Source organism: Muntiacus reevesi, chromosome 1 (assembly GCF_963930625.1).
Source record: "Muntiacus reevesi chromosome 1, mMunRee1.1, whole genome shotgun sequence".
NCBI lineage: Eukaryota > Metazoa > Chordata > Mammalia > Artiodactyla > Cervidae > Muntiacus > Muntiacus reevesi.
This window is the reverse complement of record NC_089249.1, coordinates 62,427,796-62,569,122: the sequence shown is the minus strand read 5'-3', so window position 1 is coordinate 62,569,122 and position 141,327 is coordinate 62,427,796. Positions and strand designations below refer to the sequence as shown.

Genomic DNA, 141,327 nt, shown 5'->3' with positions numbered 1-141,327 from the left:
TCTTTTGATGAGAAAAGGCAGATTTAGCTGGAACTAATCAGCAATGGGGCTGGAGAAACTTGGGGACCGTGGAAGGAAAATAAGTTTGAAGGCATTTGAAAAATATGGTAATTCTCCCCAAACTGTGTGAATTATGATGTATTAAACGGGGCCGCCAGGCGCTGTCCCTCCCGCGACACGGCTCCAGGTCCGCTGTCAACACTTCATCACAGCCCGGTACCGATGCCATCGGCTTCCTCACTTCCGCTGACCGTCCCCAAGGAGTTGGAGCGGGGCCTGGCTGGGGTGGGGGCCGTGCACCTCAGTGTCTCGGGCCCCCCAGGCCCCCCTGCCCACCCGCGTCTGCTGCTCCCCACTTTCTGCGCTGCTTCCTTCCTGCACAGCCTCAGAGCTGAGCTCGGCTCTCAGCGCTGTGGGCGCAGGGCCTCTGGTGACGTCCCCCGGGCTCCTGGGCCCGGCCTGGGAAACAGCTGCGACGGCCCCTGCACTGCCGAGCTCTGCCGGGAGCTCAGGCCTCACACGGGCGTCGCCTGCGGTTTCTGCGGGTGGACCCAGGCCGTGGTGCTTCACGCTCAGTCCGGCGGCTGGCCCAGTCCAGCTTCCTTTGGTCGTAGGACTGAGGCTCCCCTTTCTGCTGGCTGTTCGTTGTCCAGAGGCACCCCCATCCTGGTGTGTGTGCGTCCTGACGTGGCTGCTTTGCCCCGGTCCACGGAGGCGCTTCTCCCATGAGGAGGTCTTGGGCACCTTCACTCTCTTGTTCAGAATCAAGTCGCGGGTCCTGCCCACACTCATGGGGCCACACACAGGGTGGACACCGGGACGTGGCGGCCTGGGGCCGCCCCGTGTCTGTCTGCCGTGTTAGCATGCAGGGGTCTGAGCCTCCGGTACCCGATGCACACGCTTTCTGGGGAAGGCGAGTCTAGGCTCCCCCCGCTGGGTTCCCTGAACTGGCCTGGACCTGGCTCCCTGCCCCTGGTGTGGCCCCCCCTCCCTGCCCAGACAAGCCCCTAGCGCCTTTGCCCTCCCCCTCATCCCCGGCCCCCCACGACCGCCTGGCAGAGGCAGACGTGTCTGCCCCTGACAACAGAGCATCTGGATAGCGGGTAAAGCTTGCTAGACCTGCGAGGAGAAATGCCAGGTCCACTGACCGTGGATCTGGGCTCCTGTTACTAAAAGGGGCAGGGACGATCCTTAAGGCGGAGCTGAGCTCACGGCGCCGCCCACCCACTGCCTGTGACTGACGGCTTCCCGCAGCACAGCCGCACACGCTCTTCTCAGGCTCAGCGCTCTGGGCCGTAAAACGCACCTTCGCAAGTTCCAAAGCCTTATAATCTTACAGAGCACGCTCTCAGAACACAGTGGAATTACACGGGAAATCCGTGAGAGAGAGATAGCTGGAAAACCTCCAACTTTCTGCAGGAGAAACGGCACGAAGGTCAAAGGAAAGGCTCAAGAGAAGTTGAAAAATACTATGAATTAAATGAAAATGAAACTGTGTTATCAAGATGGGTTGGATGCAGCAAAAGTAGTGTTTACAGAGAAATTTACAGAAGAATGGATACATGAGAAAAGAAGAAAGATCTGGAACCAATAATTAAGCTCTTACTTTAGGCAACTAGGGAAAGAAGGACAACTTGAATCCAAAGAAAGAAGAAGAAAAAGAGGAATAAAAAGCGGTAGATGTTAATGAAGTGGGAAACAGGGAAACCAAACCGAAGGTCACTGAAGCTAACAGTTGGTTCATTGAAAAGAGCAATAAAATTGATAAACCTCTGTCTAGGCAAGAAAAACAGAGAGAGAGAATACACAAATTAATAATATCAGAAAGGTGGGCTACCACCACAGATCCCATGGATGCTGAAAGGGCAATAAGGGATGCTGTGAGCAACTCTATGCCACCAATAATCTTTATAATCTAGGTGAGATGGACCAGTCCCTTCAAGGACGCAATCCCAAAGCTCACGCAAGGAACAGGTGGTCTGAACAGGCCCGTACCTTCAGTAACCTTCCCAAGCGGGGCTTCCCAGATGGCACCGGTGGTAAAGAACCTGCCCACCGACGCAAGAGATGCAAGAGACGTGGCTTCAAACCATGGGTTGGGAAGATCCCCTGGAAGAGGAAATAGACACCCACTCCAGTATTCTTGCCTGAAAAGTCCCATGGACAGAGGAGCCTGGTGGGGGACAGTCCATGGGGTCGCCAAGAGTCGGACACGACTGAGCGGCTGAGCACGCACACAGCAACCTTCCCAAACAGAGGGCACCCGGCCCAGACAGCTTCACCAGTGAATTCTGCCGAACGTTTAAGGGGGCGGTTGTACCAATTCGCTACAAGCTGTTCCAGGAAACAGCGGAGGGACCATCTCGTAACTCATTCTGTGAAGCTCCATCGCTCTAGTGCCAAGACAAAGATATTAATTACAAGAAAAGGAAACCATAGGCTAGTATTTCTCACGAATGTAGGATGCAAAAGCTCTCAACAAAATACTAGCAAACCGAATCCGACAGTGTATAAAAAAAATGAACTGTGGCTACGAGCAAGTCAGATTGGTTTCAGGTATGCAAGTTTGCTTCAGCATTTAAAGATCAATTAATGTAATCCATCAACAGGCTAGAGAAAAAGTTTCACAGAATTTTATCAATAGAAACAAAGAAAGCATTTGATAAAATATGATACTCCTTCCTGATAACAGTTCTTAGCAGAATAGGGATTGAGTGGAGCTTCTTCAGCTTGTACCTCCACAAAAACCTACAGAGAACATCATACTCAATGATGAGAAACTAGATGTTTTCCCCCTCATTTTGACGGATGGGTGGAGGCACCTCCTCCAGGCAGCCTTCTGGACTCCCCCCTCCCTTTCCTGAGTGAGGGACCTCCTCTCTGGGGTCCTTGGGCAGTCTCAGCTTGCCGCCCGTGTGTCTGCTGCTCGTCTGCCTGGGCAGAGGAGCTGCACACAGCAAACGTGTGCTGAAGGCAGGCGAAACAACCCAAGAGGAGATGAGTAAGTTTTGCAGTGAGAACACCCCTCAGGGGCTTTGGAGAGAGGAGGTGGATTTGAGTGAGGGGGCGCATTGCGAGTGCAGTCCCCAGGTGTGGGGCGGGTGTGAGCGGGGCCATGACGAGGCATGTGCGGAGTCCAGGCTGGTGACTGACCGTGGTCCTCAGGACTGCCGTCTCCACTCTAGCTGACTGTGTGTGACGGGTGGGTGGGCAGAACCGCGTCTCAGGGAGCTGGTGATCTTGTGGACTGAGTCTTCAAAGGTGGCTAATCAGCTGCCCGGGAGTATTCATGGCACACCTGCCAGGAGAGAGGAGGCTCAGGGCTGAGCAGTGTCACAATGAGCTCTGGGCACTCTCTGGTGATGTTGGGGGTCACCCATCTCTCCTTCTGTTTGTCTGTCCACTTACCCATCCACCCAACGATCCATCCACATCCATCTATCCACCTATCCATTCATCTATCCATCTGTCTACCCACTCACTTATCCATCTATCCATCCATCCATCCATCCATCCATCCATCTATCCCTCCATTTGTCTATCCACTTAGCCATCAACCCAGTGATCCATCCGTCATCTATCTATCCACCCATCCATCCATCTATCTATCTATCCACTCATCCACTTTTCCATCTATCCACCCATCCATTCATCCATCCACCTATCCACACACACATCTAAGAAGCTTGATAAACTCCAAACGCATGAGGAAAAGGACACAGGTACATTAAACGAGTGCTAAGAGAACCTCAGATCTGCAGACGACACCAGCCTTATGGCAGAGAGTGAAGAGGAAATGAAGAACCTCTTGATGGAAGTGAAACAGGAGAGTGAAAAAGTTGGCTTAAAGCTCAACATTCAGAAAACTAAGATCATGGCATCCAGTCCCATCACTTCATGGCAAATAGATGGGGAAACAGTGGAAAGAGTGTCAGACTTTATTTTTTGGGCTCCAAAATCACTGCAGATGGTGGTTGCAGCCATGAAAGTAAAAGACGCTTACTCCTTGGAAGGAAAGTTATGACGAACCTAGACAGCATATTAAAGAGCAGAGACATTACTTTGCCAACAAAGGTCCGTCTAGTCAAGGCTATGGTTTTCCAGTAGTCATGTATGGGTGTGAGAGTTGGACTATAAAGAAAGCTGAGCGCTGAAGAATTGATGCTTTTGAACTGTGGGTTTGGAGAAGACTCTTGAGAGTCCCTTGGACTGCAAGGAGATCCAACCAGTCCATCCTAAAGGAGATCAGTCCTGGGTGTTCATTGGAAGGACTGATGCTGAAGCTGAAACTCCAATACTCTGGCCACCTGATGTGAAGAGCTGACTCATTTGAAAAGACCCTGATGCTGGGAAAGATTGAGGGCAGGAGGAGAAGGGGACGACAGAGGATGAGATGGTTGGATGGCATCACCAACTCAATGGACATGAGTTTGGGTAAACTCAGGGAGTTGGTGATGGACAGGGAGGCCTGGGGTGCTGCAGTCCCTGGGATCAGAGAGTCGGACACGACTGAGCGACTGAACTGAACTGAAAGAGGACATCCTCTATGCAGGGAGGAGAACAAAGATAAGAATGACAGCTGAATTATCCTCAGAAGTAAGCAAGCAGGACTTGGTGGCTCAACATTGTGAAAGTATTGCAATAAGATACTGGAACCAAGAGCTCTTTACATGAAAACATCTTTCAGAATTGAAGACGGAATAAAGACTCCCAGACATACGAACATAACTTGAGGTCTGTTTTTCTGCTTCTGCTGCAGCTCAGACCGGAATCTTGGTATCCAGCCAGGGGCAGGTGGAGACAGGAGCACAGTGGCCTGTGGCTGTGCTCCTGGGCATGGAGACCCTCCTGAGCCACCGGCACCTGGCTGATCAGAGGTAGGGCCCCTTCCTGGGGGAGCCAAGCTGGGCAGGGAGGATCCTGAGAGGGTCCCCTCTGAGACCCCGCCCCACCCTGACACTGGCAGATCCTGAGGTGCAAGCCGTGTCGATCGACCCTCTGCATCCAGGGCCCCAGGGACCTTGGGCCGTGGCATCCTGTCCCGGGGGTCGCCCTGAGCACCCAGCCGTCCACCTGCATATCTAGGCATCCTGGTTGTGTTCCAGGGGTCCGCCTGAGCACCCAGCCACCCACCCAGGATCCAGCCATCCAGCTGGTCCTTGTGTGTCCAGTATCTTAGCTGGCTTCACTGTGCCATGCATGCTCCATGCCCGTGCTCCCCGCATTCTGGGGATGATCTGGGGTGCCGGCCAGCCCCCTCTGAGGAGGTGGGTGCCGTGTCGAGCCCCTCCTCACTTCGGGGCAGCCCTCGCATGTCCCGAGGCCACAGCCTCATATGAAGGCGTGGCCTCCATTCTTCTCGCTCTTGGTGTGAAACCCAGCGCTCAAGCTGAGGTATGTTCGAGTCTCGTCTGCTTATCCAAGGAGCTCCTGCCAGCTCATCTACAGGCCCTGTGCTGTGCCCCATCCACGTGGGGCACGTATGGCCCGGAGGGGCAAGACAGGAGGAGGCCTGGCACGGCTTTCTGCGCACAAGCTTTTTGGGCGATTTCCTCCTGGAGCCTTGGTCGCCACCCGGCCATCAGCATTGCTGCTCGGAAGCCAGTGCTACCTGTCAGGCTAAAAGCCCAAACACGCCACATTCATGTGTATTAAAATCATTTGTCTTTGGTTGTTCTGGGTCCTGCTTGCTGTGCGGCTCTCCTCTAGCTGTGGCGCGCGGGGCGGCTCTCTAGCTGCGGTGGGAGGGCTTCTCTTGCTGCCGAGCAGGGGTCCCACAGCACAGGCTCAGCAGCTGCAGTGCACGGGCTTGGTTGCCCCCCATCATGTGACACTTCCCAGACCAGGGGTCGAACCCGTGTCACCTGCGTTGGCAGGCGGACTCCACCTCTGAGCCAGCAGGGAAGCCCCAACATTCACCTTTAAAAGAGTATCAGCAGAGCTCGGCTCTGGGGTCTCTCCAGAAACACGTTTAACCTGCAGATTAGCATCTCTGAGGAGGTGGAGAAATTTGCCTCCCTTCGAGTTCACACCCGTCACCCCGATGCACCCCCAGGGGGTGGCCTCAGCAGGGGCCCCTCGCTCATCCCAAGAAAATGCCTGGAAGGGACTTAAAAGAAGGCATCTGACTCCATCGTAAACGAGAGCCCAGTAAGTGGTCCTGGTCCAGCTTTATAGACAAGACACTGTCTCGGTTTCCCAGTTCCTCTGTAGTGACCCCGGTACACGATGGCGCTCACCTGTCCTTGTCTGAGCACAGCGCCATGCTGAGTGACCCCGCGGCGGCGGTGGGGTCCGAGGGAAGCGGGGCGCTCCTCAGATCCCCTCAGGAGGCCGCGTGACACCCCGGGGCCCCGAGTCCTGCGGTTGGGCCGTGGGGCAGGCGTCCTCTCAGGCCTGGACTTGAGGCGCCTCTGCAGCCCCCGTCCTCCCGGCCCCCTGGGGCCCCTCAGGTGTGTGCAGGTCTCACCGTCCAGCTGCTCCTACCGAGGTCTCACCCTCCAGCTGCTCCTGGGGCCCAGCTCAGCCGGGGACTCCGTGAGGACCGGCCCTCTGAGGGCACTCCTCCCCACTTCAGCCTGCCTCCCACGGACACACATTAGTCACCTACTGCATACGTGCGTGGAGGCGGGGTGTCAAGAGGGCAGGGCTTCTCTGAGCTCCGGGTGGGACCCCCTGGGCCATTTACAATCAGATGTGGGTTTCCCAGAACAAACTAAAATTGCTCAGGGTCTATTTATAAGGAGGGTTTTCTTAATTGCAGTGCATATGCAGTGATTTTTAATAAAAATAAATTTTGCTTAAAAGCAAGAAAATGCATTAAATAATACTTAGGATCTTGAATTTACGTGAAGTGGCTGATCTAAGAGTAATCGAGACAAGAAAATCTGGGTGAACGCTGCAGGGAACGCAGGTTTCCGGAGCGGCGGGTGGGGGCAGCTGTCTGCCCGGGCCCCTCACCTCCTCCCACCGGGCGGGCCCCCCTCCTCCTGCCCCAGGCCGCTCCCGCTGGATCTGACCTGGCCTCCAGACCCTGCCCTCCAGCGCGCCCCTGGGCTGGCTCTGGCCTCAGGCCCGGGGAGAGGTGCTGTCTGCGGGCACTGCGCTCACCCTCGCTCGTGCTCGCTGGGACCTGGGGCCTTCAGGGGAGGCTGGAAGCGGAGGTGGGTGCTGACGGCGGCCCTGCCCACGGAACAGCCTTTGGCCTGGGGGTCTCGGCGGCCCAGGCTCCTCCCTGCCCACGCGGCGGGGGCCCAGGGTCCTGTCCTCCGGGACCTGCCCCGCGCCCACGGGGCTCAGGGGGGCAGCGGGCCGGCTGAGGGGGCCGGCTGCAGACCGTGTCATCGGCCCCAGGACGGCGTGGTAGCCGGCAGGTGTTTCCCGCAGCGCCCAGGGCGGCGTGCTCTCTGGCCCGGCCTGGGGGCGGCGACTCCGGTCTGCGGGGCTCGGGGACTCCGGTCTGCGGGCTCGGGTCCCGCGGCGTGGCGGAGCTCGGGGACTCCGGTCTGCGGGCTCGGGTCCCGCGGCGTGGCGGGGCTCGGGGACTCCGGTCTGCGGGCTCGGGGACTCCGGTCTGCGGGGCTCGGGGACTCCGGTCTGCGGGCTCGGGTCCCGCGGCGTGGCGGGGCTCGGGGACTCCGGTCTGCGGGCTCGGGGACTCCGGTCTGCGGGCTCGGGTCCCGCGGCGTGGCGGGGCTCGGGGACTCCGGTCTGCGGGGCTCGGGGACTCCGGTCTGCGGGGCTCGGGGACTCCGGTCTGCGGGCTCGGGTCCCGCGGCGTGGCGGGGCTCGGGGACTCCGGTCTGCGGGCTCGGGTCCCGCGGCGTGGCGGGGCTCGGGGACTCCGGTCTGCGGGGCTCGGGGACTCCGGTCTGCGGGGCTCGGGGACTCCGGTCTGCGGGCTCGGGTCCCGCGGCGTGGCGGGGCTTTCCCGCGGGTGCGTCATCCCCGGCACGGCCACCAGGGGGCAGACGTGCTCTTTGCCGGCCAGGCCGCTCCGGCTGTCACCGACCTCAGCTCGCTTCTCTCCTTCATGGATTTACTGTTTTTCCTTCTCTGGGCCCTCGCCGCTGCTCGCGGGCTTTCTCCCGTTGCGGCTCCTGGGCTTCAGCAGCTGTGGCCCCCGGGCGTCGGCGCCTCTTGGCATCTTCCGAGATCGGGGATCAAGCCCCTGCCCCCGCGCTGGCAGGCTGATTCCTACCCACGGAGCCAGCCGGCTGTGCCCGCGACCCGCTCCCGTGAGCTCGGCGTCCGGGGGAGCGCGCGAGGTGCACAGCAGGAGAAGTTTAAGTGGGGGCTCACTTCAGTCCAGTCACTCAGTCGTGTCCGACTCTGCGACCCCGTGGACCGCAGCACGCCAGGCCTCCCTGTCCACCGCCAGCTCACGGAGCTTGCTCAAACCCATGTCCATCCAGTCGGTGATGCCACCCAGCCATCTCAACCTCTGTCGTCCCCTTCTCCTCCTGCCCCCAGTCCCTCCCAGCATCAGGGCCTTTTCAGATGAGTCAGCTCTTCACATCAGGTGGCCAAAGTATTGGAGTTTCAGCTTCAGCATCAGGCCTTCCAATGAACACCCAGGACGGATCTCCTTTAGGATGGACTGGTTGAACCTCCTTGCAGTCCAAGGGACTCTCAAGAGTCTTCTCCAACACCACAGTTCAAAAGCATCAATTCTTCAGCTTTCTTTACAGTCCAACTCTCACAAACATACATGGCTACTGGAAATATCATAGCCTTCACTAGATGGACCTTTGTTGGCAAAGTAATGTCTCTGCTTTTTAATATGCTGTCTAGGTTGGTCATAACTTTCCTTCCAAGGAGTAAGCATCTTTTAATTTCATGGCTGCAGTCACCATCTGCAGTGATTTTGGAGCCCCCCAAAATAAAGTCTGTCACTGTTTCCACTCTTTCCCCATCTATTTGCCATGAAGTGATGGGACCAGATGCCATGATCTTAGTTTTCTGAATGTTGAGCTTTCAGCCAACTTTTTCACTCTCCTCTTTCACTTTCATCAAGAGGCTCCTTAGTTCTTCTTCACTTTCTGCCGTAAGGGTGGTGTCATCTGCATATCTGAGGTTATTGATATTTCTCCTGGCAATCTTGAGTCCAGCTTGTGCTTCCTCCAGCCCAGCATTTCTCATGATGTACTCTGCATATAAGTTAAATAAGCAGGGTGACAAGATACAGCCTTGACATACTCCTTTTCCTATTTGGAACCAGTCTGTTGTTCCATGTCCAGTTCTAACTGTTGCTTCATGACCTGCATACAGATTTCTCAAAAGGCAGATCAGGTGGTCTGGTATTCCCATCACTTTAAGAGTTTTCCACAGTTTGTTGTGATCCACACAATCAAAGGCTTAAGCATAGTCAATAAAGCAGAAATAGATATTTTTCTGGAGGTCTCTCGCTTTTTCGATGATCCAGCAGATGTTGGCAATTTGATCTCTGGTTCCTCTGCCTTTTCTAAATCCAGCTTGAACATCTGGAAGCTCATGGTTCACATATTGATGAAGCCTGGCTTGGAGAATTTTGAGCATTACTTTACTAGCGTGTGAGATGAGTGCAATTGTGCAGTAGTTTGAACATTCTTTGGCATTGCCTTTCTTTGGGATTGGAATGAAAACGGACCTTTTCCAGTCCTGTGGCCACTGCTGAGTTTTCCAAATTTGCTGGCATATTGAGTGCAGCACTTTCACAGCATCATCCTTTAGGATTTGAAATAACTCAGCTGGAATTCCATCACCTCCACTAGCTTTGTTTGTAGTGATGCTTTCTAAGGCTCACCTGATTTCACATTCCAGAATGTCTAACTCTAGGTGAGTAATCACACCATCGTGATTATCTGGGTCATGAAGATCTTTTTTTGTACAGTTCTTCTGTGTATTTTTGCCACCTCTTCTTAATATCTTCTGCTTCTGTTAGGTCCATACCATTTCTGTCTTTTATTGAGCCCGTTTTTGCATGAAATGTTCCCTTGGTATCTCTAATTTTCTTGAAGAGATCTCTAGTCTTTCCCATTCTGTTGTTTTCCTCTATTTCCTTGCACTGATCACTGAGGCAGGCTTTCTTATCTCTCCTGGCTATTCTTTGGAACTCTGCATTCAGATGGGAATATCTTTCCTTTTCTCCTTTGCCTTTAGCTTCTCTTCTTTTCACAGCTATTTGTAAGCCCTCCTCAGACAACTGGAAAAGAGTAACTCTTCTTAGTTGACAGCACTTGCTACTCTGTGGGCCACTAGAAGGAACCATGGAAAGAGGTGAGAGGGGCCCCCGCCCCGGGCAAGAGCAGACCTCAAAGCCTGGCTCGGCATCGCCCCTGCCTGGACTTAGTTGCATGGCCCGCAGAGTGACTTGGGATCCATCAGGGAAAGCATGAGAGCATCAGCTGAGCCTCAGTCTGGGTGTGATGCCCGAGCAGGTGGGCAGCTTGGCAGACAGACAGACAGACAGGCGGGGAAGAGACCTATTAGAGCTAACAGACAAGTTCAGAAAGGCTGCGGGATACGGAGCCAAACACAAAAGGAGATTGTATTTCTCCACAGTAGCACTGAGCAGACTGAAGATGAAATTAGGAAGATAATCACACCTGTAACAGTATCAAAATAACAAAACACTTAGGAATAAATCTAACAAAAGAAGAGCAAAACTTGTACTCTGAAAGCTATAAAACATTGTTGAAATAAATTAGATCTAAATAAATGCAAAGACGTGTTCACGGGCCAGAAAATTTAATATTATTAAAACGGCAATGTGAAAGTGTTAATTGCTCAGTCATGTCTGACTCTCTGTGACCCCATGGACTATAGCCCGCCAGGCTTCTCCACCCGTGGGATTCTCCAGGCAAGGATACTGGAGTGGGTTGCCATGTCCTCCTCCAGGGGATCTTCCCCACCCAGGGACAGAACCCTGGTCTCCCGAATTGCAAGCAGATTCTTTACCTGAGTCACCAGCGAAGCCCAAGATGGCAATACCCCCCAGACTGATCTACAGATTGTTATGCCGACCAAAATCTAAGCTGACTTCTTTGCAGAACCAGAGAAGTCATTCTAAAATTCATATGGACTCTCAAGGAACCCTGAATAGGGTAAAGCAATCTTGAGAAAGGAAGAACAAAGTTGGAGGAGTCGTATTTCCTGATCGGAAAACTTACCAAAAGCTGCATTAAAGGAGCCCGCGTGGGGTGCCGTGAGGACAGACACACGGACCGGTGGAAGCGAATGGAAAGCCAGAAAGCAGCAATAGGAGCTGACGCTGGGACTCGCCTGGCGGTCCAGGGTTGAGCGCTTGCCTGCTAATGCAGGATTCAGTCCCTGGTCTGGGCACATCCCACGTGCTGGGGGACTAAGCCGTCCAGCACAGCGCCAGAGCCTGGGCCCTGGGGCCGGTGCTCCCAGCGGGAGGAGCTGCGCCGAGAGCAGCCCCGCTCGCCGCAAACAGACGGGGCCCTCCCGCAGCGCCCAGGCCCAGCACGGCCAGAAATGAACACGTTAGTTAAAAAACCAGAAGGTTAGAAAGACCTTACCCTGGAAGTCAACGGATTTTTGACAGGTGCCAAGACCATTTCTAGGAAAAAAAGGACATTTTTTCAGCTAATAGTGTTGGAACAATAGGATACACTTATGCCAAAAAGAAAAATTGGATTCCTACCTCAGACTCCATGCAAAAATTAGACCAGAATGAATCAAGGATCCAACTATAAGAGTTAAAATTATAAAACTCTTAAAAGGAAACAGGTATAAATCATCATGACCTTGGAGTAGGTGATGGTTTCTTAAATATGACACCAAAGATACAAGTAGCAAAGGAAAACAGACAAGTTGGACTTCAGCAAAACCAGACAACTTGTGTATCAAAGGACCCCATCAAGAAGATAAAAAGACAACCCAGAGGACGAGAGTAAATATTTACAAATCTTACATCTGATAATGATTTGTGTCTAGACCATGTGAGAATTATATACAGTACCATTGTTGTTATTCAGTCACCAAGTCGTGTCTGACTCTTTGCGACCCCATGAACCGCAGCACGTCAGGCCTCCCCGTCCTTCACTCTCTCCTGGAGTTTGCTCAGACTCATCTCCATTCAGTTGGTGATGCCATCCAACCATCTCATCCTCTGCTCCTCTTCTCCTTATTATTATTGAGGTACCATTACGATTCAGTAAGAAATGATAACTAATTGAAAAACGAGTGAAGGATCTGAAAGACATTTCTTCAGAGAAGACGTGCAAATGGAGAGTGAGCATATGAGAAGATGCTCAGCGTTATTATATTAGTCATCAGGCACGTGCAAGTCGAAGCCACAAAGAGACACGACCTCACACCCAGGAGTGTGGCCAGCTCCTAAAGGACAGAGAGTACCAGACTCCGCTTTGCCGGTCGGAATGACAAAGGCTGTACCCACCAAGTGGTTACATGTGAAGCTACCAGAGGACTGGAATTCCACACCTCGGCTTACATCCCAGAGCAGTGGAAAATGCCCACAGAAACCTGTATGTCGGCGCTGTCTGTAACAGCTGAGAAATGGAAACCATCCACGTGTCTGTCAGAGAATAAATGAGTAAACACAACGTGGTGTATCCTTATAATGGAACATTACTCAACCATGAAAAGCAACGAAATACCGACGCATCACAGTACGGACGAACCCTGAAGATGAAAAGCTCAGTGAAAGAAGCCAGGACCCGAGGACCGCGCACTGTACGATTCGTCACACAAACCCTCTGGAGTGGACACATCTACGAGAGGCAGAGGTTAGTGGTTGCCAAGGGCGGGGGTGGGGTTGGGGTTGACAAAAATACTCTGAAATTGAGGTGGCCGTAGTTGCAGAATTCTATAAATATACTAAAAGGCATTGAACTGTACACTTTAAATGGGTGAGTTGAATAATATGTGCATTATATTTCAATAAAGCCATTAAGCATAAAAATGAGAACTATACTAACAGCTCCTTTCCCACCCCCCTGCCCCTCGGAGGCCGGAGCAGAAGGGCACGGACCGGAGGGCATTCAGCGTCTGGGCCCCGGAGATTAAAGGAGGCCTGACGTTCACGGGCCTTGCACGTGCTGTTTCTTCTGTGAGCCAAGTTATCATTTTTATGGAGTTGCTTTTCCAATTATGGCCATATTTGTAATTAGTTTGGAAACCATTAAATGTCTTATTACTCTTGTTTTTTTTAAGTCAAAATTCTCTGCTAATTACTAACCATAATTTTAAAGACAGAAGGGCTGGAACTGGGGGTGGCTATGCATCCCTCTCTGACTCCGGCACATATTTAATTGCTGACTTTTCATTAGCCTGGCGGTGAGGTTGTGCGTATGAGTGATCTGGCCATTCTCTCTCCTGGCAGGGATGCCGGCCTCTCACCCCAGGACAAAGACAGAGCAGACAGCCCAGGCCCCGTGGGCTGCTGTGCAGGGGAACCAGGCTCTCTGGGTGCCCAGTGCTGTGGAAACCTGTGGCTCACAGGCGAGCTGGCCACCGCGTGCCTCTGAGCAAAGCCCCTCTTCTTGGGGGTGATGCTGTGATGGGATGGCGGTATGATGGGTGGAGTGCTCTTTCTTTGGTCCATCCCCGATCCATCCACCCACCACCCATCTCTCCATTCATCCCTTCAACTGTCCATCCATCCACCCATCCACCCCCTTGCCTCACACATCCATCTATCCATTCTTCCATCTGTCCACCCATCCATCCTTTCTTCTATCCATCCATCCACCCAACCATCCATCCACCTGCTCACCTCACACAGCCATCCATCCACTCTTCCATCTGTCTACCCATCCATCCTTTCTTTCATCCATCCATCCACTGTCCATATCTCCATTCATCCTTTCAACTATCCATCCACTCTTCCATCCACCCATCCACCCACCCACCATCCGTCATCCATCATCCTCTCCTTCACTGTCTGATGACCCATCCCTGCATCCGCTCATTCCTGCCACACGGCTAAGGGCCGCTGTGTTCCAGACACCCGGCCAACCGACTTCCAAGCAGCCGCTTCTTTTCATAGCAGAGCACAGTGCTGCCGTCCTGACCACTTTCCAGGAGTGGAGTCCGGCCCAGAGAGGCCCAGTGACCTACCCAGGGTCACATAGTGAGGACTTGGCACAGGAGAGGGTCCGGGGCCCGCGTTTGGCGGCTTTCTCCTGTACACGCTGCTGGTCCTCAAAGGTGCGCTCGGGACAAATCCCCCGCGGGTCGCATGCTGACGGGCCCCGAGGGCAGGACCCTGAGGCCAGCAGGAGGGCGCAGCTGGGGAGCTCTAGGGGTCCCAGGTCCTGAGAAGGTGGGTCTGACTCTGGGCAGAGAGGCGGGTGGTGGGCGGCTCCACCCTCCTCCAGCCTTGGGCTCTCATCTGGCCTCTGACTGTCCCTTCGCCTGCCTGGGCCCCAGGTGTCTGTCCACGGGGCAGCCTCATGCCCACAGGCCAGTGCATCCTGTCCCCACGACTGAGGGGATAGGGTTAGGGTTAGGGTTGAGCCTGAGCCCAGAGGGTGATCACTGTCTTCATGCTTCTAGGTTGACATGGAAAATGCTGCCTCCAGGGAGTCTTCTTGGGCTATAGCTGCTGCCAGGAGAGGCAGCTGACATGGTGGGGAGATGGACAGTGTGGATGCAGTTGCTGGGGCGGGAACCACAGAGGCAGGGGCTGGCGGGTGAGCGGTGTGACCAGGCGCGGTTGTGTCTCAGGCAGCAGACGAGAGCTGTGAGGAGGTGACGTTTGAGGAGGGACCACCGGGAATGAGGAGGTGGAGGGCGGAGGGCCTTTGTCCCAAGACAAGGAGGAGCCCATGGACTCCCAGGCCCTCGGGGGTCCTGTGAGGCGGAGGCGGGGCAGGAGGCTGGGACTGTGGGTCTGGAACGAGGGGGCGGCAGGTGGGTCTCTGGGTGGTGAGCGGGGCCGCTTGTGCCTGCGTGGGGGGGCCGGGGGCTGAGCTGTGGGGGGACAGGAGTGCTCTCGTGGACCTGACGCTGGACAGGCTGGTCTTCCAGGGGCAGTGGGGGGCAGGAGAGCTCCTTCCCAGCTGCGTGTGACCTGGTGATGTCACCCTGAACGAGCCCCGAAGGGGAGAGGGTCCCGGAGGGTGGGAAGCAAGCCCCCAGCTCAAGGTAGGGCCCTGGCTCTGGGAGCTTTAAACCCTCCAGAATTTGAGGCAAATAAATTTGTCAACACGCAGCTTCTTTTCACAAAACAAGAGATTTCCTCTAAATAATATTTGCAGCTAAAAGTGAATGCGATTTTTCAGATCTGTAATTGTGCTCATTCGGAAACCGACTCCCATTTGGCCTCATCCTGTGTTTTATGAAATAAAGACAAAATTGCCAACACATTTCCTTATAGTTCCGTTTGGAAGGGGTTATAAATAGCTGGGCTTGGAGAGCCAATATAGACACACAGCTGCAAGCTGTTCCTGTCAACAGCGGCAGAACCTTGGCCCCAGGCCCCAGGTCCAGGGTGACTTTGGGCCGAGGACACCGTGGCCCACCTGCCTCTCCAGGTGGTGCCTACCTTCTTTGTGGCCCAAGGCTGGCGTGTCTGCCAGCTCCTGAAGTTGCAGAGCGGACAGGCAGCTCACTCCTTCATGGAAGCGCCTGGTCTGTTTCTTTCTGCTCAATTCTGTCGTCCAGAAAGTGTCTTTTTCCCCTGAGCTGAAGCCCAGCAAGGCTGCCCAGCACAGGGGCCCCCCTTCCCTTGCCCACTGCCCTGGGCCCTCTCTGCCGCTTCTCATGGATATGCTCGGCTTGTCTTCCCGTGGCCTTCCTCTCACGTGGCTGGAAGCCCCAAGTGTCCACTGCTGGCCCCCTGCTCGGGCTCTGCCCAGCGCTGCAGCCCCCGCCGGAGCTCAAGCCTCATGTGCGCCTCGCCTGAGGGGGACGGAAGCCAGGGCCTGGGCTTGCTGGCAGTTTGGTGGCTGTGGGCAGACGGCTGTGTCCCGTCAGTTCCTGGATGGTGCCTACACTCCTCAGCCCCCGTGACCCCGAGAACGGGGGCTGAGCAGGACCCCCGTCTGTGTGGGCCCCAACGTCCCCCCGTGCCTGTGGAAGCACCCCGCTTTCCCTGCTGGCGTGTCCTCGTGCGCCCCGAGTCCATCGCTAGACATCCCCAGCCCTGAGTCACCGCGAGGCTTTAGAGAGCGGCCGCGCGACGTCCTGCGGCCCTAGCTGGGCCGCTCAGCACCGCGGACAGCGCCCCCCGCTCTCGGGGACCAGACTGGGGGGGGCGGGGCGGCGGCGAGGGTCGCCCCACGTGGCCCTGCTCGGGCTGGCCACCTCCTTCTCCGGGCCCCCAGGGGCCGGCCCCTCTCAGGACACACCTCCCTCAGCAGTTCACTTGGAAGTAGTCTTTGCCATGAGACCCTCATCCTGCCCTCTTTCTCGGGTCATCTGCGATCTGATGTCTGCTGGGGTCTCTAGGGGTCCCTGAGGAATGTCTTTAAACCCCACTCATCACCCAGCCCGCACATGGGGGTCCACACCTGGGCACGTGTGAGCTCCTGAGATGCCGGAATGCGCCGACCCAGCCTGAGGGTGGAGGGCGGTGGCTGAGGGGGGTGGGTGTGAGCCCGGCTTCTGTGCTCAGCGCGTCGGTGGAGGGGCTGGGGTACAGATGGCTGGGGGTGGAGAGGCTCGGGGGTCTTTCTGCGGCTCCTGCCCTGGACCCGTGGGATGCTGTCCTTCCAGAACTCGCCTTAGCAGGGCTATGTGACCCCGGCTGTGCTCCTCTGGACGTGGACCGACGCTGGGCCTGGCTCCTACTGCCTGGCCCCACGTCCTCCTTTCTCTGCGGCTTGTTGCTCTGCGCTGCTCTGACCGCTCGACCCCAGAGCTGTCAAACACGACTGGTCTTGGAGAGGGGGGCCTCCAGGACCACTGTGCTCTGAGCGTGCCTGTGATGGTGGCGCTGCTCGGGTCCCAGAGGCAAAGCTCACTCGGCCAGTGTTCAGGCGGCCCTGCCGTGGAGGAGAGTCAAAACACACCATGTGAGCAGAGTGAAGAAAGACAAAAGGAGCACATGACCATCTCAACTGATGCAGAAAGTGTTCAGCAAAATTCAGCACACGTTCACGGTGAAAATACTCAGCATTCATGATGACCTTCTTGTATGTGCATGTGGAATGCCTATGTTGTACACCTGAAACTAATACAAAACTGTCAGTCAATTATACTTCAGTTAAAAAAAAATCTGAACACTCAACAAACTAAGAATAGAATTAAACTACTGTGACCCAATAACGGCCACATGAAAAGACCCACAGCAGACATCATAATTGATGGAGAAAGAATAAAAACGTTTCCTGTGGGATCAGGAGCAAGTCATGATGCTTAATTTCATCACTTCAATTCAACATAGCACCGAAGTACCAGCCAAAGCAATTAGGGGGAAAAGGAAATAAAAACCACCCGAGGTGGAAAGGAAGATGTAAAAATTAACCTGTTTGCACGTGACATGATTTCAAATGTAGGAAGCGCTAAAGACTCCACAAAAGCTCTTTTAAAAATTCATAAATTTGGCAAATTTGCAGGATGCAAAATCAGCACCCCAAAATCAGCTGCATTTCTGTACACCAACAGTGAACAATCCAAAAGGAAGTTAACAGTTCCATTTATGATAGTCTCAAAAAGATTAAAATGCTTAGGAATTAACAAGGAGGTGGAAGACTCATGTGCTGAAAACTACAAGATGTTGCTGAGAGAAATTAACAAGGATAGTAGAAAGACATGCTGCGTGCAAGTCTTGGAAGACTGAAAATTATTAAGAGGTCAATACTATCCCAAGTGATCTGCAGATTCAATGCAACCTCTATTAAAATCACGGTGTCATTTTTCTTTTTTTTTGGTTGAAAAAGAACAATTTATCCTAAATCTCATATGGAATCTGGAGACCTGGAATAGCTAAAACCATGTAGAAAAAGAAGGACAAAGTTGAACTCACACTCTATTTTCGAAAGTTACTACAAAGCTGCAGTAATCAAGCGGCTTGGCATGATGACCAACATACAGGCCTATAGAAAAGAACGGACAGCCCAGAAATACACGCACTTGACAAAGATGGCTAGGTGGTTTCCAGCAAGGGTGCCAAGACCATTCAGTGGGGAAAGGACAATTTTTTTCAACAAATGATGCCAGGAAAGCTGGACGTCATGTGTAAGAGAATGAAGTTGGATCTTTACCTAACACCATATACAAAAATGAACTCCAAATGGTCAAAGGCCTAAAAAGAAGGTCTAAAAACATAAACTCTCAGAAGAAAACAAAAGGGAAAACCTTCATGCTGATGGGTTGGCACTGAGTTCTTGGACATGACACCAACGGGCAGCAGAATAAAAAACAGATAAATCAGACTTCACCAAAATTCGTGTGCATCAAAGACACTATCAACAGAGTGGAAGGAAACCCCTGGGACAGGAGAAGATATTTGCAAATTACATCAGACGAGGGTCTCATGTCCAGAATAAATAAAGCGTTCTTACAACTCGACAACAGAAAACAAATGCCTGATTAAAAACGGGCAAAATACTTGAATGGGTATTTTTTCAAGGAAGGTATAAATCATGATCATTAGTAGCAGTATTAGTAGCTTAGTCGCTCAGTCACGTCCGACTCTGGCGACCCCACGGACTGTAGCCTGCCAGGCTCCTCTGGCCAGGGGATTCTCCAGGCATGAATACTGGAGGGGGTGCCATCACTGATCATTAGGGAAATGCAAATCGAAGCCACATGGAAAAAAAGAAAAGAAAAAGCTACATGAGCACCAATCTCACACCCATCACGGTGACGGCTACGCAAAGCAGAACAGCGCGGGGGCTGGTGGGGTGTGGGGAACTGGAGCCTCTGTGCACCGCCGCGGGCTTGCATCACCCCGGCCGCCGTGCAAGGCCGTACGGAGGCTCCTCAAGAACTACGCACGGGGTTACCATGTGACCCAGCAGGTCCACTTGTGGGACATCCCCCACAGAGCGAATGCAGGCAGATTCTTTCCCATCTGAGCCACAGGGAAGCCCCAACCCTTTACCGTGGGGTGTCCCCCAAAGAAGCAGAGGCAGCGGCTCTAGCAGGCATTTGTCCACCACGTTCAGCAGCATGGTGACCACAGTCAGAGCTGGTGCAGCCCAAGCGTCCACGGGCGAGTGGATGGAGAACACAGCGTGGTCCCCACGCACAAGGGAGCGTTATCCAGCCTTCAGGAGGGAATGCGGGTCCCTGCTATAGCACGGATGAACCCGAACAACATCATGCTCCGTGGAATAAACCAGTCACTAAAGGACAAATATTATATGATCCCCCTTCTCTGAGGGGGAGTCAGATTCATAGAGATGGAGGGTAGACGGCAGGGGCCGTGGGCTGGGGGAGGGGATAGGGAATGAGTGCTTAATGGGGACAGAGTGTCAGTTTGACAGGATGAGAAAGTTTTGGAGGTGATGGTGGTGATGGTTTGGACAACAGCGTGAAGGTACTTAAAGCCACTGAACTTAAACAGAAAAATGGCTAAGATGGCACATTTCATGTCACGTGTATTTTTACCACAATAAAGAAGATATAATGGAAGGAAAATGTCAGTTGAATTCAAAGACTGAAAGGACCCAGAATGATCAACACAGGACCACACGACAGCAAAATGTAGTCAAGCTGGGCAGTTCCCATGGATGCTGGGGGCACAGGGGTGGAGACAGCCGTGTGGGAACAGGGGGAGGTGATCGACAGCGTTGCGATCAGTCTTCTTCACAATGCTCATGGGGGTGGGGGGAAGAGGAAAATTTCCTCAAATCCAGAGCCAATAAGTAAATACAGGGCTTTAGAAGTAAAGCCATGCAATCTCCCAGTACTCCAACTTCTTAATGTATTCTTGTAATTTCTTTTCCCTACCCTGGTTTGGTGGGATCTTTTAGGAACTTTCGAGAAGGAAGAACATATTTTATCAATTTCTTCACTTTCACTTAAAGAAAAATCTGTTTAGAGTACAATGTAAAAGTCTTAGTGAAGCTTCACGTCTGTTGTGTGTAGCCGCTCCTGCGGTCACTTCTGTCTGCTTGCCCGTCCACTCTTCTTCCAGGGGACGGTTTGCAGGTGTCGGGAGACGTGCTGTGTTCACCAGTACTTGCAAGGCAGGATTTTAAATTTTAATCCTTTCCTTTCATTTTGTGTTGCCTTAAGTTTTTATAATGAACATGTACTATTTTAAAAACCCGGGTAACCTATTTTTAAAAATTAGGGTAACCATGAGAAATTGGATAGATAACTTTCCAGAGGGGAAAATGGAACAGAGAAAGCTCCACCCAGCAATGGCCAGGAAACGCAGAATCGGGGAGCGTGGAAATAGGACACGTGGGAGGGAGGGTTGGACCACAGCACGTGGGCCCCAAGGTACAGCGGCCGGCCGCGTGGTTTCTATTTAAAGACAGAGACTCTCAAATCGAGTACAGACGTGATCCCATCCCTATCATGGTGATAAGGGACAACCTAAAAGATGGAAACACAAAAAATAAAATGCATCCCAGGCAATCGTCAGCCAGTAGGGCGAACATACTGAAGTTATTATCAGACAAAATGAAATTCTAGTCAACGTGCAGTGAACAGGACCAAAGTGTCTGTTTGTTGTTGTTGTTTTCAGAGTACAATCCACAAAGAATGTGTAACGGGGGGAACTGGTGACAACGTGCCCTAGGATCTCTGCACTAGGTCCCCGCCTAAAACCGAGCGCCAATAGGCGACACGCACCTTCAGAAGAGCAGAGATGGGGGACCCATCTCCTCCGGGGCCCCGCCCTCCCAGGACCCAGAGTTTGAGCCAGCAGGGGCTCCCGGGGGCCTGCGCTGTGAGCCCCACCTCCACTCCGAGAGGCTGGATTTCACACAACCGCCGTTTGCTCCCTTTGTGATGTGCTGGGTTTCACAAATGGTGTTGGCACTTGGCGACGTCTTCATCGTCTTCATCTCGGTGGGTGACCACCAGAGGGACTTAAAAAAAATCAGCTAGGCATGGAATCTTCCAGAAAGACTGGAGTTACTAAGGCTTCATTTACTTTGTTTTTAGTTATAGTAAAAATACACACAGGGCTTAACAAGGTAACCACTTTAGGTGCAGCTCTGGGGCATTAAGTACATCCCTGTTGTTGTTTGACCTTCACCTGCATCATCTCCGTTACTGACCTTGGATGTGGGGTACCTCCTCTCGGCCGCTCGCCGCAATGGGCAGTGAGGAGATACGCCACGTCCAAGGTCAGGAGCAGCGGCTGCGCTTTGCTGGAGCAGCCATGAAGAGATACCCCACGTCCAAGGTAAGAGAAACCCAAGTAAGATGGTAGGCACCGAGAGAGGGCATCAGAGGGCAGACAGATGGAAACCACAATCACAGACAACTAGCCAATCTGATCACATCGACCACAGCCTTGTCTAACTCAGAGAAACTAAGCCATGCCGTGTGGGGCCACCCAAGATGGAGGGGTCATGGTGGAGAGTCTGACAGAATGTGGTCCACTGGAGAAGGGAATGGCAAACCACTTCAGTATTCTTGCCTTGAGAACCCCATGAACAGTATCAAAAGGCAAAAACCTAGGACACTGAAAGAGGAACTCCCCAGGTCGCTATGTGCCCAATATGCTACCGGAGATCCATGGAGAAATAACTCCAGAAAGAATGAAGGGATGGAGCCAAAGCAAAAACAACATCCATTTGTAGATGTGACTGGTGATAGAAGTAAACTCCAGTGCCGCAAAGAGCAATATTGCATAGGAACCTGGAATGTTAGGTCCATGAATCAAGGCAAATTGGAACTGGTCAAACAGGAGATGGCAAGAATGAACATCGACATTTTAGGAATCAGCGAACTAACATGGGCTGAAATGGGTGAATTTAACTCAGATGACCATTAGATCTACTACTGTGGACAAGAATCCCTTAGAAGAAATGGAGTAGCCATCACAGTCAAAAAAGAGTCCAAAATGCAGTACTTGGATGCAATCTCAAAAATGACAGAATGATCTCTGTTTGTTTCCAGGGTTAATCACTTAATACCATGGTAATCCAAGCCTATGCCCTGACCAGTAACGCTGAAGAAGCTGAAGTTGAATGGTTCTATGAAGACCTATAAGACCTTTTAGAACTAACACCCTAAAATGATGTCCTTTTCAATATAGGGGGCTGGAATGCCAAAGTAGGAAGTCAAGAAACACCTGGAGTAACAGACAAATTTGGCCTTGGAGTACAGAATGAAGCAGGGCAAAGGCTAATAGAGTTTTGCCAAGAGAACGCACTAGTCATAGCAACACCCTCTTCCAACAACACAAGAGAAGACTCTACACATGGACATCACCAGATGGTCAACACTGAAATCAGATTGATTATATTCTCTGCAGCCAAAGATGGAGAAGCTCTATACAGTCAGCAAAAACAAGACCGAGAGCTGACTGTGGCTCAGATCATGACCTCCTTATTACCAAATTAAGACTTAAATTGAAGAAAGTAGGGAAATCCACTATACCATCCAGGTATGACCTAAACCAAATCCGTTAGGATTATACACTGGAAGTGAGAAATCGATTTAAGGGACTAGATCTGATAGACAGAGAGCCTGAAGAACTATGGATAGAGGTTTGTGACACTGTACAGGAGACAGGGATCCAGACCATCCCAAGAAAAAGAAATGCAAAAAAGCAAAATGACTGTCTGAGGAGGCCTTACTAATAGCTGTGAAAAGAAGAGAAGCAAAAAGCAAAGGAGAAAAGGAAAGATATACCCATTTGAATGCAGAGTTCCAAAGAATAGCAAGGAGAGATAAAAAAGCCTTCCTCAGTGATCAATGCAAAGAAATAGAGGAAAACAATCAAATGGAAAAAACTAGAGATCTCTGCAAGAAAATTAGAGATACCAAGGGAACATTTCATGCAAAGATGGGCTCAAAAAAGGACAGAAATGGTATGGACCTAACAGAAGCAGAAGATATTAAGAAGAGGTGGCAAGAATACTCAGAAGAACTATACAAGAAAGATCTTCATGACCCCGATAACCACGATGGTGTGATCACTCACCTAGAGCCAGACATCCTAGAATGTGAAGTCAAGTGGGCCTTAGGAAGCATCACAACGAACAAAGCTAGTGGAGGTGATGGAATTCCAGTTGAACTATTTCAAATCCTGAAAGATGATGCTGTGAAAGTACTGCACTCAATATGCCAGCAAATTTGGAAAACTCAGCAGCGGCCACAGGACTGGAAAAGGTCCGTTTTCATTCCAATCCCAGAGAAAGGCCATGCCAAAGAATGCTCAAACTATCACACAATTGCACTCATCTCACCTGCTAGCAAAGCAATGCTCGAAATTCTCCAAGCCAGGCTTCAGCAATACGTGAACCGTGAGCTTCCAGATGTTCAAGCTGGTTTTAGAAAAGGCAGAGGAACCAGAGATCAAATTGCCAACATCTGTCGGATCATTGAAAAACCAAGAAACTTCCAGAAAAATATCTGTTTCTGCTTTATTGACTATGCCAAAGTCTTTGTGTGGATCACAATCAGCTGTGGAAAATTCTTCAAGAGATGGGAATACCAGGATACCTGACCTGCCTCTTGAGAAATCTGTATGCAGATCAGGAAGTAAAAGTTAGAACTGGACATGGAACAACAGACTGGTTCCAAATAGGAAAAGGAGTATGTCAAGGATGTATATTGTCACCCTGCTTATTTACCTTATATGCAGAGTACATCATGAGAAATGCTGGGCTGGGTGAAGCACAAGCTGGAATCAAGATTGCTGGGAGAAATACCAATAACCTCAGATATGCAGATGACACCACCCTTATGGCAGAAGGTGAAGAAGAGCTAAAGAGCCTCTTGATGAAAGTGAAAGAGGAGAGTGAAAAAGTTGGCTTAAAGCTCAACATTCAGAAAACTAAGATCATAGCCTCCAGTCCCATCACTTCATGGGGAATAGATGAGCAAACAGTGGAAGCAGTGTCACACTTTATTTTTTTGGGCTCCCAAATCACTGCAGATGGTGACTGCAGCCATGAAATTAAAACACACTTACTCCTTGGAAGGAAAGTTATGACCAACCTAGACAGCATATTAAAAAGCAGAGACATTACTTTGCCAACAAAGGTCCGTCTAGTGAAGGCTATGGTTTTTCCAGTGGTCATGTATGGATGGGAGAGTTGGACTATAAAGAAAGCTGAGTGCTGAAGAATTGATGCTTTTGAAGTGTGGTGTTGGAGAAGACTCTTGAGAGTCCCTTGGACTGCAAGGAGATCCAACCAGTCCATCCTAAAGGAGATCAGTCTTACGTGTTCATTGGAGGGACTGATGTTGAAGCTGAAACTCCAGTACTTTGGCCACCTGATGTGAAGAGATGACTCATCTGAAAAGACCCTGATGCTGGGAAAGATTCAAGGCAGGAGGAGAAGGGGACGACAGAGGATGAGGTGGTTGGATGGCATCACTGATCTGAACTGCTTCATCTCCAGAACTTTTCCTTCTTCCCATACCGAAGCTCCTGGTTCAGTTGCTCAGTTGTGTCCGACTCTTTGCGACCCCATGAATCGCAGCACACCAGGCCTCCCTGTCCATCCCCAACTCACGGAGTCCACCCAAGCTCATGTCCATGGAGTTGGTGATGCCATCCAACCATCTCATCCTCTGTCCTCTCCGTCTCCTCCCGCCGTCAATCTTTCCCAGCATCAGGGTCTTTTCAAATGAGTTAGTTCTTCGCATCAGGTGGCCAAAGTACTGGAGTTTCAGCTTCAACATCAGACCTTCCAATGAACACCCAGGACTGATCTCCTTTAGGATGAACAGGTTGGATCTCCTTGCAGTCCAAGGGACTCTCAAGGGTCTTCTCCAACACCACAGTTCAAAAGCATCAATTCTTCGGTGCTCAGCTTTCTTATAGTCCAACTCAGGGCCAACTTCCTCATCTCCTGCTCACTTCACACCCCACCTTCCCAGTTCCTCCAGGTGGAACACGCCCATGCTGTCTGCAGCCCATTTCTTCCCACACGTGACCATATCCAGCCAGCCTAACCACACACAACCAGCCTAACCAGAAGCATCCACTCCAACCACACCCAGCTACACCCAACCACTCCCAACAGACTCACCGGCCTAACCGCATCCCGCCGCGTCCTGGTGTCCCACCCAGAGCACAGGAGGGCTGCGTCTAGAACCGCCCCGGTTAGATCCGGGCAGAAGAGGCCCCCCGAGGCTGAGTCCCAGAGTGTCCGCTGCCCCAGAGAGAGGCTGGGGTGAGAGTTCGCAGACTCGGGACCCTGGTGCTCGGTCACCTGGAAGTTTGCACGATGGCTGAGGATGCTGGACACACTCTTGCTGCTGGTGCAAAGGTTCCCCGTAATTTATCCAGGTGGTCTCTTTGCCTGTTCTTCAAATGGAAAAAACTGCGGGCACTCCTCTGCCTCTTTCCCGGGAGACACCCGGCTGAAAGATGGTGCACATTTGCCTCCCAGTCTGCCGTTTCTCATTAAAATATTTTCTTCTTGCTTTTGTTTTCAAGTCCACAATGCTAAACACACAAATTAAAAATGTTTATTGACATTTACTATAAAAGCCCTCAACGGTGAAGCTGAAATGAATATTGTGGGTTAATTTAGCATCTATTCCTGCAGACGCTCTGAGGAGAGACCCATGTGCAATAATGATTTAAGAGGTGCGGCTGGAAGGACCGGCTAATGAGATCTGATAAGAGGAGAGCGGGAGGCCTGCTGATTGCGTGTGAGCCTGGGAATGAAACTGAAGTGCACTTACTGATTACCTATCAGAGGGAAGTCACTTACTCTCTACCGTCCGGAGACTGTTTAGGTTTTGCTGGCAGGGCTTACAGGATGCTGCTGCAGACAGATCTAAGGCCGGCGGGGAACATGGAGTGTCTCCTGTGGGCAGACGTGTCAGCGGATTGATTTGCTGGAAGTGCGAGGCCCCTGCTCCAAGCAGACAGGGTATTTATACAGAGTGGAGAGGACCGGCGTGTGCATCCGAGCAGCTGTTTCCTATTCTTGCGCTTTGCCTTGCGGGGCGGGGGGCTCCCTCGGCAGGCGTTGCTGTGGGTGCCTCAGGGGTGGGGGCCGGGTGGATGGCCCTGACCCCAGGAGCTCGTCCGCTGATGCTCTGGGGAGAGGCAGGCCTGGGGGCAGGGGGCGGCCACAGCTGTTCTGATTGTGCCCACGGGGACCAGGGCTCTGGGCTCCGCACCTTGGCCACGGGCGGAAGGATGACCCCAGGAAGGGCTCCCAGGGTCCACGGTCTGCCTCGTCGCCTCGCAGCCCCCCAGAGCCGTGCAGTCTGCACCCCCTTTCATCCAGGCTGGGCTCAGGCATTGCTTACGTGCAGCGGCTGCTCAGCAGTTCTGGGTCGGGCCAGCCTGCTGGAGGACCAGAGGTCGGGGTCCCGGTCAGGCCTCCCCAGACCAGCCTGTCACCCGCCGAGTCCCAAACACAGGGCACGGTCAGCTGTGGACAGCAGGGCTGCGAGTCCCCACTCACAGTGACCCCACTCACAGCTGACCTCATTCACAGTGACCCCGCTCACAGCGACCCCGCTCAGAGCGGACCCCGCTCACAGTGACCCCGCTCACGGTGACCCTCATTCACAGCTGACCCCGCTCATGGTGACCCCGCTCACAGTGACCCTGCTCACAGTGACCCCGCTCAGAGCTGACCCCGCTCACAGTGACCCCGCTCACGGTGACCCCGCTCACAGTGACCCCGCTCAGAGCTGACCCCACTCACAGTGACCCCACTCACAGTGACCCCGCTTCAGTGACCCCGCTCACAGTGACCCCAATACAGTGACCCCGCTCAGAGTGACCCCGCCCGCAGTGACCCCGCTCACAGCTGACCCCGCTCACAGTGACCCCGCTCAGAGCTGACCCCGCTCAGAGTGACCCCGCTCACAGCTGACCCTGCTACAGTGACCCCGCTCACAGTGACCCCGCTCAGAGTGACCCCGCTACAGTGACCCCGCTCAGAGCTGACCCCGCTCAGAGCTGACCTCGCTCAGAGTGACCCCGCTCACAGCTGACCCCGCTACAGTGACCCCGCTCACGGTGACCCCGCTCACGGTGACCCCGCTCGCCGTGACCCCGCTCGCGGTGACCCCGCTCAGAGTGACCCCGCTCAGGGTGACCCCGCTCACGGTGACCCCGCTCACGGTGACCCCGCTCTCAGTGACCCCGCTCACAGTGACCCCGCTACAGTGACCCCGCTACAGTGACCCCGCTCACAGCTGACCCTGCTCACGGTGACCCCGCTCGCAGTGACCCCCACTCAGAGTGACCCCGCCCTCCCGACACGGGCAAACGCAGCTGAGAGCAGCCTGCGGAGCCGCTGGTCCGTGAGCAGTGAGGCACTCTTCAAGCTGCAGAGGTGGGGAGTTTGCTTTGCGGTGACAGGAAGTGATCCGACCCCCAGCCCAGGGGTCTGCAGGGCTGCACCCCAGTGTGCGCCCGGAGGAGGAAGGGAAGGGCGAGGGGAGAGGGCGGTCTGGTCCTGGGCCGGGCGGGGCCCACACGGCCTGCTGCCTCCGCTGGGCGGGCGCCCCGCGGGCCGGGTCTCCACCGTGCAGACCGTGCAGACCCAGGGCTCACGATGCCTCAGATGCGGGATGCCGGAGCATCAGCGAGACTCCAGTCAGGTGCTGGCGGCGGGGGGGAGCCCGAAACTGCAATTTGGAAATTTAATTATGTCTCTGGAAGACATGTGTGCTCCTTAGAATGATTTTATTTAAAAAGCCCTCAAAAAAATAGAGCCTATTTTTTCCCCATCTTGTGATTAATTCAAACCAAATAAAAGGCACCAGTGAACCTCACTGACAGCCGACGGGGAGTTTTCATTTGCAATATCTGTAAACCTTGAAATCTCAATTTGTGTCAAATAAGCTCCTTCAGGTACAGCCCTGGGTTCCAGGGCTGCGCGCCACACTTTGTTCCGTTTAAGTAAATTACATACGCGGCCACTGCAGCGTCATTCCAGCTTCTAATCAAATTGCCAATCTGCGGAGTGCCGGGCCGCATGTCCCCCGGGGGCAGGCTGCTCACGTTGATGGGCGCGCTTGGCCCCCAGAATGAAGCCAGGATGTAAACACAGCCGTAGAGGAGGGTTCGGCCCTCAGCCCCAGGCGATGGGAGCTCCTCAGCTCTTTAAGGGGCTCAGCTATTTCTTCCCACTACAGGCCAGGTTTGCTTTCCTGCCTCTAGAAGCAACGAGTGTGGGCCCGTGTGCAATGGCTGGTAGGGAGCAGCCCCGTGGGGACACGAGCGCGTCAGCGTGGGGGTGCATCCAAGCACAGAGGCTGCTGACCCGCCCATGTGGACTTCTGCACACATGTGCTTGCGTGCAAGTGTGTGTTGACACATCTGTACATGGGTGAGTACATGCGCTTGTGTGGCATGTATGTGTCTTTGTGGGTGTATGGGTGCATATGTTAGCTATGTGCAGGCATGTATGGGTTACGTTGTATGAAAATGCGTGTGGTGGGTGTCAGTGTGGGACTCACGGGGGACGGGGCGTGGCGACCCTGCAGGTTTCTGGGTTCACTGGGGGGACTGATGCTGAGGCTGAAGCGCCGGTGCTCTGGCCACCTGACGAGGAGAGCTGACTCATTGGAACGACCCTGCTGCTGGGAGAGATGGAAGGCGGGAGGAGAAGGGGACGACAGAGGACCAGATGGGTGGGTGGAATCACCAATGCGATGGACATGAGTTTGAGTAAACTCTGGGAGTTGGTGATGGACAGGGAGGCCTGGCATGCTGCAGTCCATGGGGTCGCAGAGAGTCAGGCATGACTGAGCGACTGAACTGATTGAACTCCCAGCTATGAAGACCTGCTCAGCCAGGAGTAGCGGATCCTATCTGTGCTGTGAGGGGTCTTCCCTGGCAGTCCAGTGGTTAAGACTCCATGCTTCCAATGCAGCGGGCATGGATTCGATTCCTGACGGGGGGAGCTAAGATCTCACATGTCACAGGGCATGGCCAAAAAAATAAAACAGTGTGGAAAGAATTAAAAAAATGACAGACACTGTTTGTGCTGTGAGACGACGCGGTAGGGGCATGTGGTTTGGTGGTGCGGGTGCCAGGAGGTGAAGGGGGTCAGGACTGTGAGTGCGGCCCGTGCTGGGGGATAGGGACCTTCAGAGGAGCCCGGCAAGACCCACTGACCGACGCCCGGGGTGAGGGGTGGGGGGCTGGGTTCCTGACCCGGGTGGCCTGGGGAGCCCCCTGGGGCTTAGAGCTTCTTGCTCCCGTCTTCCATCCCGACCAGCCCAGCCCAGCCCACCGGGTCTTGCCTGTGCCTCCAGGTCGCGGCTGGTCCCTGGGGTCAGCGTCCGGCCTGGGTGGGAGGAGGGTGCTCCGATGTCCCAGGAACCTTCCACGTGCTGCGGGAGTCCAGCTGAGCAGCCCTATAGTAGATCACTTTCAGACCGACTTTCTGATGGGAGGTTGACTTTCCTTCCTGGAACAAACCCCGCGTGGTTGTGGTGTGTTTGCCTGTGTTGGTAGGTCTGGCTTCTAGTGCTTCGTTTTGGAGTTTCCATTTAGGAAAGAATTCCACGAGTGAGAATGGCCTGTAATTTAATTTTTGAAAATAATGTCTTAGTCATATTTAGGTTTCAAGGGTACGCCGCCTTCAGACGAGTGGGAAGATTTCCACCCTTTTGTATCCTCTGGAGGAGTTTGTAGAAGACTCATATTATCCCTTCCTTAAATATTTTGTGGAATTCATGGGTGAATGGGGGCTGCTGGAAAGTTTTCTTTGAGGAAGGGGCTCAACATGTTTCATGATGCAGGACCATCTGCGTTCTCCCCTCCACCTCACGTCAGCTTTGGGGAGTTATCTAGGACACGATCCACCGCATGTCAGCTTCCAAGTCCATCGGCATGGAACTGTTCTGCAGCCCTGGTTCTTGGCCCATGGGATGCTGGACACGTCACACTTCTCTCTAGGCCCCTGGACGCTAGTCGCTCACCAGCTGCATCTGTTTTGATTCTTTTGGTGGCAGCTGCCAGCTCCCAGGTGGGCTCCTGGAGACCGCCCCCCCCACCCGAGGGCCAGCTGGGCAGCTCTGGGAGGCCCCTGCCCCGTGGTACCTCTGAGGAGAAGGCCCCGTGTCCTGCCCACCCAAGGCTCTCCTGGACAGCTGCTGTGGAGACTCAGGGCCCTCAGGGTGGACAAAGACTCCGTCTGGGCCGAGCTCAGGCCGGGGCTCTGGGGGCCTAGAAGTGGACGCCCAGGTGGGCCCTGCCTGTGGGGAGACGGGGGACTAGAAGCACATTCTGGGCACTTGCTCAGTGAGAAGTGACCTCAGGAGAGGCCAGCCCGCCAGGCGATGGACGGATGCTGGTGTCTTCAGGGCAGGAGGGCGGCGAGCCCTCTGACCCGGCCCGCGCCACACTCCCGCGTCCAGTGGACCATCCAGGTGCCCCGATCTCTGCCCCGAGAGGTGATTCTAGTGTGAGAGGAACGCTTGGCCTTCAAAGAGAAAGACCGTGAAACTAGAGAACAGACCATTGTAAACACAAAAGACAAAACCCACACATTGGAGCAACAATAGCAAAGATCACATCTAAAAACACAAGTAGCTCCAATGAGTTGCTGAAAAACAGCCAAGACCCCAGTAGGAGAGCGGGCAAAGGCCTCAAGACCCTCTACGGGGAGGGAAATCTTGACCATGATAAGCCCCCAAGGGCGCCGCCCAGCCTGGAAAAGTGGACTTTGGGTCCCAGGGCCCCAGAGCGGGTCTCCGGGAGAAGGTGTGTCTGCTTCACTTTGCGTCCTCAGGGCTTCTAGCTCTATCCTCTCTGTCACTTCTGACTTAGTTTCATAGTTGAGACTGTTTTCCCTGAGTTCTCGGTATTTCATGTAAGATTCATCAGATTTATTCTTTAGAAGTCATTTATCTTTGGGCCTGATGCTTGAAGATTTAGCTAAAAGTAGGTTTGTTAAGCAGGTCCTAAAACATCCAGAGGCCACGCTGGTTAGAGGTTTGCGCTTCTTAATAGGATTTGTCCCTTGAGCAGAGCCGGATTTCAAGTGCTTAGGAACATGTGCGCATTCACACCTGCCCACTGAGGGCCCTGGGTCCCGGGCGGAGCCACGTTGGGGACCCAGCACGCTGGGTACCCAGCAGGGCGCTGGGCATCTGGGCCTGGGGCCGTGGGTGGTGGGGGGTTCTCTAGCGTACTGCTCAACAGCGCCCAGATGAGGGGAGGTCTTGCATCTTGTAACTCGGACCAACACAAGTGACTTTTTCTTGGCCTCAATTAAAAATATGTAAAGATATAATATACAAGTGATGTGTGCTTATGTAACAGAATTTGAAAAACACTTAAAAATAGAAAGGATTTAAGAAGTTATTTATAGATCCATCCACAAAAGATAACTTCTGTTATAATTTGGTCTGTTTCATCCTGATATTTTCTTCTACGAACATTGTAAAAAACACAGACCTAATTATGTTCTACAGGCATTGTGCAATCTTTAACATTTTGTCATTAGCCTGGCTGTGCTATTTTACCTTCTATAGGACATTTCGTGTGTATATGGTTGAATGGATGGATATGTAATTATTTACCTGTTTCTTTATTGCTGGTATTGAGGTTATTTCTGAGTTTTTATTTCATAAATGACACTGCAGTTGTTATCTTTGAGCCGAAGTTTGTCTGCCTGTAGTTTGGGGCATTTACTTTAAAAAACGGATTGACGGAATTCCTTGGTAGCCCAGTGGTTGGGACTCTGTGCTTCCATTGCTGGGGTTTCGGGTTCGATCCCTGGTCTGGGAACTAAGATCCCACACGCCTCTTGGTGCGGCCAAAATAAAAGTGGATTAAGGGGCACACACGTGTTTGATTGATGCATCAGAGCACCCGTCTTGCTCTCAGCAGCTGCGTGGCATCCCCCCTGGCACCACCCCAGCAGCTCCGGGCGCCTGCCAGCTGGGACACACCGCCTGCTCCCGGTCTCCCGGGTGGTTGGGGAGCTTGGCTCTCCCCTCCCCTCACCCCCAGGGCCTTTCGCTCGCTGTCTCTGAGCCGAGAACAAGCTTTCTGCCTCCAGGTCCGACCTTGGTATCTTGTTTCCTCTTATTTCCCCTGGAGCGTCCTCATGGTCTCGGGCCACCTGCCTCTGAAGGCCTGTAGAGGGTGCTGTGGTGAGGGCCCCTGAGGCTGCTGCTCGCCAGGAGGCCCCCAGAGGGGCAGGGAGCGGGGAACCCCCTTTCCTGAAATTTCCAGCCCCGTCCCCCACCGGCCGGAGCATCCTCTGTCAAATCAGCAACTTGGAATCTGCTTGTTGCTTGAAATTAGGGCACAGTGTTCTTAGATTCACTTGAAAAAACTGAGAATACGACCATGGGGGAAACGCGGCCAGGTGGGAACACCGCCGCAAAGGATGGAAGGAACGCAGCGTCCTCGGGGGAGGCGCAGGCGTCCAGGCGGCTCCACAGCCTCTGCCGGCCCTGCAGGTGGACCCTGCGCTTCACCCGGACTTGCCATCAGGGGAAAGAAGGCCCTCACTCTCCCTTTCCTCAAAGGCCCGCCCCCCTCCGCTGGCGGGCAGCCCTGTGCCCGAGGGCTCCGACCCCCACCCTGAGGCCTGACCGCGGGCCCTGGGCAGACCGCCCACTGTGCGGGGCCCGGGCCGCAGACCTGCCCCTGCGCCAGGACAGAGGGTGGGCGGCCCCTCCGGCTGCCCTTAGCCACCCCGGCGCCTGGCCGGCCCCGGGGGCAGGCGGCGGCTCTGGGCTCAAGAGGGCCGTTGACCCCGGAGGAGACGCAGGCCCACGGCGAGGGTGGGCGCGGTCAGGGGCTTCGTGGGAGGACCCCCTCTCTCTGCAGCCCTCCCCCCGCCCGCCCCGAGCCGGAGCAGACAGGCCCGCGGGCCGGGAGCGGCCGTTCCTGCCGACTGCTCGCCCCCGACCCGCCTCCAGCCTCAGGAGCCGCCGGCGACGGCGGGGCGGTGCGCACAGGCGTGAGGATGGGGACAGAGGAGCTGCCCGGGCCGTGGCCGGTCCACCCGCGGCGGGGAGGGGGGTTCGGGGGACCCCCGGCGGCCGCTCCGCCGCCCCGGGCCAGTGGCCAGTCTCTCCCGGGGCTGCCCGCGACCCTGGGCTCCCGTTCCTCCAGCCCCGGCCGGGCGGCGCCCTCCAGGTGGGGGCCGGGCCCTCCCCAGGACCACCTGCGACCCCGCGCCCGTCCGGCCGCTCCCCAGTGGGCGCGGAGCCCGCGGCGGGGCCGGGGGCGCGGCCAGTCGGGAGCCGCAGGTCCCGGGAGGGCGGGGCCCGCGGAAGCCGCTGGGAGCGCGGGCCCTGCGGTCTGCGTCCCCACCCCGCGCTCCGTGTAACCCGCCGCCCCGGGGCAGGGGCGCCCACGGGCTGCAGTGGGGGCGTGGGGGGAGGGGGAGAGGAGGCCCCAGCCCAGAGCCCAGGGGGGCGCCGGGGCCGGTGATCAGAGTGCCCCCACCTCCATCAGGGGCCCGTGACCCCGCTGGGCCGGGCGGCGAGCATAGCGTGGGCTTGGCAGCGGGGTGGTCAGTGCAGTGAGCTCGGTGCGGCGGGGAGCCGGGGGTCCGGGAGGTCCGCTTTGCCTGCGTGTGTGGAGTTGGGTAGACGGACAGCAAGCGTGACCCGCGAGAACCGAGCTGTAACTCTGGCCTCAGATGCTGCCCCCACGCCGCTGGCCGGGGGCCACAGCAGGCCTGCGGACGTGCTCTTCCCTGACGGCAGGCGCCCCGCGTGGACGGGCTGGGAGGACGAGCACCTCACTCACTGGCCAAGGGGACCCCCTGGAGAGGAGGGAGCCCCTGAGTCGTGCTGGGGATGTGGTCCCTGCAAGGGCCTCCGCCGACAGCGAGACTCTCCTCTGCTCCCTCCCTGCAGCAGCTGCGTCCGCTCTCTGGCTCCACGGTCGGTCGGCTCCAGGCGACCAGGTGCCGCCTCCCCTGAGCTGGTCACCGGCAGTGGGTGGGGCTCACCCCCTGGGGGATGGCCGGGGCAGCGGTGGAGTGGGGGGACAGAGGGCCATCAGTGCTGCCCAGGCTCGGCCCACACGGCTCCCTCCCTCTCTCAGGGGAAGGCCTGGTGGGGGCCTGCTCAGGGCCCCGAAGGGACTGTCTCTGGGACTCGAGCCCTGCGGGACCTTTCAAACACGTGCCCAGAGACGCCCCCCACCTGCAGCCGGCCCGGCCTCCCTTCAGGCGGTCGTGGGTCCTTCTCAGGACTTCACTGGCTAAAATTAGATCCCCCACCCCCAGCCTCATCTCCCAGGGTGGGGAGGCTTTCTAAAAAATACAGTGTTTTCTGGAAGTAATTGGTATGTAGGTTAAAAATTCTGTTTAGTTATACTCAGAACAGAAATCACAGTTCTCCATAGAAATGCATTTTGGTGCATAAACAAAGCAAACCACCCCAGGTGAGACAGCGGCGGGAAGAGGGGATGTGTGTCTTGCCAAGGAGCCTGGGATCCCAGGGTGAGGAGGGAGTGTCCTGGTTATTGGGGCCATGATGACGTCGTTTCAGTGAGAAGCTGTGACAGTACCGTGAATGCCGACTCATGACTCGTAAAGGATCTCCACCTCTCGAGCCGCGAGGGGTTGAGTTATGTGATGGTCCTCCTGGGGAGAATTCAGATGAGCAGCTGCCAGCTCCAGGGGCAGAGCGGGGCTCCTCCAGGGGCAGAGCGGGGCTCCTCCAGGTGCAGAGCGGGGCTCCTTCAGGGGCAGAGTGGGGCTCCTTCAGGAGACGGGAGGGGCTGCTCCAGGAGCACGGTGGCGGCTCCTCCAGGGGCAGAGCGGGGCTCCTCCAGGGGCAGAGCGGGGCTCCTTCATGGGCAGAGCGGGGCTGCTCCAGGAGCACGGTGGTGGCTCCTCCAGGGGCAGAGCGGGGGCTCATAGCGCCATGGTGTGTGCTTGCCTGTGCACACGTGTTTCCAGATCATGTTCTGTCACAGCGTGGGGGTGTCTCATGCAGATTGTTCCAGGGGCTTCGCTCGGCCCGCGCTGCGAGTGACCCCTGGGATGGGCTCCGGCTCTGGGTGCTTGGGTGATCGGCCCCTCCCTGGGCCCACGGGGTGTCTGCCAGGACCTCCCCCTGCCTGGCACCTCTGCCCCGAGCTCAGGGCTGGGGGAGAAGAGGGGATGGGAGCGCTGTTCCAGCCCTGGTCACCATCCTCGGGCCTCAGGGGCTCCCTGGGGGGTGCTCTCTGAAGGTCACTCATCACTTGGAGCTCCCTGCCCTGTGGATGGGCATCGTCACCCCTGATTCCTTGAGACCTCGACCCCAGGGAGCCTCTGCCGCCCACCTTGAACATGGCCTGACGTCCTGGCCGGGGTGGCCGAGAGCTGGGTCCGGGGGAGAAGGTCGGCTCCCAGACCGTGGTGTGGAGGGGATGCCCGGTATGTGGACACAGGGTCTAGGGCCTCCCATGCCCCCCAGCCTCCACCCTCCAGCCTACCCTGAAGTTTGGGGTGGCATTAGCATCTCAAAGCCTTCCCTCTGGCTTTTCAAAAGCACCTCTTTCTGCCTGGCAGGGCTAACTCTTTTGTTATCATTTCTGACCAGAAATCAATTTCTCCTTTAATTGTGTTCCCTAATGAAACACCCTCCTGACAGCGGCCTGAGACTGGCCTTCTGGTGCTAGGCTATTGCACTTGAGCTCTCTTGGGGGGAGGGGGATGGGGATCAGGGGGCTTGGGGAGCGGGGTTGGGGGAGCACGTCTGAACAGTCCGGGTCGGGATGCCCAGGGCCCGTGCTGGGGCTCCTGGGGGAGGATGCTTCGGGAGGAAGGGCGTGCTGCCCCGGTGTCTGGCGGTCGTGGATGAGGGCAGAGCTGCCCGTGTTTGGGCCCAGGGCCCTTGGGGGGCGTCACGGGAGCAGAGCGCTGACAGGCACGCAGGGTCCTGGGAGGCTGGTCCTGGCTTTGGGCAGAGACTTCCGGCTTTATGATCCCAGCCCCGCTGGAACCTGACCTAGGTGACCCCAGGCTTCAGGAGTCGGCACCTCCTCCTGACCGCCTTTGGGTGACCTTGAGCTGCGGGAGGGTGAGGACGGGCGTCGAGGTGGCCGCGCCCCACCCTCTGTGTGTCCAGAGCTTCGCCCTTGCCAGCGCGTCCCCGTCCCCCCAGGGGGGCCCAGGACCCACACCATGTAGCAGTGGGGCCCCGGGCCCCTGGGCGCCAGGTGCCCCCCAGTCTGGACTCAGAAGCAGTGAGGTGTCCCGGGGGTCAGTCCTGCGCGTTGGGATCCTCCTGCCGAGTCACTGTGGCCAGTGGCCACACGGCCTGCTGCCCACCCCTGGGTGAACGGTCTGGGCCCAGCATGGCCCAAGGGCGAGACTGCGGTGAGGACTCTGCAGGCTCCAAGCTGGGGGCCTCACAGACACACACAAATACGTGTACACCCATGTTCACAGGCCCACACACATGCAACATATGCAGTCACACCAGCGTGCTCCAGACACTGAACACACAGAGGCACCTGTGCATGAGGCACACCGCAAACACACAGACATGTACACACTGACACATGTGCACAAACACACAGGCTCATGCACGCACATGTGTGGACTAATACACGTGCGTGCACACACAGGCACACCCGCACACACACCCCCCGAGTCCCTCTCTGCTCCTCACAGGGGCTCCTGTCACAGCTCTGAGAAGGCTAAGGAGGCGGGGCCAGGTGGACATCATGTCCTGGGTGCGTCTCTGACCTGGCCTTGCTGACCCCTCCCAGGGGCCTGACCCTTCACCTGTGCGTGGCTCCGGGGGACAAGGAGGCCAGGGACAGCTCAGGTGAGTGGTTGGGCTCAGCCACCTGGCATGTCCTGCTCTCCAGTCCATCTACCTGCCACCTGGGACCCCCACCCAAGACTCCACCAGCACGCCCTGGCACCCCTGGGAGCCACCATATTTTGTGTTCCATATTTCAGCAGGAATACGGAAATTTCACCATTTCCACAAAGAAAGGAGGTTGACTTTCCGCAGTTTCTGGAGAAACTTCTAATTGAGTCTGTGGCCTGTGCTTCCCACAGATGCCCACTCAGAAACTCTCCCCTCTTTTTGGCAACTTTCCTGTTGTTTGTGGGAGGAGAGCTAGAGGCTCATTTACTCAGGTTTCACAGAGGAGCCCCTGGCCCTATAGCTGGGGATGCACCCCAGCAGCTCCCAATTAGCTCCAGCAATTAGGCCCAAGAGGCTGCCGTGGAAGACCCCTGTGGAGGTGAACTTGGAAGGAGAGATGAAGGTCCAGCCCCTGAGGGCAGCCCTGGAGCTGATGAAATAAATGGAGTGTGCGCCCCAAAGATGAGAGATGGGAGCGCATTCTAGGAGCTCCTGTGAAGTGGGTCGTTCAGCAAACATACGGAGAGAAAGTAACATAGGAACAATAAAGCAAGAACAGGAATCCATGAGTGGAGGAGGTACGCAGATTGTAAACAAATGAAAAGGAAGTAGATGTAATGTGTAGAAATGAAAATAGAGCCTTTTAATGTGAGAAATAACAGGTTAAATGGCCGATCGACACAGCTGATGAGAAAATCAGTGAATTTAACGGTCGACCTGAGAAAGTCACTTTCCTCACAAAGAGAAGACTCGTGGGGAAGGGCAGTGGGATGAGAAAGTCCAGTCCACTTGCTGAGATTCCAGAGGAGGGAAAAGAGGGGGACAGTGGGCGGTGTCTGGACAGGTGCTAGACAAATGTCTCCCCAGAGTGAAGCAAGCATCCTCTGCTCCTTGAGTGAGTGAAAGCAAATAGGCACCTCGGTCATGTCGACATGAAATGGTAGAACACTAGAGACAAGTGTGCACACACACCCACACATATACACACATGTGCACACATCCACACTCACATCTATCCACCCGCACACACAGACCCACACACACCCATCCATCCACATCCGTCCATACACACACCCACATACATACACAGACACATGCATGCATCCACACCACATCTATCCACCCACACATACAGACACACACCCCCCCCATCCATCCATATCTATCCATACATACACCCACATACATACATACAAAAAACATGTACGCACATCCACACAGCTGGGGATCCACCACGCGTACAGACACATACAGACACACCATGAAATAAAAAGATACCTGTTCCCTGGAAGAAAAGCTATGACAAACGTAGACAATGTTAAAAAGCAGAGACATTACTTTGCTTACAAATGTCCGTATAGTCAAACGATGATTTTTCCAGTGGTCACGTATGGATGTGAGAGTTGGACCTTTAAGAAGGCTGTGCACCGGAGAATTGATGCTTTGAACTTTGGTGTTGGAGAAGACTCTTGAGAGTCCCTTGGACTGCAAAGAGACAAAACCAGTCAATCCTAAAGGAAGTCAACCCTGAATATTCATTGGAAGGACTGATGCTGAAGCTGAAGCTCCAATAATTCGGTCACCTGATCCAAAGAGCCAACTCATTGGAAAAGACCCTGATGCTGGGAAAGATTGAGGGCAGGAGGAGAAGGGGGTGATGGAGGATGAGCTGGTTGGATGGCATCCCTGACTCAATGAACATGAGTTTGAGCAAACTCTGCAAGACAGAGAAGGACAGGGAGGCCTGGTGTGCTGCAGCCCATGGGGCTGGCTGCAAAGAGCGGGACAAGATTGAGTGGTTGACAACAATCCATCCGCATCCATCCATACAAACATCCACACATATAGATACATACACAAGGCAAATTCACAAATGTACACACACACATAAATACATAAAAATATACTCCACCAGAGAGTAAAAATGTTACTGGCCAAAGAAGGAGAGAGAACTAGAGAGACTTCTCACCCGCAGTAGCGCCGCCGAGGGCAGTGAGCTGCCTTCCACGTGCTGACAGGAAGTCAGCGTCAGTCCAGATTCTATACCCGGCTAAAGTACTCAAGCCTGACAGTCTGAGGCCAAGACCAGGAATTTGCTTTCGCTGGGGGAACTCAAGAGGGTGTATTTCAGGATGAAATGCCAGAAAAGGTTGTGGGCCATCTGGAAAACCTGACATTAAGCCTGAATGACAGTGAGTATAAGGAGGTGGCTAATTCAGGCGTTTATCCCAATTCTGGATGTCCAACCTGGCAGTGTGGCTCCTAACGCCCTGAATATAACCTGACCACAAACAAGTACAAATGCCGGATGCAATCTGTGTAGAAGGACTTTTCATCACATCACCGAGCTATCAGGGAAGTAAGGCGGTCTCCTCTGGAGGCGGGCATGGCAGCCCGCTCCGGTGTTCTTGCCTGGAGAATCCCATGGACAGAGGAGCCCGGCGGGCTGCAGTCCCTGGTGCTGCAAAGAGTCGGGCACGACTGGGTGACCACGCACAGCCCAGCAAGGAGACTTCAGAGGCCAGAGTGCAGCGGAAGTGGAGCCCGTGAGTGACGGAATTTTACTGAGGGTGCAGAGGAGCCTGGTGGCCCAAGTTCAGTCCTGTCAATGTGGAGGGTCTGGGGAGGAACTGATGATGTAATGTGTGAAGTAATATGTGATATATGTGGGATGTAGTATCTGTGTGATGTAATATGTGTGTGATTTCTATTAATAACAGAAATGGCCTTGCCCTTCAGTGGGAAAGGAGGGGTTCAGTAATTGATGTTGGAGAAATTGGTTAAAATCTTGAAAAAGAAAGAAAAGGGGCTCTTACCTCACTGCACACATAAAAATCAGTTCCGAAGGGATTAAGCACTTAATGGTAATATAAATGTTTGTAACACTTTTATAAGACAATATAGGAGAACATACTATGACCGTTGACTAAGAAATAGTTTCTTAAAACCCCAGAAGTGACACGCAGAGCCAAAGCCTGACAAATTCTGCTCCATTAAAATTCATCAACAACGGCGTAAATAAACCGACGCAGGAGCCACCCTCGGGAGGAGGTGTTTTCAGTGCATTCATCTGACAAAGGACTAGTGTCCAGAAAGTGTAACTGACTCTTCCAAATCAGTAAGAAGCAGACAAACAACCAGATAAAAATGAGCGAAGGGTCTGAGCCTGGAGGAGAAACAGGACCGCCCAGTGGGGAAGCTCCCAGTGTTCGGCCGAAAGAAAATTATAATTAAAAACGCTTCCCACACCTGTCCACAGTCTGATACCATGGAGCACTGGTGAGGCGGCAGGAGGCTGGGCTGGGGATGTAAACTTGGGGGATTTTGGAGACAGACTCAGTGAGAAGGAGCAGGATTGAGATGCGGATCCATGCAAGTGACATCCAGACTCCCCACTGCGGCCCGCGTGGACGAGTGTGCACGTGAAGTGAATGGCTGAGGGCACCCCACCTTGACCCCTGGGCACCTGTAGGAAGTCTGAGACGGGTGGGGTGTTGGAATCTTCCTCACGGCCATGTTTGTAATTTTGCAAACTACCTGGCGTGGTGGAGTGAACAAGCCAGGTGTGACAGATTCAGACAGCGGGGGACACACAGCCGTGAGAGTGGGTGAACCGCCAGGATCGTGGCTCTCTGGGACTTCACAGGAGAGGAGACGGCTTTGGAGACAGCATCGCAGAATGCCAGCATGGGTCCAGAGCATCCCTTGGACTTCCTTGCAGGTGTGGAGAAAGGACTTGAAATTCCAGAGAGCAGGAAACATAGGGTGACATTTCACCCAGGGGTGGGTTTGAAGAAGGTCACTCAGGGGGCTTCAGAAATTCTGGTTTTTTTTTAGCCTGGGTGTAGATAATCCAGGGTTCATTGATGGTTAATATTTGCATCTTACATATAGTCTGAAGAGTCTTCTTATCTACTGAGTAATAAAGGAAGGACAGCCACCCGAGTCCCACGTCCCTTGTATCAGTTAGCCTCTGCTGAGTAACAAATGGGTCCCAAAGCTTCCCGGCCTCAAGCGGCTCAAGCTGCACGGTGCTTGCAGACCTAGTGGGCATGACCGACAGGCGCTGGCCTTTGCGACCTTGGGGATGGGGCATCCGCTGGGGCCTGTGTGGTCTGAACTCAGCTTCAGCTCTACGGCCTGGGGGCCCTTCCCTCCTCAGCGAGTCCTCCTCCCACCGCACGCTCTGCGTGGTGGGGACCCTGCTCGGCTCCACGGGGTCCTGTCAGTGCAGCTCCATCCCTCTGCCTCCGTTTCTGAGCGTCTGTCTCTATCTCTCTGCCTCTGTCTCACCCTCAGACCCCAGGTACTGAGAGCTGACTGTCCCTGTCCCCGAGGGGTGATCAGTGCCCACTTGGAAAACACCCTTGGACGGTTTAAAGCACAGGAGAAATCTTTCCATGGGTTCCTAGGGGCCAGCTGCTGTCCTGTTTGAGGGAAGAAATAGTGATTGCTAATATCTGCAATAATGAACCCCAGCAAATGACACAAATTACTTCTCAGACAGCAACTTGACAAATGACATCTCCAGAGGAGTCCGCAGAAACGTCATTTGCCAAACTCGTATTAAACATTCTCCCGAGACAGATTTAAAATAACTTTGGGGGTGAAAGTCTGAATCGTACAGACATAAAAGTGACAGCACGTGCTAGCTGGAATTATATATTTGTGAACTAATTCTTGCATAAAATTAGAGTTTGAGGGCTTGACGGCTAGACTGGCCATTTTCAGTGTTAGCAATTATCTTGCAACCAGTTAGAATCTATACCAAACGTCATTTAAATCTTTCCCACGATGCGCTGTGTAAGGAAAAGCAGCCCGTACGGAAGCATCTGGGGAGGTTTCTCTTTTTCAGGCGTGGGGTTGCCTGTAACACTGTGAGTTGGCAGACAGCCCTGGGTGGGTGGTGCGGGGAGCATGCATTTAATTCACGGGGAACACGGGGCAGCCCGGCCCTCTGGGCACGCCTGTGGCTGGACTGTGCGTACGAGGTCACACTCGGCTCTGATTTCACGGCCCAGAGAGACCCTCTGTTCAGACCTGCGGGGGGCAGGAGGAGAGGAGAGAGATTTGGGGTCTCCAGGTGTGACTCTCAGGGTTCACGCAGGGCTGGGCAGGACACTGACAGTGCTTTGCCCCATCCTCTGTGTTTGCTCCATCCCAACTGCCGCTGCCGGCGTGCGGCTGGGCAGTTGAGAACTGGCGGAGGGCACTTAGTGGGGCACAGGGCAGGTCTGGGTGGGCTCTGGCACACTCACTCGTCTCCCCACCCACATCCCCAGGTCCACGGCCATCACGTCCTCACCTTGATGGCTGCGAGCGGTGCCCAACCGCGTCCCGCCTGCCTCGCTAATCTACGCCAAGGTCCTGGACAGGAGCCGGGGTCCAGGCGCCCCAGTCCCCACCCACGGCTGACCCGCCCCGGATGCACGCCCTGAAGCCCTAGGTGCTCTTCGCAGAAGGACCCCAGGAAGGTGAGCTGATGTGAGGTCTGCACGGGGGCTGGGGGCGGCTAACCAGAGGGGTCTCCGCGGCTGCCTCGCTGCGGGGGCTGTGAGTGCTCCTCAGTGCTCTTGGCCCTGGAAGGGCTGGGGTGGGCTCTGCCCCTCCTGGCCCCTCTGGGGGTCTCAGTAAGAGTTGGCGCCCTCACGACTCACTTGCATAGATTGCTTTGTACAGTTTTGCTTAAAAAGCTATAATACCATGAGTACTTAGGGATCCAGACTGTGGTTCCATCTGAAAGCATCCGTGTTTTTCACAACCTGCAACCAGACCTGCTGATTACTCCAGACCCTCACTAGGCAGTGATTCTTCCTCTGCAGGTCATCACCCTCTGGACCAGTCTTACTGGGAATTCTCCCAGTGGCTGGCTGAGATCGGGGCTGTGGGACACAGATTTTATCTCCTGGCTAAGCCTTCTCACCCCGTGACATTTTCACTCTGTTTTACAGACTTCCAACCAGCTTCATCTCTACCTAATTCCCTGAAATGGCTTCTGGTTCATCACTGAAAAGCCTCCAGGGAGAAGGGCTGTGTGCTCACTGTTGCACTCGGACCCCGCTCCCCCGTGCCGTGTGGGCACCCAAGGGATGGAGGGTCACAGGTCAGCCGTCCGAATCAGAAGAGGGCTCTGCCCTCCGCTCACGTGGCTGCGGGGCTGTCCTCATGGGGGTGGTCACTCTCAGGTTTCTGCTTGGCCCTGCGTGGCAGCGTGGTGGGTAGGTGCCCGGCTTGGGGCCAGGCTGGCTGGGTCCGGATCTCAGCCTCACCAGTCCCTGCTGTGTCACCTCGGGGAGGTTGCTCGACCTCTCTGTCTTCCCATGTCTAAGGCGGGGCTGAAGACTCTAGCTGCCTCAGGCTAGGTGTGAAGATGGGTCAAAGCGGTGTGCCAGCACCGCCGTCGGATGTGAGGTTGCAGTCAAGCACCTTTGCTACCTGGTACCACGGGAGGAGCTGGGTGAAGGGGGCAGGGAGCTCTTTATGACCCCTTACCACTGCATTTGTCGTTGTTCAGTTGCTAAGTCATGTCTGACTCTTCACGACCCCATGAACTGCAGCAAGCCAGGCTCCTCTGTCCTTCATGACCTCCCAGAGTTAGCTCAAACCCATGTCTATTCAATCAGTGATGCTATCCAATATCTCATTCTAACCTATAAGTATCTCAAAATAAAAAGTTAAACAAGAAAACCAAACCGTGATGGCTTGACAGGTGAGGTCCACCAAATTTTCAAGCAATAGCTGGTGCCAACCTCAGGAAGGTTGTCAGAAAACATAGAAAGCCACATCCGCCCTGCTCATTTTACATGGGTCGTGGGATCTGGAGTAAATTACAGATTAAGCTAGCAAAAGATTAGAGATTTCTAAGCCCATTTCATCGATGAGCATAAATACAAAAATCCTAAATAAAATAGGAACTAACCAAAACTGACAGGTAATAAAGCATAATCCCTCATTAAAGAGCTGAGATAACCAGGGATGCAAGGATGGTCCCCATCAGATAAGGCAGCTCACAACGGGCCACGTGCAGGCGGTCACACCCTTGCCCCCGTGTGTCGCTACCAGCTGTAACGGGGTTCCGCGCGGATTCAGCATACTTTGCTCACAGATGTTGTGGGTTTAATAGCTTTCCCCAGGAGAATGTTGGCAGAGAGAAAGAGGGGACACATGTCGCGTTTCTTCGGGGGGAGGGGCCGGTCTTGTGTATTTCCCAGGAAGCTCGGAGACCCTAACCGCCTCCCGCCCCCGCGCTGCTCAGAGGGGAACCTGGCGCGTTTATTCTCTGTTCTGGGGGTCTCGTCAGTGCACACGGGAAAAGGCGGCTTGGCGTTTACAGTCTTGTGATTTTCGCGGACCACCTGTTCCGATTCCGTGGAGGGAGCTGCGTTCACACAGGCGGACTCAGACCACAGCCTGGGGCCCGCTGGCGGCCCGAGGTCCCGCGGAGGCGAAGGGGCTGATCCAGGCCGGGGAGGGGCGCGGGCCCAGGACGGCCTTCAGGTTCGTCCACGCGGACGCCTGGCCCGGCTCGCCCGGCGGACTCTGCGGGTCGGTGAGGATGCTGTGCATTTGGATCGTGAACATCAGGCCCGCAAAGAGGAAGCCGTTGAGCGCCACCACGAAGAGGAGGAAGAGCGAGGCGCGCGGGCGCACGGGGGTCCGCAGGTCCCACTCGCCGCGCGCGTAGGCGCAGAGCGCCGGCACGGAGAGCAGCAGCAGCACGTGCAGCGCGGCCAGCGCCGTGTACAGCGTGAAGAGCACGAAGAACTTGCGGTTGGCCTCGCCCACGCAGTTGTTGACCCACGGGCAGTGGTGGTGCGCCCTGCGGATGCGGCGCGCGCACACGCTGCAGTGGTGCGCGCCCGGCGGCCGGACGGCGCCGCAGAGCGGGCAGCGGGCGGCCAGGCCGGGCGCGGGCGCGGCGCCCACCGGCAGGGCGCCGGGGTCGGTGAGCATGGTCCGCGCGTGGGAGGCCAGGGCCAGGAAGGCCAGCAGGTGGAAGAGCGAGCCGTGCACCGCGCTGTAGGCCGGCCGCCGCGCGGGGAGCAGCCAGGCGCTCAGCAGCAGCGCGCCCTCGCCCAGCGTCAGCGCCCACGTGGCCGAGGCGCACACGATGCCCAGGGCGTCGGGCACGAACCACACGCAAGGTGCGCTCGGCGCGGCGCCCGGGCTCCGCGGGGCCAGGCCGGCTGTTCCCGAGGGCCTGCGCCTCCGCCCTCCTCTCCCAGGCTCCGCCTGGCTTTGCCCGGCCCCCCCTCCTCCCTGCCGCAGTGTTCTAGAATGTGCCCTCCAATGGGGGCTTTGTGAACACAGAAAGGTGCCCCCTTCTTCACTGGGAAAAGCCCCTTCCCGGCGGTGACTCTTCTGTTTGGGGCGAACGGGGCGTTGGCCCTTGGAGGAGGCGGAGGTGGGGGCTGGGGGTGTGAGCCGGGTGTTGCACGTGGCCCTTTTAAGGTCCTTGCAGGAAATGTGGGCGAGGAGGAAACGCCGCAGCGCCTCTTGTGTGTGCGTGTTGGGTGCACACGTGTGTTTCCGCGGCGGCACGTCTCTGCACACGAGCTCGTTGATGCTCACAACTCTGACAGCAGGAAGGTTTACTCCCCAGTTTGCTGAGCTGGGGATTGGATGAATGGCCTGTGAGTGGCAGGCCAGGATCCCAGCTGGCTGCCCCTGGCCCCAGAGGAGCTGCACACAGCTGATCAGGTCTGTTGCTCAGGCCTGTCTGCCTCCCACGGTCAGGACGCCGCACTGGGTGCTCAGCCACCAGGGAACAAGAGGTTAGGATGGGTTTGGATTGAACCAAGGGCCGGCATTCAGGAAGGTCCCCTCTAGACTCTTGTCGTAAGAAGTGGGTCCTGAGAAAAGACAGCTGCACGGAGGTCAGTGTGGCCGCCCCCCAAATGCCCACAGCAACAGAGAGTGAGGAAGGCGCTGGGTCTGAGCTGAAAGGAGGCTGCCTGTGAAGGGCGTGCCCGCCTGGCAGCATTAATGAGAGGTAGCACCCGGGAGGGTGGAGGGGACACGGCTGGGGGAGCGTCGCCAAGAGCAGCACTCCTGGTGCGAGGGGCTTGCGGGGCAGAGCCGCTCAGGAGCGGTCGGCGGGGTTTGGAGGCGACGAGAAGCGGGGGCTGGGGGGGACTGAAGCCCAGGACGGGGTGCAGAGAGGCGGTCAGCGCCCACAGAGGAGGATGTTGCTGGTGATCCGGGGGCATCCCAGGGTGAGTGGACGCTCTGTCTCGAGAGGAGTTCTAGCGCTTTCCGGGTGCCTTGTGGACCTCTTGGTGTCAGACGATGAGTCGGGCAGGACCACGGTGGTGGTCTCCCTCAACCGCGGGGGCTCTGAGGTCGTTGTCCTGCTCTTCTGACGACGGTCACCGTGCTGACCCGAGAGGCCCCGCAGCCCACGTGGTCACACCTGACGCCCAGGTGTCAGAGAGCCGCCGGGCAGTGGGGAGTGTGCCTCGCCTGGATGGCTCAGCCTCGCTTGCTGGGAGGGCCTGATGTGCCTGTTTGTTTATTCTGTCTTAAAATAATTACCAGACTTCACAAGAGTGGTTTTCAGTTCACAGCAGAACTGAGCAGAAGGTACAGAGACGCCTTATCTCCCCGCCCCTCCCGCCGCACTCAGAGCCTCCCCACCAGAGGGGACATTTGCCACGACGGATGCGCCCACACCTCCTTGCTGTCCGTCATCTCCCAGAATCCACAGTTTAGGTCGCGGTTCCCTCGTGGTGTTGGACATTCCGTGGATTTGGGCGCGTGTGCAGCGACGGGGACCCACCGTTAGGCAGAGAAGTCTTTGTGCCCGAGAAGCCCCTGCGCGGGGCCCTTGCCCCAAGCCTGGCGGTCCTGGTCTTTCTCGGCCTCCGCAGTTTTGCTTCTCCAGGAGGTGCTCCCGTGGGAAGCATGCAGCGTGCTGACTTTTCAGACGAGCGTCTTTTACCCGCTGGCACGCTGTTGCGTTTCCTCTGTGTCTTTTGATAGCTTGATGTCTGCTGTGTTTTTTAACTGAAAACCAGATGCTGAAAACAGAAGTAGGTGTGAGCAATCATGGCAGGTGATTTGGGGAAGAGGGAATAGAGGACTCCAGGAGAATCCAGGAAAGGTCAGGCCCCTGCCTGGAAGGGTCAGCTCTGGGTGGAGAGGAGCCGGGAGGGCCAGGGAGGGGGATAGGAAGTGGGGGGCGGCTCAGCGAGGCCGGGAGCCCCTTCAGAGCCGCAGGACGGCCTGACGTGTAACCGAACAGGACCCCATGGGGTCTTCTTTCTAGATAGACCCCCCACTTGTGTGTTCCACCTACCTTCTGTCCGCAGAAAAATTTTAGTCTCAGCATAAATTCAGTCACAGAAGTGAGAACACGCAGAAAGGAAATCCATCAAGCAAAACGAAAAGTAATACTTTAGCTATTAAGCAAAGTCAAGGACCTTTAGTTCCTCTTTCAAGGGATCTAGATAACGCAGCAACGCAAGTGCCCTGTACAGACCCGTGGCTGCCCGTGGGCCGTGGGCGCTGGTTAGTTGGAGCCCCAGGTGTCCCTGAAGAAAGGAAACCAGATCCAGGGTCTCTGCGGGTCGGGGGCCAGGGGCCGGGGGCGGCCTTGGGAGGGGAGGACCGCAGACCTGTCTGTCTGTCACGCTACCCCCTCGGGATGCAGCGTCCTGTGCTGTAGCTGTGGACGCACCCCGCTGGCCAGAAGGCCATCCTCGGGGTGCGTCCAGGAGGGAGGGGGCCCCGGGAGGGTGGCTGGGGGGCGGTCAGGACCCTGGGCTTCGTCAGGAAGCCCCCCACACTCTCGTCTGGGGCATCCCGCCCGCCCTGCTGACCCCACCCTGCCGGGTCAGGGTCCCACGTCAGCCTCTGAGCCTCTGCTTTTCTGCAAAGTGGGAGGTTCCCCCTCCCGCTGGACGTGGATCCTGGCCCAGTGAGGCCGGGTCTCCGGAGTGGTGTCCCCTGTGCCTGTCCTTTGCTGGCCCTGTGTGTGAAAGGGCTTTCCCCCATGTGTGTGAGGAAGCCCCAAACTGAAAAACAATACTTGCAATTAGGAAAAGGCTGTTTTATCCCGAGCTTAAAAAAGTCTTCCTTTTTCCTCATCAGGAGATGCTGATTTTAACTGAATAGCTTTTATGAATCTGATGATGTCCCCACAGCTCTCGTCCGACTCTCCGCCTCCCCCGCGGCTTCTGTCCGCCGTGCCCCAGGACGAGCCTCGGGTCGGGCGCGGCTCGGTCTGCTCCCAGCCTCCGTGCTCGGCGCGGCGCTGAGTGTTTACTGACTGGTGCGCGGGCTTGGGCTGCGCTGCTTTCTCGTCTCTCTGTCAGGTTTGGGGATGAGAGCCATCCCAGCCTCAGATGCTCTGGGCCGCGCTTCCCGTTCTCCCAGCTGGGGAGCGGCTCCTGTCTTGTGGCTGAATGTTTGCAACCTCTCCTCCGTGAGGCTCTGGGCTCACAGCCATTGCCGAGGTGGGTTTGGATCGTCTTTCTGCCTGGCTTCCCGCCTGGTCCGGCTCTCTGCGCGTGGAGCCTCCTTTGGAAGATGGCACTTGGCTCCCCGGGACTCCCTTTCCTGGGATCAGCGTGCTGGCTGCCTGTCCTGTGGTGATGAAATGTCTTAGCGATTTCAGGCTCTGTTTTCCTCTCCATTGGCTTTTGGAGGTTTACCTGCTTTCTTGTTTTTTTTTTCCCCCCAAAACTGGCGATTTTTCAAAGATCTGAAGTTCTAGTTGTCCACGTCTCCGTGAGTGCCTCCTTGCTGCTCCTCTGTTCTGGTGACTCTGGGAGTTTTGATTCAAAACCTCCATTTCCCTTTCTGCTTGTTTAATCTGACGCCTGGGGCCTCCCTCTGAATGGACAGTGGCCGTGCTGTTTGCATTTCCACTCACTAAACTCTTCTTGTTGTAATTTTCAGAAAACTTACTGTTTGGAATATTGATTTCCTTTTTAAACGCAGAATTATTCATGTATGTGTTCTAAATTGCATATGGTTGGACTTTTTCCTTAAACCTTATTCATTTTTGTGATGTTTCCTGGTGTTAATTGTACTGTCTAGAGATAATAAGACTTGCAGTTTCTCTCTGTAGCAATTTACTGTGGTTTTTATTCTGGGATCTTATTTATGATCAACATTTGCAAACCCTTCATGAATTTTGGAGGAAAAGTGTATGCTGTGTCTGAACGGGATATTTATTAAATCAACCTTATTAATCATATTATTCATTTCTCCCTACAATCGCATCTATTTCTGTCCGTTTCAGTGTTTGAAGATTGAATTGTAGGTTAGATTCTTTCACCCTAATTGCATTTCTGTCAAACCTGAAAATATTTTTATTCGTCTTTGGTCTCATATAAAAATTTCAGTGCCTTATTCTTAAGCTCATCCACGTTCACTGTAGTGGTTTCGTTATTCGGAGTGTAACTTTTGTCCATGTGAAATGATTTTTGCTCCGTCCAATGCTTCTGCTTCTGGCCGTCGGCGGGGACCCCCGCCCCACACGAGTCCTGGTCCCTCAGGCAGCGTCCCAGTGCCTTTGCGGGCAGAATCCGTGTGGATTTTGGGTGGGACTGGCGTGTTTTCCTGAGGTCACTTAGCGGTGCAAGAAATGCTTTAAAATCCAGCGGCTCAGCGAGCTGCCCTCCAAGTCCTTATTCTGTCCTGAGACTGAAGGGGTCTCGTCAGCACGGTTCTTCCAGGCGCCGCGTCTGTTTCCTGGGTCGGCTTCTCCGTGCGGCAGTGACCGGTGGGCTCTCGGCCCTTGCTGCCCGGGGCAGAGGGGGCAGGATGCGTTGTTCCGAGTGGACGCCCCCCCCCCCCCCTTACCCAGGGAATGCTGGCGGAGCCGCAGCTTGGTCCCTGGGCTGTGAGGGCAGCCAGGTGCCCGACCGGCGTCTCTGACCTGGGAAAGACCCCGCTCTCCCCACGTCCTGACCCCCGTCCCCCGAGGCAGGAGTGACGCGTGCCCTCGCCCCAGGCCGCTGCCCCTTCAGCTTCTCGGGTGGGGGCCCAGCCGGAGCCTTGCTGCGCTCGCCGATGTCCAGGGCGTCCGGCCGCCCGGCCCCAGCGCGTCCGCTGTTCACAGAGCCTCCGCCTGCGCGTGGCTTTTGGGTCCAGAGAGAGGCGGTGGCTCAGATTCCCAGACGGCCCCGGGGTCGCCGACGGACCCAGGGCCTCTCTCTCCCGCCCCCTGCCGCAGAGTCCGCAGGCAGGCTTCCGAGAGCCGCCCGTCCCGGTCTGATTCCCTGCACGGCGGGACACGTTGCTTCCCACTTGCCCGAGGTCAGCGTAGCCAGGGAGGGCGTGAGAACACACACCCTCTGCTCGGGTCACGTCTGGGACGTGTGGTGCGTGGCTGAGGACACCTGCTCACCGGAAGTTGCTTATGAATAATTTCTCTGAAATGAAGATATACAGGTATTACATGGGTATTACACGGATATCACACGGGTACTACACAGGTAACACACGGGTATTACACGGATATCACACGGGTATTACACGGGCAATACACGGGTATCACACGGGTATTACACGGGTATCACGCGGGTATTACATGGGCAATACACGGGTATTACACGGATATCACATGGGTACTACACAGACAACACACGGGTATTACATGGGTATCACACGGATATTACATGGGTACTACACAGATAACACACGTGTATTACATGGGTATTACACGGATAACATGGGTATTGCATGGGTATCACACAGGTATTACATGGGTATTACACAGGTAACATGGGTATTACACGGATACCACACGGGTACTACATGGGTATCACACGGGTGATACACGGTTATTACACAGGTACTACACGGGCAATACACGGGTATTACATGGGTGTTATGCGGGCGATACACGGGTATTACATGAGTATTACATGGGCAATACACGGTATTACCGGGGTAATTCACAGGTATTACACGGGTGTTACATTTGTGGGCGGTCCCCAGGCGTGTGAGCATCGTGTGTGAACACGTGAAGGACCCACATGTGAGACGCAGACCCACATGGGGGACTTGGTCTGTGGCATGTGGTGTATTTGAAGGGTGCCAGCCCCTGGAGAGGACCCCTCCCTGGGAACCAGCCAGGTCGGCCGTGGGTGCGAGCAGACAGGGGCCGCTACTTCCAGGAGACTGCTGAGCCTCCCGGCTGGGGTTGAAGGGGAAGGGCAGGTCCTGAGGAGGTGAACAGACCTGGGGCGACCTCGATGCACCCCAGCTCCCGACGCCCGCTTCTCCCTCCTTGGGGGCCCTGCACCCAGCTGGAGACTCAGCTCCTGCCTCCCCCGCCCCAGGCAGCCCTCAGCCCCCAGAGGACGGTGCTGGTGTGTGAGCCCCCTGCTCCCTCGGGCCCCGGGTGCCCGGCACCCAGCAGCGTCTGCCGTGGCCTCGTCACGGGACCCGGCTTCTCCCTGCGTCTGCTTGCCTCACCCCCCGCACGCTCCCCGATCCCGTCTGGGGCTGCAGGTCTCCTCCTGGGGCGGCTGCTTGCTCTTGGGGTCCGTCTGGGGCCGCCTGGGGGACTTGGACACTCCAAGGTGCCCTGGGGCGGGTTTCTGTGTGGAGTCCCTGGCTTCCTCTGGAGCTGTGTCTCAGGTTTGTCGCGAATGTGCGTTCTGGGCTCCACTAAAGGGGTGGGCCTGTCAGCCCTCAGACGGGGTGGCCCCTGGGGCGGGCCGTGGGCCTCAGAGTGTGGTCACGGCTCGGGAGATGGTCTGTCTTCCTCTCTGGGCTCAGTCACGCTGGCTCTCACGAGGCAGATGGCTCTGAGGGGGCTGGAGTGGGATGTGGGCATGAGGCGAGGGCCTGGGCGTGGGGGCGTCGGGGCCCAAACCGGGCGGGCGGCGTTAGGAGAGGCTGGGTGGGGCGGGGCGGGGGGATGGTCCTGGACGTGACTGGAGGGTTAGGGCGGGAGGGCCGAGCTCCGCGTGGACGGACGGGTTTGTCTGTGCGTCACCACGTTGGGGACACTCCTGGAGGCTTCTGTGACGTTCAGAGCGAGGGCCAGGCTCACGGGGGGTCTGGGCGTTGGGATGTGGGTGGAGACCCCTCTGAGTTGATCATCCTGGCCCCAGAAACTGTGATTGGAGAGGGAGCGTCCTTGTGTATAAAACTTCTCATGTATTCAAGATTAGTCCCTCAGGACAGATTTCCAAGAGTGAAATTTCTTTGCAAATTTATAAAACCTATTGTCAAAATGTTTTCTGGAAGGGCCTCCCACTTGGCACACCCAGGCAGTCGTGAGAGAGTGCTGTCTCCACTCACCGGGCCAACAGCGGAGTCTTGATTCGGGGCAGAAATCATATTGATGCCCTTGTCCACGTACCCTGAGCTGCAGAGAAGGTGAAGTGGGAAGGCTTCTGTTCAGAAGAGACACTCACATCCAGGACCCTGATCTGGGGGCGGTGCGCAAGGACGGGAGAAACACGGGTTTCCCCGCCAGAGGGGCTCCGCGGGCCCTCACAGCTCACACGCGTGTGCACGGAGGCTTCTTCCTCCTGTTAGGAATCCCAGAGCCTCACCCGCCCTGTGTGTCTTCTGCGGGCTCATCCTGGAGGGATTTGGATGACGGCTGTGTTGTTTACACCGTCGTATGTGTTAATTGTCACGTTTACAAGGAGACTGATGGAAATCGTATACACACGTTGTCGTTGTTCAGTCGCTCGGTTGTGTCTGACTCCTCGCGACCCCGTGGACTGCGGCTCGCCAGGTTACTCTGTCCATGGGATTCTCCAGGAGAGAACACTGGAGTGAGTTGCCATTTCCTTCTCCAGGGGATCTTCCTGACTCAGGGATTGAACGCACGTCTCCTGCATTGGCAGGCGGATTCTTTACCACTAAGCCACCTGGGAAGCCCATACATATGTCAGAGCCCTGATTAGAGCATTAAAGTTTCAGGTTCTACAGAAACTAGTGTTTCAAACAAAGCAAGCCCCCGCCTTCTCCCGCCAGCCCCATTTCTCGGAGCTCAGACGCCCCCGAGGTGCCCCCACAGAGCCTCTCGCTTATAAGCGTTTCCTGATGTTCCAGAGACCCGTGTGCACTGTCTCCCGCTCCTGCGCTCCCCGTGTCTCCACATCACTTGACTCCGCCTGGTGCTTGCCTGACCTGTCACCTCCGCCGGGTCTGTCTTGGCCAGGCTGGGCCAGGAGGAGCCGTGACCGAGGCTGCCTGGGACCCACCATCCTAGGGTGCCTGCAGGCGGACGTGGCCCTGCTCCCTGGAAACTTCCAGAGCAAATCGCCACCAACTGGGGGCTCAAAACAAGAGAAACTCGTTCCCTGGTAGCGTGGAGGAGTCCAAGGTCAAGGCGTCCCCAGGGAGGGTCCCTCCTGCCCCTCCCAGCCTCTGGGCTTTGCCTGCAGTCCTGGGGGCTCCTGGCTGCGGGCGAGTCTCCCCAGTTTCTGCCTCCGGCGTCACCTGGCTCCTGCTCCCTTTTCTCTTGTGAGGACCCGTGTCCCTGGACGTAGGGCCCACCCTGACCCCAGAGTGCCTCATCTCGAGATCCTCAGCTGATTACATCTGCAAAGATCTTGTTTCCAAATAAGGCCGAGTTCCAAGGCTCGGGGTGAATGAACGCGGGTCCCCCTTCGATCCCTGCAGTCCTCAGCTCCACTGGACTCTGTTCCTGTGTCTCTGGAGGGTGTGGGGTGTGAGCCCTCGTAGCCTCCCGGGCCCTGTGTCCATCCCGTGTCCGCCAGCAGCGTCCGAGCCGGGCCGGCTCCTCTCCCGGGAGCTCTGGGTGCAGGGACCGAGCTGTGCTCGGGCGGCCGGACACGGTCTCATCCTGTGAAGGTCCCCACAGGGGTCCCGTGTCCCGTGATGGCCGAGTGTCCTGTGGTGGCTCGCTGTGTGGGGCTGGTGGGGGCCCCGCGTCGACCCGGCCCCTCCGTGCTGTGTCTTTGTTGGGAGAGGCCGTGAGCGGGAGCCAGGCCCGTCCGCGCTGCCAGGCTGCACGTCGGCAGGTGACGCGTGGCTCATCCAGCTCTTCACTGCTTCACAGTTAATTTACCCAAAGTCTCCAAAGGACCTGCTGAGCCCAGACTGAGGGGGCCGCTCCAGCCCCATCGCATCCTCCTTGGAGACCCCGGGCTCCCCGGGAAAGCGCCTTTGTGCATCGGCATCTTCAGCACCGTGGCCCCCATGGGGGTGACCCCTCAAGGCCTCCCTGTGCCCGTGAAGCTGCTCCTTGGGGTGGGGGGGATCGCTGCTCCCCGGGGGTCACCTCTCCAGGGTCTGGAGGACCGCGCTTCCCCAGGCCTGCAGGGCATGGCCCTCCCACCCGCTTTCTGCCCCAGACAACTTTCAACTTGGCCTTGGCCACAGGAGAGCCTCTGACCAGCAGGTGTGGCTCATGGGGCGCTTTGCTGCTAGAATTAGTTACAGACGTGACAGGCTGGCGTTCTGCGATCTGTGACTGTGTCGTGTGTCCGTGTGGCTCATGTGACATGGGCCGGGGCGTCTGCCTGGGGCTTCCTCCCCGAGAGGGTGGGGAGAGGCCGGGGCCATGGGCCTTGCTTCTGGGGGTGGCCCTGCTCCCGGAGGACTCACTGCAGACGTGCAGCCCCATGCGTGTGTGTCCACACCACACATGCACACATGGGCACACACAGGAACACATAGGCATGCATGCATGCTGCATGCACACACACCTGTGTGCAACACGGACGTGAACAGGGACACAGACAATGCACACACGCACACACACACGCGCACACACAGACGCACATGAGCACCCAGACACAGGAGCGGATCACCCAGCCCCTGAGGCCGAGGGCTCATCTCCCCACTCCCCCAAATGCACCAGCCACTGTCCAGCCCTCAGACTGTGTCAGGGAAACGAAGCTTCCAAGCACAGCTCACCGGGTGCCAGGCTGGTTGGGGAGGCTGGGGGAGGGTCTGTTTCCCCAGGAGGGTCGCCCCTGACCTAGTGCCTGCCGGCTGCCCCTTCCACCCACCGCTTAGCTCTTTCTCTGGGACCCTGGCTGCTGAGCCTGGGGCGATAGAAACCTCAGTCCCCTCTGCGGGATGCTTGCCCCGACCCTCACACTTGGGGGCTTTTTCTGGGGCTCTGGACAGGGGTCCCCAGGCTGCTGCCAACTGCAGTCTGGCGCCTCCCTGCCCTGGGCTGCCCCGACAGGCATGCTCACAGGAGGGCGCGGTCACCCCCTCTGCAATCTCCTCGAGGGTGGCAGGCGGTCAGCGAGGCGGGGTGGGCAGTCTGATGGAGAAGGGGCTGGGCTCTGGGGACCCCCGTGCCGGTGGGGTTTCTGCCGTCCCCTGGGGGCAGCGCCTTGGCCCCGAGCCCTCTGATGCAGCTGGGCTGTGACGTCACGAGGCTGGAAGCCGGGGTCACATGCTCATGGCTTCCCGCAGTCTCCTTAGGGCCTGCCCATCGGAGCAGCGACTCCAGGGTCTCAGAGGCAGGACACCGGGATCCGACTCTGCATCCACGACACGGCCGCTTTTCTGGATCTCTTCCCTCCCGATTGCTGGTTTTAGCAGAGTGTTCACACCCCCAGGGACGTGGGCAGCTGTATTTCCTGACGGGAGCAGGGTGTCACGGAGAGCTGCCTGCCTGGGCCTGCGTTCTTTCTGGATCACTGCTCCCTCATCGCCCGCGCGAACAGCCCCACATGGACAGTCAGCTTCAATGCAGCACCGTGTAATCAGACGTGGCAGCTGTCGGGTGCCCGGGCCCGGGGGCGGCGTGCAGCCCAAAATGATCCCGTCTACCCAGAACGTCTTAATGTTTTAGATTAAGTGGGCATGCGGGCCGAGCCTGCTCAGATGGCAAACCCAGGCTCTCCTGTGACCAAAAGGGACTTTCTCTGAGACCAGGAGAGGCAGAGGCTGCCCTGCCGGCCCCACAGACAGACAGACAGACAGACAGACAGACAGACAGATAATCTGGGACCACAAGCAAACTCTTGAAACCATAAGCCAGTGCTCTGATGCAAGGGGGAAGGACTCATGGCAGATGAGACTTTGACCTCTATTGGGTTATCAGTCATCAAGTGAGAGATCTCTGCGTGTAACGGATGGGGGTGTTATTTGGGGAGTGTGGGGATGGCCAAGGGGATCAGCGGAGGGGGACCAGCATTCCACCTGCTCTCAGCCTGGCTTCTGAGTGTGTCCCTGCCAGACTGAGTGAGCCTGAAGGGGCAAGAGCCCGTCCACCACGATGCCCCCCTCACGGGGCTCAAGCCTGGGGGACACGGGGCATTACCTGGGGCCAGGGACTGCTGCACCTTGGCCTGGGGAGGCTTCTGAGTTTGCACATAGCTCTGGCAGTTCTTATGATCATCCCCGTAACTTTCACGACTTGTTTCATTTTACTGAAGTGGGATTCATGTAACACGACCATTTTAAAGTGAACGGTTCGGGGGCGTTTAGCACGTTCACAGTGCTTTGGGACCACCACCTCTGTAGAGTTCTGAGACATTTCATCACTCCAAGGGTCACTCCCTTCCCAGGAAGCTCTGACGCCCCCTCCCCTCCTGCCGCAGCCCTGGCAGCACAGCCTGCCTTCTGTCTCAGCGGCTTTGCCGGTCCTGACATTTCCCATAAATGGATTCACACAGTGTCTGCCCTTTGCATCCCGCATCCTTCACTGAGCAGACTGTCTGCAGCGTTCACGGTGCTGCAGCGAGTGTGAGGCTTCATCCCTTCTTAAGGCTGGATGGCCAGTCCATGCGCTTTATGGACAGACCACCTGTGTGTCCTCAGCTGAGGACCCTGGGGCTGTCCCCACCGTCTGGTGTGTGTGTGAGTCTGTTCCACATCTCTTGGGTAAAATAGGAGTGGAATCGCTGGGTCATGTGGCATTTCTATGTGTATCTTTTGGAAGAACAGCCAGGCCACTCTCTAATCTCTTATTTTTCTTTTTTAAAAAATTTCAATTAATCACTTTATTTGACTGCGCCGGGTCTTCGTTGCGGCACGTGATTAGTTACGGCGTGTGGTTTCCTGACGGGGATCAAACCCGAGCCCCCTGCATTGGGAGAGCCCAGTCTTAGCCACTGGACCGCCAGGGAAGTCCTTCTTACTCTGCTTCTAATTTCCCTTTGCTTGCTCTTTCCTTTGGCAGCTTGAAAAAAAAATGGGAAGAGCTTTTCAGCAAAGAAAAGAAACAAGTCACAACTTAAATGTGAATTAAATGCGACACATTTAAAACACACCCTAGCCACGTTTAATTTTCCGCTTGTCTTTAATTCGGCATACAGCCCTAACTTATCAGAAATCACGATACTGTGGCTTTGACTTGGCTTTGTCCTGAGAAGATTTCTCGTTCAGAATCTCCTAGGATTTCAGTCCTAACTCTCCTTTGTGTTTTCCTAACAAATTACGAAACACCAGTGGATTTTAATAATGAAGCAGGGGCGAACCACATGCACATTTAATTTTTAATTTTAATCGATGGGCGATGAACGAAGTTAACGACCGAGATGTCTGCAGTGTCTGAAGCCTTGCCTTCCATCTCGGGCACAGAAAACAGGGTCCTCCTCTGATTCCTGGGAACGCGGTCGGGGACCTGCTGTTGGGACCCCTCCGTGGGCCCTGCCCCTCCCCCGCCCCAGTTTTGTCCCGTCCTGCCTGCCTGCTTCCCACCGCCTGGAGCTCAGCCCCCGACGCTGGGGGCTGCGGGGCTCTGGAGGCTGCCCCAGCAGAAGGGGAGTCTGCTGGGTGGGGGGGGCCTGTCTCCCTGGGCGGCCGTGCCTTGCCTTCTGCGCCCCCTGCAGATGGTGGTCCAGGAAGACTACCCTGACGCCCCCTCTTCCCAGACGCCTTTCCCAAGGTGGATCCTCTGTCTCCTGCGTCTGCTCTGCGGGCTTCCCAGCGTCTTTACGTGGGTTTGGTTGTTTTACCCCGTGTTAATGACTGCGGTCTCCGAGAAGGGTCCTGTGTCCACGTTACCCCTGCCGTTATTTCTGGTGGTCCCAACATTTTGTTTGGCTTTGGTGGGGCAAGTCCTCTCCTATGACTCTTCTTTTTTTTTTTCTATGACTCTTCTTAAAAGTATCCTTAACTATTTTAATATATGTATATTTATTTTTTCAGATTCAAACCCACTCCTTCAGAGTGAAGACATTAAGGTCGACCTGACTACCCCCAGGAGTTTCCTTGTGCAGTGAGCGCATGGATTTCCTTCCGAATCCCGTGAAAGCCGCCGGGTCTCGGAGGACCAGGCCTTCTTTCTGAGGAGAGCAGCTGCTTGTCTCTAAAGCAGCTCAGCAGGGGAAGGACTATTTGCATTGGGCTTTGTTTAATTTGCCCCGAGCCCAGCGCACTGAGTCCATTTGCCGTCACATTATCTAAGACAGCTCCAGAGATTCTCATTCTAGGATCAATTCCATCCCCGAGTGACATCCACTTAACACCCAGGGCCCCGTGCTTTTAGCTGAATAAAGGTCACCCGTCCGCCGTCTGGGTGGCCGCCCATCATCGCAACGGACAAGAGGCCACTGGGGAAAGGTTAATGGATGCACAGCTCCAGACTCACCTCCACAAGCAGGTACCCATGCCTTTCAGGAGACATTTCCATTTTTACTCCGTTTAGTGGGTGGGTATTTATGCTTTTCACTTTTAACCACTCCATTTAGGGCGTTCGCTTGGGAAACACCGTCTTGCCGGGGATCAAGGCCGTCCTTTGCCAGAAATCTCCACTCTGAAGATCTGCAGATGTGTGAACCCCGTGCCCAGTGGAAGTGGAGACAAGTTAATAGATCACAGCCTCCCTTCCAGTTACTTCTCGGGAACCACATGCGTTTTGATTAACCCTTGTCAGTGGGATGGGGAGGGGCTATAGGGACCCTCCTGGCATCCCTCCCTGGGGTGAGGGGGTGTTTTTGGCTGTACCTGGGCCAGGAGCAGCCTAATCCATCTGCTAAGTCAGAAGCCCCGAGGGAGTCGTCGGTGGTCCAGGGCCATGGACAGCTGGGGCTGAGAGCAGCTGCTGTGCCCCTGAGCTGCCGAGGGCGAGGGGGTCTCTGGGGAGGGAGGGGGTCGGGTGCAGGGTGCGCTCGGTGGGGAGCGTCGCCAAGTCCGGACTGTGGGGCGGCCAGCCTTGCGCTGGCGGGTGCGCCCTTGGCCTCCAGGCCCGGGTGCGCTTTGGGGCAGCCTGCTCTCCGACCGCCTGCTGTTGGCAAGACCCCGCCTACTCCTGAAGTGCCGGGAGCCAGACCTGGGGCCCTGAGCCCCTTTGGGATGACAGGAGGGGGGTCGTCTGAGACCCTCCAGGACAGAAACTGGAGAGGACTTTGCTTTGCAGGTCCAAGTTCTCAGCCTGGAAAGTGGCCGTGGCCTTCAGCCGGCCAGTGGCCGTTCCTGGCATGGGGTCTTCCAGGACCACTGGATGCAGGAGTCCGGGCTGGGCCCTGGGCAGGCGTCTGGGGTGCCCGCCTGGGCGAGCAGGGTGCGCCAAGGAAGCAGGCGGGCCCCGGAAGAGGCCGCTGATCTGCTGGGCGGTGTCTGGGCGGGACCACACCTGTGTTGTGACCCTGCAGCTGCGTCTGCCGGCGGAGAACGAGGGGACAGAGCAGCAGACTCCGCTCAGTGTCCTCCATCTTCTCTGGGGACCAAATGGAATCATTGCCACGTCTCTAGTCTTTTAAAGATAACCTAGATTAATTACTAGTTTTACTGGATATTGAATAAATATCAAACAGATGTTAGCAGCATGTGGAAGACAAACAGCGCTTGTGTAGAAAATAAATTTATTCTCGTTATCGTGGTGTCTATTTGGGTTTCATAGACTTGCTAAGCGGATGAGCCTGAAACGCATGGGGAGTCTGCAGCTCCTCCGGGGACCTGGTGTGGCTGCGCCCTCTGCAGACCACGGCCTTGGTCCTCTCTGCCCGCAGGAGCGTCTCTCCAGTCCACCCGCGGTCGCCGTTCCAGACGGCGCTGGGCTCGGACGCTCCGCAGACTCGCTCAGGCTGCAGGCCGGTGTCCAGGGTTCTGCCCCGGCGTCCAGGGCTGTGCGGGTGCTTCTGCGTCTGCCTGTGACCGCGTGTCCTCAGGAGGGCTGCGAGAGGCCCCTCTGCAGGCGCGGGGCCATTCCCAGAGTCCACTCCTGAGCTGACCCCCCGTCTGGGCCGACCGTCACCTGCGCTTCCTTCTCATTTGTGACCGGCTGTAATAAGACGATTCATTTTCACGTTTTAGTTCTGTTTCCCAGCCATGTGCCCGGTGATCTTCGTGGTGGTTCTTCTTGTCTGATTCTTGTGGGTTTTCCGGGAGCCTGGGGGTGTCAGCTCATGTGGCACGTCATTGTAATTCACCTCCTTCTTCCCGTTTTAACCCTGATTCTGCCCCCCCTCCCCAGACAGCTCAACAAGGCGATGACTCCAGTGGGGGCGGCACAGCGCCCCGGCCGCCGGGCTCCTGGGCGGGTCCCCGAGGAGGAGTCGCCTGCCCCTCATCGCCCGGAGAGCGCCTGTCTACGGGGGTGGGTGTGATTCTTCTCCTGACGCCTCCGGATGGATGACTTTTAGAAACAGTTTCACTTGTTTCTTTGTTACTTTTGGCTGCGCTGGGTCCTCAGTGCGGTGGGCTTTCCTCTCTAGGCTGCGAGCAGGCTTTCATTGCAGCAGCTCCTGAGGTGTGAGTGCGGGCTCTGGGGCAAGCGGGCTGCGTGGCTGCCACACGTGGGCTGAGCGGGTTCGGCTCCTGGGCTCAGGGTCCCGGGCTCTGCTGTGCCGCGGAAGTGGGATCTTCCCGATCAGGGATCGAACCCTCGTATCCTGCCCTGGGCCACCAGGCAAGCACATGGATTGATGAATTAGAGAATTTTTTTATACTGTTTTTAAAGGTTACACTTCACTTATGGTTATTACAAAATACTGGCTATATTCCCCGTGTTGTGTAATACATCCTTTTAGACTGTCTTACCCCCAATATTTTCTACCTCCCGTGTCTGTTCACGTGGGGCCAGGTTTGCGGGGGCCTGGCTGTGGGGAGGCAGGAACCTGGGAGCCTGGCCCGAGGCTGGCAGGAGGGCTCCATCCTCAGGGTCTCCTGTCTGGGTTTTCCAGGTCCTAGAAGGGAGCCTGGTGAGGTGCTGACTGACCCAGCAGTGGACCATGGGCACCCGGGGGGCCTCAGCAGGGCCCCAGGCCCCTACCCCTCCCGGAGGGATCCCGAGTGTCAGCTTAGGAGCCTGCCTAAGCTGTTTCTTTTGCCCCAGGTTGCCGGGTGGAGCCTCCCTTTCCGAGGTCTCTGAGAGGGCCCTGGACCACACGTGGGCCGTTGCCCCGCTGAACAGTGCCCTCTCTGGTCCATCACACCCACCCTGGTCCAGAGCATCCTCCCTGGCCCGTCACACCTGCCCTGGTCCAGAGCATCCTCCCTGGCCCTTCACACCCGCCCTGGTCCAGAGCATCCTCCCTGGCCCATCACACCCGCCCTGGTCCAGAGCATCCTCCCTGGCCCTTCACACCCGCCCTGGTCCAGAGCATCCTCCCTGGCTCTTCACACCCGCCCTGGTCCAGAGCATCCTCCCTGGCCCTTCACACCCGCCCTGGTCCAGAGCATCCTCCCTGGCCCTTCACACCCACCCTGGTCCAGAGCATCCTCCCTGGCCCTTCACACCCGCCCTGGTCCAGAGCATCCTCCCTGGCCCTTCACACCCGCCCTGGTCCAGATCATCCTCCCTGGCCTGTCGCACCCGCCCTGGTCCATAGCATCCTCCCTGGCCCGTCACACCCGCCCTGGTCCAGAGCATCCTCCCTGGCCCGTCACACCCGCCCTGGTCCAGAGCATCCTCTCTGGCCCGTCACACCCGCCCTGGTCCAGAGCATCCTCCCTGGCCCTTCACACCCGCCCTGGTCCAGAGCATCCTCCCTGGCCCTTCACACCCGCCCTGGTCCAGAGCATCCTCCAGGAAGGTGCTTCCTTCAGTTCTCCCCCTTCTCTCATCAGTCAGAGCGCGTGCAGCTTTCTTGGTCAATAGGGTTGGATTGAAGGTGTCGGGGATGAATAGATGGGGATTTAGTGTATAATCAATAGTGCATTTCGAATGAGAGGATAGACTGGATTGTTTAATACGCGGTTCGGGTCCATTGGACCTGTGATTAGAGAATAAAAGTCAAGTCGCAGGTCTTGGCCCAAACCCTCTGGAAAGAGCATGCCTTCTGGAGCTGGCCAGACGGGGTCTTGCTGCTCACCAGAGGAGGAGGGAGAATTTGTGGGGTGTGAAGTGGGGGCCTTCCTGTGCAGGATGTGGTTCTGGAGTTGGGGCAAAAGGAACAGACCTGCATATATGGATGTAAAGCAAGCAACCAAAAGTCTGAAAAATGCATTGTAACCAACGGCCTTGGAAAGAAGCTGAGGGGCAAGTAGATTTGCAGAACATCGGATGAAGGGCAAACCTTTGTAGTTATGGAAGCCAGCCCACCAATTTCCAAAATAATTGGTAGCAACAACAATAATAACTTGATAGAAATAGGGAAAAGGGGTAAGATCAGATAAACAGAACTAGAAACGGGCAAACATCCCCCACTGGGCAGAGGTCTGACCCGAGAGGAGACAGTGATGTCACGTCCGAGGGCTGGTCTCACCCGCGAGGCATCTGCATAGGACGCAGGGCCGGGGCGCGGGGGCCTGCTCGGCATGGCCACCCTGGGGGCCGACTCGGGGCCGGGAACACGTGGGCTGCGTGGTTCTGGATTTAAGCTCAGGGCAGTGTGAACCCAGCTCGGGGAGGGGGGCTCCTTCCCGGGGACGGGCTCCCTGCTGCCCCCCAGAGGCCTCCGCCCACGCCCCAGCTCCAGCTCAAAGCCTGAGCCTTCTGGCCTGGAGGCCCCTCTCGTTCCGTGTCTCTGAGCCTGAATCCTGCCCCCTGCTCTCCTGCTCTCTCTCTTTGCCTCCATCAGCCCTGTGTCCAGAGTGGGCACCAGAGGGGGTGGCACCGGGGAGCTCCAAATGCCAGCCCTCCACCCGCTCCCGCCGCCCTCTGCTCCCCTGGGTGGTCGCCACAGGGCCAGCATCACGGGCCCCGAGGACACGTCCAGGCTGGGTGGGTGAATGCTGGACGAGGCGGTGGGGGGCGGGTGCTGGGAGTCGGGGGCAGCTGAGGGCAGTGCCGGGCCTGGGTGTGGGGACAAGGGCCAGGGCTCGGGAAGGGACGAGGCCCAGCGGAAGGGGGGAGGCGGGAGAGACCCAGCCTCGGAGCTACGCGGCCGTGTGCCCGCGGCCTGCGCCCATGCTTCTTGCCCGGGTCACAGGCCAGGGCTCCGGGCTCGGCCAGGTGGGCAAAGGTGGGGTCACTGGCAGAGGGACCCCCGAGCCCTGCAGACCAGATGCCCTGGGAGAGCCAGCGCAGAGAAGCTGCACATCTTGGAGGCCCGGGGCGCCCGCGGAGCCCAGGAGTGGGATCTGCAGGCCTGGGGGACAGGAGGCAGTAGCGGAAGGCCTGGAGCTGGCCGGGGGGTCCACCAGCTTTGTGACCCTCTGAAAGCCTTGGCTTGGAGCCCCTCTGGCCTCGGCGTAGGCGGTGAGGGGCAGGTGGGTGAAGCCCCCATGAATGTCGGTGACAGTAGGCTGGAGACAGAACACAGACCCTGTAAATCCAATGATCTCAAGCGTCACCTGCAAAAACCCAATTATGGAGCAGATTAACTCAGAGTTACAGATGCAATTGAATAAGCGAGGCGCGCTTGGCTCACACACAGTCCTGCTGGGCGGCAGCCAAGCTCGGGTGCCATGGCCTGGGGGGACACGCGGCCAAGGGTGTCCTCGGCCGGGGCGGGATGACTGCGGGCCTGCCCCATGCCTTCGGCCACTCAGGAACTTCGCCAGCGCCCATCGGAGACTTCCAGCTGCAGCACGCACCACGGGCCGGCCCAGGGGTGAGCTGGACCTGACGCCCGGCGGCCATCGGCCTCGGCTGACTGCTCCCCACGACTCTGCGGCAGCTGCTGTTTTGTTTACAAGTCCACCAGGGGTCCTCTGAGGGTGGACCGCCCAGCCTCCAAGAATGGGGCATGGTTTATTCTGGGCACCGATGGATCCCGAGAGGAGGCAGAGCCCAGGGAGGCGAGAGGAGAGAGCTGCCCGCGCAGGGGGTGGCCCTGGAAGCGCCCGTCCAGCCGCCTTCCTTGCCCAGAAGCTGAGTGGAGGGGGGGCTAAAGACAAGTTAAACAGATACGTGGTGGTGCCTCCGGGGAGAGCTGAGACCCTCCTCCTGCCCCCCAACCCTGGGGCAGAATCTCAGTCACAGAAGGGAGCCTGGCTGGGGCGGTGCAGGCCAGGGGGACTTCCTGAAGGAGGAAAGGTTCGGGTGATTAGGGAGAGCTGAGATCAGAGAGGGAGGGGAAGCAGCAGGGGTCAGAGGAGACTGGGCGGGGGTGTGCCTGGGGCCCTGGGGGTGGGTCTGGGGCAGGAGGTGAGCCCGAGAGTGGGGTCTGGGGCAGGAGGTGAGCCCGAGAGTGGGTCTGGGGCAGGAGGTGAGCCCGAGAGTGGGTCTGGGGCAGGAGGTGAGTCTGAGAGTGGGTCTGGGGCAGGAGGTGAGTCTGAGAGTGGGTCTGGGGCAGGAGGTGAGCCCGAGAGTGGGTCTGGGGCAGGAGGTGAGCCCGAGAGTGGGTCTGGGGCAGGAGGTGAGTCCGAGAGTGGGTCTGGGGCAGGAGGTGAGCCCGAGAGTGGGGTCTGGGGCAGGAGGTGAGCCCGAGAGTGGGTCTGGGGCAGGAGGTGAGCCCGAGAGTGTGTCTGGGGCAGGAGGTGAGTCTGAGAGTGGGGTCTGGGGCAGGAGGTGAGTCTGAGAGTGGGGACCGGGACAGGAGGTGAGTCTGAGAGTGGGTCTGGGGCAGGAGGTGAGTCGGAGAGTGGGTCTGGGGCAGGAGGTGAGCCCGAGAGTGGGGACCGGGGCAGGAGGTGAGTCTGGGTCTGGGGCAGGAGGTGAGCCCGAGAGACGCCCGTGCCCAGGGACCGGGATCTGCACGGGGCAGGCTGAGGAGGGACCTGGGTGCTGCGAGGAGGTCAAAGCCAGCCCTGCCTGGTGACCCTGAGACCTGGGTCAGCACACCCCTTTTGCTGTGGGGCGGGAAGCCGGGGTGACGGTGACAATCGTTCATTGCTTTTTGGCGTCTTGCGTGTGGGATCCTAGTTGCCCAACCAGAGGCAGACGCCGCAATCCCTGCCTTGGAAGTGCAGTCTTAACTGCTGGGCCACTAGGGAAGTCCCCTCAGAACAACATATTCTTATTTTAATTGACTTCGGATCTTTCTGAACTTTCCGTTTCCCGCAGAGCTGAGAGGAGGACTCTGTCCCTGGAGCTGGCTGGGAGATTCTAGAACAGATGAGACATGGTGCAAGGTGGGCTGTCTCAGGCGGAGCCTCGGTTTCCCCGTTGCAGAGACGGCGTCCCCACACGGGTCCTTTCTGTCCCCAAATCCATTGCGAAATGTGTCAGTAGGACTTTGAAAGTTCCAAGAAGGGACGGCTGTGACTCCGGAAGTCAACCAAGTCACCCCGTGGATGGAATCTCGTGTGCAGAGCTGTGGTCACATTCGAGGGTCCAAACCCAACCCAGTGGTGAGGTTCTGACGGCCCCGCGGCCTGTGTGCACAGGGAGGTCTCCAGAGCTGCGCCCCTGAACCGCGCCTGTTAGACCCTTGTTCTGGCTGAAGGGCGCCGAGGGCAGGGTGTCAGGCACAGGCTCGGGACCAGGCGCAGGAGCCCCGCTCGGGTGTGGGCGGTCCACCCGGACACGTGCGCGGGAGAGGCCTCGGGCGTCTGCTGCTCCCCGGGCCTCCAGTGTGTCTGTGGTCCCTGCCTTGGCTCTCCTGCCTCAGTTTATTCATCTGTGAATTGGGGACGGTCAGGATCCATCTGAGGCTGTCTTGAGCTTCTAGTGGGAAATGAATGTCAATCCCTTGCACGGAGGCTGATGCACGAGCTGTGTGCTGGCCGGGAGCCGTCCACACTTTGCACCCAACACAAGAGCATAAGACACGGCTGTTTCTCACGGGCCGGAACTGAGCAAAGGACTTTCTGTCAAAACTTTAAACACTGTTTTCCTGTTGGTTACCACATATAAGGAAAGAGAAAGCAGTTCAGTTTACAGTAATTAATTTAGAACACTGGACGCCTTGAGAACTGAGGTAGTTTCTGTTCTAATAAACTCACCAAGCCCAGCCTGCCTGGGGCAGCCAGCCCCCCAGCCCAGCACCATGGCCTGGGTCCTGGGCCCCTTCAGGGAGCCGTGGTCCCCTCTCTCAGCTGCTACCAGCCCCCAGGCTCGTGTCTGTGGCTCTTCCCCTGCCGGGAGGCCTCTGAATTCCTCGGAGGTGGAGGGTGCTGCAGGCACCGCTCTCTCTGGACCTGTCCTTCTCATCACACCCCTTCCTCCCGGCCGAGTCGCCCCGCTGGCCCCTGTGGCTGCACGTCCGGCGTCTCCCGGCTGCTACGTGCACGTCCTCTGGCCGTCTTCTCCGTGACTCCGTGTGTTTACTTGGTCCTCACTTCACCTGCAGCCCCGTGTTACCCACTCTCTGCTGCACTCCCGTGCTCGTGGCTGACTCCTCAAAGACCGTCAGACACAACCACACGCTCGGCTGTCTGTGCCGGGTGGGACTCGTAGGGACCGGCCGGGGTCAGGCTTTGCAGGCAGTGATGCGGGCGGCACCATCCCCGTGCGTGTCTGTCGCTCAGGTGGCCAGTCTGTGCCTCGAGCCCCGAGTCCGGGTTCGTGTCCCTGGATGTGGATCTGACCTGCGTCAGTGTTGTTACTTCCCTCTCCCATCCCCCCTCCTTCTGTTTTTCACTAACAGTGAAACCCGGGAGGTGGTCCTGACCCCGAGGAGCTTCTCAGAGCCTTGGAACTGTGCACGGCTTCCGACTCCCAGCCGGTCGGTGCTCCTGCCGCTCAGCTGCCCAGACGTGTGGCGGGAGGCTGGGCTGCGTCTGGCCCCTGATCACCACGCGCTGGTTCTCTGTGCTGACGCGGTCCTTTGGGAAGATGTGACCTTCGGCCCCTGAGCTTCCTGGAATCCTGCCAGGTGGGCGGTCCACCCCTCCAGGTGCAGAAGAGGTTCCTCTGAGTCCACGTCACTGGAGCCCTTGTCCACCCGCCGGTGGGATGCTGGGCACCCAGCTTCTGTGCAGATTTTGCTGGTCAGCTGGTGGGTTCCTGTCTCACCAAGGAATTGTTACCTTAAAGAAAACATTCTCAGAGCAGCCCCTCTGACGAGGCCTGTGGCTGCAGGAAGCCAGTCTGTGGGGCGGGCCAGCCTGCACATGGGGGCACCCACAAGCCTGTCCTGGGCTCCCCAGGGTGGCGGGAGCCGGACGCTCGTCCCTGGGTCCCCTCCCCTTCCTTCCTCCCAAAGGAGGGCGTCTGCCTTCCCTGCCCCCTCCTGCTGCAGCCCCATCGCTCCCTAAACCCCGAGCTGAATGAACGTCCCCCAGACAGCCCAGGGCCTCATCTAATTTCGCTGGGAACACAGCTCAATTTGAGCAAAGCCATCGGCGAGGAATTCATACTTTCCCCATAAGCCAGCGGCCCTGGCAGATGTCAATACGGGTGGGATGGAGGTGCCATTCAGACTCCAGGTCCATTTAGATGAAAATGTCTAATCAGAGAAACAGTGAGGGCTTAGGCGAGATGGTCCACACAATTCCAAAACAATTTATCTTGGAAATTAACTCCGAGGAAAAGTTTACCCAGGGGGCTGGAGCTTTAAGTTTTGTTTTCAATTTATTACAACCCAAAGCCTCGTTTCCCGCCAGCACCAGGGTTAGCGCAGCTCTGGGGTCAGAACAGCTCCGGGCAGAACCTCTGACTCCGGCCGCTCCACAGGGGGCCCCCCTTCTCGCACGTCCCAGGCTCTGCCATTCCAGGGTCCCCTATCACCAATTCTGCAGCTCTCAAGCCCTGGGAGCTGGCCCTCTGGGTCCCCATGCGCCTCCAGGCTTGTCCTCCATCTCTCCCCTCCTGGAGCCTCCGCCCGGTCCCATCCTACGTGCTGCGTCCCCCTGCGCCTGCTGCATCCGCGCCCAATCCTTGCTGGCAGCTCTGGGCAGGGACTGCGACCTTCAGGCCTTCACCCCGCCCAGAGCTCGGCCAGTGGCTGCGTAGCCCGGGGCAGTTCAGGGGACCGTTGGGAAGCTGGTTCTGGAGCCAGGCTGCTGCTGCAAGGCTGTGTGGCCTCGGGCAAGTCGCTGCACCTCTCAGTGCTGATTAGAGATCAGAGGTGATGGGAAGTCTGCTCACGAGCTGTGGGAGGACGGGATGCTTGCATTCAGCGCAGGCTGTTTGGAGCATGGAGACACGGGGAGCGCACATCTACAGACCCCCAGCCAGATGCCCCAAGGGCCTCACACCCAGACCGGGGAGGGGGTGGGCAGGGGGCAGAGTGGGCCACGGTCTCGGAGCCTGCTCGCCTCGGGGTGGGGGCCTGGGGACACTGTGTCCCCGGGCGGCGGGGAGGCCCCACAGAGCTTCCAGAAACCTGGGGGTCTGGTGGTCTGGGCGCCCCCTACTCCTCCAGGTCCAGTGAAATATGAGCTCGGCCTGGAAGCTTGGAGCCACTCTGGTTGGGAACCGTGTTTCTTGATAAACAGGGAAGTGGAGAAATTTTCAAACCACTAGATTCAAATAAATTCTCAGTAGGTAATAAGTGGAGCCATTAGGGAAATTGAAGGTGAATTTGCTCCCTGAGACCAGTGTCACCTGCTTTAACCTCTGGATTTACTTCCCCCGTTTCCAAATGTCTGAGCCTCTGGTGTCCGGTTGGGGGACCCTTGCGGGGGGGACTGCCAGGAAGGGAAGCCGCTGGAGTCCTGCAGGGACACACCCCGGGCTCACAGATTCTGTGAAGCGGGTCGGGGCTCCTGCCTGGACGGGGCGGCCCTGGGTGTCCAGGGGTCTGTCGGGAGCGCCCCTCCCCTGCTCGCTCATTCACTGCAGGAAGAGCCCCTGAAGCGCGGGGTCGCAGAGCACAGGCCCGGCCCTGGGCGGACACACTCGGCGGTCAGCTTTCCTCCTGGGGCCGGTCAGGGTGAGGGTCTCCCACGGGCCCCTTGAGGGGTGTGGATGCAGCAGCTGTCAGGCGGAAAGTGGGTGGGCCCTGGAGTTGACCTGGGATGCTGCAGGCCTCGGGGACTGGGCGACGGGGCTAGACCGCAGACGGGGGTCTCCGTGGTGGGGTGGGGGCTATCAGGGCCCAGGCGTATCCTCGGGACAGCGGGTGGGGGTCTGGGCCCGGACACCCTCTGCTTTCTGTGAGGACAGTGAGTGGGCGGCGGGTCCTGCCCTGTGTCCGCTTCCCGCGCCCCAGGTCAGACTGCAGTCAGGAAACAGCGCTGCTGCAGCCGCGGGCACGTTCGGGGGTGGGGCAGGATGTGGGGAGCCTGCGCCTTCCGGCCGACCTCAGCCTCGCTTGCTCGCAAGGGGACTCGGGGGGCTGTGTTCGTGGTCCTCACGTGTCAGTGGGAGCTGTGCCCGCAGCCCCCCAGCTGGCCCCTTCCCGCGGGAGCCCGGCCGCGGGGGGTCAGCCGTGGTCCGCGTTTGCTGGCCTGGGCGTGCGGCGGGGCGCGGGGCGTTACAGCTGAGGGGGGAGCCAGGGTGGACCCCCCCCATCGGAAGCAGCGCAGGTGGGGGTCCCGGGGCCTTGGGGGGGCCTCACTTCCAGGCTGTGAGCCCCCCAGGCCAGCCGGGAGCTCACTTCGGAGCCTGAAATTGAGCTGCTCTTCAAAGGCAGTCAATACCTCGTTCTGCTGGCTAGAAGCTCTTATTCAGCGTTTCCTCCTTGCAGGTGATTTCGGGGTTTCCTGACCGAGGCAGCCCCCTGCCCTTCCCTGGGGGCGGCCGCTGCGGCCCTGGGCCGGGGCCCTGCCGAGGCGCCGCGCCGCCCGCAGGTGGCGCTGTGCCCCCGCGTTGCCCGCGTTGCGCCCTGACTTTGCTTTTCCTCTGGCGCCGCCATCCGCGGAACCTGCGGTCGATCCAGGGCTGGGGGTCCTGAGTGAAGGCCGGGTGAACACGGGATCAGGCCGTCTCTGCCTTGCGGCGTGACTGCGTCTGTGGCCGGCGCCCTGGGTGACGCTGGATCCGCTGCTTCTCGACGACGGTCCTTTGCCTGCATCCCAGCGGGGAAGACCTCCTGGCCTCGACCCGGGGCGGCGGCTGGGGCTCTGCCGCGCCGCCCCAAGGAGCCCCCAGCCTGGACGCGTCTGCAGGAGCCGGAGCTGCTCGGGGACGAGGCGCGGAAGGTGCTGGGGGCCGGCAGGCCTTCCATGCGGGCGGCGCCCCCAGCCCGCGGCCCCACTGCGCCCGGAGCCGGACGCGCTTTGGTCCTGGACGTGGGCACACGAGCCTCTCACTGGGGGCGAAGCCCCCAGGCCCTGCTCTGAACCTCACCTGCTTGTCTGCAGGCCGGGAGCTGGGCCCCGACCGGCGGCATATTTCCTCTGATCATCTTGCAGGGCTGCTCATTCCGAGGACACTGGGCTTGGGGAGCAAAGAGCGGCACCCCGAGGCCGGCTTCACCGGGGCGGGTGGTGGGGAGGCTGGAGGCGGCCACGGGGCCTCCGGGGCCCTTGTCGTGGGGCCTGTGCTGCTCCAGGTGCTCAGGCCCAGGTGAGCGCGCCTGTTTCAGACCCTCAGGGGAACAGAGCAAACTCTTACGCATCCTCAGCGTAAGTTGAGGATGATCAGTTGAGGATTAGAAGAGGACAAGAGATTATTTTACTTTCATTCATTCTCTCTCGTGTCTCCCCATGGTAACTGAGGTCTGGGACTCCTGTCCTTTCAGTGGGGGACCCCGACTGTGCCACACGGACGGTGAAGTGTGAGGAGGGGGTCCTTGGCAGTCCCGGCCCCTGGGGAGCCCTTGCCCTGGGCTGTGACCTTCACCTGTGGGTCTGGCTGTTTTCCCCCCTGACCTGGGATGGAGGCCCAGAGGGTGTTGGAGAGGGGAGGTCAGGAGTTGGGAAGGATTTTAAGCAGGAGGTTCAGGGGTGGGGAGGGTGGGAGGGCACTGATGCTGTTGTTCAGGCGCTCAGCCGTGTCCGACACTTTGTGACCCCAGGGACTGCAGCACGCCAGGCCTCCCTGTCCTTCCCCATCTCTCGGAGTTGACTCAAACTCATGTCCATTGAGTCGGTGATGCCATCCAACCATCTCATCCTCTGTCTCCCCTTCTCCTCCCACCTTCAATCTTTCCCAGCATCGGGGTCTTTTCTAGTGAGTTGACTCACCACATAGGAAGGGCATGCTGGACTGTAATTCAGGTGACTGCGAGCCCCACATCCACGGGGATTTGGTCGATCTCAGCAAGGGACTTTCTGATCTGAGGGAATAAAGATGGGCTGGACCGTGTGAGAGTGATTATCTGGGCTGGTCCCCACGGCACAGTCACAGAGAGAAGCCAAGCCATAGTGGCCGTGCTGAGACATTAAAGAGCTGGAGGAGAATTTCACAAAGCCTGGGGAGGGAGTGGAGTCCAAAAGTCACAGAGGAGACGGCGGATTTAGCTTCTGAAGAGCAGCTGGGTCCTTCCCTGGCCGGAGGCAGCAGACTCTGCCCCCGCCCACCCCTCTGAGCAGCCTCCGCGCCCAGCCAGGGCCCCACACTCCCTGAGGGTGGGCTTGGATCTGTGCGTGGGGGGCCGTTGCCCAGGGAGGGGTGGTCATGTTTCTCTGATGCCTGCCTTGGGGGCGGGGGCCAGCCTCACCCCAGTTCTCCTGGGGCCCCAGAGAACCCCGTGCCTGTTGGAGCTCGCCGCTGGCCGGGCGGCCAGAGTGCAGACCCTCGGGTGGAGCTTGGAGCCTAGCGGGGAGTGGGGCGGGGCTGGCGCCTGTGTGGACCATGCTGTCGTCTCTCGGGGTGCAGCTCCTGGGGTGGGGGTGCTCCTCTGAGCTCTGGACAGAACAGCCCATCCGGGGTCACCTGTTATCTGATCAGGCCCCCGTCACAGGGAACCTGTGCAGGTGACTCAGGGACATGCAGGGGCCTGGATGGATGGCGGGCTAGCCGGGAGGAGAGGGCCCCAGGGGGCGGGAGGCGGAGCCCTCGGGCCGTGAGGGATGGGCCTTCGGTCCAGGCCGAGGCTGCACTCGCCGCCACCAGGGACAGGCCAGATGAACCCCAGTGGTGGGGGTGGCGGAGCTGTGGACGTCGGACGCAACCAGGGGCGGCCAAGACAGATGACGGGGACACACCTGCCTGGGCAGCATCAGTGCAGCGAGACTCCCGCTAATCTTGGGGATTACAGGCCACCCCCTGTTCCTGGCAGGCTGCAGCCTCCTCTCTTCTCTGTGATGCCTCCGTGGAAACGCCAGAGTGTGTCCCACAGCCTGGGTTACAGCCGGGAACGGCCGAGGCTGCACCCATGGACGGAGCCCTTGACCCAGGAAGAGGATGATGGTCTCTGATGGGGTGGCAGGGAACGTAACTCCTACCAAAGCCCACATTGGTCCTGAGATGCCATGGCCCCCTTTTATGCCCCGCTTTCCTAGAGCATGGAGCTCTCCCAACCTTTGCGATCCATCAAGTGGGGCTTGAGAGGCAATGACTTATTTAAGGATGAAGTTGGAGGTGGCGCATTAATAAGTTATGTGAATCCATTTTTCTAAGAATATGATGGAAGAATTAGTTGATGTATTAGAAATGCTGTGATTTTTAATATTGTGATTATTTGTTCTTTTAAAGCAGAATTCATTTTCAATAGCTCAAAAACTGTCTAATTGAGCACTTTGTTTACATTAAGAGGTTGCCTTAAAAATGGGGGAGGGTTTTCTCCTCCAGAATTAATGGAAACAGTGAAAAGTTCTTTAGGAGTCCTCATTTATCAAGGACGTAATTTCTGCTTATTGATAAATGGGCGTTGCAGGCTGTGAGCCTGAAGCAGGTGCGGTGTGCGCGTCTACACTGGGTGCCTGAGGCCAGGACTCAGATCTGCTCCCGGGACGAGGTTAGTCTGACGTTAGTCTTTGGGGAAAATTCCAGACGACCCACCGCAGACAGCTCCGAGGGGCCTCTGCTGGCTTCCTGGGGTTATCTGGGCACAGCTGGGCATGTGGGTGGGAGCCCCAGGGTCAGGGCCTGCTCACCGCCTGCCGATGGCCTGGAGCGGCTGCTGGCCACGGGGCAGGGCGCACTGTCCACCCTGCCCGCCGGCGGACCCAGACCCTGAGCGGTGGGACTGGGCAGCCCCTCCCTCAGAGCCTGAGGGCGGCCTTCTGTGGGCACCCCCCTGTGACCGCTCCTGGGGCATCCGCCCCGTGTGCCCGGGAGGCGCTGGGCTGCTCCTCCGGGGCACGTCAGGTGCGGGGAGGACACGCTTGCCTGCCCGCCCTCGGCCTCTCACAGGAGACGAGCCCTGCAGAGCTGCCAGGCCCCCACGACTCGGGCAGTGGGGGGCAGCGTCTTCTCCGGCTCATCTCCAGACAGCCGGCCCCGCTCAGCCCGCTGGGCGCTCAGGCCTCAGAGGCGCTCAGGCATTGCTCACGGTGGTGATGACCGGGTGTGACCCCGGGGAGCTGTGATGTCAGCCTCCAGCGGAGCACGGGTGGGTCAGGTGTGGGGAGGAGGGAGCCCCCGTGTTGGACGGGCGTCCTTGTGGCTGCGTCTCCCTCTGAGTCTGATGACTGGGCCGAGGTGGGGAGGGACCGGGGTCTCTGGGTGAGGGGGTGACCCAGACAGTCTGAGGGCACAGCCTGGCGCGGGCAGTCGGATGCAGGAGGCGGGCCGGGTGCCAGGGCGTGGGGACAGTGACCCTCCCGGGGCGCCCGGGCTCCCCTGGGAGGAGGTGGGGGCGGGCGTGTGAAAGTGCAGACCGCAGACGAAGGCTCAGGGATGGGGGTCTGGCCAGCGTTGGGGACGGGGTGCTGGGGGTGGGCGGCTGACACATAAAGCGTGAGTCCTGCTGCAGGCCTCATGGTGAGCAGGGGCACCCGTTTCCCTGTGGGTGTGCCGAGAGGAGAAAGGGTCGGGGCGTGTTGGCGGGGGGAGGATGACGGGGGCTGGGGGGGCCCGGGGGTGCGTGTGCTGCGGGGTCCCCGGCCTCTTTGCTCTGCCTCAGGCAGCGTCCCCTGGCCCCGGGGTCTCCCTGCGAGTCAGGCCTCTGTGACCCGGATGTTCACCCCCTGGTCTTGGTCTCCTGCTGCTTTGGGTCTATGTCTTGATCTTTTTCTGCTGCGGCTGAAACACCCCCAGGCTGTCGCCCCGGGATGTCCTGCAGGCCTGGCCCCCTCAGCTGCGTCCACGGGGGCTGGACCGCTCTGGGCGTCTCTGGGGGAGGTGCTCCTGCCCTGCAGCCGGGCCTCCCCCAGGTGAAGGCCCCGTCCGGCCAGCATGTGGTCTGGGCCGCCCTCCTGACCTCCAGGTAGCGCCCCGCGTCTCTGGGGTCAGTGGTCTGTGTTGAGTGATACCCGAGCAGTCAAGGAACATGGGACCAATTCTCCGAAGATGCGGCCACGTGTGTCCCGGTTCACAGACTGACCCCTGAGAGGTTGAGAAGCGTCTTCCTATGCTGCCTTTTTAGAAGAGCGTCTGCTTGTGAAGCGGGATCAGGCCGTGCTCTGGGATGAGTCCCAGGGCCGTTCCCTTCCTCCCGGTCTCTGGCTGTGGCAGTTTCTCTGGATTCTGTCTCTGTGAGATCCATCCCTCTCCCTCTGCCCTGGGGGCGCGACCTCCTTTCCTTCACGCCCCTGATGCTGCGGCCCCCGGGAGACGCCGCAGGGGACTGTGCCCCTCAGCCCCAGAGGCTGCTTCGGTCCCTCCAGTCAACGCGTCCAGCCCTGAGAGGGGCCGTCACAGGCACACACTCGGTCAGCGTGTGCCCCACAGGGTGAAGTGGGCTCCAGCACAGGCCCCGACTCCTCGCAAGGCGGCAGGACGAGCAGTGTTCCTGTCCACACGGCCTGAATCCACAGCGGGTCCAGCAGGGAGGCTGGCGTGTGCGGCGGGCTCCCGTCCCCTGCCCCTGCGGGCGTTGGGCGGACTCTGGACGGGCTGTCAGAACACTCGTGAGCGTCCTGCTTGTGTCTCAGGCCAGAGTTGGCATCAGAAGGTCCTCGGGTGGAGGATGGCTGGGCATCACCTGCCCTGGCCGTTCGGGGTTGCTGAAACAAAACACCGTAAGCCAGGCGGCTTGTGGACGGAAACGTTCACTTCTCAGGGTCTGGAGGCTGGAAGTCGGGGCTCCTGGCGCCGCAGATCCCGGGTCTGGCGAGGGCCCGACTCGGGGCCTTCCTGCTGTGCCCTCATGCCCGCTGGTGTCTGTCACGCAACAAGGGCACGAATCGTGGTCAGGAGAGCCTCATCCTCATGACCTCATCACCCCACGCCCCGCCTCCCAGGGCTGGACCCTCGCCCTGGGGACGCAGGTTCCACCACGTGATTCCAGGCATGGCTTCACCCTTCTCCTCCCTTCACTTCCCGGATGAGACCCCTGTGTTCTGGGCAAGACTCCTCCATCGAACTGGTGGTTCCTGACCTCAGATTTGGGGCTCCCCATTGCTGCCGGGGTCACCTTCGTGCTGAGGAGGATGGAGCTCAAATTCAGAAGGAGCACGTGATCAGGCTGGCAGTGTTTCTCCTACCCTTGAAAGTTCTGTGGGGAGATGTTGGCGGACTCGCCCAGGCCGGCACTGTAATGAATACACCTTGACTGACTTATCCCTTATTTTAAAACATGCCTTTATTATAGAGCTGAAAAATGCTCATTATAGAGGGTTTGGAAAACATTGAAATACACAGAGAAGAAACTTAGAAATAAATCAACCAGAACATAGTTGCCCAGAGACAATTCTTGTTAATTTTTTTTGATGTATTTCTTAGGGAAGTTATGTCTTCCTAAGACTGCTATGTAAAGACACAGGGATCATGTTCCAGGCCTACTCCTGCCTGAAAATAGGACAGTTGATTCCTAATTAATAGCTTTTTTCATCTTGTAAGTAATGAATTTTAGCCACATTTGCATGTGTGGATTGTGTGTTCTCTTGCTTTCTTCTGTTTTTGTATTAAATTATTGATGCATGAATTCCTTTCTCTCTTCTATCGTCTCCCGCTTGAGATAAACAGAGACAGCGGGCCTGCCACGCGTCCTTGGGTGGGCAGGCTGAAATCAGAACGAGAGGAGGGGCCGTCGGCCGCTGGGGGAGATGAGGGGCCCCGGGCAGAGCCGGGCCGGTGATAAGTGAGGGTCTGGCAACTCTGCTCCAGGCCTACCCGGTGCGTTGACCCTGAGAACGCTCGCCAGACCCCTCCGCACTGTCCCCCAAGACTCTCAGAGCCCAGGCCTCTGGGGGGCTGGTCTCAGGCCGGGTGGGCATGTGTCTGGCTGCGATGGCCCTGCCCGCAGGCCGGAAGGACCAGGCAGCCCGACGAGGCAGAGGACGATAGCCTCCCCCTCCTGGAACAGAGCTTCACAGACTGGCCATGGTCACCTGTGTGTCCACATCTGCTTGACTTATGGAAACAGAGGAGGGTGGATTGTGGGGGGCTTCAGTCGGGACCCCTCCTGAGGGAGGGTCTGCACCCCAGCTCAGAGCCCCTGGAGGCCAGCTCACGTGGACTGTATTCAGACAAACGCTCTCCTGTCCACGAATGCAACTGCCCAAGAGGTGGCCCCATGAGGCCGGGGCCAGGTTCCTGGTAAAACAGCCAACGTCCCCCAGTTCCATTTGAACCTACCTGATCCCCCCTGACCTGTGGGTGGGGCCTGTGGGTGCTCTGAGCCCTGGTCTGGGGAGGGAGCATCTGGCCCGTGGCGCTCACAGAGCCAGTGTCCATGCAGGCGACAGGCCCTGTCCTGAAGGAGCCAGGAGGGCGGGGGGTGGTGCTCTGTCTGGGGCTGGGATCCGCTGCTCTCCCCTCTAGGAGCCTGCCTTGGAGGTGAGGGGTGGATGGCATGGCCTGTGGATTACCGGGAACGAAAGAGCTGCCTAGCTTCCATGCACAGCAGACTCCAGGCGCTCGTGTTTTCACAGAAGGAGCAGACAACCAGATAGGGGATGCTTTCAGCTTTGTGAGCCGTGGGGTCCCTGTCTGAACTCGGCCACTGCCGCTCCAAAGCAGCCAGGAAGATGAATGAATGGTGTGGCTGAGACCAATATAACTTTATTCCCCAAGAGCAGCAGCTGGGCATGGTTTACTCTCCCAACTCTAAAGCCATGCACCAGTCTGCACAGCCAAGCCATGCCGTGTAACAAACAGGCCCTGTCCCGGAGCAGCCCTGGCAGCTCTCCAGGCAGCCCCTGCCCTGGGAGGGGCTCTGTCCACCCGAGGGCCTGGGGGAGGGATGCTGAGGAGCCGCTTGGTGTCGGCGTCGGGAGCGCCTGGTCCAGGGGGACCCGCCGAGTGTGGGTGGACCGGGGCAGGGCCTCCCTGGGAGCAGCCTCGAGGGGCTGGGCGTGATGTCAGTGTTTCCCGGTTCAGCTCCACATGTGGGTGTGTGCTGAGGACAGACCGTGACCACCCAGGGAGAGAGGGTGGCCCCGTGCTGCCCCGAGAGTGAGCAGCTGCCTCTTGGGGTCCCGGGAAGTGTCCATGCAGCACGGCCCCTGGGGGACCATCTCTCTGGTCGGCTCCTCGGCCAGGGAATCTGTGCGAGGAAGGTGCTGCGTAGTGCAGGACTTCCAGGGCAACAGGGTCCAGCCCGGAATGGCCGGCGGGTCTCAGGCTGCACGGAGGACATGCCACTGACGGGAGCCTGAGTCTGCATTAGCGCCGTGTCCTGAAGACGTGGGTGCTTCCCGCACGTGACTTAGGAAATGCACATTTAATTACGTTGAGAACAGCTCCTGTTTATAGACGGCGCGTGATCTATTTGTTTACATCTTCTTTGGCTTCTGCCCAGAATTGTCTTGTGTCCCTGAGGAACCAGGGAAGAGCGTCCCTGTCAGCGCAGTTATTAACGCGTCGTCCACAGAAGCCTCCCCCGGAGTGACGCGGGGTGAGCCTGTGTGGGGCTGGGCGCCGCCGTCGGGGGGCCTGGCGCTGGTCCCGGGGCAAGCTCCCGCCCGGTCCCACCCGCGTCCACACGGTTTCCCGACGCCCAGCTGCGCTCTGCCCTCGTCTGCACATCCTCCCCTGAGTGGGCTCGTCTCCCAAAGCGGCTTTCACAGAATTGGCTGCTGTCGTGGACGAGAAGACAGTTCTGTGGTTACACGCTGCGTCCCCTGGAAGCAAGCTGGTCTGAGCACACGCCCACCACACGTGTGGGGACAGGGCGGGCGAGGTGTGGCAGAGGTGCGGTTGCAGACCCCACACGGTGATGGGGGTGACGCTGCCTGGCACCTCTTGCTGCGGCACAGAAGTTTCTGCGCCGTTTTGAGGGTTTCTCTTGGAGGCCTGTTCAAGATGCCAGTGGGGCAGTGGCTGAGGGGATTTCTGACCTAAAGACAAACGCCCTGAAGTGTCAACAGCTGGGGCCAGGCCACCGAGGCCACTTAAGAAATTAAAGTGTGTTTACATCATGAGTTTTAACAAGGCTGCCCTTGTGGCCACTGGAGACGGGTTCACTTATCGCTTCCCAGGGTGGGAGGCCCGTCCTCAGACAAGCAGCCCTGGGTGTCTTCCCGCAAACGGACAGCCAAGGGGTACCTCTGGCCCGTGGCCAAGCGTGCGACCCAGCCGGTGGTGAGAGTCACCCTCTCGGGGACGAAGGTGAGGTCCCCGCGGGCTCTATGGAGAAACAGAAGCGACAGGCCCCCTGCAGGGTGGGGCTGCCCCAGGGGGCGAGGCTGTGGGTCCTGGCACTGGCGGTCGGCTGCCGGGGACCCAGGCGTGCAGGTGGGCTGTCCAGCCTGAGTGCCAGGGCAGGCGGCAACGCGTCCCCACTCAGGACAGGCAGGCGGAGAGCAGGCTCCCTTCCGTTCTGCTCAGGCCTGCGGGGGACGGACGAGGCCCGCACCCTGGTGGGGGGGCAGTCTTCCTCATGGTGGCCACCGACTCAAACGTGATCTGGTCCAGGAACCCCCCCAGACATGGCCAGGCGTCCCGTGCGCCCGCGACCCGTCGGGCTGACACATAGCTGGTGGTCTCGGGCCCCGTTCACCAGGGCGGCGGGGTCTCTACAGCCCCTCCCGCAGTGACTCTGAGGCCACCTGCAGAATGCCCAGCGCTGCTGTGGACACACCACCCCTTCTAGGACGCGGGATGCAGGATTCCAAGCACGGCCGGGTGGACCCGGGACACACCCCCGCTGACCAGGAGCCCTCGATCTACTGAGAGCGGAAGGCGGGATGGCCCCGAGCCACGGCCCCACCCTGCAGGCCCCTCAGGAGCTGCAGAGCAGCCACCGGCGGGCTGGAGTCCAGGGAGCGCCCCGGGGCCCGAAGGACGAGGGCCCCACGAAGCTCTTCATCTTCCCGGGCGAGCTAGGGGAAGGCGGCCTTCATCCTCACGTCCTCCCCCGCGTTTGCCGTCGCGGCACGGCCCGGGGCTGGCCAGAGGGCAGGTCGTGTCTGCTGGACGGCTCATGCCTGGTCTCGGGCGCCCGCCGTCCACTCAGAGTCATGACAGCAGTTCACCGAGGGGCGGGGCTGACGTCCGTCCTTCTGCAGGCGGCAGCGCTGGGCACGGGTCGGCCCTGGGCGTGACCCCTGACCCGCCCTGGACCCCCGTTTCCCTGGAATAAGAGGAAAGACCCCAGTGGACGGCTTGTCCTCAGACGCCCACCCCGCCCTGAACTCTGCTTTCCCTCCGGGACCCGGGTCCCTGCAGGCGCGCCTCTAGCTTCTTGGTTCTGTTTCTTCTCCCTCTCGCCCCGCCAAGCCCTGTGCTTGTGGGGGTCTCGATGTCGCCCGGGGCCTGCAGCTCAGTCGGCGAGGAGCTGGGTCAGTGGCCGCGGCCCAGACAGAGACACGCCGGCAAAGACGGGCCGGCCCGCCGCCCGGCTGTGGGAGGGGTCGCCCCGGCAGGCCGTGCCGCTGCCTGCGGGCCGTGTGTCCCGGGGCCCCAAGGCGCGGCAGGTCCCGAGGAGCTTATTTATGTGAGCTCAGTTGTGTAATAAAGTATTTAAATGGCTGTAGCATTCTTCATATTTTATTTTTTCCTCTTGGAGCTTATGACAAATAACTTGGATTTCATGAAATATATATTTTAAATGTCTTTACCCACCAAAAAGGCAATTCCCTCGCATGTTAATTAGATTGGAGAGATGAAATTGGAGGCACAAAAGCATATTTATAATGTGCTTTATTAATCATTGGCTGTTTCCAAGAAAATAATCACGTTGGACAAATGATAATATTTTGCTCTTATAACTGCGTCTCCGCGTTTATTCAAAACTCTCAGGGCTTCCCATTTGCCTTCAATTAATTATTCTTCTTCGAAAGACTGGCCGTTTTCCCTTTTTTGGGGATGTTTTTGCTGCTTTCGCTCCTGGGAAATGCTGCGGGAGCCTTGCCCACAGCAGCTAGGAGGACGCCTGACGCCTCCCGTCGCCTCTGGTCCGGGGATCCCAGGGGGAGTTAGACATGCTGACAGGCTCTGTGCACCCCCGTCCACACCACGGCCCTGGGCACCCCTTCGGCTCTCACACAGGGACACCCTCTGCCTCCGGGAGTCCCCATCGCCTCCATCACCCTCAGGCCTCAGGGCAAACGTGGGCTCCTCCAGGAGTCCTGCCCTGGCAGGCACGCGGGCCCCGCGGGCTCACTGCCGCCCTCGGGGAGACCCCCTGGTCATGCGTGGAGACGCTGACCCTCCTCCTCTGTCCAGGAGAGAGCAGGCTCTGGCCACCTGGCGGGACGTGGAGGCAGGGGTGCCCGGGGGTGCCCGGGGGTGTCCTTCCCACTGTGGTCCCCTCCTGCCCTGAAAGGGCGAGCGGTGTGCAGCCTGGGGGTCGCAGGCCGAGCGGCAGCCCCTCAGGGGACCCGCCTGGGAGCCTCGGCCCTCGGCCGGCTTCCGGGAGCCTCGGGGCAGCTCTGCTCGGCGACACAGCAGGTGGAACTTTCAAAGCTGTAGATTAAGACTGACGCTCGAAAGACACCCAGGCCTCTGAGCGCAGGCGTGGAGGGAGCGGCCGACAGGGCGGGGTGGGGGGCAGGTGGGGGGACTCCGGGGGGCTGGCTCAGGCACGATTCTGGGGTCCCTGCTCTCCTGGGGTGTTGGGGCCCTCCCCGGCATTCTGCCTATGGCCCCCGCCCTCGCCCGCCCCCTGTGTGCCTGGGGACCAACCACGGCTGTCCAGACAGGCTTCCAGAACAGGAGGCGGACCCCCAGCCTCGCCCCATTGCCTGCCCTGGGCAGGCCGCCTCCACCTCCACCTGGGCCCTTCCTGCCCTGACTCTGCGTAGCCCGGCCACTGACCTGAGCCCCGGCCGCCCACCTGGGCCCCGGCCCCGCCAACCCCTCTGCAGGGAGACCCCGTGGGCCCCACGAGCCCGCTCCTCCAGCTTGTGCCGCCTCCCCTAGATCCCGGGGGAGCTGACCCGGGGCTCCCACAGCTGGCTCTACTGTACGGTAGTTATGCGCCTCGTGTTTACATCAGCCAGTATGCAGACTACACGCGGCAACACAAACAGATCATGGCATGTCCCGCTCACGAGGAATCAGCGTTCATAATTACAGCGCTCAGGGTGACTGCATGCTAATCACCGAATAAACATGGAGTGATAACACGGTTCGCTGTGCACTCTGAAACAGAAATCCGCGTCGGAGGGTCTGGGAAACCCATTGCCCGCCTTGCACACAGCGCCCCCGGGACTCGGGACCAGACTCGTGTCTCCCCTGCTCTGAAGGCTGCTAGGCCGGGGTCCCTTGCTTGGCTGTGCCGAGTCCATGGGGGATAAAGATGGGAGCTTCCCACTGAAAGATTCCTGGAAACGAGGAGAGTGGGGGCTCAGGGTGCTGGTTCCTCCTGCAGGGCATCCTTGGGGCAGCGGCGCTGGGAGCCTGGACCAAGGGCGATGCAGACCCTGGGGCGTGGGGCCCGGCTGCTTGCACATGTCCTTTTTGGAGAGATCCTGCCTTGTAGGTTTAAGGTCCATCTAGTCAAAGCTATGGTTTTTCTAGTAGTCATGTATGGATGTGAGAGCTGGACTGAGCACTTGAAGGCTAAGCACCAAAGAATTGATGCTTTTGAACTGTGGTGTTGGAAAAGACTCTTGAGAGTCCCTTGGACTGCAAGGAGATCCCACCAGTCCATCCTAAAGGAGACCAGTCCTGGGTGTTCATTGGAAGGACTGATGCTGAAGCTGAAGCTCCAATACTTTGGCCACCTGATGCGAAGAGCTGACTCATTGGAAAAGACCCTGATGCTGGGAAAGATTGAAGGGGGGAGGAGAAGGGGACGACAGAGGATGAGATGATTAGATGGCATCACCGACTCAATGGACATGAGTTTGAGCAAACTCTGGGTGTTGGTGACGGACAGGGAGGCCTGGCGTGGTGTGGCCCATGGGGCTGCAGAGTCGGACTGAGTGACTGGTCCCCTGAAGGCAGAAGAGCTCAGCACCGCTTTCATCATCCTGTCTGTGCTTCTGTTAATGCTCCCACTTCTGTCTTTCGTCTTAGTTTACCAGAACCACTTGCCTTTTTTTTGTTACTTGTAACTTCAACAGTCCTGTTACTTCCCTATTTGTTATCTGCAATTAAAAACCCCCTTGGGTTCACGAAGGCACTGTGAGCTGCGCTTCGAGGGTTTCCCCTGCTGCAGACAGTTTGCAGGGCTCGATAGCACACAAAATGTGCCGCAGACAGAGTCAGGACAGACGTCTCAGGGGCTGCAGGGCCGACGCCCCCTGCCGGGGTGAGGAGACAGACCCCGCTGCCGGGGTCCAGAGGCTGCTGGAGCATCGCCACGTCCGTGGGGCCTGCACTGGATGCGGGGTCTCACCCGCTTCCCTCACTGCACGCCCGGGGCAGCCACTGTGTGTGTACCTGGGTTCTGAGCACCAGTTATGCCGGGGACCCCGACCTCGAGGGACCCAGCAATCTCAGACCCCCGCACGGGAGGGTGGCAGAAGAGCCAGGAGGACCCAGCTCAGACGATTGCGCAGAGCGGAGGGAGAGAGACGCTCAGAGGGAAAAGCAGTGATGCCAGACTCAGACAACCCAAGTAACAGAGCCGCCTGGAAAGGGCTTTAAAATCACTCCCTCTCTCTGTCCGCAGGTAGAGACGAGCAGGAACCATCCAGGAACACTGAAAACAAACATGCCGTCCTGGAAATAGGAAACCCACTGCTTCCATGGAAGGGGCGCACCCGACGGCCCAGCCAGCGAGGGGGCCTTGTCAGGAGTCCACCCCGGAACCGAGCCCAGAGGTTACAGCGGGATCAGCTTCTCTTGGGTCAGTAGAGACGAAGAAAGAGCTCATTTGTGATGCTCGAGCTGTTTCTGCAGCAAACACAGAGGCAGGATGCCTCTGTTGAAACAAGGCTTTTCCTTTCCTCGTGGTTTTCTTCGACCCAGGAAAATCTCAGAAAGGAGGTGACCATGAGCTGAGGCTCCGAGTGGGTCAGACCAGGACACAGACTCCTGCAGACAGTGGCCTGGATGAGGGGACGTGTCGTCCACTTCTGGGCGCCAAGCTTTGACATTTGCATTTTATTTGCTGGGCGCCTGAATGTTCCGGTCCATGTGGTGGGGAGTGGGTATAGGAGGCTGGCGACCCCACCTCCCTGGGGTTGATTGAGCTGTAACGGATGTGCGATGCTGTCTGTTTCAGGTGCAGAAGGCTTACGGCAGAGGGCTGGCTGAGGCCTCCGCCTCCACGCGTCCGGTGAGAACGCCTAAGGCTTAGTCCTTAGCAGCTCCCAAGGGTGTAGAGCGTTTTATTAACTGTCGTCCCTGTGCTGACCGTCAGGTCCCCAGAACTCAGCCCTGACGCTCGTTAGAGTCTGCTCAGCTGCCCTTCCTCTGCCTCCCGTGGAGCCTGCCACGTGGCCCCGGGCGAGCGGAGGGGTCACGCACATGCCCGCACGCATGGAGCCAGCCCCCGGCCACCCGGCCTCACGGGCCCCACGGCCTCGAGCTGATGAGCCCCGGGTCCACGGAGCGCTTAATATGTCGGTGACCCCAGTGGGTTCACGCATTGACTGAGCCACCCTGCAGCCAGCCCTGGTCACAGACCAGAGCCGGGATCTGGGGACCAGCACGGGCCCTGTGGCCTGAAGACTGGTGGGACGCGGGGTCTGTCGTGTCCACGTGCGGCCGTCTCGGGGAGAAACACCCTGCTAATCAGCTGTCACCCGGGAGTTTGAAGAGCACCAGTCGGGAGGCCACCGGGAGCCACGGGCAGGCCGTCCTCCTGCTCTGCCCCCTGGGGACGGGCACGCGCCTCGGGCCTCCTGCCTGCAGTCCTCGACCCCCAGCTCCCAGAGCTGCCTCCCTCCCTCACTGTGGCCTTGGGGTGGGGCAGCCCCGCCAGCCCCCTGGCTCCTCTCTGCTTCTTTCTGGGGGTCACAGCATCAGAGGGTGACGGCGTGGGCTCCAGCATGGATGGACAGGGCTGTGGGCTCACATCTCGCCAGCTGGACGGAGACGGGCTGCATCACGGGGTGCCCGCACCCTCGTGTGGGAGACAGAGGCCAGCTGCTTCTCGCCTCTGGAAGAGCTCTTCCCTGGAGACACGCGTCCCCCAGAAGTGGAGTCCCTGCTGGCCGTGGTGCGGTCACTGATTCTTCCAGACGTCAAAACATCAGTTCACTGTGTGACCCCAGAAGTGCCCTCGACCCCTGAAAAGACAGGGGTGATTTTAAACGAACTCCCTGCTTTCTGTGGAAGGATCCTCCTGCTTGCTGCCTTCTGTCGCTATGGATACGCCCAGAAAGCTCCCATGATCCCATGCCTCTGTGTCCAGCTCCGTTAACAAGAGCGTCGCTGCAATTCCCAGGTCTGTGTTCTCGCCTGGGGCGTGGCCCCCCAGGGCAGCAGCGTCAGGCGCCCTGTCCTCCTCCTCTCTGAGCAGAGGCCGCCCCGCGGAACCGGGGTGCCCGGGAGGTCGTGTTCGTGGTCGCCTGGTTTATACCGAAACTCCCTGGAGGGAAGGTCAGTGGAGGCCCCACGGCCAGGTGCCTGCCTCCTCCCTGCCGGCACTGGATGGACGGGTGGACGAGAACACGCAGCAGTGGATGAGTGAGTGGATGAGAGCAACGGGGAGAGCGTAGCCCTACAGGGACGTGGGTCACCAGCACCCGGCATGTCCGGGGCCGGGCCAGGCGCTGAGACTGAGCTTCCCTTCCGGCATTCCGTCGCGCCCCCTCCTCCCGGCCCCTCTCCGGAAGGTGCGGCTGCTGAGCCGGGTGTGGTTCGTGCACAGACACTGCCCTCACGGAGGGAAGGGGCCGAGGGCCTGGGTCCCGAGTCCGCCCTGATTTCACGTCACTGCAGGGTCCACAGCCCGAGGGCCGAGGAGCTGTGATTTGCCAGAGGTTTTCTTTCCTTGGGTTAAAAGAAGGTTTGGGAAGTCAAAACCAGGGTGAGTTACACAGCAGGCAAAGGTGCAGAAGATGGTGTGAAAGCGGCCTTTCCAAGCCCACCACAGTGGGTGAGCCTTCTGAGCTGGCGAGAAGCGGAGAGTCAGAGAGAAAGAGAGCGAGAAAGTGTAGAGGAGCACACTCCAGCCCTCTCACTCTGTGTGCATGTGTGAATACACGCACACATGTGCACACATGTGTAGTGCGTTTGTGTGTGCACGTGTGAATATGTGCACACATGTGCACACGTAGAGCATGCGCACACACGTGTTTGTGTGTGCACGTGTGTCATGTGCATGTGTGTGGCTTGAGTGTAATCTCCTAGGTAGATTGGAGGACCTGGGGAAATGTATAAGGGCTAATGCTTCACTGCGGTTAGGAGAGTTCATCCAGGAATTCAAGGCTTGTTCTTGTCCGGTCGCTCAGTCGTGTCTGACTCATTGCCACCCCATGGACTGCGGCACGCCAGGCGTCCCTGTCCTTCACTATCTCCAGGAATTTGCTCAAAACAAAGCAATTCAAAGCTGGGTCAACATTAAATAACCAACCAGTGAGACTCATCAATCACATAGCATCTGGCCATTCAAGTGAAACAGAAAAGCATTTGACAAAATTCAGTATCCATCCATAATTAAAAGACCTCACAAAACAGGAATAGAAGAAACTTTGTTAAACGTGAAGTTTAACGTGAAGACTTTGCGTCCGCCTGCGGGCTGCCGCTGCTCAACTCCACAGGCACAGGGCTCAGCTCGCTCTCAGCTCTGGGCCCGGGAGTCGGGGTCAGCGCGCCTGAAAGCCTGACTCCTGGTGAGGGGTCTCTTCCTGGCGTGCGCATGGTACCTTCTTGCTATGTCCTCACGGGGCCCTTTCTCTCTCTGTCCTGGTGTGTGTGAGAGAGAGAGAGTGCTCACACGAGGGCTGCTCTCGCCTCTCTTCCTTTCCTGACAAGGACGCCAGTCCTCTCGGACCCGGGCCCTCTGCTCAAGACGCCATCTCCAGATACAGCCACATTGGGGGTCAGACCTTCAACGTGTGACTTTCGGCGGGCACACTTGAGCCCATAATGAGCCCTTATAATATATCTCCAGCTAGCACCGTCTGTCTTGCGGTGAGGAATAAATGCTTCCTTTAAGGACTGGAAATAAGATAGGAACTCTCTATCGCCACAACTATTCAACATCCTGCTGGAAATTGCAGCAAATGCAAGGTTGTAATAAAAAGAGATAAAAATGCAAGTTAGGCAGGAAGGAATAAGATGGTCTGTATTCCCAGTGGTGACTGACTCTAGACAAGTGAACTAAGAAAGATTCGAGAATGTAGGGTCAACTTACAAAAATCTGTGTTTTTGTATACTAGCAATACATAGTTGAAATTAAAAAATATAAAAATATGCTACCATTTACAACAGAGTAGAAGAGAGACCCCTACATACAAATCTAACAAAATATGTGCAGAATCTGTAAGATGAATATTCTATAAAATACATAAATAAAAATAAAATCAATTAGTAAAAAGACCGACATGTTAATTCATTAAAGGGACTCAATCTTTTTAAGATCTCAATCTCCTGGAACTTATTTATGTGGTCAACACACTCTTGACCAAAGTCCCAATTACTATAGAAGTCAACAAGTTGGTTCTAAAATATGGAAAGACAAGGAACTAAAACAACCCAGACAATTTTGGAAGGAAGGAACAAGGAAGAGGGAGTCAAATAATCTGTTTTCAAGATTTTTTCTAAAATTACAATAATAGATATTGTGAGATTGATGAAAGAATGGATACACAGATCAAGTGAGTAGAACAGAGTCTATTTATAGACCTAAACATGTAATGAACCAATCACTTGTAAAAGTGCAAAGGCACTTTAATAGAAAAGGGTAGTTTTTCAACAAATGAAAATATTGAATGCCCATATGCAAAACAATCAACCTTGGCCCTCGTCTTGCACCATATATGAAAATTAACTGAATAGTTCATTTCTTTAAATGTAAAATCTTAAATTATAAAACTCTAACTGAAATACAGCAGAAAATTTGTGTGATCTGGGGTTAGGCAAATATTTCTTAGCTATGACAGCAAAGCCATGATTCATAAAAGAAAAAAGGGATAAAGTGGACTTCCTCAAGATGAAGAATGTCTGTCTTGAGCAGTCACCACTGAGCGAGTGAAAGGGTGAGCACAGAGCTGGGAAACGTGTGGCGGTCACACCCGGGACGAAGCGCCTGTGCTCAGAACAGAGAAACAATCCTCACAGCTCGACAACAAGAGGGCGAACAGCCGATCCACTGCCGTGGGGAAAGCAGCTGGTGGGAGGCTGAGTGCAGCTCAGGGGCCTCGGCTCTGCTCTGTGGGACCGAGAGGGGTGGGATGGTGGGGGCGGGGGGGCGGCCCAGGAGGGAGGGGACAGATGCATACTGCCGGCTGAGTCAGACTGTGGTACAGCAGGAACTAACTCAGCGCTGTGAGGCAACTGTCCTCCAGCTAAAGAAGAAAACAAACGGCAGGATCAAAAATGAACCAAAGATCTGGACAGAAACCTCCCCAGAGAAGATACACGGATGGTAAATAAGCACCTGGAAAGATGCTCGACTAGGGAAGGCAGGTTGCAACTACAATGTGTCCCAGCCATTGCACACGTTCAGTTCAGTCGCTCAGTCATGTCCAACTCTTTGTGACCCCATGGACCGCAGCACGCCAGGCCTCCCTGTCCATCACCAGCTCCCAGAGTTTACTCAAACTCATGTCCATTGAGTCAGTGATGCCATCCAGCCATCTCATCCCCTGTCGTTGCCTTCTCCTCCTGCCCCCAATCCCTCCCAGCATCAGGGTCTTTTCCAACGAGTCAACTCTTCGCATCAGGTGGCCAAAGTACTGGAGTTTCAGCTTCAGCATCAGTCCTTCCAATGAACACCCAGGACTGATCTCCTTTAGGATGGACTGGTTGGATCTCCTTGCAGTTCAAGAAGGGTTAAAATGAAAAATAATGACTATACTACGTGCAAGCAAAGATACGGAGCAAATGGTAATCGTATATACTGCTGATGGTAATGCAAAATGGTACAGCCATTTTGGAAAAGCATTTGGCTGAATTAATGAATGTATAAATAGTAACTGGGTGAAATATAGTAAAATAAAAGAATAAGGAATGGAAAGAAGAAAGGAAATCATCATTATTAACAGATGGCATGTAAAATATGTAAAATAACCTCTAGTAAGAGAATTTAACAAGTTTGTTAGATACAAGGTCAGTAGTGAAAATTTAATTATATTTTTATATATCAGCAACAATAAAGGGAGAAAGTGAAAATTTGGCAGTGACATCATTTACAGTATCATCCAGAACTTCAAGTAACAATAAACCTTATGAAATATGTGGAAAGCTTTTACAGTGAAAATGCTAAAATGTCTGCTAAAAATCAAGAGACCAAATACTGTATGTATATCTATTGATCTATGGACAAATTGTACAGGTACAAAAAGATTCCGGGTAAAATTCCACTATAATATTTTTGTGGAAATTAGTAATTGATTATAAAATTTGTTTGAAAGGCAATGATTAAAACCATACAGAGAGCTTTGAAGATTAAAACCAAAGTTGGAGATTGTAAGATATCAACATGTATTATAAAGTTGCAGTCATCAAAACAGTGGTGAAAGGACAGACAACTAGATTATAAAGTGCCCAGAAGTGGATGAATGTGTATATGTACATTCAGCTTAGGAAAAAAATAAAGGGCACCTCAGATCACTGAGGAAGGAGCAAGAATTTTAGACAAATGATGCTGGAGAAAATACCTCCTCATCCATATTTTTCCCAATGGAAAACGTTTGTATTTTGACCCTATTTTATGGCATTATAGAAGTCACTTTGTGAATGGCAAATCGATACAGCTTTTAAGATATAAAATAAGAAAATAGCATCATAAACCCGGGGCAAACAAAGACTTCTTAAGTACAAAAATCTCTAAGCATAAAGTAAAAGATTGATGAATTGGTCTCCAATAAGATTAAAAACATCTCTTCAGTAACAGACACCTTAAGAGGGTGACAGACAAAATCCAAAGCAGGAAACAGGGTGTGTATGTAGGAAACTAACAAAAGACTGGATTCTCAGAGATTCAAAGAACTTTTTCACATCAGTAAGAGAAAGTCAATTTACTTAATAATAAACAAGGGAAAGACATGAGCAGGCATCTCAAGCTGAGTTCCACATCCAAAATGGTCAATAACATATAAAAAGATGCTCAATCCTATAAGTCATCTGAGATGTGAAAATTAATATCACATAGGACACACACACACACTTGCCAGAATGGTCCAAATGAAAAAACCACAACCGGAAATGTTGGTGAGAATTTGGAGCAACTAGAACTCTTAGACACTGATAATGGGAAGTCAGTGGAGACAATCAATTCGGAAAATTGTTTGCCTATACAGGCTAAGGCTGTAAACATACATATATATGACTTACTGGTTCTATCCTATGCATATACTCAATAGAAAAGCACCAAAAACACATTCAAAGATATTATCAACAGCATTGTTTGTAACAGACCCAAACTGAACCCAGCCCAATGTTCATCAGTCAGGGTAGAGTGGATAAACAGCTTTTAACATATCCCTACAATGAATTACTGTTAAAAACTGTAAAGTAAACATAATAGTATAATAAGCAATCTCAAAGTCTCAGTTAATCTGGAGCTTAAAATGCTAGAAAAGGAAGCATTTCCTTATGGTAACAGAATCACAATAGTGGAGACCCCTGGGGAGAGAGTGGGTCCTGAGATTAGAAAGAGAGGGTGACAGGCATTTCCGTGATGTTTCTCACCTGAGTGATGGTTCTTTGGGTGTGTTCACTTTGAAATAGTCCACCAAGTTGTGCATTTATGAGTTTTCCACTTTAGTGCATGCATATGACCCTTCAGTTAAAATTAAAGTTTTTTGAAAAATGAGACCCTCTTAAAGGAGTGCCTCAAAGATGTACTTAGGAAGGAGAAAACTTTGCCCTGGAAGAAAAGTCTGAGATGCAAGATGAAAATATTAACAAAGCAAATCGCAAACAAACACGACAGTAAAATAACGTCTAGTCCACAGAATTTGAAAATGAGATAGACCTAAACAAAAATAAGACCATATCAGCAAGTTGATACTTGGAATCCAGCCATTCTAGGATCTTTCTTTGTTCAGGAACATGATAAAGTTGCTAATTAAAATTATAGTTTGTTACATGTGCAAGGTAACATTTATAAATATAAAGAAGGCAGAGCACCAAAGAATTGATGCTTTCAAACTGTGGTACTAGAGAAGAACTTTGAGAGTCCCTTGGAAAGCCAGGAGATGAAACCAGTCAATCTTAAAGGAAATCAACCCTGAATACACTTTGGAATGACTGATACTGAAGCTGAAGCCTCAATACTTTAGCCACCTGATGCGAAAAGCCAACTCTTTGGGAAAGATCCTGATGCTGGGAAAGATTGAGGGCGGGAGGAGAAGGGGACGACAGAGGATGAGATGGTCAGATGGCGTCACTGATTCAATGGACATGAACTTGGGCAAACTCTGGGAGATGGTGAGGGAGAGGGAAGCCTGACGTGCTGCCGTCCGTGGAGTTGCAGAGAGTTGGACACGACTTGGCCACTGAACAAAGAACAACAACGTTTAAAGAATCACCATTTAAAAAGTAGAAAGTGTGTGAGTTCAAATTCAAAGCATAGAAAAAATATAATGCAGAAAATTTTCAATCCTTCAAAATAATGCAGGAAAGGAGAAGAAAACGCTGAACATGATTTGTGAGCAGACATTTGAAACACTGAAGCAGAGGAGATGAATCCTCTTATTCCGCCTCACAGAGCAGAGGGGATAGATGGGTGATTCAGCAAGTGCTCTGAGAGCGCCGATCATTTATAAGGAAAAACATCCAGCTGGACCCCTACCTCACATCACACACCAAATAAGTTCCAGGAGGATTATGAGGTTAACTGAAAATAAAACTGTAAGAATTAAAGGATAGCAGAAAAGCTTCATGTCTTTGAAGTGATGACAGATTTTCCAATCAGAACACAAATAACATAAGCAATAAGGAAAGGCCCTGATAAAACTAAGTGACGTCATTGAAAGTGAGAAACTGCTTCATCCCAAAACAGCATCAGGAACTTGACATGAAAAGGAAAAAATGAGGGAAGGTATTTGCCACACGTCTGCCCCACGAGGTTCAGTCTGATTTGGCGGCATGTAGGTGTGTAACATGGAGAAGGAAATGGCAGCCCACTCCAGTGTTCTTGCCTGGAGAATCCCAGGGACGGGATGGTGGGCTGCCGTCTATGGGGTCGCACGGAGTCGGACACGACCACAGCGACTCAGCAGCAGCAGCAGCCGCGGCAGGGGTGTGACGAAGCGCCGGCCTTTGCTGCCGCTGTTCAGTCGCTCAGTCGCGTCCAGCTCTTTGCGCCTCCGTGGATGGCTGCACGCCAGGCTCCCCCATCCCTCACTGTCTCCCGGGGTTTGCTCAGATTCACAGGGCCTTTGGAACAGCCACTTTCTGTCCTGCGAGTCAGCAGGGATCAGCGAGAGGCTGGGGTTGCTCCCAGATGGGGGCTTGGGGCCCCAAGGGTAGAACATGGAGGCTGTCGCCCTGGGCTCCCCACGTCCTGCTGGTCACCGGCCAGCCAGCTGGAGCTCGAGGGGAGAGAGTGAAGGCAGCTGTCTTTGGAGAGAAGGCAGCACGGCCTCTGAAATATGTCAAGATCTCCTAAAAATGAGTAAGAGAAAGACCAGCAGTCCCGAGGAAAGCTGTCAGAGGTACACAGAGGGTCTGCGGCCCGGGAGGAATGGAGTGGACGGATGGGCCCAGGAACCTTGCCCCTGGCCACCCCCCGGTGCCCGGCGGGCTCTGCTGGTGACAGCTTAACGTGGCTCCTCGTCAAGGGCATGGGAACCGCCCAGTACCCCAACGCCTGAAGCCCCCTGGGCAGGAGGCCATTGGCTCTTCCCTCCTGGGGAGAACGCGTGTCTTCTGGACTCTTCAGCTGGAAAAGCTTAGTCAGGTGGATTCTGATGATGGGGCCTCCTGACTACGTGTGTGAGCCTCCAAGGACCCAAGAGGTGGAGCTTTTTACTGTTCTCAGGGGTGGGGTGAAACGGACACTACCTTTCACTTCTATTTCAAGCTCTGAGGACGTTATACATATAACAACACAGCTGTATTTTACCGAAAAGTTGGACTCTGCAAAGATTTTGGGGCAGGTAGGGTCGCGGGAGGGTGCCGGGAGGTGTCCAGGAGCACGGCTGGTCGTGGGGGCGGTGCCGCCTGCAGGGATGTGCGATCCCAGGAGGGGGTGCGGGGGCCCGAGACGGCAGGACCAGCGCTGGGGGCCCCCGGGGAGTGGGACGGCCGCCTTCCGTCACAGCCTCGCAGCGGGCGCTCCCGGTGGGGTGGAGGAAGGGGCGGAAGGACAAAGCTCGCGGGTGAACCTCGCCTCGAGGGTCTGCACCGGGAAGTTAGCCACGGGCTGTGGGGACGCGCACCCGGTCTACCCTCTGCCCCTGTGGGCCGGGCCCGAGAGAGCGCAGCTGCTGAGGGCAGGTCCCGGCTCGGGAGGCGGGCGCCAGGCCCTCCCAGGGGTGGGTGATTTGGGGCCCCGCGGTGGGCACGCCCCCTTCACCCTGAAGCCCCAGGTCGCCTGCGTCCGGGGTGGGGCTGGGGGCGGAGGTGGCGAGTCCCATTGCGCCGTTCCGTTGGGGGTCTGGGATAACGGTGGGGGGTCACCGCGGCTCCGCCTGTGGCTTGCGTCTCACAGCGGCCTCTCCATCCCGGCCCGTCTGTGATCGCGGTCAGCAGGAGTCCTCAGGTCATCGTGCCCCACTCCCAAACCGCCCCGAGGCCGAGGAGGAACAGCCTGAAAAGGGACGTGGGGGTCCCTTCGCGCTCAGGTTGGGGGTCCCGTCCTGCTCCGGTGGGGGGACGGGAATGCCGTTCTGGCACTTTCCGCGACCTGCAGAGCCCGGTCCATCGCCCTCGGAGCTCAGGCCACGCGGCCTCGAGGATGCGATGCGCACCTGCCCCGGGAGTCCTCTGGGTCACGCCTGCGGATCACCTTGCTGATTCTGCTGCTCCAGTGAAAACGGCGTCTAAATGCGGCGGCCCTGGCACTAATTATAGCGCAGATTGCGCGGGGAATTTGGCGGCCTGCACGGTGGCAGTCCAGATTAAGCAATTAACCTTGATGTCACTGTAATTATTAAGATACTTTAGCAAAATGAACTAATTTCCCCACAGGATGTTGAACCAAAATCAACTCCCACTCTCCTGAAGATGCCAAAGTCGGAAATGTTAATGGAAAATTACGCTTGGATGTTTACTAAACCTCCCAGGTGGTGGCTCCCGGCAGTGCTGGGTGGCCGGTGTGTGTTGCATGGGTGGCCCCTAGGACTGAAGGTCGGCGTGTCCTGGCGAGCCCTGTGCTTGGGGAAGGGCTTGCGCCTCGGAGGTGCCCTCCCGAGTCACCCTCCCCGTGTCCTCGTCCGGGAGGAAGGCGGCCTCATGGGGCCCTGCAGCTGCTGTGGTGACGGCGGGCCGTGTCTGGCTCCGATGTCCCTGCCAGCTCCTGGCATCCTGTCCGGACCGTCCCTAACTTGCCAGCCCCCCCTGCCATCCTGGGAACCTCAGTCCTCCGGGCTCTTGGGGGTCCCTGGGGGGGTGCCGTCAGGAGGAGCTGCCGGCCCCAGCTTTCCTGGCTGAGGCCCGTGATGACTCTGCATCTGACTCTGACCGGTCTTTTTTCCAGAACATTTTGCACATTTCGTGTCTCCTTCATGTCTGAAGAGACAGGGGACCAGAGCAATCTGCTGGCGTCTCTCTTTTTCCAAAGCCAAGAACACACTTCTTAAAGTCACCTTTTGGGCACGATTTCTCCCCGAGGCCCCGGGGCCCTCCTGACCGCTGTGACAGCCCCATCTGGGCTCCGCCCGCCCCGGAGCTCCGGGCCGCCCTCCCGCCTGGCAGCCAGCCGGCTCCCTGCCCGCCTGCTTCTGTGTGTTCTGTTGATGACCTTCCTCTGCGCTCGCCGTGGGGCCCGGGTCCTCCTTCTGGCCCCGGGGACCCTCGTGGGAAGGTTCCCAGCATCTGACCCCTCCCCTCTCCCTTCTGCCTCAGCCCATACTGGGGAGATGGGGTGTTCCAGAGGAGGTGGGGAGTCCCTGGGGAGAGAGAGTCCCGGGCCATCGAGTCTTGACTTCCTCCTGGGTCCTCAGACCCCCGGAATCCCTTCTCTGAGGATGTAAAGTGCCCGTGAAGAGCAGTGTCTGCAGACAGACGGATTCTGGGAGGACTGGGCCGGTCAAGGCAGAGCGTCACCAGGCAGGGCCTCCCGGTGTTCGTCTGCGACTTGCTGCAGCCGTGGGCTGGGGCGGAAGCCAGGTTCCCCGGGGCTGTGCATGCCCCCACCCCCGCTCTGGAATCCAAGACCGCCAGACCCAGGCTCAGGGCCTCCGCCCGGAACCAGATCCTGGGTGAACCGAGGCTCACGTGCGCCGGGCTCCGGCCTCCGCCAACCTCTCAGCAACTTCTTGTGCCTTTATGACTGCCACTAATTCATCCCTGAAACTGACACCAATTAAAACACCATGAAGTAAAAGACATGCTTTCACTAATTTTAATGGAAAGGTGGACTGCGTTTCATTCTAGCCCCTGCGCTGTCCCGTCCGTGCTGGTGGGGAGGGTGGGTCTGGAGGGTGGGTTTTGCCCCGGTGCCCACCACCTGCTGCTCCAGGACCCCTCCTCCACAACAGCACAGCTTGCATTTCAAAGTCCTTCTGTGCTCCGGCCTCAGCCATCACTCAGGCTGCTCCACGAGGGGTGTGGCCCCCTTGGGAGTGGCGCTCGGGGCCCCTGCCTCTGCCAGCAGCGGCTGAAACAGAATGAGTAGGTCTACCAGGGTGGGGTGCTTGGCGCTCAGCTCCTTAGTCAGTCTGAAGGGTTAACGTTTTCAAATAATGTGTCTTAAACTGTCATTATCTTTGTAATTATGAGATGAACTGCAAAGATATTATGGTAATTACCCTCTTAGTGGGCGCGAGATTTCTAGCCAGAGGGAAGGGAGCAGGTGGCTTGTGATACAGCTCGGTTCTCAGCGCTCACCTTGGAATAGATGGGACTTGTCTGGGGGCCAGGCCGGTGAGGGGGCAGGGGAGAGGTGAGGGGGCAGGGGAGAGGTGAGGAGGCAGGGGGCAGGTGAGGGGGCAGGGGACAGGTGAGGGGGCAGGGGAGAGGTGAGGGGGGCAGGGGAGAGGTGGGGGGGCAGGGGAGAGGTGAGGGGGGCAGAGGGGCAGGTGGGGGGGCAGGGGAGAGGTGAGGGGGCAGGGGAGGGGTGAGGGGGCAGGGGGCAGGTGAGGGGGGCAGGGGGCGGGGGGGGCAGGGGAGAGGTGGGGGGGCAGGGGAGAGGTGAGGGGGGCAGAGGGGCAGGTGGGGGGGCAGGGGAGAGGTGAGGGGGCAGGGGAGGGGTGAGGGGGCAGGGGGCAGGTGAGGGGGGCAGGTGAGGGGGGCAGGGGGGCAGGTGAGGGGGCAGGGGAGAGGTAGGAGGGGCAGGTGAGGGGGGCAGGGGAGAGGTGGGGGGGCAGGGGAGAGGTGAGGAGGCAGGGGGCAGGTGAGGGGGCAGGGGAGAGGTGAGGAGGCAGGGGAGAGGTGGGGGGTCAGGGGAGAGGTGAGGGGGGCAGGGGAGAGGTGAGGGGGCAGGGGAGAGGTGAGGAGGCAGGGGAGAGGTGAGGAGGCAGGGGGCAGGTGAGGGGGCAGGGGAGAGGTGGGGGGGCAGGGGAGAGGTAGGAGGGGCAGGGGAGAGGTGAGGGGGGCAGGGAAGGGGGGGCAGGGGAGGGGTCAGGGGAGAGGTGAGGGGGGCAGGGGGCAGGTGAGGGGGCAGGGCTGGGGGTGGGGGAGCCGCTTGGCCAGGCCAGAGGGGAGGAAGTGGCCGCTGCCCTTTCTCATCCCTCCAGGACGCCGCACCCGGCCGTGGGCTCGTCACCTGGAGGTGACGCTGCAGGTGGTGGCTGGACCGAGGGGCGTGCAGGCCTCCTGGGTCTAACGTCCTTGGTCCCTTGGTTTCAAAGCTGCGTCTCTGACAGCAGAACTGCTCCCTCGTGGGTTCACGGAGGCGGGCGGCATGGACCACTGTCAGCCCAGCACCCGCGGACGGCGGGCAGCCCAGCAGAGCCTCCCTGTGTCCCCGCAGGGACACGGCTCTTCCCGCTGCTTCCCGAGGAGGGCCCTGCCCCGGGGCTGGGGCGCTGCCACTGGGCCCCCAGCATGGAGGATGAGGCCCTGCAGGGGTCCAGGGGCCCAGGCCTGCAGCCGGCGGACGAGCCCTGCTGGACGCTCAGCCTCCCAGCCCCCAGAACCCCGGCCTCAGCTCAGGGGCCCCCAAGCCATCACGTCTTCTCTGGCGCTGAACCCCGCCCCCCTCACAAGGAGCCCTGGGATGATGCTGGGCCCCCCGGGAACCCAGGAGGGTCCCCATCTCTCGTGCTTCCCCTGACCCCCCTGAAGGGCCCCTCGCTGGCTCCCGGGACACAGCTGCCGACCTGGGCTCGGGGTGGAGGCCGTCAGGGACAGCGTGCATCTGCCCAGGCTCGCACGGCTGCCCCCCCATTGCCCCCCACGTTGTCCTGAGCAGGACCCCAGGCCCGACACTGAGGGGCGAACGGCTGGGCATCATCCTCGTCGGGGGCCTTGTTGGGGTGTCTGGAGACGTGGGCCCCTCACCCGACCACAGCCCCAGGAGACGGTTCTGAGTCCCTGGCCCAGCTGGGAGCAATTCACAAGGGGCGGAGCTGCCGCCAGCCTGGACGCAGCCGGTGGCCTTTGGTCACTGGGGGCCTTGCTCCCACAGCCGCGGGACCTGAATTACTGGGAGGAGGACCCTGGAAGGGCCCATACGCGACCCCAGCCAGGACACCACCTGGCTTCAGGCTGGGATACCTGAGCAGAGAGCCCAGCCACAGCAGACCTCTGACCCATGGATGCCGAGAGACCATAACCAGGTTGTTGTAACTCCATGTTAATTTGTCACAAAATCTAGAAGTCAGTTCGGGTCTCTTCTGTTGTCTCACCAGGTGGCCGCGGGGCTCAGGATGCCCTGGGGAGAATGAGAGCGGCAGGAATGCAGAGACCGTGTCCCTTGGGCCTCACGGATCTCGGTAGGGCCCTGGACGGTCCCCTTGGGAGCCACAAAAGGAACCTGAGAGGATGGAGGTGCCCTCGGGCCTGCTGACCATGTCGGTCGCTGAGCCTGTTCTAGAGCATAGCAGAGATGGACTCGCCTGGCCTGTGGCCCTTTCAGACCGGCCACAGTTAAGGTTCTTCCACGTCTTGTCACGACTCCAGAGCTCAGTCCGAGAAGCGCTGGTTAATAGCGTTGCCTGGATGGATCCAGTTTGTTCACCACTCACCTTGCTGCCCCCAAGGCTGGCAGTTATGAGTGAAGCTGCATGAATGTCCACGTGCAGGTGTTTGCGTGAACTTAAGTTTTCAACTCCTTTGGGTAAATTCCCAAGAGGGTGATTGCTGGACTATATGCAAGAGTGCGAAGTTTTGTAGAAAACACCAAACTGTTTTCCCAGGGGCCACACTGCTGCGCCCCTCCCGGCGGCGACGCGGGGTCCCACTGCTCCGCGTCCTCGCCAGCGTGTGGCGTTGCCGGTGTCCGGGTGCTTGCCATTTCACAGGTGTGTGGGCTCCAGTCCACCTGATGCGAAGAGCTGGCTCATTGGGAAAGACCCTGATGCTGGGAAAGATTGAGGGCAGGAGGAGAAGGGGACGACAGAGGATGAGATGGTTGGATGGCATCACTGACTCAATGGACATGAGTTTGAGTAGACTCTGAGAGATAGTTAAGGACAGGGAGGCCTGGCGTGCTGCAGTCCATGGGGTCGCAAAGAGTCAGCCACGACTGAGCGGCTGAACCACAGCAAATAAGTGTGTAGAAGTGTCTCATTGTCATTCTTATTTGCATTTCCCTGATGACATAGGGTGTGGAGCATCTTTTAATATGACTATCTGCCGTCTGCGTGTCTTCTTTGGTGAGGAGTCTGTTCTGATTCCCCGCCCACTTTTTAACGGGGTTGCTTGTTTTTCATTGTAAATCTTTAAGAATCTGCTGTGTATTTTGAATACCAGTTCTTCATCAGGTGTGTCTTTGCAGTGTTTTCTCCTGTCTGTGACAGGAGACATGGTCTTCTCATTCTCTTGACGTTGTCGCAGAGCAGAAGTGTTTAATTTTAATGACGGCCAGCTTATCAATGATTTTGCTCGTGGATCGTGCCTTTGGTGTCGTGATATTTCTATTCCTCAGCACAGAGCCAGGAGCCACAGGAGAGGATGCAAACGCTCCTCAGGACCAGGGCAGGAACGAGCCCCTGGGTCCACACTAAGGGGACTCTGCTGTTGACGCTCAGTCGCGTCCCGCCCTTTGTGGCCCCATGGACTGCAGCCCGCCAGGCTCCTCTGTCCAGGGGATTCTCCAGGCGAGAATACTGGAGCAGGTTGCCATTTCCTTCTCCAGGGGATCTTCCCACCCAGGGATCGAACCCGTGTCCCCTGCATTGGCAGGCGGATTCTTCACCGCGGAGCCACCTGGGACGCCCTAAGGAGGCCCAGTTCCGAATTCCACGTGTGATCGGATTAGTCATTTCCAGCTGGTGCAGGTTTTGAGAAGCACCTGGTTCCCCTCACTGGGTCCAGGCTCGCCTTTCAATGGCTCAGCCTCCTCACAGACACGTCATCCCCCAGACGCCCGGCCTCCTGAGCTCAGAGCGCTGCCCACCGCGCAGGTGGACCCCGGGCGGGGAGGCGCTCAGCGCTGGGTCCGGGAGGTTGGTCTGATCCGGCAGCTACCCCGGGGGCCTGTGTCCCGACGACTGCAGCGCACCCTGCAGGTGAAGTGTGAGCGTTTGCATGGGGACTGACTTCATGAGACGCATAAACTTTTATCTAAAGAGAAATGGAAATAGCGACACAGAGAATGGCTGATTCCTGACTCACACGCCCTCCCCGCGGGTCTCCGGGAGCTTGGTTACGCTGGTACAGATTTTGTAGCTACTGTCAAGCACGTCTGTGAGAAACACTATTTTTAAAGACTCTACCACGCAGCAGTGAAACTTCTGCTCCAGGCTGAAATAGCAGGGATCAAGGTGCCAGGCCAGGAGCTAATAATGTTATAACCTTTCCAGGGACATCTTCAGGATTAAGTTATAGATGGAGAATTAATATCAAGGTAGACATTTTCAGTAACTGCAGTTTTTTCTGTCTCCAAATTTGGTGTTATCTGGATTACAAAATTTCAAAGCACATCAAGTGTTGCTTTTCCCCGACACGCGTGCTTCTCCTGCATACCCCGGGCCCCGCTCGCCTGCCCGGCTCTGCCTCCAATGTCATCAGCTTGTCCCACAAGAAAAAAGCAGAAACATGAAATAGCCCTATGTCAGAGAAAGAAACAGCAAGTGAAAGAATTAAACAAACAAAAATCTACACACCATCCAACCAACCCACTTTCTTTTTTCTAAAGAAAAATCCAGCCCCACACGGCTTTGCTGAGAATTTTACCAAATAGGCAGAAAAGGAGCAAGTAATAAATAATGTCAGAACATGGAGAAAGGGGGTGATCCCCAGCTCATTCTCTGAGCAAATAACATGGATACTAAGCCCGAGCTGCGTGTAGCAGGAACAGGGAACAGAGACCGGCATCCCTGAGGCGCACAGGTGCAGACTCACTTTATGGTGGTGGCCGCTCAGACCCAACTCCGCAAGACACAACGCCTTCCGCTGCACCCACGTGGAGTTTATCTTGGAACGGCAAACCTGCTTCACGTTCAAAATGTGTGTCACTCACCACGTAGACGAAATAAGGGAGAAAAAAAGGGATGACCTCAAGATACGTAGAAGAAGAACCTGACAGTTTCTTAGCCTTCATGATGGAAACTCTGAGCTGGGAGAGAAGAGCACTTTCTAATTCAGCAAAGGCGTCCGTGCAAAGCCCGTAGCGAGCATCTTGTTCATGTGAGACCGGACGCGTTCATTCCCTCCAGGGCTGGGGATAAAGCCCAGAGTGCTGTCTTCACCACTGCTGCTCAGCATTCCACCAGAGGGGCTGGCTAGCGCACAGGGCGATAAGACTACTTAAACTGCACAAAGTGGGTTGGTCGGATGGAGGGAGAGAGAGGCGGGCTGGAGCTGCCGTGTGGGGCTGTGGGGGCCTCCGGGGGGATGGCGGGGCTGTGGGGGCCTCCGGGGGGATGGCGGGGCTGTGGGGGCCTCCGGGGGGATGGCGGGGCTGTGGGGGCCTCCGGGGGGATGGCGGGGCTGTGGGGTCTCTGGGGGGATGGCGGGGCTGTGGGGGTCTCCGGGTGCACGGCGGGCTGGTCCTCAGAGACTCTCCCTGGGGACGGGCGCATTCGGGTGCTCGTTCTTCTCACCGGTTGGTCCGCCAGCCTCACCTGGAAGAGACACACAACCAAGCTAACAGATGCATCCAGGATTAGGACGCACCTGCTTCCCAGGTGGAGCTAGTGGTGAAGAACCCGCCTGCCAGTGCAGGAGACATCAAGATGCAGGTTCAACCCCTGGGTCTGATCCCTGGTTTGGGAAGATCCCCTGGAGAAGGAAAAAGCAACCCAGTCCAGGGCTCTTCCTTGGAGAATCCCATGGACAGAGGAGCCTGGTGGACTACAGCTCATGGGTCACAGAGAGTCAGACACGACTGAGTAGCTTAGCCCACACGCATGTGACCTGAAGGGTGCTCTCCCAGCATGCTCCAGGGCTGCCCTTCTGGGGGCTGTGCACGTGGCCGGGCCAGGGCCGCCCACTTCGCTGAAGGAACAGCTGACCCCAGGACGGGTGACCGTACTGTTAACAGAGACGGATGGGACGCCCTGCTCGGCGCTGCGTGCCCGCCGTCACGGACGAGGGTGTGCCTTCTGCCTCTGCAGATGTCCCTGCTCCGGGCTTTTCCTGTAAACGGGCCACACACCACGTGGCCTTCTGCAGCTGGTTTCTTTCATGAGCACCGTGTTTCCAAGGTCCCTCCAGGGCGTGGAGGGGATGTGTGGTATGAGGGGATTCGGGGCCTTTCCCACTTCCTGGGGTGGAGTTCTGGCGGGTGACAGCCCTCCTGAATCTCTGGGTGCTGATGTGATGACTGGAGCAGCTGCAGCCTTCTTCTCACCAGGCTGAGGCTGAAATCCATGTGGAGGATGCAGGGCAGAGAGAAAGAAGGGGCCAGCCTCATGGGCTTCCTTGACTTACTGAGTCCTCACCTTCTGGACTCTGAAGCCTGGTCTGGGTGTGTGGACAGGCCTGACCTCCAGAGACCGTGGACCTGAGGAGTGTGGACGGGACGGGGCTGCAGAGAAAGAGCATGCAGCAGGGCCCTGTGGCCTCGGATGTCAGCGTGGCCCAGACCCCACAGTGTCTGGAGTTCCAGTCATAGGTGGGGGGGCCGGGTCCTGGTCTCCACCTGGGGTGCCCTAGAGGGGAGGTGGGTGTGGGGTCTCACCATCCACGGGCTCTCTGATGCCCCTACATTTGCTATGAGAGGAAACACTGGGCAGGCCGGGACAGGTCAGCTGCTCACCTCTGGTTGGGCAGGACCGTGTGTCCCAGGCCCCGAGGGTGCCTCTCCGAGACCTCGATCTGCGTCTGCCCTCTGGTGCAAGCCTCCCCGTGCGCAGGGAGAAGCAATCTTCACAGCCCGGGGCTGGCCTCTGTCCATTCCAGTCCCACCCGCCACCCGCGGTCAGCCTGTCTCACAGCCTCCCTGCCGCTGCGACCCTGGTTTGACCCAGGGCAGCCTGGGAGGGTGGGCTTTCTGCAGGACTGCATGCGCTGTCCACACTCAGTGAGTGAGCGCTCCTGTGGCCAGTTAGAGGTCTGTCAGGATCCCTGTTCCATCAGAGGAGGCGAGGGTACCTGGAAAGCTGGAGAAGTGCCCGGTACTGGGTCAGAGCTGCAGGCGGAGTCCTGGGGATCCAGGGGCGGCTTTGTCTCACATGCCCCCCTCACCCTTCTCACATGACTGAGGAGACGGCTGCCCCACCACCCCTGTCCCAGGGGAAAGATCCCAGCTGCTCCAGCTTGCAGATGCCTGGGTCAGCCCGGCCCGCAGGTGGGGCTTCTTTGCCCCTTTGCTCACAAACGACCCCGGTGTGACCTTCATGGCATCGCAAAGCCCAAGGCCTTCCTGTAGCGCCTTTAGGCAGGCGAGCATCTCGGGAGGCCTTACTCTAGCAGGAGGGCATTTCACAGCAACGTGGCGTAAGATCGAGGAGCACGTGAACGGTAGGAAACTCTCTCCAGGCCACCCAGCCCGAGTGCCAGGGGGAGGATGCGGGTCCAAGGAGCGCAGTGTCCAGTGGCTGGGACGGCCGCTTCTCCTCCAGGCGTTCCTCTGCACTTGTCACATTGGGCTGGGCGCGGGGTCTCTCCTGGACAAGGGTCTTTGTCCGGAAGGCCGAGCCTCCTCCCAGCCCTGATTGCAGCATGAGCCGACCCCGGGCATCGCCGCCCAGCTCCCGCACACCTGCAGGGCGGCTTTCGACTCTGAGGAACCAGTGTGACCGCAGAACACAGCCGTGAGCACAGCGGCAAGGAGAGGCGCTGACGTCCGCGCCCTGCAGTCTGAGGGCCCGACCGCCGGCCCCGCGCGGGGTAAGGCAGCTGCGTGCCGGCGGCTGCCATAAGCATTTTCTTCCCAAGCCCTCGGGTGCTGTGACCTCGTAAGAGCGATTCGGGAGCCTGGAAAGCTGTCACAAAGCCAAGCAATTACCCAGCTCTGTCCTGAGGATGCCGAGGAGGACATCTGTGGGCAGTGAGGGGCCCGCCTTGGGAGTCTCGTGGACACCCTCCCTCCAGGCGGGGCCAGGCCTGTGGGGGGCTGGCCGTGCGGTGGACATGAGCACCCGCCGTGTTTGCTTGGGCGCGTTGGTGACGGTGGAGCCCCCTGGGGAGAGAGTCACTAAGCAGAAGAAAAGGAAGAAAATCGAATCGGTTCTTTTGGAACCCACTGTGTTCAAAGAATAACGAAACTTTTCTTCCAGTGGAGGTGAAGGAGTCAGTCATCTCAACCATCACCGATGCATGCTTGTCCCTCCCAGTGAAAGGCGCTCCGTCGTGTCTGACTCTTTGTGACCCTGTGGACTATACAGTCCATGGAATTCTCCAGGTCAGAATAATGGAGTGGGTAGCCTTTCCCTTCTCTAGGGGATCTTCCCAACCCAGGGATCGAACCCAGGTCTCCCACATTGCAGGTGGATTTTTTACCAGCTGAGCCACAAGGGAAGCCCAGGAATACTGGAGTGGGTAGCCAGCCCCTCCCAGGCTCCCAGGCAAATCCTTGAACCCAATGACCTTCCTGTGGCTGCAGAGGCCCTGTCCGCCTTGCGGGCTGGAGGAGGCTTCTTGTGGCTCAGGGCTGAGTGAGTTGATCCCCTCCCGTCTAACCGCTGACGGCACATGGCCTGCTCTGCGTCAGGGTGTGTGGTGGGAGGGCCGTGCGGCAGCTGAGGCCCCCGGGTTCCCAGCACTGTGCCCCCTCTGTGCCCAGCCGCGGGGCCGGCAGCACGGGCTCCGGCCAGTACCTGGGCTGAGATGCCGCTGGGGGTTTGGGCGCATCGTATGTGGTGTCTCATAATCCTAGGGACCTGGAAACGTGTTTGCATACAGCAGTCTCTTCTGTGAAGACAGTCATTAACATTTTAAAGAAGCAAGATTAAAAGAAGGTTGTAACAACAGCTGGAAAGTGTTGGGTGCAGAGAATAATACAGAGAAACGCGAGGTTTTATTTCCTAAGAATAAAAACTGCAGAGGCACTGATGCTAAATATAAGAAATTCCATCACATAAACTTTAAAGTACTGTCTCTTTTGTGTCTGTGAAGGAATGGGCCTGGCCCCCAATTCCCAAGCCTTGAGAACGACCGGCTTTACCAACGTTTTCACCTTCAGGCCGAAGGAAAACCTCAGGCCCAAATAAGGGGCCGTGAAGAGGCCACAGTCGGTCCTGGAGGAGAAGGGTCGGAGGGTGTGACCCACCCAGGGTGGTGGGCACTCACCGGGGACACGCCTGGGACACGTGCGATCCCGGCGCCCGGCCAGCCCTTCTCCCTCCTCCCTCTGTCCGGGACCCGAGCTCTTCTCCTTAGCTGCACCCTGACCCAGGCAACCGCCGCTCCATGACTGACAGACGGGCAAACGTGCGGAAACCAACCAACCCGCAGGAAAGCGAGCAGCTTGCGGCCGCTGCGGCTCTGGTGTTGGTGTTTCCGCGGCAGGAGCCGGAGGCTGCCATCTGCCGGGGAGGACAGCTCTCGGGGCTGTGACGAGTCACTCTGGTCCGATGGGATTGCGACAAGTTAAAAAAGAAAAACAAGATTCTCCTGGATAGCCCAGGGAATGGTGTTCAATATCCTGGGACAAACAATCATGGAAAAGAGAAAGAATGTATGAGTCACTTTCTGTACATCAGAAATTAACACGACATTCCACATCATCTACGCTCCAATAAAAGAAAAGTGAGATTACCTACCATGACTGGAGCAGAGACGAGCAGAATTCCGGGTGCGGCGGCTGCACTCGGACCCGAGGCTGCTCTGACCTGAGAAGGAGGCGCCCACGTGCCCACCGTCTGTGAATCAGCCAGGCCCAGCGGCGCCCTCTCGTGCTGGGCCCAGGACCGAGCCCCTCCACGAGTTGCATCTAAGGCCGTGGCATCTGTGTGTCCTTGCAGGTGATGGAGCTCTTGGCTGTGGATCCCTGAGCCTCAGGGTGGGGCCGCGGATTCTGGGTTTTGAGAGCACGCCTGGGCCTGGTGGGAGGGGTTGGGGTGAGCCTGGTGGGCACTCGTCCGAGGCCCCCAGCTGCAGGCTGGGGACGCAGGCTCCTGTGTGAGGCGTGAGAGCGTCCCGGGGCTGGCCTCAGGCCCAGGCGGCGGCTTCAGTGGCAGGAACGCGCCATCTCCCAGCCTGGAGGCTAGCGCCCACGGTCAGGGCGCAGGGAGTGGGCTTCTCTGCGACCTCGGGGGGCTCTCTCCCTGGCCTCTCCCCCCGCCCCCTGTGGGCTCACGTCACAGCCGCTCCCCTCCGTTCTGTCTCTGTGCCCCGGTGTCCTCTGCCCCGGGGGGCTCCAGTCCTGCTGGACAAGGGCCCGCGGCGAGGACCTCATTTGAACTTGGCCATCAGCAAAGGCCCCTTTCCCAGATGAGGCATGTCCATGGGTTCTGACCTCGGCATCTTTGGGGGACTCGACTCAATGCCTAACACCAACAGAGAGGCTCTCCGTGGTCATCACTTGGGGGTGTTCCTGAGTGACAGACGCTGGGGGAGGTGTTCCCAGGGGCACCGGGCTCTCAGGGAGGGCGTGGGTGAGGAGGGGAGCCTGCCGGGCTGGGGGGAGCATGTGGGTGGTGGGGAGGGCAGGTGCGGGGTGGGGGGCTGCACCCGCGGGGACCCCGTGCTGTCTGAGCAGCAGCGCTGTGCATCCTCAGGAGCCCGCCGGCACCCGCTCTGGGCTGGATTCCTGCCAGCACTTCCCCTTCCAAGTCTGAGTCAGAGAGACAGGAGCAAGGAAAGCCTTCGTAGCAGAGTTGTCTCCCCCCGGGGGAGCAGAGCCCCGGGAGGGGCGTGTCTCCTCCAAGCCTGTGATCTGAGCCCCCAGCCCCCCGAGCTGCCCTCAAGGGCGTCCTGCCTGCTCTCAGTGACCCCCGTTGTGGCCGCGCGCCCACTGCTCGTCTCGGCTCCTGCGGACCCTGCACTCCCAGTGGGGTCCTCCTGGAATTTACCGGGACATCTGTGCTCTGTCTAAGGGCGATTCGTCTAGAGGGACAGGGTGTTTGCCCCCCACCCCCGCTCCTGTCTGAGGTGTGAGCCGCTCTGCGCGAAGCTGGGCTGTGGCCCTGATGCCCCCGGGGGGGACGGGAGAGGGTCGGGTCCCCTGCAGTGAGGACAGGGCCGGGGCGCGTGGATCTCAGGAAGACTGACTTCCCACGTGTGTCCTTGTGCTCACCTGATCTTGGGCCAGGCCTCCCCCCTTCCTCACTCACATGGGGCCAGGACCCCTGTGTCCAGGCCCTGCAGACCCCAGGCCCTCCTCCAGCAGTGGCCGCGGCCCCGGAAAAGCGTCCCCTTCCTGATCCTCGTCTCATTCAAGGGCTCAGGTCTGGAAAAGTCAGACTCAGGAGTCTTAACTTGATGCTGGCTTCCCTGGGGAAGTCCCCTGGGGGCTTCCAGGAGGAAGGCCAGCCCCCGTCCCGGACAGGGTCTCCCGGGAGGCCGTGGCCACGGTCCAGCTGCCGGCACGGAGGGGTCCTGGCCAGGCCTGAGCCCTCCCCCAGGGAGAAGCACCTGGAGCCTCGAGAGATCAGAGCCCCGGCCTCATTCCAACGAGTGGGGCTGGGGTGAGTCACGGCCCAGTGGCGGCTCCGGCGGCACGGCCCGCAATGGATCCCCTGCCCAGGTGTGAGCGCAGGCGGAGCGGAGGCGAGCCCTTCAGCGAGGGGAGACAGAGAGGCCGGGGAATGCCTGCGGGGTCTCTGGCAGGTCCCCAGGCAGGACTCCTCACCACCGTGAGGAGCCCCTCTCAGAGGTCGGGGCCATCCTGTGCGCCCAGAAGCTTCTGGCTTTCCTTCACTCTCAGCAAAGCGTCTCCCTTCATGGCGGCAGAGTGATCGTCCGACTCAGGGCTTGCAGGACGCCAGACAGTCCGGGGGAACCGCACGTGGAGGCTGGTGTCGGGGGGTGGCTTCCCAGCTTGGTGTGGGATACGATCCCACTGTGGGGCTGCTCCTCCCGCTTCCAGAAGGCGGGTGACCAGGTTCCCGGCATCTCAGTGAGCTTCCCCAGAAAACGTCCCCGCACAGGACGCAGAGTTAATGAGATCTGGGCCGGGCGCCAAGGTCCAGGGGCCCTGCTGACCTGCAGGTTTGCACCGTTTACAGGTTTCTGTAACTGCCTGTGTGTAAGAGCCCGCACACGTGTACATGTCTGTGTACACGCGTGTGTCTGTGGGAGTGGGCAGTGCTGCACGTGTGGACGCCAGTGTTTGGGGCTCGGCATTTCAGTGGCGTCTCAGACCCTCCTGCAGCTTTTTAACCTTGGGTGCTGGGTCCCTGGAGTCATTTCATCACGTGACTTCCTTTCTGTGCCGCTCAACCCCAAGAAATGGTGAGCAACTGTCCTTGGAGTTTAATGCTGATGGCTGTTCTTTAATTTATACCCTGCTGTTCTGGAAAGAAAGAAAAACGTCCTGTGTGAAGAAGGTAAATCTGATACCCATCAATCTGTGAGGAGGTGATAAATAACACCCCCTTGCTTTCAGCATTTATAAATTATTCGCTTCATTAGGACAGAGCGTGCTGACATTCTGTGAGCTGCACAGGGTCTCTCCAGAGTCGGGGTGGGGGGTGGGAACAATTAGGTGGGTTTCTGGTGAGCGGATACAGTTGCTCTCATTAGGACAGAAAATGCCAATTAAAACCAGAAAAAATGAGCAGAATTGATTAGGTCCTCTCATCAAGAGTTACCTATTTGTGTGTCTGATGAGAGTCCAAAACTTGAATGTCATTTCAGCTCGACGGATGGAAGAACCACACTCCCCAGAGGGAGGACGCCAGCGAGGGCTGCAGGGGCAGACAGGAGCGGCTCCTCTTGTGTACATGTCCACAAGCCCCCACACGTTTGACCTGCACACGTGTACACACCTGTGCTTGCACACACCTGGGCCTGCACACACACACACATGCCTGCACCTGTATCTGTACACAGCTGTGCACACCCACACCGGCACACACAGTCTGCACACACTCCTCTTCACCAGTGGCCCCCACACCCCACGCTCTTCCTCCCAAACCCAAAGGCACCCAACACGATGCCTCAGCCCACTCGGGAACCACCCTTCCCGATCTTACAGGTGACAGAACCTGAGCTGAAAATTCTCATGGGGCTAAACCTTTTTAGGAGCATTTCTAACAATAATACCAACAACAGGCTCTTCCATCTGTGACTTCCGTGGAGGGACTCCGCCTGCTGCGTCGGGCCAGCCCAGAAGAGTGAAGGGTGATAGGCAGGTTGCACAGCTTCTCCCATGTCCCACCCCCACCGCATTTGCGCAGCGCCCTGGAACACTGGCCTCCTTGCAGTCATGGGCGGTGAAAGCCACGGGCCACTGTGGAAGGGGAGGCTCCATCTGCGTCCCCAAGACCCACCCCCAGGCCGTGTCCTGACCTGGCCCGCCTGTCAGTTCCAGCCAACAGGCAGCCGTAAGCCCCCAGCCGCAGTCCCACAGACAAAAGGAAGCAGATTCTCCCCTCGTAGAGTCTCCGGGTGGGACCCCAGCCTGACCACATTCTGACTGCAGCCCTGGGGACCCCGGGCAGAGGACCCCATTAGGCCATGCCCTGATCCCTGCCCCGTGGAGGCCGTGAAGAAGAGAAGGCCCCTCCTGACCCGAAGCCTGGGTATCACGCAGCAGCAGGCAACAAACACGAGGCCGGGGTCTAGGAAGCCGCAGTCCTGAAGCGGTATTTAATAGTTCCTGCTTTTACTTTAGAGGACCTCTGGAACTTTAAAAATTATTTCGCATTCTTACACTTTTTTTGTGAGTGATCATATGCATTTAACAAATTCCATAGTTTAAGTGGTAAAGAATCCTCCTGCCGATGCAGATTTGGGTTTGATCCCTGGGTCGGGAAGATCCCCTGGAGGAGGAAATGGCAACCCGCTCTGGTATCCTTGCCTGGAGAATCCCCAGGACAGAGGAGCCTGGCGGGCTACAGTCCATGGGGTCGCAGAGAGTAGGGTTCGACTGAGTGACTGAATATTCACACACACAGTTTGTATATGTTTTCACTAAACAGTGTGTTCTCAAGTTTTATTCGTATTGACACAATTATGTCATTAATTTTCCTGTGATGCTGCAGAAGAATTGGCTGGCCCATCCTCAGCCGTGACTGCTGGGGGAGTTTTGAAGCTTTGCTTTTACACACGACGGGCTGATGAGGACTTTTGTACAAACCTGTCTGTCACATGTGTAAAGATTTCTGTAGAACTGGTACCTTGAGCTACACCGCACACTCGTGGGGCGGGCACGTCTCCAGCCCTGGGTCTGCTGGCAGATTCTGTCCCTCATGTCCCTGATGTGACGCCCACACCCATGCAGGGCAGCTGCCAGCTGCTCAGTCATGTCCAGCTGTTTGCAACCCTTTGGGCTGTAGCCCGCCAGCCTCCTCTGTCCATGGGGTTCTCCAGGCAATAATACTGGGGTGGGTGCCATTTCCTCCTCCAGGGGATCTTCCCGACTCAGGGATCGAACATTCATCTCTTGTGTCTCCTGCCCTGCAGGCGAATTCTTTACCCCTGAGCCACTGGGGAGGCCCTTCCTTCCCGGGGCTGAGACCCCCAGGTGGAGCCTGCCTTCACCTGCTGTTTGGTGTCAGGCCTCCCTCGGTGACTCCTATCTTTCCTCACCCTTGCCCGTTGTTCTATGAGCTCCGTATTTTCTTACTGGCTGGCAGGATTTGGGCCCATGATGGACATTGCTCGCTTTTCATTGATTCAGATGCAGACTGTCATCTCTTCTCTGACTTGTCTTCTTATCTCATTCGGGTTGCCTTTGGTCAAAGAGGAAGCTGTGATTTTAATGCGGCCACATGGATGTTCTTGGCCACGGGCTTCAGGCTTTCTGTGTCCTGCTTGAGGAGCTCCTTCTACAGCCAAAGGCATCATGCTCTTTGCTGCTTTTCTTGCTGAACATTTTTCAGGTTTGGTTTTCCCGTCTGAGCCTCTCACTGGCCTGGATATTTGCACGTTTTTTCAGCTTTCATTTGTTTTTTTAAAGGGCACCTTCATTCCACTGGGCACTGCACACACAGTGTGTGAATGCTCCCCTTCATTCCTGGGGAGCGAGTGGCTTGCGGTACGGATGCTGCACCTGCACATCCTGCAGATGGTGAGCACGCAGCGGGGAGGACCGGGGGGAGGAGCCTCGTCCGTGAGGGCCCGAGGGCGGTGGACATGCGGGGGTCAGGCTCCCGCCTGCGTTCAGCTGCCAGCTCTGCCTCTCCTGCGCCCCTGGGACTCTCGGGGTCTCATCCTTCAGGGGGAGTAACAAGGTCATGACCTAACGGGGCTGTAAGGATGGGGGCCAGGCCCTGATGCCTGGCACCTGGGGGGGCATGGCTGGGCCCCTCACTGGACTCTCTCTGGGGGTTCCCCCTGCCCCCAGTGCAGGAGCCATGAGCCCGAGTGAGCGTCCGCGGTCCTTCCTACCCCCAGGCCTCCGAGTGAGGCCTCAGTGTCCTTACTGTTGCTTATTGTCCGGGGAGCTCTCATTGCTGGGGTGTCTGTGTTTAAATACAGCCTTTCTACTTTCCTAATTTTATCAGTAGATCTTAATCTGGATAATTAAAATTCAACCCGACATTCCCAGGGACCCCACAAACACCCACCGACAGCTTGAACGTCCACGAGCTGCTCCCTCGAGGAAGCGCCCTGGCCTGGCAGGACGGGCTCAGGCCCCGGGGACTCGGGCGGGCAGTAGGGTCTGCTCTGTGCTTCATCAGACAGGGCGGAGTCCTTTCACAGGGCCTGTGGCCGGGCGGGGGCCGGCTGTGTCAAACCCAGGCCGTGCCCTTGGGGGAGGCGCCGATCATAACCCCCAGGGATGACCCCGTCCGGCCCTGGGCTCACTTATTCATTCCGAGAAGATTCCCTGGTGTCCGCTCTGAGCAGGTCATTGGTCCTACGTGAGGGTGGGACGGTGGCCTCATCTCCTTGCTCCGGAGGACCCTCCAGGACCGTGAGCCCAGCCACGCCAGCCGGCAAGGTCGTGCTGACCTTCCCTCCCACCAGCCGCTGCTCAGAATCATCACCAGGCGGAGGCAGTGATGACCAAGGGCAGGGCCCCGAGCCGTCCAGGGCTGAGGCCGTCCCAGCCCCGATGGAAGCCCCCCAGCCTCTCCCTCCAGACACCCCTGGCTCCTGGCCCAGCCCAGCCTCCCACCAGCCCCGGGCCCCGGACTCACGGCTCCTCTGGTCCTCGTTTCCCAGCTCAGAGGGCGATGGTGATGGAAGGTGCTCCGTGTGAGGGTGGACGCGGCCGGGAGATGTGGTCGGGTCAGCAAGTGGCTCCAAGCAGCCCGGCCCCCAGCTCTGGGGCCATTGCGGCCCCAGCCGCCTCGGTGCATCCGAGCGCGGCCACCCAGAGGTCCCGGAATCAGCCGGTCTCTGCCCCGCGTTCACCACCCGGGGCTCGGTAACCCTGCCTCTGGGGTGGCTCCCATCCCTGTTCCTCCCGTGATGGGCCTGGCCACGCGGGCCCGCAGGGTTACTCTGCGACAGCGTCAGGGCAGCGGCGGGGGTGCCGGGGTGGGGTCTGTGCCCATGGCCGGGACGGAGCTGCTGTGGGGCAGGTGCATCAGGCCAGGGTCAGTGTCAGGGTCGGGGTCGGGGTGGGGGTCAGTGTCAGGGTCAGGGTCAGGGTCGGGGTCGGGGTCGGGGTCGGGGTCAGGGTCAGGGTGGGGGTCAGTATCAGGGTCGGGGTGGGGTTGGGGTTGGGGTCAGGGTCAGTATCAGGGTCAGGGTTGGGGTCGGGGTCGGGGTCAGTATCAGGGTCGGGGTCAGAGTCAGTATCAGGGTCGGGGTCGGGGTCAGTGTCAGGGTTGGGGTCGGGGTCGGGGTCGGTATCAGGGTCGGGGCCGGGGTCAGTGTCAGGGTCAGGGTCAGGCTCGAGGTCAGGAGGGCATCCCTCATGGGATGTGTGCTCGGGATGGGGGAGGGTACCCCTGTGTCAGAGCCTGACCCCAGGGATCAGGCGAGTCTGGGCAGAGGAGGGCCCACTGCCTGCAATCCCGTGGGCTTGGACCGGGAGGAGGGGGTTGGCCATGCCCTTGGTGATGGACAGGAGGCCAGCTGGTCAGCTCCGGGGCCTGGCTGCCTCCTGCAGGGCTGGGCAGGCCACCCATGTCAAACAGAAGCTTGAATCTGACTGGGATTTGTAAAACCTCGTGTTCAGGGAGGGTCAGACCAGGCGCAAAGTGGTCCAGGCGAGCAGGTCCAAGAGTGAGGTGCGGGGTCCCCGTGGGGCGGCTGGAGCCCCGTTCCTCCCCTCACAGGCCACCCAGCTCTCACTGTATCATCTTTCCCCAAAGAATGCGACACAATGATAGTTTTGGTTTATTTATATTAAAATCAACAGATGTTAGCAAGTTAATGTCATTTATTATATAAGATGTGATGACAATACAATTAGTATTTTTTAAACTGTAATTGTAAAATTGACCTTATTAAAATTCCACTTCCTCCATAATTAAAAAAAACTAATTACTTCTAGTAATTGGACCAGAAATGACATTTTCGGTTCATTAATATTCAGCAAATGGTTTTTGAAGATGCTCTTGCCAGAGCACTGCCAATCTGTGGCATTTCTGTTCACTCCTCGTTTAAAACTGGGCCGGAGACAATAGCTTGCATTTTAACAAGATGTGCGTCCTCGGCTTGCTTTTATAAATAAAGTTTTTAATTGCTAATTAATTTGCGGGCATGCTTTCCTGCAGGAACGTGGTGGGCCGCCCCGTGCCGGCCCGGGTGCCGCCCGCCCGCCGCCCAGGCCTCCTTCTGGGAACAGGGACCCCTGGTCGCGCTCCACTGCGCTGAACGTGGCATCTAATTACTCTGCCGGGAGGTGGAAGCAAGTCAAAATAACGGAGTGTGAGCTAGTTTTGTAATTAACCGAGCTCAGCAAAGGAGGGTGTGAAAGAGGGAAAGTCAGACGCGCCAGGCCTGCTGCAGGACCGGCTCCTGGCCGTCCTGAGATGGTTGGGGGGCACAGCGGCTGGGAGCCCCCTCGCTCTCAGCCAGGGCAGAGCGTGACCTGGGCCTTCGCTGCAGGAGATTTCCTCGGGGCCCCTCCTGCCCCGGCAGCTCCCACGGCCTGGCTGAGAAGCGCTGGGTCCAGTGGTCACTGTGCTGGCCGGCACTGACCCCCCCACATCTGGCGTCTTTGACGGGGAGTGGGGGGCTCCGGGGGCAGGCACCCCCTCCTCTCCCTGGGTCGCTGCTCTCCCACATGGTCCTGCCTCTGAGGAGCCCCACGTGGCCTCGCAGGAGAGGGCCCGTGAGGGAGACGGGAGAGTGGTCATGGCGACGCGGGTCTCAGAGCCCCTCATCCCATCCCCTCCCCGTCTCTCCCATCACTCCTGTCTCCCACAGCTTTTGGGGCTCAGGTGTGCGGTCAGTCCTGGGTCCCCAAGACAGTGCCTTTGACGCGGGCAGGTGGCCGGGGGCTCTGGGGGCCAGGCGTCGTGGGTGACTGCGTGCCCTTCACACTCCGGACAGGTTGAGGGCCTTAGATGAGACAAGATCAGCTTCTGATTCTTAATGCGAATCCAAAACAAGTCAATATATGGAGAACACGATACACCTTGACTCTCTCTCTTTTTAAATCTAGATGAGTTTACAGTGAAGGCGAGATCCATGGCTAGTCTGAATGGGAAATTTTCACGGATGCTGACATGTCAACGTGCCACCAGAGCCCTCTGGGGAATTCCAGCTGCCAGCCTCCCCTGCTTTTCACTCCCTGGTGCTGGGGGCGAGGGTGGGACCCTCACCCTCCCGCGGGACCATCCCCCTCCCGTGGGACCCTCCCCCACGCCCACCCACCCCCACCCTTCCCCTCCCCCTTCCGCCGTCCATTCCCGCCTAGATGGACAGTCCATGGCCCGAAGTCTCACTTGGAGTCCAGGACAAGATTGAATGTTCCCCAGGAGGGGTCACCCTGATGGAGCTGAGAATAGACGGCAGGTTCAGAAATTCCCGTCTGGTGGGAAAAAGGTTCAGTCTTGTGCATTTGATGTGGAGATGCTGGACTGCAGGTGCCCCTCAAGAGAACACCCACCCGATTAACACAAGGCATCAATCACGCTTCAGGACCCCTCTAAGCCTGGAAGCCGAGTTCTCAGACGGTGGAGGGGAGGCTCAGAGAAATCCACGTGGGCTCCCCAGCCCCAGGGTGGAGAAAGAGGTCGGGGACCACCAGGCCCACTTGTCTGCTCTTCCCAAGATCTCTTCCTAAGAAACCCAAAGCTGCTTGGGATTTCACCTGTGGCAAATCGTGACCTGAGCCAAACCCTGGGGGCTCCGGGGCCTGTGCCTGCCTGCACCCCGAGAATATAGAACCATGTGTCTCCCCAACCCAGCGCTCAGGAGAATTGTGGGGCCTGTGACTGGACTCCGGTCTGTCTCTGCAGACTTTCCGGGGCTCAGAACAGGAGCTGACACCTGGTACGTGCTAGAATTACTGTTAAATGAGTGAGTGCACGTTACAGTCAAAGGGGAACGGGTCAGCTGGCCTCTGGGGGGCCGTCAGGAGCCGAGTCACTGAGACAGCGATGGCGCTGAGCAGGTGTTTAGGGGAAGGCGCAGGGCAGGGAGTGTGTGGGCATCTCGGGCAGGTGGGACGGTGGCATCGTGTGGGAAGCTGAGGCCTGGGTGGTGTGGCACCGCACACGTTAAGTGCAGATTCTGGCATACAGCCGGTGCTCCATACATGCGTATGTGGCTTGGAGTCCGTAGAACGTGGGCTCCAGGGTCTACCAGCAGGGGGCAAGGAGTCCACCCCCACCTAAGCCGAGAGGGAGGCAGTGACCCCGTCTCCTCCCCTTCCCTCCCACCCCGCTTCCGCACCTCGGCCTGGCTGACCGCACCCAGGGACGCTCTTTGTGACTGCTTCCCTTCTCCGCAGGCACAGGGCGCGGTTTGTTACAAACTCTTTGCTTTTCTTTGCACTTCCTCCTGTTTTGGCCTGTGACTCGGCAGGGCGTCTCCCCGCCGGGCAGTGCGTGCACCCACCCTGTGCTTACTGGCTTGGGCGCCTGCCTGGTTTTGGCCAGTGGGGTGCGGGCAAACACACGGAGGCGGGAGCAGCGCCCTGAGGTGCGTCCTCCTGGGCTCCGCCTTTGGAGGAAGAAGACGCGCTTGCTCTGCCGCACGGAGGCTGAGACCCGAGGGCGGACTGGACCAGGGGTGCAGCCAGAGGGCCCCTGCCCCGACCTGACCTGCAGGCCTTGTGTGTGCTCACTCGGTCGTGTCCGACTCTACATGACCCCCTGGACCACAGCCCACCAGGCTCCCTTGTCTGTGGGATCTCTCAGGCAAGAATCCTGGGGTGGTTGCCATTTCCTCCTCCGGGGATCTTCCCGACCCAGGGACTGAACCCGCGTCTCTTGCATCCCTTGCGTTGGTAGGTGGATTCTTTAGGCCCAGCCCCACCTGGACCGCGTGGGCCAGAATTGCACACGTGGAACTTTTTAGGACCCTGGCACCAACACTCCTCGGCGCGCCTGAGACCCCAGGCCCCCACCCCCTCAGCATCTTCACGAGTGTTGACGGCCCATCCTTCCCCGTCCCGGCCCCTCGGGTGGGGTGCTCCTGCTCCAGACCAGACGGGATTAGGGGGAATGGACTCCCATCCCCCCGCCCCCACGTTTTGGTCAGTAAGCAGAGGCACTCCCACTGCCGAGAAGAGGGGTCCCAAGCAGAGCAGATTCTTTAAAACTCCCAGCCCGCGTCCGTGGCGTCTACAGTAACGTAACTGGCACGCTCATCCCCTCACCTGGAGTGAGACACCGCCTTCACCTTTAAAGCCGCCGATGCATCCTCCACCCCTCCCTTCTCATCGGCCCCAGAAAATGTCCTGAATGTGTGTTTCCCCTAGACTCTCTTTACTTTTCTCGTGAGCTTGCCCGTAGAGTTATCACAACATCTTATACGTTTTTGCACATTTCTGTATTGTAGGAAACAGGATCAGACTGCATTAAATGGAATCATCTCTAAGACCTGCTATGTTTTTAAGGTTATTATGCTCCTGACATAATGCTGCTTCTGCCTCTTGCCACTGAGACGCATTCATATTCATTGACACAGGGGGCTCCTTTGCATGAATACATAAACATATTTCATTTATTTATTTTCTGATTGATGGACATCTGGGTTGTTTCCAGTTTTCTAGTTTTATGCTCTCCTGGATGGGATGCTATGAACTTCCTTGAATATATGCGAGATCTTAAACCGAGGCATGGAATTGCCTGAACATAAATCATGCTCAAATTCACTTTATTTGACAAGTTATTTTCCAAAGTGACTGTTCCAATATCCTCCCCCCAGTGGTGTGTAAATAGCTCCGCTTGCTCCGCATCCTACAGACACTTGGAGATTGAAATTTTCATCTGTTCTGCTGTTGACGGACAATTGCACTGGATGGACAATTACAGATCGTGAAGGAAACAGCTCAGAGTCCTCGAGGGCAGAGTCTTGTGGACACTTGTCTCCATGACCCTTGGGTATGTACCTGGCCGTGGAATTGCTGGGTCAACACCCTTAACTTTGTAAGAAACGTCTGAACCACTTTCCATGGTAGGCATGCCCGTCAGTGATGGAGGGAAGATTTCCTTGCTTCAAATTCTTATCAGTACTGGCAGTTCCAGTCTCCTTGTATTTCGCTAGTGAATGTGGCGTGGTAACTCACTGTAGTTTTAACTTGCATCTCCCCAGTGAGTCATGAGGATTCGAAGCATTTTTTTTTTAAACATCCAGTGGCCGTTTGTATAGCTTCCTGCGTAAAGGGCCTTTGGAGCCCTTTATCCATTTTTCATTGGGTTTCTTGTCTTCTTTCTTTTTCTTTTTTGCTATTGAGAACTGTGTGTTCTTTGCCCAGTTCAGATACACGTCCTTCAAGAGATCTGTATTTTACAGATATTTTCTCCCATTGTCTGCGGGCTGGTTCGTTTTCCTAAGTGTCTTTTGATGAGCAGAAGATTATCATTTCAACAATTTCCCCTTCATCAATACTGTCTTTTATGGTAATTGCTGTCCAAGTCCTTTGTAAGAAGTCTTTGCTTATCCTCAGATCTGGATGATATTCTACTATGCTTTGTCTCAAAGCTTTACAGATTTTTTTTTTTATGTTTGAGTCTGTGATCCATCACTAATTAATTGTTGTGTATGATGTGAGATAAGGATGAATGCTATTTTTTTTCCTGTTTGTCCTTGAAGTTCTATCAGATTCTGTCTCATGTATTTTGAAGCTTTGGGTTAGATGCATATATGTTAGGGATTGTCAAGACTTCCTGGAGGACCGACTGCTCGATGGCAGAACGTCTTTCTCTGTCTCCGATAGCTTTCCTCGCCATGAAGCTTGCTCTGTCTGAAATTAATGCACCAACCTCAGTTTTCTTTTGATTAATGTGAGACTGGGCTATCTCTCTCTGTTCCTTTACTTGTAATCTATCTATGTGTTTATATGTGAACTGAGTTGCTTATAGACTACCTATAATTTGCTCTTTTCTTCCTCTTATTCTTTTTAAAATCCACTCTGACAGTATCTGCTATATAATCGGTATATTTAGACTATTGATGTTTAAAGTGACTATTTTACTTGGAGTAAAGTGATTGTGTTACTTGGAGTAATATCTCCCATACTCCTTCTTGTTCTCTGTGGTTGTCTTTATTCTTTGTTTCTTTTTCTTGTCTTCTACTCTTTTTCTGCAGTCTCTGATTTTAATTGAGCATTTTATATGATTCCACTTTCTCAACAGTGTGCTTCCCTGATAGCTTGGACTAAAGAATCTGGTTATAACGCAAGAGACCTGGGTTTGATCTTTGGGTCAGGAAAATCCCCTGGAGAAGGGAATGGCAACCCACTCCAGTATCCTTGCCTGGAGAATGCCACGGACAGAGGAGCCTGGTGGGCTCTGGTCTGTGGGGTCCCAAGGAGTCGGATACGACTGAGCGGCCAAGACTTTCTCCTCTCTCTCAGCAGATCAGCCATCATTTAGGAACATGGTTCAGAGTTTACTGCAGGCACTTACAGATAATCCAAGTCCACGTCACAGAGTGCAGATGCCTTAGGACCTTGTCTCTGGTTCCCCCCTCTTGCCCCTGGTAACGTTGCTGTCATTCATTTTGCTTCTCCATAAGCCATGATCACTGACGTGTTCAGTCGCTCGGGCGTGTCCAGCTCTTTCTAACACAATGGACCGCAGCACGCCAGGCTTCCCTGCCCCTCACCATCTCCCAGAGTTTCCTCAAACTCGTATCCACTGAGTTGGTGATGCCATCCTACCATCTCATCCTTTGTCACACTCTTCTCCTGACTGCAATCTTTCCTGGCATCAGGGTCGTTTCCAGTGAATCAGCTCTTTGCATCAGGTGGCCAAAGTATTGGAACTATTTTTATATGGTTGCTATTATTATTTTGAACAAATTTTCATTTGCTACCTCAATTAAAAACGTGAAAAAATGAGAAAATAAGAGTTCATATTGCGTTCATTTATTCCTTCTTTAAAGTTCTTTACGTAGATTTGAGTTTCTGACTGATGTAATTTTTCCCTTCAATGAAGAAATTTAAAATTGTCTTGTAAGGCCGGACTACTAGCAATAAATTCATTCAATTTTTGCTCATCTGATAAAGTCTTTATTTCTCCTTTACTTTGAAAGATAATTTTACTGGATATTGAATTCCTTTCTCACACTGTTCATGGGGTTCTCAAGGCAAGAATACTGGAGTGGTTTACCATTCCCTCCTCCAGTGGACAAGGTTTCGTCACAACTCTTTACCATGACCTATCCATCTTGGATGGCCCTGCAGAGCATGGCTCATAGCTTCCTTGAGTTATGCAAGCCCCTTTCCTACGACAAGGCTGTGATCCTTAAAGAGGATGAGCCCCCTAGGTCACGAGGTGTCCAATATGCTACTGGGGAAGAGCAGAGAAATAGCTCCAGAAAGAATGAAGAGGCTAAACCAAAGTGGAAAGGACACTCCGTTGTGGATGTATCTGGTGGTAAAAGTAAAGTCAGATGCTGTAAAGAACAATACTTCCTAGGAACTTGGAATGTCAGGTCCATGAATCAAGGTAAATTTGACGTAGTCAAGCAGGATATGGCAAGCATGAATATCAACATCTTAGGAGTCAGTGAACTAAAATGAATGGGAATGGGCAAATTTAATTCAGATGACCATTACATCTACTACTGTGGGCCAGAATCCCTTAGAAAAAATGGAGTAGCCCTCATCGTCACCAAGAGTCTGAAATGCAGTACTTGGGTGCAAGCTCAAAATGACAGAATGATCTTGGTTCCTTTTCAAGGCAAAGCATTCAGCATCACAGTGATCCAGGTCTATGTCCCAAGAATGGATGCTGAAGAAGCTGAAATTGACCCGTTCTATGAAGACGTACAGCACCTTCTGGAACTAGCAACAGTGAAATAAGTTCTTTTCATCATTAGGGGACTGGAATGCAAAAGCAGGAGGTCAAGAGATACCTGAAGTAACAGGAAAGTTTGGCCTTGGAGTACAAAATGAAGCAGGGCAAAGGTTAGCAGAGTTTTGCCAAGAGAATGCACTGGTCATAGCAAACACACTTTCCCAACAACCCAAGACACGACTCTACATATGGACGTTGCCAGATGGCCAATACCGAAATCAGATTGACTATACTCCTTGCATCCAAAAATGGAGAAGCTCTGTAAACAAGACCCGGACCTGACTGTGGCTCGGATCTTGAGCTCCTTATTGCAAAAATTCAGGCTTAAATTGAAGGGAGCAGGGAAAGCAGGCCATCCATTCAGGTATGACTGAAATCGAATCCCTTACGATTACACAGTGGAAGTGACCAATCGATTCAAGGGACTAGATCTGGTGGACAGAGTGCCTGAAGAACTATGGACGGAGATTCATAGCATTGCACAGGAGCCCGTGATCAAAATCATCCCAAAGAAAAAGAAATGCAAGAAGACAAAGTGGTTGTCTGATGAGGCTTTACAAATAGCTGAGGAAAGAAGAGAAGTGAAAAGGAAGGGAGAAAGGGAAAGATATATCCAACTGAATGCAGAGTTCCAGAGAACAGCAGGGAGAGATAATAATACCTTCTTAAATGAACAATGCAAAGAAATAGAGGAAAACAATAGAATGGGAAAGACTAGAGATCTCTTCAAAAAAATCAGAAACACGAAGGGAACATTTCATGCAGATGAGCATGATAAAGGACAGAAATATTAAGTGAATCATACTAACTGAAGCAGAAGAGATTAAGAAAAGGTGGCAAAAATACACAGAAGAACTGTCTTCTTAAGACAAAAAAGTCTTAAGGACTCAGATAACCATGCTGGTGTGGTCTCACACTCAGAGCCAGGCATCCTGGAGTGTGAAGTCAAGTGGGCCTTAGGAAGCATTGCTATGAACAAAACTAGGGGGGTGATGGAATTCAAGTTGAGTGATTTCAAATCCTAAAAGACGATACTGTTAAAGCGCTGCACTCAATATGCCAGCAAATTTGGAAAATTCAGCAGTGGCCACAGGACTGGGAAAGGTCAGTTTTCATTCTAATCCCAAAGAAGGGCAATGCTAAAGAACGTTCAAGCTACCATATAATCGCTCTCATTTTGCATGATAGTAAGGTAATGTACAAAATTCTTCAAGCCAGGCTTCAGCAATACATGAACCAAGAACTTGCAGGTATACAAGCTGGATTTTGAAAAGGCAGAGAAACCAGAGATCAAATTGACAACATCTGTTGGGTCATACAGAAAACAAAGGAATTTCAGAAAAACATATACTTTTGCTTCATTGATGCTGCTAAAATCTTTGACTGCATGGATCACAACAAACTGTAGAAAGTTCTTAAAGAGATGGGAATACCAAACCACCTTATCTGTCTCCTGAGAAACCTGTATGTGGGTCCAGAAGCAACAGTTAGAACCTTACATGGAATAACTGACTGATTCAAAATTGGGAACTCCTTTCTCAATTAATGGGCTTCCCTGGTGGTTCAGCTGGTAAAGAGTCCACATGCAATACAGCAAACTTGGGTTTGATCCCTGGGTTGGGAAGATTCCCTAGAGAAAGGAAAGGCTACTCACTCCAGTATTCTGGCCTGGAGAATTCCATGGACTATATAGTCCATGGAGTCTCAAAGAGTTGGACACAATTGAGTGACTTTCACTTTCCCAATTAAGACGTGTAAGATGAGGCTGTATCTTGTCACCCTGTTTTTTAATCTTATATGGAGAGTACATTATGTGAAATGCCAGGCTGGACGAATCACCAGCTGGTCAAGATTGTGGGGAGAAATATCAGCAACCTTAGATATGCAATGATATCATGGTAATGGCAGAAATCGAAGAGCAACTAAAGAGCTTCTTGATGAAAGTGAAAGAGGAGAATGAAAAAGCTGGCTTAAAAATCAGCATTCAAAAAACTAAGATCATGGCATCCAGTTCCGTCACTTGATGGCAAATGGAAGGGGAAACAGTGGAAGCAGTGACAGATTTTATGTTCTTGAGCTCCAAAATCACTATGGATTTTTCCAGTGGTCACGTACGGATGTGAGAGCTGGACCAGAAAGGAGGTTGAGCCCTGAAGAGCTGATGCTTTTGAGCTGTGGTTGGAGAAGACTCTTCAGGGTCCCTTGGGCTGCAACAAGATCAAACCAGTCAATTCTGAAGGAAATCAACCCCGAACATTCATTGGAAGGACTGATGCTGAAGCTGAAACTCCAACACTTTGGACCCCTGATGCGGAGAGCCAGCTCATTGGAAAAGACCCAGATGACGGGAAAGGTTGAGGGCAAGAGGAGAAGAGGGCAGCAGAGCATGAGATGGTTGGATGGCATCACTGACTCAATGGACCCGGATCTGAGCAATCTCCAGGAAAGAGTGAAGGGCAAGGACGTCTGGTGTGCTGAAGTCCATGGTGCCACAGAGTCGGACAAGACTTGGTGACAACAACACAGAATTACTCCACTCCCTCTCCCCCAGTATTTAAAATATTTCACTTCACTCTCTTCTCATTTGGAATATTTTGAAAGGAAGTCTGATATAATACCAGACTTATCCCTACGTTCCCACCAAATTTGGCTTCTTTTAAGATTTTCTCTTTTTCTGTGATTTTCTGCAGTTTGGTTTGGATTTTGGGGTATTTATCTTGCTTGGGGTTCTTTGAGATTCCTGAGTCTGTGGTTTGGTGACTGTCATTAATTTTGGAAAGTTCTCAGTCATTGCTTCAAGTACTACATTCTTCCTTTCTCTCTTTTTCTTTCTTTCGCCTTTCTCAGTTGAACCTGTATCACATCTTTTACGATGGCCTCACAGTTACTGGATGTTCTTTTTTTTTTTTTTTTCTCCTTCATTCTTTTTTCTCTTTGTGTCTAAGAAGGGTGATTTCTTTTCAGTCAGGGTTCAGCTTTTGTGTTTTTCTTGTTGTGCAAGGTGAGATCTATGACTTCAAAGCAGCTTGCAAGCCAGACTGGAACCTTTTTTGCCTTTTCCATGTAGACATCCACTATGTCTTGGAGATATTTTCTTTTCTAAATGAACTGCTTTGATGCTTCTGCCGAAGAAGTCAGTTGACCCTGTGCTTGTCAGTCTATTTCTGGACTCTGTTCTGTTGATCTATTTGCCCATCCTTATCCTTACAACTTATTTACTTTAGGTTACTGTAAACCCCAAATTCAGCATATGTAAGTCCCAGTATTGCTTTTTATACTCTTTGTTTGGCTTTTCTAGATTCGGTAAAATTCCATAGAAGTTTTAGAGACAAGATTTTGATTTTTAAAAAATGGTGCTGAGAGTCTATTTGTGACTGTATTAAATCTATAGGTCAGTTTAGGGAAAATTGACATCTTAAAAATATTTAGCCCCCCAACCAAAAACCCTCATCATTTATTTATGTAACTTTTCTCACTAACCTTTGTAGTGTGCAGGGTGCTTTTACAGCTTCTTGTTAAACCCACTCCTAAGAACTGCATGTTTCTTTTTGACATTATTGTGAATAGAATTTGCTTTTAAAAGTTTTTCTGATTTCTAAATGCTAGCATATAAAAAGGCTTCCTTATGTGGTGGCTCAGTTGGTAAAGAATCTGCCTGTAATTCAGGAGACCTGGGTTTGATCCCTGGGTCGGGAAGATCCCTTGGAGAAGGGAATGGCAACCCCCTCCAGTATTCTTGCCTGGAGAATCCCAGGGACAGAGGAACCTGGCGGGCTACAGCCCAAGGGGTGGCAAAGAGTCAGACAAGACTGAAAGACTAGTGCCTAGCTTAGGTTAGTGTATAAAAATATAATTTATCCTTGTATATGGACTTATATCCTGAGGTCTGGATAAATAATTCACTTGTTAATTTTAGTAAATTTTTTGACTCCTTAGGTTTTGCTGTTAATAATCATGACATCTGTGCATTCAGACCATTTTTATTTTTCCTGTTTTATCTGTGTGATCTTTCATTACCCTGGCCCTTTTGATTCTTTTTTAATGATTTTTTCACCTGTTTTGCATAATATTAAATGATTACTCTACATTTGCATTTTTAACTTATAATCTGCTTAGAGTTTACATGATATTACTTCTTGTAGAATATAGGAAATTGTAACAGTATAGTTCTCTGTGCTATTTTGGCTTATCACCTCCACACAGCTTATAATTCAGTTCAGTTCAGTCACTCAGTCATGTCCAACTCTTTGCAACCCCGTGAACTGCAGCATGCCAGGCTTCCCTCTATCACAAACTCCCAGAGCTTCCTCAAACTCATGTCCATTGAGCTGGTGATGCCATCCAACCATCTCATCCTCTGTAGTCCGCTTCTCCTCCCGCCTTAAATCTTTCCCAGCATCACAGTCTTTTCCAAGGAGTCAGTTCTTGGCATCAGGTGGACAAAGTACTGGAGCTTCAGCTTCAGCATCAGTCCTTCCAGTGACTATTCAGGACTGAGTTCCTTTAGGATGGACTGGTTGGATCTCCTTGTAGTTCAAGGGACTCTCAAGAGTCTTCTCCAACACCACAGTTAAAAAGCATCAATTTTTCAGCACTCAGCTTTCTTTATGGTCCAACTTTCACATCCATATATGACCAATGGAAAAACCATAGCTTTGACTAGATGGACTTTTGTTGGCAAAGTAATGTCTCTGCTTTTCAATGTGCTGTCTCGGTTGGTAATAGCTTTTCTTCCAAGGAGCAATCATCTTTTAATTTCATGGCTGCAGTCACCATCGGCAGTGATATTACAGCCCCTCCCAAATAAAGTCAGTCACTGTGTCCACTGTTTCCCCATCTACTTGCCATGAAGTGATGGGACCGGATGCCATGATCTTTGTTTTCTGAATGTTGAGGTTAAAGCCAACCTTTCCACTTTCCTCTTTCACTTTCGTCGGGGCTCTTTAGTTCTTCACTTTCTGCCATAAGGGTGGTGTCATCTGCATAGCTGAGGTTATTGATATTTCTCCCGGCAATCTTGATTCCAGCTTGTGCTTCATCCAGCCCAGCGTTTCTCATGATGTACTCTGTGTATAAGTTAAGTAAGCAGGGTGACAATATACAGCCTTGATGTACTCCTTTCCTATTTGGAACCAGTCTGTTGTTCCATGTCCAGTTCTAACTGTTGCTTCCTGACCTGCATACAGGTTTCTCAGGAGGTAGGTGAGGTGGTCTGGTATTCCCATCTCTTCAAGAATTTTCCAGTTTGTTGTGACTCACACAGTCAAAGGCTTTGGTGTAGTCAGTAAAGCAGAAGTAGATGTTTTTCTGGAAGTCTCTGGCTTTACATACACTTTTCTGCTTTAAACTATTCAATCTCTTTTAAATGCATTAAGGTAAGAGTATATATATATTTTATATGTCAATATACCACGCAGGGGGCTTCGCAGGTGTCACTGTTGCAGAAACCAGTACTTGAGAAACCAAACACCACACTTGGAGAGTTGGAGGATCAGGTTTATTACACCAGCGGGCCCAGAGCGGTTAACACTCCAAGCTCTGAGCCCGGAACAAAGGGATCAGAGAGTTTTTGTAGACAGACTGTAGTGGGTAACACTAGCTGTTAACAGGCTGGTTTAAACTAAGGGGTTTCACACGCGCAGGAACAGTGGTCAAGACGGGGAGGGGGATGCCTGGTCTTTACACGGACAGGCACGATTAAGCAGGCTTGCAGGGGCTGGGCGACTGCAAAGATCGGGACAAGGGTGAGTGAGATACACTCCAGTTCCTAGTATTGCAAGCCCCCACTTTCTGAGACTACGTGACCTACGTGATCTAGACTTTGCAAGGGGCAAGCTGAGTTACAGAGGCAGAAGGAGAAGGAGGTTATGTAAAATTTTAACTTTTCCTCTTCAGCGCTAGTGGAAAGGAACCCGCCTGCTAGTGCAGGAGGCATAGAAGATGCAATTCAGTCCCTGACTCGGGCAGATCCACCGGAGGAGGGCGTGGCAACCCACTCCAGTATTCTTGCTTGGAGAATCATGTGGACAGAGGAGCTTGCAGGCTAAAGTCCATAGGATCGCAAAGAGTTAGATTTGACAGAGGCCACTTCACACGTATGCATGATGCTGTGCAGGGCACTCCCCCGGTGGCTCAGTAATAAAGAACCTGCCTGCAATGCAGGAGACGTGGGCTCAGTCCCTGGGCGGGGAAATCCCCTGGAGCAGGAAACCTGCCTGAGCTGGAGAGGTTCCAGTGAAAGTGAAAGTCGCTCAGTCGCTCCGACTCTTTTTGCAACCCCGTGGACTACACATACAGCCCATGGAATTCTCTAGGCCAGAATACTGGGGTGGGTAGCTGTTCCCTTCTCCAGGAGATCTTCCCAACCCAGGGAATTGAACTCAGGTCTCCCACATTGCAGGTGGAGTCTTTACCAGCTGAGCCACAAGGAGAGGTTCCAGAGACACATATATAAGTACATCTATAAATAATACATGTGTATATATTTATTCATTTTTTATCCTTTTTATTTACCCACATAATTGGCATTTCGTAATAGTTTTCTTTTGTATAGATCTGATTTGTCCATCAACATCATTTCTTGTATGAAAGACCTACTTGTATTTAATTTTCTCAATTTTGATTTATATAAAAATATCTTCACCTTCACTTGTGAAGCTTATTTTATTTATATATAGATTTTTGGGTTAACATTTTTCCCTTTAAAGATATATTTCCATTGCTCCCTGGTCTTTGATGGTTCTGATGAGAAGTCAGTTGTCATACAATTGTTCCTCTGAATGAAATGTAGCAGTTTCTTCTGGCTCTTTTCAAGATCGTTTGCCCTTGGACTTAAATTACTTGATTTTGATGTGCCTTGGTGGTGCTTCATTTTTATTTATTCTGCTTGTGGCTTATTAAATTTCTTGAACGTATAGATTTCTCAAATTTGGGAGTTTTTTTTGGGAGACCTACTTTCATCAATATCCTTGATGTGTTTTGAAATAATGTGAACAACCCATTTTATTCAAGATTTTGTTAATCGTGTTCTTCAGATCTTTTATTTTCACACGGATTATTTCTCTGCTTGTACTATCAGTTACTAAAAGTGATGTTACTATGATTGTGTGCTAATATTTTCTTTACACAGTTTGATGCCCCATTATGAGGTGTATACAAAATTTCAAATGTGACTTCTTGATGAATTAAACATTTAACATAATTTATTAAGCATTTAACATAATATGGTCAGTCTCCTTATTTCTTGTAATGGCTTTGACTCATCGTGGATTTGATTTTTTAAAAAATTTAAATGGCAGACATAGCAGCCACATCTGCTCATTTTGTTTGTTTTAATTTTTGGCCGGTCAGGTCTTCGCTGCGGCGTGCAGATTCCTCACTGTGGGGCGTGGCCTCTCTCTGGAGCGGCGCGCAGACACCTCACTGGGGGGCGTGGCCTCTCTCAGGGAGCTGTGTGCTGACTCTTCACTGTGGGGCGTGGCCTCTCTCAGGGAGCTGTGTGCTGACTCTTCACTGTGGGGCGCGGCCTCTCTCAGGGAGTGGCGCACAGACTCCTCACTGGGGGGCGTGGCCTCTCTCGGGGAGTGGCATGCAGATCCGTCACTGTGGAGCGTGGCCTCTCTCGGGGAGTGGCATGCAGACCCGTCACTGGGGGGCATGGCCTCTCTCCAGCAGCGGCGTGCAGGCTCCGCGCTCGTGGGCGCTGAGGTTGTGGTGCTCCTGCTTAGTCGCCCCACGTGGGAGCTCAGCTCCCCAGTCAGGGACTGAACCCTCACCCCCTGCATTGGAAGGACTCACTGGACCGCCAGGGACGTCCCCTTGATTCTAAAATTAATATAATTAGACTCTGTGTGTGTTAGTCGCTCAGTCGTGTCCGACTCTGTGTGACCCCAAGGACGGCAGCCCGCCAGGCTCCTCCGTCCACGGGACTCTCCAGGCAAGAACACTGGAGCGGGTTGCCACGCCCTCCTCCAGGGGATCTTCCCAGCCCAGGGACCGAACCCTGGTCTCCTGCATCGCAGGCGGATTCTTTACTGTTTGAGCTACAGGGAAGTCTAATTAGACTAACTACACATACATTTATCTTTCAATCTCTCTATGACCTTGTGGTTTTCTTTCACCTGCAATGCAGTATAGTTGGACTTTATTAGAGCTAATCTGTTGGTCTTTGCCTTTAAAGTGAACTTTAATTCTATGTACACTTGTTTCAATCACTGGTATATCTAGATTTGTAATTACTCCCATGTTGTGTTCTTATCTTGATCTTTCTTTGTTATTTTGTCTCTCATTTCTTCTTTTATCCTGCACTGACACTTTTTTCTCTTTAAAAATTTTTTTCTGACAGTTTGGAGAAAGTATAGTATGTTTCTATTATTTTACTTATTAGTCCAACACAGACTTTATTTTCTTCGGCTCCAAAATCACTGCAGATGGTGACTGCAGCCATGAAATTAAAAGATGCTTGCTCCTTGGAAGAAAAGCTATGATAAACATAGACAGCATATTAAAAACAGAGACTTTACTTTGCTGACAAAGGTCTGTCTAGTTTTTTTAGTAGTCAGTTTTTTTAGTAGTCACGTATGAATGTGAGAATTGGACCATAAAGGAAGCTGAGTGTCAAAGAATTGATGCTTTTGATCTACGGTTTTGGAGAAGACTCTTGAGAGTCCCTTGGACAGCAAGACGATCCAACCAGTCCATCCTAAAGGAAATCAGTCCTGACTATTCATTGGTAGGACTGATACTGAAGCTCCAATACTTTGACCACCTGATGTGAAGAACTGACTCCTTTGAAAAAAGCCTGATGCTGGGAAAGGTTGAAGGTGGGAGGAGAAGGGGATGACAGAGGATGACATGGCTGGATGGCATCACTGACTCAATAGACATGAGTTTGAGTAAGCTCTGGGAGTTGGTGATGGACAGGGAGGCCTGACGTGCTGCAGTCCATGGAGTGGAAAAGAGTTGAACACAACTGAGTGAACTGAACTGTTATCACCTTTACGTTTAATTCATCAAACATTAACACAAAATTAGTTAATCTTTTTAACCTTCTCCATGGGTTACAAAGGGGCTTCCTTCATAGCTCAGTTGATAAAGTATCTGCCTGCAGTGAAGAAGACCTGGGTTCAATTCCTGGATCGGGAAGATCCCCTGGAGAAGGAAATGCAACCCATTCCAGTGTTGTTGCCTGGAGAATCCCATGGACAGAAGAGCCTGGCTACTGTCTGTGGGGTCACAAGAGTCAGACATGACTTAGTGACTAAACCACCACCACCACCATGTATTACAAAGACCCCAGAATATCCTAGTCATCTCTCTATAACTTATTTACCATAATTGTCATGAACTCAGCGTTTCTTTTTTGGTAACACAAGATTATTATAGTTTTTCATAGCTAATTATTCACAACTTATTCACGGTTTATCTCATATTTGTCATTTCTTTGTGCTTCATTCCTCTTTTCATTTTAGATCTTCTAGTACTTCTGTCCTTCTATGTGAAATATATACTTAACTTCTTTTAGATAGAGCCTTTTGGTGCAAACCATTTCTGTGATTGGAACAGGCTGTATTAAATTAGTGTTTCTGAAAGATGCTATTTCCAGGTATAAGCTTCCAGGTTGGATTGTTTCACCTCATGACTCTGTAGATCTCTTCAGGTATCTCCTCGCTTCGACTGTTGAGGCTGGTAAGTCCTCTTTCAGGTTAAACGTCATCCTTTGAAGATAATATCTCTTTTCTCCCAACTACCTTAAACGTTTTCTTTGCTGTTCTGTAATTTCACTATGTTGTTTCTGTGCATAAATTTTGTTCAGATTTATTCCAAAAGGAATTAATTGGCCCTCTTGAATCAATGATATCTTTAATTGATTTTTATTTTAAAAAATTGTCAGCCATTATCTTTAAAAATATCATCTCTTTAATCTGTCTGTCTTCATCTCTTTCTGGAGCGTTGATGAGATGAATGTGAAATGATCTCACTGTTCATGCATTGGCCTCTCTTTCTTTGTCTCCGTCTCTTGGTCTTTCTGGATGCTTTTTTGGTATAATTTATTCTTACATAACTCCGAGCTTATTAATTCCTCCTCCTTTTCAATGCTGTCTAATCAGGTATTAAATCTATCCACTGAATTATTAATTTCAACAATTACATTTTTCGCTTGTAGAGTTGTGTTTGCTTTATTGGAAAGTCTGCACCTCATTGTTCACCTTGATTAGTTTCTCTCTGCTTCTTGGAGCACATTACTGGTTTGGGCTTTTATGCATTTTTGTTTCCTTTATTTTCTTCTCATCCTTTTTTCTGCCTCTCTTCCTCGTTGTGTCCTGTTTCTTTGTTTATCCCATGATTTCTTTCGCAGAAAGAATGGCACATTGTTCTTTCCCTGGGGAGTCTCTAAGTCCTGGGGTGTAAGTAGCTGCTTCAGAGGGGATCTGGAGTTGATGTTTTCAGGATCGGGACAGTGATACTGTCTAGGACCTCTTTACCTGGAAGGCTCGGGTGACATTTTATTTGGACCACGAGTGTATGAGTGTGGGTTGTTACTCCGTGTCTGAGTGGCTTTTGTTGTGAAAACCTAGAGGGTCTTCCCCTTCCTCGGGCCAATTTAGAGACTGGTGCTTTCCCGAGCTGCCCCTGGGGTGGGCAGCGGGCATGTCTGTGCTTCTGTGTGCTCAGATCCTGTCCCGGGGTGGGTCCTCAGAGTGTTCCCAGCTTGGGAAGATTCTGGGCTTTGCCTTCTTTTCTTCAAAAGGCCAGGCATTTGAAGTTCAAGTTCACCACAAGTGACCTCAAGGTGAAAACCGGCTTTTGTGCTCTGTCCACGCCTCTTGCCTTTGTCTCCCCTGAGCTCAGAGATGGCTTGTTTTTTCCCGTCAGTCCATGGGTGCACTTAATAAATTACAAAGCAAATGTTATCTATAAATTTTTTTTCTTCAGGAGCCAATCCAGATATTCATGCAGCCACAGTAAATTCTAGAGCAGAGTTTTTAAAACTGCTGTCTTGATAATCAGGTCATGATGTCAATTTAGAGGGCTTTAGAGGTGACCAGTATTTTACTTTATTTTTATTTGTTTTTTCATGCTTACTTAAATTTATTTTTACCATTTTTAATTTATGTATTCACTTTTTGGCTTCATTGCATGACATGTGGGATCTTAGGTCTGCAACCAGGGTTTGAACCTTCGCCCCCTGCAAAGGAACCACAGATTCCTAACCACTGAACCACCAGGGAAGTTCCATGATCATTATTTTTAAATGGAAGAGAATGAAATTAAGTGAAATAGAAAACATCAGTATTCATTCGACCCAGTAAGAGTAAGTATTCTGCCATCAGACTCTGAGTTCATGGATGGACACATGTTCAAATGTGCACGTATGGATAACTGGATCCCGGTAGAGAGTGTCTCTTATTTCTGGTTATGTCACAACTGTCACCAGGGCAGAGTGGTGCTTCTCAGACCATCCGGGGATCTTGCTGAAATTCAGAGCCTGATTCAGCAGGTCTGAGCTGGAGGCCTGCCGCTCTGCACTTCTGCAGGCTCCGACAGCGCTGGACGGTGCCGGGCTCTGAAGCAGGCTGAGGCGGCAGGCCTTCCTGGGCACGCCCCCGCCCCTGCACATCCCAGAAGCTGGTGCAGGAAGCAGGTTCGTCAGGAGATAGACGGGTGGGAAAGGGAGCAGGGCACAGCCTTTAGAAGAGTGACACAGCCCCTGAAGACATGGCAAAGGCTGGTTAGAGCTCGCTAGGTCCAAGGTGGCAGGAGATCCAACCTCCAGTGGGCCTTGCGCCTCATTACATGCTCGGTGAGATACACCAGCCGCTAAAGGACACGCCTGCCAGCGCCGTGACGGTTCTGACGGTAACCCGAAAGGCCAAAGAGTGGGCGGTGGCCCAATTCCTGGAAGTCTCCACTCCTCCCCCGAAATAATTGGAGTAATCCTCCCACTCGTTAGCTTATGGAGTTACCCAGCCCGTAAAAACTAACCACCCTGTATTCGGGGGCCACTTTCCCTTCCCTAGGCGACCCCGTGCCCCGGGCTGCTCTCTTCTGAGACCACCACATCCTGCCTTGGAGTGCCTGTCTCTCTCAACAAACTTGCTCCCACTTTGCTAGGGCTCCCTCTCGAGTTCCTTCCTGCAAGAAGCCAAGGACCCCCGCTTGGCGCCCAGTCCCAGGGACTCCCCAGAGACCAGGAATACAACCATCCTCTCAAGCCCCAGTTTCCTGCAACAGTGACACCCAAAGCCTTCTGCTCAGCTCCACAGTCTTACAGGCAACCAGGCCAACGGGGCCCCTGATGGGGCTGAGTCTAAGAGGTGTGGGGTCATCCATTCTCCTCCCCGTTTTTGCGTATGCAGAGAGGGCTCGCAGAACCACGACACCATAAACCACGTGTGCTCAGGACCGCCCTCTCCGCAGCCTCGGAAACAGCAGGCATCATTTATCTTCATGCTCTCAGCTTTCTCTGCTGCAAAATTTTTTCCTCCTACAAGATGTGCATACCAAATTTCCAGAAGTCAATCACTGAGGGCTAATAAAAATGCCCAATAAATTCGGAATACACCTTCCAACAAGAACACCATATGCAAATGACAACGTAATTCCATTATTAAGCGTTACTCCTGGAGCACTCGTGTGAGGCAGAGCCGTTTGAATTGTGGGTCCAGGAAAATTGCTGTTGTGCTTTCTGGCAGCAACAAAGGCTGGAGTCAAAGGCTGTAAAATATCTCAGGCTCCGCTGCCCGCCTTTGTTTTTCAGTGTAAACTACTTGCATTACTATTTACATATCAATGCAAACTTCCTTTTGCTAAATCATGCAAATGAAAGAGCAGGGTTCAGGCAGCCCGGAATGGAACGCTGGGGATCACTTTGCAAGCTATTTCTTTTTTATTTATCCCAGATCCCCAAACATTTGGGCCAGTCAGGCCGGTAATGCAATTACTCTAAGTCTCTCGCTCAAAAGTGCTCCTGTTTATGGCACCTGGTTGATCTGGCTTGGATTGAGAGATTAGAGGGCAGGAGCCGGCTCCAACTGCTCGCTGAATCTCTGGTGCTCTGAGCAGAGAGGTGGGGTGTGTTTTGAGGGATGCTGAAAGTGAAAGTCGCTCAATCGTGTCCGACTCTGTGACCTCATGGACTCTACAGCCTATGGAATTCTCCAGTCCAGAATAGTGGAGTGGGTTGCCTTTCCCTTCTTTAGGGGATCTTCCCAACCCAGGGATCGAACCCACAACGCCCGCATTGCAGGTGGATTTTTTACCAGCTGAGCCACAAGGTAAGCCCGAGAATACTGGAGTGGGTAGCCTATCTCTTCTCCATGGCATCTTCCTCACTCAGAAATTGAAATGGGGTCTCCTGCTTTGCAGGCGATTCTTTACCAACTGAGCTGGGATGCTGGGGGATGTTAAAATGTCTGGCTTTTTTTTTTTTTTTTTTAAGTTTAGAAATTGCAGTCTTGACTCCATGATCTTCTAGCCATCAACCAAGGAGCACGTGCAGGCACAAAGCTTCTCTCTGATTCACATTCACATTCGGAGAGGAGACAATGATGGGTGGTTCACCATCTCTCTGTGTTGATAAAGATGTCACTTCTCTGCTTTAACTGGGTTGTAATCCCATTCCTTTCCCTAAACGGTATCAAACCAGTCAATTCTCAAGGAAATCAGTTCTGAATATTCATTGGAAGGACTGATGCTGGAGCTGAAGCTCCAATACTTTGGCCACCTGATTTGAAGAACTGACTCATTGGAAAGACCCTGATGCTGGGAAAGATTGAGGGCAGGAGGAGAGGGGTACGACAGAGGATGAAATGGTTGGATGGCATCACTGACTCAATGGACCTGAGTCTGAGCAAGCTCCGGGACATAGTGAAGGACAGGGAGACCTGGCGTGCTGAAGTTCAAGGGGTCACAAAGGGTCGGACACGACTGAGCGACTCAACAGCAACGGTGTTGACAAAGACGTCACAACTCTGCCGTAACTTGGTCATAATCCCGTTCCTTCCCCTAAATGTTTCCAAAATAAAACTGTAAGTAATTGTGAAGGCATATGACCTGTGAACTGTCAAATGGCCAAATAATAATAAAACATCCTTGTGACTCAGTCCTGCACGTCTTCTGTCCCCCCAGCACGTCTCCTCCCTGGGGCTGCACTGCAGTCTTGGGCCTGTTTTGTGTCCGTAGTATTTCATCTTTGAGTTTCCCCTTGATAAACGCCACATTCCCCAAGACCAAAATGAAATGTTTCTTTTGTTTATGTTCACAGGACCACACTGGAACAATACGGCAGGCCCTGGGAGTCCAGAGCGGCCTGGGCGCCTGAGGGTGTCGCTCTGTCCAGGCGGGGCAGCCCCCTAATGCCAGCCAGCCGCTCAGTCCTGGCTCTTTGCCAACCCGTGGACTGTAGCCCTCCAGGCTCCTCTGTCTGTGGGATTTCTGCAGCAAGAGTCCTGGAGTGGGTTGCCATTACTTCCTCCGGGATGGCGGTGGCGGATCTTCCTGACCCAGGGATGGAACTGCTGTCTCCTGCATTGGCTTCACCCCTCCCATCAGCCTCTGAGTCCCTCCAATTCTCCATTCCTCCCAACTTCCTAGGTGGGGTCTTTGTCCATTTCCCCCAACCCTCCTCCACCTTCTTGGCCTCTGTGAACCCATCAAATATCAGACTTTTATTGAGCTGATGGGTCAACCCCGGGGTTACGCACACTGCACCGATTCATGTTGGGTCGCCGCCGGGTCACTGCCAAGGCTGTGGGCCCTGGAGGTCAGGGACTTGTACCCTGGTCAGTTCTGGCCTGACGTGTAGCACGTGCTCCATAAACATTGGTGAAAAGCTGCACGGATGTCGTCCAGCCGGTGTGTGATGGAGCCTGACTCAGAGCCAGTCTCTCTGGCCCCAAAGTGGGGTTGTTACCCTTTGCCTGCTCATCACCCGACAAAGAGAATGGCGGGAGCTGCCCGGGAGACGCACGGCAGGCTGCACCCGGCCTGTCCGGTCGCTCTCGGCCTGCACCCCACGAGGCCCCCGAGCAGTCCGGCTGCAGCGCCACGGCTGGCCGCCGAACTCACCTCCGTTCTCAGTGCTCCCCGCCCCAGGTCGGTCCTGACGGTCACGTTGAGGAATAACAGGATATACAAGGAGACAGGCTGCCGGCCGCGGAGAGAGGCACGTCTCTGCGGAAGCTGCTCTGATGTGTCCGGCAGCCCCGTCCAGCCCTGCCGGTCACAGCTCGGGCTGAGCCAGCCATGGGACTCAGGGTGCCTGCTTACTGCTCCATCACGCCCTCGTCTTCTGAGATGTGACAGGGAGGGTGCCGGCTGTGCTCCCTGGGGGAGTCTCCTCCCCGACTCCCCGTTGTTGGGGACCCTCAGCCCCCATAGCAGTGGAGGGGCTGAGGGCACAGAGGCTCATCAGGGTGCCCAGGATCCCATGAGACGGGAGCTTGTGTTGGGTGGTCTCCAGACGATGTGGCCACATCGGGGACCCCAGAAGAACCAGCCTCTGCCAGTCCCCTCTGGACAGTCCCCGAGATTAGAGGCGGGGCCAGGGTGCTCCCTAGAGAGTCACCCCGCCCTCCTGAAGCCCCTCTTTAGAGTTCTTTGTGTGGCTTAGAGGTCTTCCTGCTGCCCTGGGAACACACCCCCGCGGAGCTGCTTGGCAGGGCTCCTCCTCTGAGGACCTTGTTCCCCCGTGATTGAATCCATTCTCCCCGTGAGCGACTCCTATCTCTTGCAGTGTTTATCACCGGGAACGCCTCACTCTCCTCCTCCTGTTTCCGCAGTGGATGGTCACTGGGAGACAGGCCTGCCCATCCAGCGTGGCTCACGGTGGCCTCACTCGGCTGGACGCCTGGAGCTCAGGGTCTGTCCACTGAGCCGTTGTCTGCAGGGAGCATTTTGCTGGGGTCACAACCTGATTTTTAAGACGTGAGAAGATCTTGGTGAGAAGTGAAAGCAGTTATTTAAAACGTGCAGACGCCTGTCGACCTCGAGAGGCAGACAAGCCACCCACTCTGGGAGCTACTGCGACTGGGTCCCGGGATATGGGCCTGATGGCCGAAGGCGGTGCCTTAGACACAGCAGCGAGATGATCTGTTGGTGATGGAAAATGTCTGTTTTTAATGGTGGTAATGCTTGTGGACAAATGAGAACTCACAGTGCTTCTTGTGTTTTTGTGTTTTGAGCTTTTGGAGGAAAGTGTAGGTGTGCAAAGGGTCTTGGCTGAGTCGACACTTCGAGTCGGGTGCACCCTCTGGCTGTTCTCGGGCTGGGGGGCGCTGCTACTCCAGAGGGGCTTCTGAGTCTGCACTGGGGACCCAGGGCCTGCCCTCGTGGGGTCTGACATCACCCTGGGGAGTGTGCCTGTGGAGGGGCAGGGTCCCTGGACGGGGTGAGAGTGAGTGAGTGCCCAGAGATGTGCCTGATCAGAGAGAGGATCCTGGCGTGTCCGCATGAGGCAGTGGATGCCTCAGACCCCCACACGCGGCCGCTCTGTGCCCACCCCCTGGACCCTGATCCGCACTCCAGGGGAGCTGGTCTCCATTAGGTACTGTGTGTCTATCGCCATTTCTCAGGCAAATTGCATCCTTCGAGGACATGCTCACAGAGTTCGGGGAATGTGCGCCCTTTGGTTACGAGAGTGAGCCCAGGAGACGCGGGAGGGTGTCTGGCTGGGGGATGTCTGTCTGGGGTTGGGGTGGGGGGACTGTGCCCACCCCCAGCCTTGAGTGCGGACGGTGGGTCGCACCCTTGGTGATGGTGACTTGGGGTGAAGTCCCAGGCGGAGACCCAGCTGGAGAGGGCACAGAACATCCACTGTGAATTAACCACGGCAGACCCAGGCAGGTGGAGATGGTGAAAGGTCATCAGGGTGCAGGTCAAAGACGTGGAGACGAAGGTTGGGGCTCACGCTGCCCCTCCTCAGGCCCTCTGCACGGGGTTGCTGATGCCCATTAGCTCCCGAATCCCCTCGATGCCGCAGTCTCTCTGTCTGCAGGGAGGACCTGCTTCCTGAGGGCGGCCAGGCTGAGCCGGGCGTCTCCCTTGTTGCCTTGGAGCACAGGCCACAGGGACGAGGCTGACATCCACGGAGCAGCCACGGCCAAGAGTGGCCAGCATCCTGGGAGGTTTGCAGGGGCCGGGGAGGGAGGCGTCTGAGCGTGTCCTCAAAGTGCGCCTTCCGTTTGTAACAGCACAGTGAGACGGCTGGGGGTGGGGGTGGTCAGGACCTCCTGTCCCGGGAGCAGGTCCACGAAGCGCAGTCAGGACTCACGTCTTCCAGTTTCCGAGTCCGTGAGAGAGGGACTGATGCGCCGCTTTCTGCAGTGAGGGGTGCCGGCCTCAGGACTCGATCCACCCTGCGGTGCGTGTGCACCCGGGGAGGCCAGTTCTGCATCAGAACCTGGGCCGTGGGTGTTCGTGCGAGAGTTCGTCCTGGGAGCTCTGAACGGGGTCTGAACGGGGCCGTGCCACCCTGGGGACAGTGGTGATGTGCAGAGGCTGGTGGGCACCCCGAGGGGTGGCGGTTCCTGCCCCCAGGGGGTGGAGGCACTGGAGCCCAGCCTGGCCCCTCAACCAGGAGAGACACGGCCCGAGGCTCGGTGATGCGAGGGAGGGCCCCCCCAATGGTTCCCACAGATGGTGACGGTGACCCCATCCCCAGTGACGACCGTGGGGCTCTCGAATGTTGAAGGGAAAAGTCGGATTTGGTGCCAGAAGCCTGGCCTCCCCGCGGGGCTCCCAGCGAGCTCCTGGCACCCCCTGCCCACTGGCTCTCCCCCACTGCCCCTCCCGTTCCCGAGTCCCGCTCAGGCGCCCAGTGTCTGGCTGAGCGTCCGGGGTGAGGGGCGCTGGGGTCACCTCCCCTCACCCAGTGAAGGCCTGAGGGGCCAGGCCACAAGCTCCCACTCCGCTGCGTCCGTGGGGACGCCCCTCCGGGAGGCGCCTCTCGCAGGCCCAGCGTCTACACCGAGGCCCCAGGTTCCTCCCAGCGGGGTGTTCCAACAACCTGGGAGCTGCGTCCCCGGCCGCAGGCCTCAGACCAGCAGGAGCCTCACAAGACCCCGTTCCCCGCTCAGTGCAGCCTGGTGGGTGGCCGTGGGCCGCCCGCTGAGCGGGACTCAGCCCGTCCGCTGCTGTCCAGGGGCCCGCGCCCCTCAGGTCTCCCCCTGCGCCTGGCAGGGAGCCGAACAAACAGGTCAGGGGTCACGGGGGTCAGAGGACAGGTCCGGGGTCACGGGGGTCAGAGGACAGGTCTGGGGTCACGGGGGTCAGAGGACAGGTCTGGGGTCACGGGGATCAGAGGACACCTCGGGGGTCACGAGGGTCAGAGGACACCTCGGGGGTCACGGGGGTCAGAGGACAGGCCGGACAGGCTTGGCTCTGCTCAGGGGCTGCGGGTCGGGTGGAGGGGCTGGCTGGGAGGGCAGCCCTGGGCCACCTTCTGCTCGCCTTTGTGCAGTGACCTCGGGGACAGTGTCCTCAGCTGAACGCAAAGCTGACGAGGACGGGCAGGGTGCGCTGGGCTGCTGGGCTTCCGGCCGGCCTCAGCAGGCTTGCGGCAGGCCTCCTGCCGCCCCTGCTCAAGGAGCAGAAGACGCGGGTGCTCAGACTCCCCCATCCCGTCCCGCGATGGTGGCGGTGGTGCCGCGGGAGGACGCGCTGCCCAGCCCGTCGGAAGGCTCACACCCGGGCCTGCGTGTTTTTGTACATCGCAGACCTCAGTAAGGCTGGAGAAACCCAAACCAGAGCCCCGGTGGCCAGGAGACCCCGGAGGCAGGGGCAAGCCCCGGGTCTAGGTGCTCAGGGAGGGGTCCCCAAGAGACCGGTCAGGGCGCTCTGCCCCCAACAGCTCAGCAGAGGCCCAGCCCTGCTCACCTGGAGGAGGCAGGGCAGCCAGGCCTCCCGGGGACACGGGCATGCGCGTCATCTACTGAGGGTAAAGGACCTGGGCCCCCAGGACAGGGTGGCCCCCGTCCTGCCACGGAGAGGGTGGCGGGGGGGACGGGGGCCTGGCCGAACAGGACAAACGCGGGGCTCTTCGCCTGAGATGATCTCAGACCATCTCTGCCAAAGTGGAGAAGGTGCGTAAACCCGGCGATGGGCTTTTAATTTCAGTTTTTTAAAGAAAATAATCTTGTAGCAGGTACCTTCTTTTACTTGACACTGGTTTTTCAGCGAGAGAGCCAGCTCCCAGCTAAGATAAATTTCAGCTGAGCCCTGGAGTGGAATCCAATTTAGACTTCCCCCGTGTCGGCAGAGCTCATTAGCGAGGTTCTGCCTGTCGAGTCTGTTCCGGCTGCACCGCTTCTGTTTGGTAAGCAGATCGGGAGATAAACGGGGCCGCTGTTTGCGGCGGGTCATTGTTCCCTTTAATGTCCATGCTGCAGAGCTCGCGTTCTAATCACAATTAAAACGCTTTTATTCCATTTTAGCAGTAATTGAGCGCACCCGGCAATTTGTATTCCGATTCCCTCCGTTAAGTAATTGACGGTCACGACCGTCATTGGTAATAACATGTCCAATCACGCGCTTCTGCATCTGCAGCAGCTCAGGACTGCTGTCACCCGCGGACCGTGGGCGGCCTCTGCACTCGCCTTCCTCGACCAGGAGTCTGGGTCGTGGTGGGGAAGCCTCAGCCTGTCCCTGTTTGCTCCCAACGTGGACCCAGTAAACCGGGGTCTGGGGTCAACCCAGCTCGGGGGCTCCGGGATACCTCTGTGATGTGTTGAGCGGACCTGACAGGCAGGGAAGTGTTGTTCCGAGCAAGCCTTTTCCTCTCTCTTTTCCCAAAGAGTCCAGTTGCCTGGGTGGGCGTGCCTTCTCCTCCAGCCTGGCTCAGGTGTGCGGGTTCAGGTGGGAACCAGGGGGAGACCCAGATGGAGCTGTCGTGGGATTTTGCCAAAGAAAGAGGAGCTGAGGGTGGAGGGTGGGCTTCAGGGTCTTGCATCACGGGGCGCCCTCCTTCCCATCCTCGCCCTGGGGGCACGTCTCCCCACCCCACTGCCTAGGACAGGCTCAGCATCCTGGGGGGTGTGCGTGCCCGGAGGCAGCCGGGTCTCAGCAGCAGAGGGGACCCCTGCAGGTAGGCCTGAGCCCTGCCAGCTCCTCTCTCCTCCTGTCCAGGGTGTTCCAGCCCCCGAGGGTGCGCCTTTCCAGGGCCAGTGCTGACCGGGGACCTGGCCCCAGACCTGTCCACGCTTGAGTCCTTTAAAGCCCTGAGCGACACCTCCCGGCCTCGGCAGGTGGGGTGAGGCTGAGGAAGGGACCTCGGTGCTGGAAGGCGGCCCCTGCTGTGGGGCCTCGTCCCCCCAGTGGTCCTGAGCGTGGGACGCCTGCCTGCTGGCTGCTGCCCGGCACGCAGGTGTGCGTGACACACAGGTGTGCCTGGCCCCGTGTGCCCAGGCCCTCAGCTGTGAGGGAGACAGAGGCAGGGTCTAGGTGCCCTGTGGACGGGGCGGCTGGGTGGACACGTGGGGAGAGGAGCCCGGTGCAGGGACGGGAGGGGGAAAGTCCGTGGTGTTCTGAGGGGAGAGCCGTGTCCTGAGGTGAGGAGCAGGGCTTCCGCAGGCCTCTGGTGGGGGAGTCAGGGGTCCCCGGCCAGGAGAGCGCTGAAGAGAGACCAGGGCAGTGGGGGAGGGTAGGGGAGAGGGAGCCCCAGAATCTGGGGGCCCTGCAGGGCCGGTGTGACCCCACTTTACAGATGTCCTGCCCCTCCCGCTAGAGTGGAAGGTAGATAAGATAGGAACAAGAAAGAAGTAAAATCAAGTGGAAAGTAAATCAGTAAAAATGAAGAAATAAAAATCAGGAACATTCATGAGGTCTAAATAGGACTTGGGGCTTTCCTGCTGGCTCAGATGGTAAAGAATCTGCCTGCCAATGACGAGATCTGGGTTCAGTGCCTGGGTCGGGAAGATCCCCTGGAGAAGGGAACGGCTATCCACTCCAGCATTCTTGCCTGGAGAGTCCCATGGACAGAGGAGCCTGGCGGGCTGCAGTCCCTGGGGTTGCAAAGAGTCAGACACGACTGAGCGATTAACACTAACTTAACAAGTGGGACTTAGAATAAATTCTCTGTTAAGTGACAACGACAGACTTATTTATTTATTATTTTTGAAATTAATTTTTATTAGAGTACCATTGATTTACAATGTCGTGACAGACTAATTTAGAAAACAAAACTTAGCGTTACAGTTTATAAGAAACACTTAAGATTAAGTGGTGTAGAAAGGTTTACTGTAAATGAATGACAATTTAACTTCATACAAGAGAAAAGTAAGTCATTATGTAATGATAAATGACCTAATTTATAAGAAATTGAATTGAACTGGTGTAAACTGCTAAGAAACAGTCTAACAACTAAATATATAGAGAAAAATCTACTAGGAAAGGCCTAAAGACATGACAAAAAGCCTGTGGGATGTTTGAATGGACCTGTTTTAGAATTAAACAACTCTAGTAGTAAGTAAATAGTAAAGAATATAGAGGTCATGAATATAAACGGTCTAATATAATTCATGTTTCTCAAATAGAAAATCATGTTTTGTTGAAAATATAGAATAAATCATTTATTGAATAAATCATTTTGGTTGAATATATAGAAAATAGATTGCCATCATCCACCTAGAAAATCAGTGTTTAAAAAGCAGGGATGTGGCAGGTTGTAAATTGTTTAATTTGGCATGCAAAAAGGGTTGGAAAACTGCTAACATCATATAATATACCAACACATTCCAAAAGAAAAAATACATTTTAGGAAGTTTATAAATTTATTCTTTTTTAAAAATGTATTTACTCATTTTATTTTGTCTGCACTGAGTGCAGTCCTCCAGAGCTCAGGCTCCG

The 141,327-nt window shown here is 55.8% G+C and overlaps 1 protein-coding gene across 1 annotated transcript; it reads right to left on the bottom strand.

The window, feature by feature from the left end:
• Positions 1-7,068: 7,068 nt before the first annotated feature.
• LOC136170724 (proline-rich protein 2-like) lies at positions 7,069-8,146 on the bottom strand. The gene is made up of 2 exons (XM_065939215.1): positions 8,043-8,146; positions 7,069-7,894 (listed from the first exon to the last, which is right to left on the bottom strand). The coding sequence occupies exons 1-2, from the start codon at positions 8,144-8,146 to the stop codon at positions 7,069-7,071; spliced, it is 930 nt and encodes a 309-aa protein (XP_065795287.1).
• Positions 8,147-141,327: the final 133,181 nt, after the last annotated feature.

Coding starts and splice junctions, on each gene's coding strand:
- LOC136170724 (XM_065939215.1), bottom strand. CDS start 8,146: ATGCCAAGAGGCGCCGACGCCCGGGGGCCACAGCTGCTGAAGCCCAGG. Junction 7,895..8,042: donor GGCCCAGAGAAGGAAAAACA/GTAAATCCATGA, acceptor CCGAGCCCGCAG/ACCGGAGTCCCCGAGCCCCG.